General features: G+C 34.2%; 1 protein-coding gene across 1 annotated transcript; it reads left to right on the top strand.

Moving 5' to 3' along the window:
• Positions 1–39314: 39314 nt before the first annotated feature.
• On the top strand, positions 39315–42002 carry LOC126878963 (tigger transposable element-derived protein 4-like). The gene is made up of 2 exons (XM_050641828.1): positions 39315–39527; positions 40116–42002. The coding sequence occupies exon 2, from the start codon at positions 40116–40118 to the stop codon at positions 41889–41891; it is 1776 nt and encodes a 591-aa protein (XP_050497785.1). The 5' UTR covers positions 39315–39527; the 3' UTR covers positions 41892–42002.
• The last annotated feature ends 102177 nt before the right edge of the window (positions 42003–144179 follow it).

The following is a 144179-nucleotide window of genomic DNA, read 5'->3' as shown; positions in this document are numbered from 1 at the left end:
ATCAAACAGATCAAATACCAATATAGTGTCAATCTCAGGGCTAAATTATAATATAAATTACTTACTTTCGTGGCTTCAAAATATTTCTCAGTGGATTCCTAATCGGGATAGATAAAAGAGAGTAAAATAATACACACATATGAATTTCAATTAGAAATTATAAAATCGTTTATTTTATCTAAATGGCATTCAATGCTTAATATTTCTTACACCTTATCTTTCTATCTTTATTTAATATAACATTTACAAACATGGGAATCCTATTTCTTTTTGTCTCGAAAGTTATTTTATTTAAAATGAACTATTATGATTTATCAGTGATAAATTGATTTAGGTTTGATGAAAAAATTTTTAATAATGATTGTGTGCCTCAATTTTCAATGTGGTATTTAATACATAAACCATACATTCATGTCATAACAAAATAGACTGACCTTTACTGATGATTTGACAATGTCTTCACACAAAACACGTTTCCTCCTATCTTGGGTTGCGATCAAACGACTCGTACCAGCTTCCCAGTAAAGCCTCTGCTCCTTTCTGAAAACTACGCCTCGTACCGCCCTCGTTCCTGCCTTCTTCTGATGCCGTGTTCTACCTTTTTCAAACACTTCAACAAAAACCGGGATACTCTAGACTCAAGGAGTTATATCTTATCTCGACTCGGCCTAACACTCGTTCCACGATATCTTACTTTTTAAATTTTAACAACAAACTAACTATACCGGCGTTTTCACTTTTTTGTACACTCTTCTCGAAACTGGTCTTCGCCTCTCGATCGCCAAAAACATTCTGCCACACATCTCTCATCCATTCTCCTACTTCCAAATTACCCTTTCCAGCATTCAAAAATCAACCAATCCCAAGCAACTTCCAATTATCCGTATTTATCAACACACCTTTCCTTTTTCTAAATATCTTAATGGATTTCAAGAAAAAATAATATTCCCCATTTCAATTTTACTTTCTACATTAATACAATATTTACAAATTTAATGACCAATTATCTCATTCACTAGAGTATTAGTTAGCGGTGGTTAATGACAAATCCTTCCGCGACCACTTTCTTTGTACACATCACTCTAATTGTTTACTTGAGTCGTATTGTTCCCGCGGTTCGTAAACACTTCTCCGAATCACTCTCTTAAAAGCTACCTATACATAATTTGTTTTATACAGGGTGTTCCAAATGTACATGCCCATGGTCGAGAAAAATGAAAACCTTTATTTTTTTTAATTTGACTTTAATTTATAATTATAAACTTTTATTTCTTATATCAATTAGGAATATAACAATATATATATTTATATAATATATATATATATACATATATGTATATATATATATATATATATATATAAACAAATGAAATAGAGAATGCGGAAAAATCCCCTTACGAACAATTCACACATCCACTACTTCGGGCTGGGAAAAATTTTTTGAATAGAATCGAAGATCCAAACACCAGCTCTTAGAAATGTGTTTCGCCCTCTTCAACCTCTATGGGCTCATCGGTGAAGATGAGAGGTTGAATATCTTCAGACACATTCCAATCAAAAAACAACATTCGAGACCTAGACATAGCAGGAACGTAAATCTACGCCCAACCTGACAATGCCATTCTCAAGTTTTAATTCCCTAATTACTTTAGAGTAAGTAAGATAATGTTTATGAAAAAACAAAAGATGTAGATCTTTGAAACACACTCAGTGATCAAAAGATCCACAGGTACTGGTTTGGACGACCACTCGTACGAAAACAAACAAATGAAATAGAGAATGCGGAAAAATCCCCTTACGAACAATTCACACATCCACTACTTCGGGCTGGGAAAAATTTTTTGAATAGAATCGAAGATCCAAACACCAGCTCTTAGAAATGTGTTTCGCCCTCTTCAACCTCTATGGGCTCATCGGTGAAGATGAGAGGTTGAATATCTTCAGACACATTCCAATCAAAAAACAACATTCGAGACCTAGACATAGCAGGAACGTAAATCTACGCCCAACCTGACAATGCCATTCTCAAGTTTTAATTCCCTAATTACTTTAGAGTAAGTAAGATAATGTTTATGAAAAAACAAAAGATGTAGATCTTTGAAACACACTCAGTGATCAAAAGATCCACAGGTACTGGTTTGGAAAATATATATAATATATTTTCTTAATTATATTTTCTTAATTAAGAATATATTATAAAATATATACAGTCACGAAACACATTTCTAAGAGCTGATGTTTGGATCTTCGATTCTATTCAAAAAATTTTTCCCAGCCCGAAGTAGTGGATGTGTGAATTGTTCGTAAGGGGATTTTTCCGCATTCTCTATTTCATTTGTTTGTTTTCGTACGAGTGGTCGTCCAAACCAGTACCTGTGGATCTTTTGATCACTGAGTGTGTTTCAAAGATCTACATCTTTTGTTTTTTCATAAACATTATCTTACTTACTCTAAAGTAATTAGGGAATTAAAACTTGAGAATGGCATTGTCAGGTTGGGCGTAGATTTACGTTCCTGCTATGTCTAGGTCTCGAATGTTGTTTTTTGATTGGAATGTGTCTGAAGATATTCAACCTCTCATCTTCACCGATGAGCCCATAGAGGTTGAAGAGGGCGAAACACATTTCTAAGAGCTGGTGTTTGGATCTTCGATTCTATTCAAAAAATTTTTCCCAGCCCGAAGTAGTGGATGTGTGAATTGTTCGTAAGGGGATTTTTCCGCATTCTCTATTTCATTTGTTTGTTTTCGTACGAGTGGTCGTCCAAACCAGTACCTGTGGATCTTTTGATCACTGAGTGTGTTTCAAAGATCTACATCTTTTTTTTTTCATAAATATATATATATATATATATATATATATATATATATATATATATATATATATATATATATATATATATATATAAACGAAAAATCATTGGCAAAAAACTCGCAATGTGAATGTGAATACAAAATTAACAATATAAAAAGATGGAATGCAACTGCAGACACGTGTTTCTGACTCATTAGTCGTCATCAGTACAGTATAGCCAAGTTAGAAGAATAATAGTTTAACTTGGAAAAAGATCACTACAGGAGCAATATTACTATTTGTGACAACAATGTCAGAAGACCCTGCCTTTCAGGGCGACAACCAACACAGTCACGGAGGTAAAGCTACCTGAGGAAAGTCCTCAGGTCCTTTAAGGTAATAGTTAGTGAGACAGTCAGCCAAAAACATAAGCTGCTTGTTCTGGACATCGAAGTAAAAAGCGAAACTAAACAAAAATATCGGAGTGGACCACAAAAAATCAAGTGGTGGATGCTAAAAGATGAGAAAGAAGGTCTATTCAGGGAAAGAATAGTAGACATAATATGTTGGAACATGAAAGGAAGCCCTAACACAATTTGGAGAAAAATGGCCAACATTATTAGACAGACTGCTATTAAAATACTTGGGAAAATGTCAGGAAAAAAGTTTGAGGATACAGAGACTTGCTGGTGGCCAAACGAAGTACAAGGAAAAATAAAAGAGAAGTGAACATTATATAAAAAGTGGCAAGAAACCAGATCCGATGCAGATCTTCAAAACTATATGGTGGCGAAAAAGGAAGCGAAAGTATCAGTAGCAAAAGCAAAAGCAGAAGCGTATTCAAACCTATACGATCAACTTGATACCAGGGAAGGCGAAACGAAGATATATAAAATAGCCAAACAGAGAGCAAAGAAAGCAAAAGATTTTAATCAGATTAGATGTATCCGAGATGAAAATAATAAAATACTAGTTCACGAAAAGGATGTCAAAAATAGATGGAGAAAGTACTTTTACAGCTTATTAAATGAAGCATTTGACGGATAGCCTGTAGAGTCAACGGAGACAGTAGCAGCAATGATCACCAAAATAACAAACGAGGAAGTGGCTCAAGCGCTTCAAAAAATAAAGAAAGGAAAAGCAGTAGGACCAGATGATATTCCTGGGGAAGTATGTAGAGCATTGGGAGAGACAGGAACAAAGTAGCTAACAGGTTTATTTAATAGAATTATGGAAGTTGGACAAATGCCAGACGAATGAAGAAGCAGTATACTAGTACCTGTCTACAAAACAAGGGAGATATACAACAATGTACAAACTACAGGGCTATAAAACTGCTTAGCCACACCATGAAAATATGGGAAAGAGTAATTGATAGACGGATACGTGAAGAGACCGACATATCCGAGAATCAGTTGGGCTTTATGCAGGGCAGATCAACAACAGATGCAATTTTCATTATAAGGCAGTTGATGAAAAAATACAGGAGTACAGAAACAAACGCTCATATGGTATTCATTGATCTTGAGAAGGCATATGATAGAGTTCATCGAGAGATTCTGTGGTGGGCACTCAATAATAAAGGAGTCCCTGGTGAATATGTAAAGATTGTGAGGAATATGTATGAGGGAGTAACGACTAGTGTTAGGACAGGTGTGGGAGAGACTGATAAATTCCATGTGAAAGTAGGATTGCACCAGGGCTCGGTGCTTAGTCCGTATTTATTCTCATTAGTTTTGGACCAGATAACAGCGAAACTACAGGGTAACATTCCATGGTGCTTAATGTATGCTGATGATGTGTTAGTAGGGAATAGTGAAAGAGACTTAGAACAAAAACTGGAACAGTGGAGACAAGCTCTGGAGGAGAAAGTTTTAAAACTTAGTAGGACAAAGACAATGAGTATTTGCAATGTTCATTTAAAGATGGAGTTACTACAAATAACATGGTATTTTTGGATGGTGAACTGATTGTAAAAAGCAATAGTTTTAAGTACCTGGGATCGGTATTACAGAGTAATGGAGAAATAGATGGAGATGCATTCAGTAGAATTAGGGCTGGATGGATGAAGTGGAAGGAAGCGAGTGGTGTGCTGTGTGACAGGAAAATTCCAATGAAGTTGAAGGGAAAATTCTATAAAACAGCCATAAGACCGGCTATGATGTACAGAACTGAATGTTGGGCAGTGAAAAAGAAAGAGGAACAACGAATGCATGTGGCGGAAATGAGAATGCTTAGATGGATGAGTGGAGTGACAAAGAAGGATAAAATTAGAAATGAGTATATTAGGGGAAGTTTAGGTGTGGCACCAATTGATGCCAAAATGAGAGAGCATAGGTTGAGATGGTTTGATCATGTTCAGCGTCGAGATGGTAATCACCCAATACGAAAAATTGCTGAAGTGCAGATTCCTGGAAGGAGTAGGAGAGGCAGACCAAAGAAGACGTGGGGAGAGACGATTAGACAGGACATGTTGGTAAAGGGGATTAATATTGATATGACTCAAGATAGAATTGTATGGAGAAATGCAATTAGGGAAGCCGACCCCGCATAGGGATAAGGCAAAGAGAATGATAATGAAGAATTTAAATACGTAAATAAACAAAGTTTTCGTTATGATAATGCTCGCATTTTCAGCTTGTTATTATTATTATGTATTTTTATTCTTGTGAAGACTCTAAAGAAGCTATCAGAGTCCTCTAGAATTTGTTTTATGGCAGTTGGACTCAAGTTGAGTTGTTTCATATTTTTTTTCCTATTCTAGTACTCCTGCTTTTTATTACTCGATCTTTATAGTACTGATGCATTTTTAACAATGTTTTCAAGAAGTCGTCAATATCTTCGGTGTATGTTTTCACCAGGCTGACAAGGTCTTTATTCTCATATGCGTTTTCGAAAAAGTCTACCATCTGCTCAAAGCTTAATTTTAGTGTTTCTTCGTTAAATACAATTTTTGCTGGCTCTAATAATTGTTCTAATTCATTATAAGTTTTTGGTCTCTTGGTGGGATTTGAGTTCGAAGCGGTGAAAGGCTGTGCGAATACTTCAGCGGGGGGTCTTCTTGCATCTGAAAAGTTTCGTTTAGCACTTGTAATATAGGTTTCCATTAGTTTTTGGGATATTTTCTCGTTTTTTCTTTATTCGAGTCATTTTTTAAAGCTTGTTAGTTAATTTTGTCGTTTCTTTTGATAAAATAGTCATTGCAGTAGGTGTTTAAGAAGTTGATGGGCTATATACATGCAGATTCGGTTGCTGGATATTCTTTAACAGAATAAGATGTTCTTTGGATTGACAATATTTCCAGTGGCTCTTCTATTTTAATACCATTTAAGGAATTAAAAATAATAGATTGTTCTTTCGACGGAAAAGCGGTAGGTTGTTGTTGGGTAAGAGCAGTTGAATAGTTATAGGGTTTGTTGGTGATATCGTTGTTGGTTGATGTCATCATTATTACTAATATTTTTGATTCGAAAAATTCCATTTACAAATTTTTAAAGCTGGACCTGCTTTTATACTGGTTCGACTTATTAAGTAGTTTTTGTTAATTAGCGAGGTTAAATATACACACTTTTTTTTACTATTATTTTGATACATCCAATTACAAAATAAAATTAAGGAAAAGGTTTTTGTATCCTTATTTTTTCAGAATGTGGTGAATTACTTCTCACTAACACTATCGCTAACTTTGTTTTATTAAATTTGGTTTTTATTTGCAATATATTGAAACTTTTAATGAAGCTGAATTACACATGTGTTTATCAGACTGTTGTCAGGATTGGCCTACATTGGTAAATATTCCGATAATAAGAGGAGCAACTAGAAATGTTACACTTTTACCGGGAGAACACGAAACTAAAGTTTACAACACTTCTAAATTAAACAGTAATAACTACCATTATTACACTTTTGATCGGAAAATGCAGATGCACCTGTTCTGAGGAGTAGAAATTCTTGTGCCATCCAGGCAATAATGGTCGAAGTTAAATTATTACAGTATTCTTTGGGAACAGTGCTTTAGTTTTACTACACTTTTCTTCGGAACGCGCGGAATGTGCGTTGAGACCTATCATGCAAATCTTCCTCCAACTTTAGCCCCAAATTAGATTATTTTTAATAGCTGCGTGAGAGATTGAAGAACAAACATTGATACTAATATTCAATGACATTAATTTACGGGTCCGATTTTTTTGGATTTACAATAATTATTGTCAGGGCCCCCGTAAGAACTACTGGCGCCTGTGTGCAAAAAATGATTTTGGCGCCCCTTAAGGCATTTTGATAATTTTTTTATTTATTTTTTTTTTGAAGGTAGGTAGGTAGGTGCAAATAAAGCAAAATAGGAACAAATAACACCATAGCAAATCTTAATTAAATAAAGTTTAAGGGGCTTTATTGAATCAATTCTGCTGCACCATCTTGTCACACATAGAGGGTTTAGACTTAACCCGAGAACATTTTTGCTCACCTCACAACATCCCACCTTTTTGTGGATGGCGAACCCAGAGTAACGCGATTTTCAAATTTTGTCCATTAAGGTACTTTTTACTGCAGCGGCTGGCTCGTTAATCGCTGAAAGATCGTCGCTGAATCTGAGCATTGATTGCGGTATACTGCTTGTGTGATTTGTTGGCGGTGCGTGTTTCGGAGTTTTGTATGTATTTGAGAAATTTTTGTGAAGTGAAGCTTGTTTTTATAAGTATGTATCATTTCATAATTTCCTAATAAATGGTTGTTTATCACAATTTTGAAGTATCCTTCTTCTTGTCTTCTTTTAAATATTGCATGTTTTTCTAATCTTGTAGCATTGGACAATTCTTTCTTCATCCTCTATTTCCTCTGCTCGCATGTATTTTAACAATAATTGTTTTCTTTGAATAATAATATTAATATTGTCCGTCTGTCGTCTGTCCGTCCGTCCGTAAACATAACTCCTCATTATACCAGGTAGAATGAAAATGATGTGTCCAATGAAAGCTTATGATCCAAGGATACTACTACAGGTGAGAAAATTTGACCTAAGACTTCCGCTTTTAGAAATGCAACCGCAAGTACTATTTTAAAGTCAATAGTACAAGCGATGTAATATTCGACGCGCTGTAGCAAGATGAGAACAAATATATACCTACTTCTGGTTTCATAACTGTCTGCCCGTCTGTTCGTCGTCCATGAAAATAACTCCTCCCTCATTCCACTAGGTAGAATGATAGATGAGATATCGAACGAAAGGTTATGATTCAAGGATGGTACTAAAGGTGAGAAACTTGACCTAGGACTTCCGGTTTTAGAAAGGCGGCCGGGAGTACTGTTTTAAATGTATACTTCCGGTTTTCTGACTATCTGTCCGTCTGTGAAAATAACTCCTTCGCCATGGCACTAGGTATAGTGGCAAATGAGATGTCGAATGAAAGCTTATAACCCAACGATGGTAATAAAAGTGAGAAATTTCACCTAGGACTTCCGGTTTTAGCAATTCGACCGAAAGTACTGTTTTAAAGTCGTCGGAATAGTACAAGTGATATATTATTCGACGCGGCTCAGCAATACGAGAACAAATATATATTTCCGATTTCATGACTGTCTGTTTGTCTGGCCGTCAACGAAATACGCCACTATAACCGCCCAGTGTCTACGATTTTGTCTGCTCTCATACTCTCAGAGCAGTCACCAAAAATCGACACTTGCTGCCCCTGGGTACAAAGGTTATAGACGCTTCAGTCAAAACGGTTCCTACAATCCACACAACCACACGCACAATCAGATACACCGCATTCACTGTTCAGCTACAGAGTTGCCAGATGTGATTTTATAAATCTCCCACTTAGAAACTGAAATTCCCTCAAATTGAAGCTCAAATCTCCCAAATTTAAATTTTTGGCACATTTTCATGAAGTAGTAGTCATATGTAAAGAAGAGTAAACCAAAATTATACTACTTATTAACAGAGGCCCTGGAAATTATTCATAGGTCCTATCGTCTTCGATTATATGAGAGTATAATATACAGTTCTATGTACATTCGCAAATTTAATTCCCCTAAAGCCCTAGACGGTTTCAAATTACCAAAAAATTGTGGGAAAATACCCCAATCTGGCAACCCTGTTCAGCGACGATCTTTCAGCGATTAAACGAGCCAGCCGCGCCAGTAAAAACGTACCTTTAGACGGGACTTACCATAATACTTATAACAAATCCACAGGGTACCAGGCGGTGCCGTGGTCGAAAAATTGTTTAAACAATTTTTTTTAAACAAATTCAGAAAAGAAAATTTTTCATTTTGAACAAATTTTTTTTAGATAACTCTGGTTATTCTGAGTAAAAATTGTTCTGTCATTTTTCTCTAACATTGATTGTTGTCGAGTTATACGCGATTTAAGATTTGAAAAATGCGAAAAAATGGCCATATACCTAACTCGACAACAATCAATTTTAGAGAAAAATCACTAGAGACCTTTTTTGCTCAGAATAACCCAAATTATCTAAAAAAAATTGTTCGAAGTGAAAAAATTATTTTTGTGAATTTGTTTAAAAAAGTTGTTTAGACAATTTTTCGACCAAGGTACCGCCTGGAGCCCTGTGGATTTGTTATAAAGACCTCTTTTTGAGTAAGTTTTTGCAAAAAAAAAACCATCGAAATAATTTCGCTAACGGGGGCAACGATACAGCTTGGGCTATAGCGCTAATTGTTAATAATTAAAAACAACAGCTTTGTAATAAAATAATGACAAAAATTTCTTCAGGATCTTGAAGGAGGGGTTTTAAACTTTGACTTCGTCTCTTTTTGATTCTCATATTAATAATTTTTAATTGAGTTATTAAGCCTTAAAAATGGCCATTTTCGCATTTTTAAAGTTTAAATCGCGTATAACTCGACAACAATCAATTTTAGTGAAAAATGACAAGAGACATTTTTTACTCAGAATGACCAAAGCGACCCAAAAAATTTGTTCGAATGAAAAATATTATTTTTGTGAATTTGTTTTAATAAGTTTTTGACCAAGGCACCGCCTGGCTCTCTGGATTTGTTATAAGGACCTCATTTTGAGTACCTAATGTGCAAAAAAATCGAATCGAAATAATTTCGCTAACGGGGACGACGATACAGGTCGGTCTAATTAGTTATTTGATGCGTATGCGATTATCAAATATTGTCGATTCATCATTTGAGTGTGACACAATCGTTGGGTTATCGATGAGATAGAATTACCGCCCACACACTACTACTTACATGTTTAGAATTTTTCCACGAAGTCACGGCTTAGTTAGGTATTTCTTATCTACAGTTTTGTCTACGGAATGGGTGTTTGTTATTTTTATAGCAGGATTTTTTATTTTATATCTATAGAAAGACTAATAATGTCATCCAAACAAAGTAAAACTGATCTATTTTATTTCTCAACTTTTATTTTAAAATTAATTTTTGCTTTTTAATTTTTTTTTGTAAATATTTTTGCAATTTTTCATCCTCAATTTTTGCGCCCCTAAAGGATGGCGCCCGTGTGCATTTCACACTTTGCACTTATGGTAGCGGGGGCCCTGATTATTGTAATAACAGTTCGTTTGAACTTTTTAATACAAGAAACTAGAAATTGATAAGATTGATGTCTGAGGACAGCAAAAGTTTCTCGTTTTACGACTAAAACTAATATTTTGGTATTTTTAAAGTGTTGAATGTCTGTATTGACTATTAGATAAAAATGTAACTCACAGTCTATTGAAGCCTCCTCCTACTAATAACAAAACAATGTGTTTAAAGATTTTTAGATGCGTTTAAATATAATATAAGAGCGCGAATTTGAACACAGCTTAACAACTTGAAGAACTGCTTGAACAAAATAATTTATTTTGTTTTGTATAATAATATACATAAATCAGTTTTTTATTTCTAGTCACAATAATTAATATCGGTTATTAGCTCGTGCGCTTGAGTTTACATTAATTTACACCCACGCTACTTCCAGTCGACTTCAAAATTTAATAAACGTAGTAAAACATAAATACTAAATTTTCTGGACAGTTGGGATTGGGACTAGTGGATCTTAGTATAATTTCTTCGCTAAGTATATAGCCATTTTATATTTGGCAACAATGTTTCCCGAAGAACTTTAGTAATTTAATGTAAACAATTTAGATGATAAAATTATGCATTTCTTTTGGCACAGTTAACATTGGTTCTCGACGTCAAACTTATTTATGACATGCTTAGAGATATTATTTTATTTCAAGTGTAACAATTTGATCTTGTTTTATTAGATTGACAATTATATATTTTATACTTTCTCTGTTTCAGATTTGTGAAATATGATGAAAATAAAACAGAGTCTTAATAAAGTACTAAATATTAAAACTGTACCCAAAAGAAATTTTAAAGAAAAATTTCATAATTATGATACTACTCATTCACGTTTGAAACATCTCTTATTTTTATGTCAGTTTTCGGGGTTATTTCCAATTTATAACGTTTTAAGCGATGATCCCAGAGATATGCGATTTGTATGGAGATCTTTGAAAAATTTATTTACTATTAGCGTTGCATGTATTGGAGCATTTAATACATTTAATAGTTTTGTCAACGCTACGAAGATGCCTAAAGCAATTAACTATTTAAGTAAGTATTTTAATTTATACTTTCACAAAAACATGAATAAAACTGTGGTATAAGTATTGAGAATAAGAAGCTGTCTGATTTCAGAAAAGAAACAGCACAGTTCTTTAATAGGGTAAAGAAATCAACGCATTGGGAAGCATATAAAGCTAAACTTAAAACTTATTTAAGAAAATTATATATCCTAAGGCAAGATCTTCCAAAGGATTCTCTGAAAAAAGATTGCAAGCGTATCTGACAGTGCCAAGGCTAACATAATCCTGAATAGGGATGGCAATGATATATCCATACATTTAGTATATCGATATATATTATTTTAAAATGTTATCCATATTTTTATATCGATATCCATCTCTTGATATATGGGCATATATAGAGAGGTTCTAAATTATGGAATAAATTCATTTATTTTCGAGAATAGGCGACTTTAGGGAAAAACCCAAGACAGGTCGATTTTTATTTTTAAATCATCACTTTTTGACATATATGCCATAATCGTGACGTCATCCATTTGGGTGTGATGACGTAATCGATGAGTGTTTTTCACTATTTGTATATTGTAGCCTAGCATCTGATGATGTACATGACTATGTACGAAATATAATGCATTGGTTTAAATAAGAACACGTTAATGGTCTTCTTTTTCCTTATCTAAGTGCACACCCAATTATATTAGCAATTTAGTGCCTAACTGGTCAGTTGTGATCACATATCCTGTATATATATATATATATATATATATATATATATATATATATATATATATATATATATATAACAATTTTAAGTTTCTGTGGGTTGGAGTCAATAAAAAATTTTAAAATTTTTAAAATAAAAAAATAACATTTTTTATTGACTCCAACCCACAGAAACTTAAAATTGTTTTTTAAATAAGTCAACATAGTACTTCTTTTTCTTTATATATATATATATATATATATATATATATATATATATATATATATATATATATATATATATATATATATATATATATATATATATATATATATACGCATACATATATATACAGGGTGTCCCAGACTAAATTACCCACGCTATATCTCTTAAACGAATAGAGATTTTCGAATGTGACAAAAAGTGATATATTCTACTTGTAATACACTTTAATACGGCGTACAAAAAAATCATCCCCTAAATATTCATCACTTAGTTACAACCCTTAACTTTAATTTTTTTAATAGCACCCTGCACATTTTTTTATAATTTTGGATGTAGTCTTTTATCGTCTATTCAACACATTTTTTGAAAATAAAATCGGTTCGTAAATAACCAAGAAACTATCAGTTTATTTTTGTTAATTGTGTGTTCCAGACTAATTTATCCAGGCTATATTTCTTAAACGAATAGAGATTTTCGAATGGGACAAAAGCTGATATATTCCATTTGTAATACACTTTCATATGGCGTAGAAAAAAATCATCCCCTAAATATTTATCCCTAACTTAAAGGGTGCTATTTAAAAAAATAAAGTTAGGGGTTGTAACTAAGGGATGAATATTTAGGGGACAATTTTTTTCTACGCCATATTAAAGTGTATTACAAATGTAATAGATCAGTTTTTGTCCCATTCTAAAATCTCTATTCGTTTAAGAAATATAGCCTGGTCTGGGACATATAATTAACAAAACTAAACTGATATTTTCTTGGTTATTTACGAACCGATTTTATTTTCAAAAAATGTGTTGAATAGAGGATAGAAGACCTCATCCAAAACTATAAAAAAATATACAGGGTGCTATTAAAAAAATTAAAGTTAGGGGTTGTAACTACGGGATGAATATTTAGGGGATGATTGTTTTCTTCGCCATATTAAAGTGTATTACAAGTAGAATAGACCACTTTTTGTCCCATTCGAAAATCTCTATTCGTTTAAGAGATATAGCGTGGGTAAATTAGTCTGGGACACCCTGTATATATATATATATATATATATGTTATATATACATATATATATATATATATATATATATATATATATATATATATATATATATATATATATATATATATATATATATATATATATATTTAAAAACATAAGATGTAGATCTTTGAAACACACTCAGTGAACCAAAGATCCAAGGTTATTGGTTTAACGACCACTCGTACGAAATCAAATAGATGAAATAGAGAATGTGGAAAAATCCCCTTACGAACAATTCACACATCCACTATATATATATATATATATATATATATATATATATATATATATATATATATATATATATATATATATATATATATATATATATATATATATATATATATAGAACTGGATTCGAAATCCGATGTATTTATCGACCGTGCAAGTATATTCTATAACACTATAAAACAGTGTTGAAATTATCGGGAAATGCGGTCTGTGGCTTAGATTGAAACTACATTTAATTCTGTTGAATTCGATATTTCGATGAGTATTTATTAATTTTTCATCTTCATCAGGAACAAACTACAAAATTAACTAACAGTTAGGTACAAACATAATATTACAATGATATAACTTACGAATTGTTGTAGGTATGTTATATAAAGCAATTTAACTTAAAGCTATGCATGTCGTTTCACGAGAAAGTCGAGGGCGGCACTGAATCAGGTATCTTTTCTCACATGTGTTAAGGGCCAAAAGTTCCAATATCGAGCCATCTGTTTAATATTCTGCTATTTTTAGAATTTTAAAACATTGCAGTAAATTTCGCTTAATCTACTTGTGTCTGATTTGTAATTAATTGAACGTTTATTACTGTTTATGTGGTACATCTCGAGGAACAATCTTTTCTTATAATTGCTTTCTGAATCTAGGATCTTGATATCTGACAAATTAAATTGGTGTCCTGTTGTTATGGAATGGTGTGCTGCTGCACAAGTATTTTTGTGTGTTTTGCAATCACTTTTGTGCTGCGTTATTCTTTGTTTCAACCATTGCGATGTTTGTCCTATATATTGCCCATCACATTCGAGACAAGAAAGTTGATAGATGATATGACTCTGATTTAGAAGCGGTGTCTGGTCTTTAAGCTTCGAGAATAAGCTATAGTTGGATATGCTATTGTATTTCGCTATTTTGATTTTCGGAATTCCGTTCAGCAGCTTGATTATATTGTTGGTTAAGCCATTTATGAAGGGCAACTTTTTGTAAATCACGGGATCTGATGGTCTGTTGTCACGTTGCCCGTCGTATAAGTCTGAGTTATATATCAGTTGCTTAAGAATTTTACTTGGATAGCCGTTGTTCAAGAATATGTTATAGAGTATTTTTAAATTCTTTTGTGTGAACAGGTCATTGCTGATGTGTAAAATTCTGTTTTTCATTGCCACAACAGTGTTGTGTTTTTGGCTTTTTGAGTGCTGAGAGAAATAATTTATATATCTTCCAGAGTCAGTTGGTTTCTGATACCAATCCAAAATTATCTTGTTCTCTGTGGTTCTTATCACCTTAGTGTCTAAAAAGGGCACACTTTGTTCTTTCTCCTCCTCAACGGTAAATTGTAGGTGTTTGTTAAATCCATTGAAGAGGTCCAGTGTAGTTTGAATAGAGTCCTCGGGGATCGCACTTATCACATCATCCACATATTTGTATATGAACGGTAACTTGAACGGTAGTCGTGGAATTACTATATCAAATAGATGATCTAAAACTATGGTGGCTAGAATGGGGCTGATAGGAGAGCCCATGGGAGTGCCAAAAATCTGTGAGTAAAAAGTTCCCCCGAAAGAAAAGTAAACATTAGAAAAAATAAAATCGATTAGTTTGAAGAAGTTATTCTTACTTAGTGTGGTGTTGGGTTCAATTAAGTGCCAATTTTGCTCTAAAATTTCAATAATCAAGTTGAGAGGAATATTCGTGAAAAGCGATACCGCATCTAAGGATATAAGTACATAGGTTTGAGGAATTGTAACATTCTTAATTAGTTCTACAAACGTAAATGTATCTTTCACATTATAATTAGTTTGATATTCAAAAGTGGCAGTTAGAATGTTTGCCAAGTATTTCGAGATGTTGTATGTAGTGGAGTTGATTGAGCTGATGATAGGGCGAAGAGGAACATTGCTTTTGTGAATTTTTGGTAGACAGTATAACTTTGGAAACATCGAGTTGTAGATCATTAGTTGTTTTGCAGCATTAGCGTCTATCTCACCTATGGATTTCAGATTCTTAATAATATTGTTGTATTTGGTTTGTATTTTCACCGTTGGATCAGTGTTTAATTTGGTGTACGTGGAAGAATCCTGTAGCATTATCTCAGTTTTATCCATATATTCTGATTTATCCATGGCAACCGTACACCCACCTTTGTCTGATTGCAAAATGTATAGATCTGGATTTGATTTCAAAAACTTGCGTATTTTTTCAAACATCCTGTTGAAGTGGTTTGGTTTGTTTGTTGTAGTGTGGTTCACATAATTAGTTATGATATTGGTTGCTCTAGCTCGTACGACATCCTTTGATTCATCTGGAATATCATCCACTATATTTTCTAAGTCTGCAACAAACCTATCTAGTCTGACATCTTTGCCAACACAGGGCACACTAAATTTAGGTCCCAATGATAAGAAATTTGCGACTTCTTCCGGTATGGTTATGCTAGAGATATTTTTAAACCATTTGCTGTTGTCTTTAAATACACGGTTGTGTTTTTCGTTATTGCTGTATAGTCGTTCAAATTTGTTGATATTCGTAAGTTTTATTTTCTCAAATTCAGATCTAAATTTTCTTTTCAGACGATTTTCGTATTCACGTATCATATCAGTTGGAAGAATCTCAGAAAGTTCAGATTTGATGTTACATATAAGTCGATTATATCTCGAGATGTTATTGCAAGTAATTTTTATTTCTAATGATAATGTTTTTTTGTTAGTGCTCGACATAAAACTGTTAATCCTATTAGTCATGCTAAAATTGTTACCTGTTGTTAATAAGTAATGTAGATTTTTGGTGCCGTCTTGAACGTGTCGTGGAAACGTGTTTGATGTTCTACACCTCAATAAGAAAATTCTTCTGTTGGTGACACTTGCTAGCTTGATGTTGATGCTTGACCATTGCTTCATTAACTTTGTTGTTGTATAGCCATAGGTCTATTCAACAGATTTAGATCTGAATTTGAGAAAATAAAACTTACGAATATCAACAAATTTGAACGACTATACAGCAATAACGAAAAACACAACCGTGTATTTAAAGACAACAGCAAATGGTTTAAAAATATCTCTAGCATAACCATACCGGAAGAAGTCGCAAATTTCTTATCATTGGGACCTAAATTTAGTGTGCCCTGTATTGGTAAAGATGTCAGACTAGATAGGTTTGTTGCAGACTTAGAAAATATAGTGGATGATATTCCAGATGAATCAAAGGATGTCGTACGAGCTAGAGCAACCAATATCATAACTAATTATGTGAACCACACTACAACAAACAAACCAAACCACTTCAACAGGATGTTTGAAAAAACACGCAAGTTTTTGAAATCAAATCCAGATCTATACATTTTGCAATCAGACAAAGGTGGGTGTACGGTTGCCATGGATAAATCAGAATATATGGATAAAACTGAGATAATGCTACAGGATTCTTCCACGTACACCAAATTAAACACTGATCCAACGGTGAAAATACAAACCAAATACAACAATATTATTAAGAACCTGAAATCCATAGGTGAGATAGACGCGAATGCTGCAAAACAACTAATGATCTACAACTCGATGTTTCCAAAGTTATACTGTCTACCAAAAATTCACAAAAGCAATGTTCCTCTTCGCCCTATCATCAGCTCAATCAACTCCACTACATACAACATCTCGAAATACTTGGCAAACATTCTAACTGCCACTTTTGAATATCAAACTAATTATAATGTGAAAGATACATTTACGTTTGTAGAACTAATTAAGAATGTTACAATTCCTCAAACCTATGTACTTATATCCTTAGATGCGGTATCGCTTTTCACGAATATTCCTCTCAACTTGATTATTGAAATTTTAGAGCAAAATTGGCACTTAATTGAACCCAACACCACACTAAGTAAGAATAACTTCTTCAAACTAATCGATTTTATTTTTTCTAATGTTTACTTTTCTTTCGGGGGAACTTTTTACTCACAGATTTTTGGCACTCCCATGGGCTCTCCTATCAGCCCCATTCTAGCCACCATAGTTTTAGATCATCTATTTGATATAGTAATTCCACGACTACCGTTCAAGTTACCGTTCATATACAAATATGTGGATGATGTGATAAGTGCGATCCCCGAGGACTCTATTCAAACTACACTGGACCTCTTCAATGGATTTAACAAACACCTACAATTTACCGTTGAGGAGGAGAAAGAACAAAGTGTGCCCTTTTTAGACACTAAGGTGATAAGAACCACAGAGAACAAGATAATTTTGGATTGGTATCAGAAACCAACTGACTCTGGAAGATATATAAATTATTTCTCTCAGCACTCAAAAAGCCAAAAACACAACACTGTTGTGGCAATGAAAAACAGAATTTTACACATCAGCAATGACCTGTTCACACAAAAGAATTTAAAAATACTCTATAACATATTCTTGAACAACGGCTATCCAAGTAAAATTCTTAAGCAACTGATATATAACTCAGACTTATACGACGGGCAACGTGACAACAGACCATCAGATCCCGTGATTTACAAAAAGTTGCCCTTCATAAATGGCTTAACCAACAATATAATCAAGCTGCTGAACGGAATTCCGAAAATCAAAATAGCGAAATACAATAGCATATCCAACTATAGCTTATTCTCGAAGCTTAAAGACCAGACACCGCTTCTAAATCAGAGTCATATCATCTATCAACTTTCTTGTCTCGAATGTGATGGACAATATATAGGACAAACATCGCAATGGTTGAAACAAAGAATAACGCAGCACAAAAGTGATTGCAAAACACACAAAAATACTTGTGCAGCAGCACACCATTCCATAACAACAGGACACCAATTTAATTTGTCAGATATCAAGATCCTAGATTCAGAAAGCAATTATAAGAAAAGATTGTTCCTCGAGATGTACCACATAAACAGTAATAAACGTTCAATTAATTACAAATCAGACACAAGTAGATTAAGCGAAATTTACTGCAATGTTTTAAAATTCTAAAAATAGCAGAATATTAAACAGATGGCTCGATATTGGAACTTTTGGCCCTTAACACATGTGAGAAAAGATACCTGATTCAGTGCCGCCCTCGACTTTCTCGTGAAACGACATGCATAGCTTTAAGTTAAATTGCTTTATATAACATACCTACAACAATTCGTAAGTTATATCATTGTAATATTATGTTTGTACCTAACTGTTAGTTAATTTTGTAGTTTGTTCCTGATGAAGATGAAAAATTAATAAATACTCATCGAAATATCGAATTCAACAGAATTAAATGTAGTTTCAATCTAAGCCACAGACCGCATTTCCCGATAATTTCAACACTGTTTTATAGTGTTATAGAATATATATATATATATATATATATATATATATATATATATATATATATATATATATATATATATATATTAATATATATGTTACAGTTCAAGTTGATTATCCAGTTGGAGTTGACTTTTCCTAGTTCGAGTCGACTCAAACGGTTGGTTTTAGTAAAAGTTGATTATAAATATAAAATGAAGATTTTTATTCAACATTTACTAGTAAAAGTAGACTCCAACTAGTTAAAGTATACTCTTCCCAATGCCATTTAGTAAAAGTTGATTCACACAAACAACCGATTCTAGAAATTAAATGTTACTGTATATTATGTTCAAATCGTGATATTTATATTCCAGGCTTTATCGTCGCCCCCGTTAGGTAAATTATTCCAGTTCGATTTTTTTGTACAAACTTACTCAAAAAGAGGTCCTTATAACGAATCCACATGGTGTCAGATGGTACCGTAATCGAAAAATTGTTTAAACAATTTTTTTAAACACATTCACAAAAAAAATTCACTTCGGACATTTTTTTAGATCATTAATTTGGGTCATTCGGAGCAAAAGAGGTCTTTTGTGATTTTTCTGTAAAATTGATTGTTCTCGAGTTATACGCGATTTAAAATTTGAAAAATGCGAAAATTACCATTTTTAAGGCCTAATAACTCAGATAAAAATTATTATTATGAAAGTCAGAAAGTCACCAAATCAAATTTTAACGAGCCCCCCTACAAGATACTGAAGAAATATTTGTCATTATTTTATTACTAAGCTGTTATTTTTGATTATTAACAATGAGCGCTAGGAGCGTATTGAGGCGGCTGTCAATGTGAGTGCGACTGAGATGCACCATTGGACGGTCGGAATGGAGGATCTTACTCGCACTCACATTGACGGCCGGCTCAATACGCTTTTAGCGCTCATTGTTGATAATTAAAAATAACAGCTTAGTAATAAAATAATGACAAAAATTTCATCAGGATATTGTAGGGGGGCTTTAAACTTTGATTAGGTGACTTTCTGACTTTCATAATAATAGTTTTTAATCGAGTTATTAAGCCTTACAAATGGTCATTTCGCATTTTTCAAATTTTAAATCGCGTATAACTCGAAAACTATCAACTATCACAAAAAACAAATAAAAAAACTGCAACTCTTCGTCACTGGAATACATTCCTATTTTACAATTTTTAGAACTTTGACATTTAATAATTCAAACTTCTGTCAAACCACAAAACTGTCAAAACTTTTTTGTAATTTATTGCTCACATGTCATCACCATGACAAGGCGACAAGGCGAAAGTTAAGGATATTTGATTATATGAAAGTGTGCTAAAAAACAGTGCGAAAAAGTAAATCCCATTTAAAATACATTATTACTTCAGGCACACTTTAAACCCTTCATGTACTGCTATCTAATTTACAATTTTCACACAATAGAAACTTATACATAATATGAGGTAGAGTAGATAAGAATTATTTTTGTGAATTTGGTTAACAAAAATTGGTTAAACAATTTTTCGACCGCGGTACCGCCGGACACTGTATTTGTTATAAGGATGTACTTCTTTGAGTAAGTTTGTGCAAAAAAATCGAATCAGAATAATTTATTTGACGGGGCGACGTTACAGCCTGGACTAATAAGTAGTTGAAACGGTCAAAACAAAGAGACGCACACTCATCAAAAATGCACGTGAGATTATACATTGTATAATCTACTTTTACTAACAAGAGTTAGGAGGAGTCAACTTCAACTAGTAAAAGTTGATTTAAATTTTTCAAATCAACTTTTACTGCTCATTTCAGTTGGAGTTGACTCGAACTAGGAAAGTCAACTCTAACAGAATCAACTTGAACTGTAACATATATATTTTTATATATATATATATATATATATATATATATATATATATATATATATATATATATATAACAGGTATATAATATTTGCTGAACAGTTAGGAAACAAGGCTGAAATATTGGGGTAGCAGCAATCTCAAAGAAAACTCTTTATAATAGTTCCAAGCTTTCGAAAATGTTTATTTTCATCATCAGGGAAACTACAATCATAAATAGACAGTATTTAACAAATAGGCTAACTGAAATAATAATAATTGCTATCCTTGTGTTACCAAAAATCCAGAACACCATAGTTTCCTCTCACTAAACCAGGTGTCGAGGATCCCCAAAAACACAAAAACAACAAAAAATTGTTTTGAGAAATGCAGAGTCAATACTTTCACTAAAAACACTGCACATCACAAAACAATCTTACTAAAGAGTTACTTATATGTTTGTACTTACATTATTTGAGGATGTTGAGCCTAGTTGTTAAACACTGACATATAAAACGAAATTTTGTCCTGGTACAAATCGTATATAAAAATTAAAATTAAAAACTATATATAAAAAATTGTTCTAAAAATCGAGTATAAATTGAAAAATGGTAAAATATTTTAAAAAATGATGTATGTCAAATGGCATTTTTGAAAATGTCTAACAAATGTTATATCGATTTTTATTAAATTTTGTTTGAATTCATACGGAAACGTCACTACCACTGAACCAATTATAATTATTTAATAAATGTTTTTTAAATTTTGAAATAGGAAAATTCCGAAATGAGAATAAAACAGTTTTAATCAATGCAAAGTTTTTTTAAAAGTAGATGTCTTTTTTATTATGTGATTTATATTGAAAAAATCTATAAATTATATATTAAATGAAAGAAGAATTTGAATTATTAAATTTAAATTGGTTATTTTTATCTAAGGTGAGTAAATAAGAATAAATTTCACTGAGATGTCTTACATCTGATTTTTTGTTTATTGAATTTTCTTCTTGAAAGATAAAAGCCATTTCCAAAAAGAGTCTTTTGTTATATGAGTTCTCAGAAGCTAGTACTTTAGTATTATGATAATCCATTGTATGACCCTCTTTGGAAACGTGTTCTGCTAAAGCACAACGTTCAGGATGTAGTCTAGAATCACTTTTATGTGATATTATTCGAGATGATAAAGTTCTCGAGGTGATACCTATATAGTTCATATTACAACTATGACAAGGTATACTATAAATTACATTGGAACAAGATAATGCAGGAGTTTTATCTTTCAGTCTAGTAAAAATTGAGTTTATAGATAATGTAATACTATTAGCTATTTTTATGCCACTAATTTGATTAAAGATTCTGCATAGCTTTGGTGTGATGTTTTTAATCTAAGGGAGTGAAAAATATTTAAAGTTAATGGGTTCCTGGTTTTCTGTAACATTAGGAAGATTATTTAAATTTTGGTTGTTAATACTATTATTATTTGTGTATGAGATGTCAGATGTGTTAAAAAGTAATTTCTTTATAAGGGTTTTTGGATAGGAATTGTCAGTGAATATATTAAATAATATTTTTAGATTTGTATTATGAAATGAGCTGTCTGATATTTTTAAAACCCTTGATTTCATTTGTTTTATTAAATTAACTTTTTGAGAAAATTTATGGTATGACCAATAATTCATATACCTACCTGAGCTTATTGGTTTTTGGTACCAGTCAATCATTAAGGTGTTTGTAGTAGTATTACGAATAAATTTAGTATCTAAGAAGGGTAGAGTACCATTTTCATCTTCTCTTTCTAAGGTAAATTGAATGTAAGGATCATAACTGTTGAAGATGAATAAGATTTCATCCAAGGCATTGGAAGGTAGGCTAAGTATTATGTCATCAACATATTTCTTAATAAAACAAAGGTCAAAAGGTAGTACTGGTATTACTACGTCTAACAAATCGTCTATCACATAACATGCAATAATAGGTGAAATTGTCGCTCCCATAGGAGTACCAAATTTTTGTGAATAATATTGATTATTAAAAGAAAAATATGTGTTATTAAATAAAAAGCTAATTAAATTTAAGAAGGTGTCTTTCTCAATGTTACAGAAGTTACGAATAGAAGACCATTTTTTATTAATAGCTCTTAGAGCTGCATCTAAGTAAACATTACTAAAAAGGGACACGACATCTAAGCTTGCAATAACATAATTAGGTGGAAGTTTAAAGTTATTGAATTTGTTAGTAACTTCAAAAGAATCTTTTACGTAGTAATCATTATTAGTGTCATAAGCTTTAGTCAATATATCAGTTAAAAAAGAAGCCAAAAACTGTGTAGGAGCATTAATACAAGCTACTATAGGACGTACTGATAGTGTAGGTTTATGTATTTTAGGGAGAGCATAAAATTTTGGTGAAATACCACTATAACACATAAGTTTCTTTTTTGTATTAGGATCTATTTGGTTTGTATCTACTAGTGATTTTATTAATTTATTACATTTCTGTTGAATAGAAGAAGTTGGGTCCTTTGGTAAAATAGAATAGGCCTCTCTATTATTTAGTATATTTGAAGATAATTCTAAATATTGTTCTTTATATAAAATTACTGTTACATTACCTTTATCAGATTTTGTAACAACAATATTAGGATTATTTTTTAGAAAAGATTTAGTTTTAACTAGTAGTTTATGGTAAAAGACAGATGTGTTACTTTGGTACCTCCCATAATTGTGAATTTGATTAGTAATAATATTTGTAGATTTAGCAATCAGTACATTCCTTACAAGTGTATCAGATATAGACGAGGTTATGTTGTCGATACAAGATAACATATTTTTAATAGGAATGTGTATTCCTAGTATAGGTTCAATACTAAATTTGGGGCCAAGAGCCAAAAAACGAAAAATATCATCTGGTATCACAACCTCTGTTAGATTTTTTATCCAGTTTGGTTTAATATTTAACAAAATATCAACATTATCTTTATACAGCTTATCAAATTTCTTTAAGTTATTATTCTTAATTATGTGAAATTTACGGTTATATACTCGTTGTTGTTTTGATTGGAAATTTAAAAAAATTAATTCTGATGTTAAGTTAATAATGTCTATTTTAAATTTTGTTAAATCTGATTCTAATTTATTAATAAGTTTATGGTTAGATGTAATTTCAATATTTAGAACTTTAGATCCCATTTTATCACATAATCTTATAGATTCTTCAGTGTAGGTATTTTGTCTATGGATCAGTGATAGGATCGGTTTCGTATATTTAATCTAACAGAATCAACTTGAACTGTAACATATATATATTTTTATATATATATATATATATATATATATATATATATATATATATATATATTTTTTTTTTTTTTTTTTTTTTTTTAAGATAACAGCTGACCTGGTAGATAAAAATGGGGTTGAGGTTTATTGGGTATACAGCTGAATAAAACCAAGTGGTACTCTGTTTAACAAATCGTTATATTTCGCTGATTTTCATCAGCATCATCAGACGAAAGCTACAATATTTAAAAAATGGTACAATGTTATAATATGATCTTTTTTTAACAATTTTTATCTTATACATCTGATGATGCTGATGAAAATCAGCGAAATATAACGATTTGTTAAACAGAGTACCACTTGGTTTTATTCAGCTGTATACCCAATAAAGCTCAACCCCATTTTTATATATATATATATATATATATATATATATATATATATATATATATAAGGTTGAAATATTGGGGTAGCAGCAATCTCAAAGAAAACTCTTTATAATAATTCCAAGCTTTCGATAATGTTTATTATCATCTTCAGGGAAAATTATTTGAGGATGTAGAGCCTAGTTGTTAAATACTGACATAACAATGAAATTTTGTCTTGGTAAATAGTAAATAATATAAATTAAAGTAAAAACTATATAAAAACTTATAAAAATCTGAGTATAAAGCGATAAAAGCTAAAATATTTTTTAAAAAATTATGTATGTCTAATTGGCATTTTACAAAATGTCTAACAAAAACAAAATGCCAATTAGACATACATAATTTTTTAAAAAATATTTTAGCTTTTATCGCTTTATACTCAGATTTTTATAAGTTTTTATATAGTTTTTACTTTAATTTATATTATTTACTATTTACCAAGACAAAATTTCATTGTTATGTCAGTATTTAACAACTAGGCTCTACATCCTCAAATAATTTTCCCTGAAGATGATAATAAACATTATCGAAAGCTTGGAATTATTATAAAGAGTTTTCTTTGAGATTGCTGCTACCCCAATATTTCAACCTTGTTTCCTAACTGTTCAGCAAAGATTATATACCTGTTATATATATATATATATAAATATATATATATATATATATATATATATATATATATATATATATATATATATGTATATATATATATTACACTTGAAGTTTCCGCGGGAGCTATATATGCTTTCTGTTTTTTTCCGGGTTTGACTCCGCGTTGAATAATTTTGGTTTTGAGAAAAACCATTATTTTGACGACGTTTCAGCAAGATCTCACTTGCCATTGTCAAGTCAGGTAGTTCCGCTTCTCGCTGTTGCTTGAAGTAGACTGAATTTTTATTCACGATACCGTAACTTATATAGTTGATCCTGATGTATTTGCTTGATCTGCGCGTCTCTTGGATCTTGTGATTGGTCCAGTATATGTTGGGGGGTCTGGAAGGGTGACACGCGTAGATGTCGCTGCTTGATTTATTTTGGTCTTTTTTTTCAATACCGTTTTCCATGTTGTAGGAAGCCGTTGCGCATCATCTCTTTGGTTTAGGCCGTTGGGATTTCTTTCGATTTCTATCGATTCTCTGATTTCACGTTTTCTGTTTATTTCTATGTTAGCTAACATCGTTGTTTGGTTCAGGTTTATTTTATGTCCTGTATTTGCGACATGTTGTGCAAGGGATGACGTGGTTTCTCCCCTTTCGATGGCATTTCGGTATTCTTCTCGTCTTACATGGATTCTTCGGTTGGTCTATCCAATGTACGACTTTCCACAATCCCCACACGGAATCTCGTATACTCCTTGACTTTCTAACGATATTTTGGTTTTTGGTGTTGGTAGAATAGTTTGTAATACCTTGTAATCAAGGTTTTGATGACTGAATGTAATTGTGCAGGATGGTGGTGTGAAGCAGCATTTAGATATCTATCGGTATGTGTCGGTTTCCGATACACTGTATGGCCTATTTGTCCGTCTTGTTTCTTTATTATTAACACATCTAGGAATGGTATTTGATCGTTTTCTTCCAGTTCCATAGTAAACTGAATTTTATGGTGGATATTGTTGATGTGTTCTAAAAATGCCTTTAGTTTTTCTTCTCCGTGGGTCCAGATGATAAAAGTGTCATCCACGTATCTAAGCCAAAGTTTAGGTTTGTATTCAGCTGTTTCTATTGCCCGCTGTTCTATTTCCTTCATAAACAAGTTCGCCATTACTGGTGACAGTGGGGAACCCATCGGTGCTCCCTCAACTTGTTTATATCTTTGCTCCTTATAGATGAAATATGTGTTATTTAAACAGTGTTTGGTTAGGTTTAGAGTATCCGGTGATATTGGGTACTTTTTGCTTATGATATCCAGTGATTCATCTATAGGAACATTCGTGAAAAGTGAGACTACATCGAAGCTGACTAGCAAATGTCCCGGCTCAAGAGTCACACCTTTTATACGCTCGATGAAGTGGCTCGCGTTCTTGACGTAAGAATCCGCTTCCTCCGCGTATGGTTGCAGCTGTTGAGCCAGAAATTTTGCCAGCGGTTGTAAGGGAGATCCGATGGAGCTCACAATTGGTCGCAGTGGTAATCCTGCCTTCTGTAGGCCGTAAAATTTTGGGCATCTTGATGACTTCTCTCTAGGTATGAGATGGACCTGTTGTTCTTTCTTGATATTTGAGGCTTTGATCTTGGCTTTTGTTATTTTCTCTAGATATGCTGTCGGGCCTGACGAGATGCTTTGATATGTTGTATCATTTAAGATGTCGTATATTTTTTTTTTCGTAGTCCTGAATATTCATCACTACCGTAGCGTTGCCTTTGTCAGCTGGAAGCACGATGATTTCTTTGTTGTTCTTCAAATTATGTAAGGCTTCTTTCTCTTCCCGTGTTAAATTTCTTTTTGGTGGTTTAGCTGTTCTTAATATTTTTGATACGTCTTGGCTTATGATCTCGGCTGTTTCTGTTGGGAGACTAGTAATTGTAGTCTCTACCTCAATAATGATATTTTCTACGGGAATGTGTGTAGGTGCAACAGCAAAATTGAAACCTTTTGCAGGAACACTATTCGTGGCTTCATCCAGTGTCAGGTTTGAAAAGTTATATACTAATTTGTTTGTTTCTATTTGTGATTTTTCTTTCTTTTTCGGCCGCTGTTGTAGTAACAAATTTTCAAACTTTTTAATTTGTTTGGTCTTAGTGAGATCAGCATCTGTTTCTGCTCGAAAGTTTGTCAGTTGTTCAAAGAAATTTCATAATGTTGGATGGATTGTGTTACTTAGTTTAAGATGCAGCTGTAATGATTCATGGATCGCTTCTCTAATAAGCGCCAGGCTTGCCCTTCTTAAAATGTTTTTCGTTTTATAGTTATTTTTGTGAAACGTGAGCTTCATACAAGTCGGTATAATGCTTTCGTCACGGCAGCGTTCTAAAAACGTAAGGTTGCATAACAGCGTCCTTCGTTTCGATCGTAGTTTTTCGTATCTTCTGATGTCTGGTAGAATTTCCTCCCCGTAGGGGTTAATTATATTACACTTGAAGTTTCCGCGGTAGCTATATGTGCTTTCTGTTTTTTTCCGGGTTTGACTCCGCGTTGAATAATTTTGGTTTTGAGAAAAACCATTATTTTGACGACGTTTCGGCAAGATCTCACTTGCCATTGTCAAGTCAGGTAGTTCCGCTTCTCGCTGTTGCTTGAAGTAGACTGAATTTGTATTCACGATACCGTAGCTTATATAGTTGATCCTGATGTGTTTGCTTGACCTGCGCGTCTCTTGGATCTTGTGATTGGTCCAGTATATGTTGGGGGGTCTGGAAGGGTGACACGCGTAGATGTCGCTGCTTGATTTATTTTGGTCTTTCTTTTCAATACCGTTTTCCATGTTGTAGGAAGCCGTTGCGCATCATCTCTTTGGTTTAGACCGTTGGGATTTCTTTCAATTTCTATCGATTCTCTGATTTCACGTTTTCTTTTTATTTCTATGTTAGCTAACATCGTTGTTTGGTTCAGGTTTATTTTATGTCCTGTATTTGCGACATGTTGTGCAAGGGATGACGTGGTTTCTCCCCTTTCGATGGCATTTCGGTGTTCTTCTCGTCTTACATGGATTCTTCGGTTGGTCTGTCCAATGTACGACTTTCCACAATCCCCACAAGGAATCTCGTATATTCCTTGACTTTCTAACGATATTTTGGTTTTTGGTGTTGGTAGAATTGTTGAGATTTTTCTGTCGGTGTTAAATATCGTTTATATGTTATGTTTTCTCAGCACTCTCCCTATTTTCTCTGCTGTACCCTTAACATATGGCAGAATGGTATTGCCGATCGGTTTTTCGTCTTCTGTTGGGTCCTTCATTCTTCTTCGAGCATTTTGAGCTTTTTCGATGGTGTATGTTGAGAAGCCGCTTTCTCTTAACGCTGTCGCCCTTCCAGCGCTGTCACGCTGTTCTACGCGTGTCACCCTTCCAGACCCCCCAATATATACTGGACCAATCACAAGATCCAAGAGACGCGCAGGTCAAGCAAATACATCAGGATCAACTATATAAGTTACAGTATCGTGAATAAAAATTCAGTCTACTTCAAGCAACAGCGAGAAGCGGAACTACCTGACTTGACAATGGCAAGTGAGATCTTGCCGAAACGTCGTCAAAATAATGGTTTTTCTCAAAACCAAAATTATTCAACGTGGAGTCAAACCCGGAAAAAAACAGTAAGCACATATAGCTCCCGCGGAAACTTCAAGTGTAATATAATTAACCTCTACGGGGAGGAAATTCTACCAGACATCAGAAGATACGAAAAACTACGATCGAAACGAAGGACGCTGTTATGCAACCTTACGTTTTTAGAACGCTGCCGTGACGAAAGCATTATGCCGACTTGTATGAAGCTCACGTTTCACAAAAACAACTGTAAAACGAAAAACATTTTAAGAAGGGCAAGCCTGGCGCTTATTAGAGAAGCGATCCATGATACCAGACGAGACATCGACAAAATGAATTCAGAATAATTACAGCTGCATCTTAAACTAAGTAACACAATCCATCCAACATTATGGAATTTCTTTGAACGACTGACAAACTTTCGAGCAGAAACAGATGCTGATCTCACTAAGACCAAACAAATTAAAAAGTTTGAAAATTTGTTACTACAACAGCGGCCAAAAAAGAAAGAAAAATCACAAATAGAAACAAACAAATTAGTATATAACTTTTCAAACCTGACACTGGATGAAGCCACGAATAGTGTTCTTGCAAAAGGTTTCAATTTTGCTGTTGCACCTACACACATTCCCGTAGAAAAATATCATTACTGAGGTAGACACTACAATTACTAGTCTCCCAACAGAAACAGCCGAGATCATACGCCAAGACGTATCAAAAATATTAAGAACAGCTAAACCACCAAAAAGAAATTTAACACGGGAAGAGAAAGAAGCCTTACATAATTTGAAGAACAACAAAGAAATCATCGTGCTTCCAGCTGACAAAGGCAACGCTACGGTAGTGATGAATATTCAAGACTACGAATCAAAAATATACGACATCTTAAATGATACAACATATCAAAGCATCTCGTCAGACCCGACAACATATCTAGAGAAAATAACAAAAGCCAAGATCAAAGCCTCAAATATCAAGAAAGAACAACAGGTCCATCTCATACCTAGAGAGAAGTCATCAAGATGCCCAAAATTTTACGGCCTACCCAAGGTACACAAGGCAGGATTACCACTGCGACCAATTGTGAGCTCCATCGGATCTCCCTTACAACCGCTAGCAAAATTTCTGGCTCAACAGCTGCAACCATACGCGGAGGAAGCGGATTCTTACGTCAAGAACGCGAGCCACTTCATCGAGCGTATAAAAGGTGTGACTCTTGAGCCGGGACATTTACTTGTCAGCTTCGATGTAGTCTCACTTTTCACGAATGTTCCTATAGATGAATCACTGGATATCATAAGCAAAAAGTACCCAATATCACCGGATACTCTAAACCTAACCAAACACTGTTTAAATAACACATATTTCATCTATAAGGAGCAAAGATATAAACAAGTTGAGGGAGCACCGATGGGTTCCCCACTGTCACCAGTAATAGCGAACTTGTTTATGAAGGAAATAGAACAGCGGGCAATAGAAACAGCTGAATACAAACCTAAACTTTGGCTTAGATAAGTGGATGACACTTTTATCATCTGGACCTACGGAGAAGAAAAACTAAAGGCATTTTTAGAACACATCAACAATATCCACCATAAAATTCAGTTTACTATGGAACTGGAAGAAAACGATCAAATACCATTCCTAGATGTGGTAATAATAAAGAAACAAGACGGACACATAGGCCATACAGTGTATCGGAAACCGACACATACCGATAGATATCTAAATGCTGCTTCACACCACCATCCTGCACAATTACATTCAGTCATCAAAACCTTGATTACAAGATCTGAAAGACTGACAGACCAAGAACATCAAAATGAAGAAATGCATAATGTGAAAACAGCGTTAAGAGAAAACGACTTCTCAACATACACCATCGAAAAAGCTCAAAATGCTCGAAGAAGAATGAAGGACCCAACAGAAGACGAAAAACCGATCGGCAAAATCATTCTGCCATATGTTAAGGGTACAACAGAGAAAATAGGGAGAGTGCTGAGAAAACATAACATAGAAACGATATTTAACACCGACAGAAAGATCTCAACTATTCTACCAACACCAAAAACCAAAATATCGTTAGAAAGTCAAGGAGTATACGAGATTCCGTGTGGGGATTGTGGAAAGTCGTACATTGGACAGACCAACCGAAGAATCCATGTAAGACGAGAAGAACACCGAAATGCCATCGAAAGGGTGAAACCACGTCATCCCTTGCACAACATGTCGCAAATACAGGACATAAAATAAACCTGAACCAAACAACGATGTTAGCTAACATAGAAATAAAAAGAAAACGTGAAATCAGAGAATCGATAGAAATCGAAAGAAATCCCAACGGTCTAAACCAAAGAGATGATGCGCAACGGCTTCCTACAACATGGAAAACGGTATTGAAGAAAAAGACCAAAATAAATCAAGCAGCGACATCTACGCGTGTCACCCTTCCAGACCCCATAACATATACTGGACCAATCACAAGATCCAAGAGACGCGCAGGTCAAGCAAATACATCAGGATCAACTATATAAGTTACGGTATCGTGAATAAAAATTCAGTCTACTTCAAGCAACAGCGAGAAGCGGAACTACCTGACTTGACAATGGCAAGTGAGATCTTGCCGAAACGTCGTCAAAATAATGGTTTTTCTCAAAACCAAAATTATTCAACGCGGAGTCAAACCCGGAAAAAGAAGAAAGCATATATATATATATATATATATATATATATATATATATATATATATATATGAAACTTAAAGCTAAAATCAATATCAATAAAATAATTAATATTAAAAATAAACTCACCAGGCTTCCGGGTTGAACCGCGTCGTTGATTTCTAGGCCGAGCTTTCGACGTCCTCTCTGACGTCATCTTCAGGGCTTCCGGGGTCTCAGTCTCCTGAGGCTCCAGACACTACACTCACTACTCACTGCACTACTGTTGTTGTTGACGCTGGGGCGGTTATTTATACCGTGGACTGGCGTGACTGTCGTGGCTGTCGATAAATAACCGCCCCAGCGTCAACAACAACAGTAGTGCAGTGACTAGTGAGTGTAGTGTCTGGAGCCTCAGGAGACTGAGACCCCGGAAGCCCTGAAGATGACGTCAGAGAGAACGTCGAAAGCTCGGCCTAGAAATCAACGACGCGGTTCAACCCGGAAGCCTGGTGAGTTTATTTTTAATATTAATTCTTTTATTGATATTGATTTTAGCTTTGAGTTTCATTGTATTAACCGCGGAAACATATATATATATATATATATATATATATATATATATATATATATATATATATATATATATATATATATATATATATATATATATATTGTATTTGCGTCCCTCGTGGCTTCTGTATAGTTTTGACTCTTCGTGACTTCCGATCAATATACAGCGTGTATATTAACAAGAATAATTTCATACAGTTAGCGCTCGCTTTGGCATCCGTTATACTGGCAACAACGTACTTATAATATCAAGTAAAATATTTAACCTTGGTCGTGTTTAAGTGCAAATTTAGTTGTAGAACCCAGACAAATTCTATTTATAACTTTTGCCAATTAGGTGGTTTTGCTCGGATATACGATAAGGATTTGCTGTAAATTGTTTGTTTTCGTTTTTTTATACTCTTAAATCAGGTTAGAAAAACTTATTTCTTGGGTGTAGTTATGAATGATGTATTTTCTAAACTTTTAGATTTTCTATTTTATTTCGATGGAAGAAGATTATGGATTTCGGAAGATTTCGATGGAATAAGTTATATTGTAATATACTTAACAATACCACTGTATACCCTTGACAAATTTTTATTTTTTAAAGTTAATAATTGTTTGATGAGCCTTTCGATAAGTTAGGTTAGGTATATTATTAAATTTTATTTTGATAATAATCGGTACTGTTTCTCTCTCTCTCTCTCTCTCTCTCTCTCTCTCTCTCTCTCTCTCTTCCTGTAATCCCTTCCCAGCGCATCCTTATCTGTTTTATTCTTTCGAAATTTGCTATACAAGTATTTTCCATTGCTCTCTGTTTCTCGCTCTCTGTTTGACTTCTCTCCATCTCAGGCCAATTCTTTCATGATCTCTTATTACAGTTCTTCTCCAGCTATTATCAGGTCTTCCTCTTCTTCTTCTTTCGTCTGGTTGGTATTCGAGTGCTTGTTTGGTTATATTATTTCGATCCTTCCTCAGAGTCCGTGTAATTCATTTCCATTTCCTATTTTTAATCGTGACTGTTATTTTCTCTTGTTTTGTTCTTCTCCGTAGATCTATGTTTTTTATTTTATCTGGCCAGTATATTTTTAGGATTTTCCTCAACGATTTATTTATAAAGGTTTTTAATTTTTTGCTAGTTGTTTCTTCCTGTCTCTTCCTGTAAATATTTTGATTTTGGTTAATTCTGATATATCGCGTGTGTTCAAGATTTTCCTTAATGCATTATGAATATATAATGAGTGCATATTGTGCCTTTACTATCCTTTTTTCTACATCTGATCTACTAGCGCCTTTTTTTCCATGGTTGATCCCAGATAATATGTAAAGTTATCTACCTCCTGTATTTGTCTTCCTTGTATTTTAATTTTAGTTTCTTGGTTGCTGTTTTTTAAGTTTTGTTTTTTTTGTCTTTATCTTCAGGCCCATTACCCTGGAGTATTTTGCAAGCTTCTTTTACTTATGGCTGCTATGTTCGGTTAGGGGAAAAATGTCATCTGGGAACTACAAATCCTCCAACTAGTCATGCAATTTCAATCTAATACCTGTTTTATTATTGCTTACTTTCTGCATGATCTAGTCCGTTATTATTAGAAATAATGTCGGGGATAGCACATATCCTTGCTTAATTCCGCTTTGTATAACTACATCTACTACCATTTTTCCCGCATGTTCTAGTCTGGCTGTATATTTCTTGTCAAATAGTCTGATTAAGTTGATGTATTTTATCGGTAGTCCATATAGTTTTAGAATCTTCCACATTTGTTCTCTGTTTATACTATCGAATGCCTTTTCAAAGTCAAAGTCAAAGTAAATATTATGTTTATATTTTTTTGCCATTCACTAGCTTGTTCCAAGATAATTATAGAGTACAGGAGATACAGCGGTACAGGTACAAGATACAGAGGTGCTGATAGAGTACAAATGTGGTCGATAGTGGAGCGTTTTGCGCGAAAGCCTTCTTGGTTGCTTCTTAGTCTTAGTTTCTTGTCTATTTCTGGCTTCAGTCTATTCAATATGATATTTGACATTATTTTGAATGTGGCACTTACCAGTGTTATTGCTCGCCAATTCTCGCATTTATTTAAATCGCCCTTTTTTGGTGTCTTAATGGTTACACCCTCGTTCCATTTCTGTGGGAGCTCCTGGTCGGCCCATATCTTGAGTTTGTGTAACATTTCTACTAATTTGTTTGCGCCCGCCTTTATTAAATTTATCGGTAGGTTGTCGCTTTCAGCGGCTTTGCCATTTTTTTAGTTGATTCAGTGTGTTTTGTATTTCTTCTTTCGTAATTTCAATTGTTCTAATGTTTATTTCCTGTATTACGTTATCTTCGTCTATATCTGGTGTTTGGAGTATATTTCCTCGCAGTGTTGTTTTCATCTTTGTATTATTTTATGTTCTGATTTAATTATATTTCCTTGTTTATCTTTGATTTGTTTATTACTGTTTAGTGTTTTCCCTGTCAAATTTCGGATGATATTGTACTGTATCTTCAGGTCGTTTTCTTGCGCAGCTTTTTCTGACATTTTTACCATATCATATACATAGTATCTTTTGTGTTTCCTGGCTTGCTTTTTAACCGCTATGTTTTTTCTTTGTATTTCGTTTCTACTGCTTTTTCCTTCTTCGGTTGCTTCTTTTTGTAACATTTTTTTTTTTAAGTTTCTTTCTTTCTTCTCTTAGTTGCAATAGTCCAGAAAAATAAGGTTTTTGTCGGGACACTTGACCAGCCAGGTTGCAAATGGGTTTTTTGGAGTTATACCTATTACATTTTAAATACAACAATGCCCGTCACAGTTCGGACGAGAATTTTAGTAATTAACAAATAAGGGTCAAATATGACAGTTTTTCGTTTAAATCGCTACAGGTAAAAATAAGGTAATTAAATATCTTATTTAGATTATTCACCTTTTAGTAGATAAGCAAAGGTTTAAAATTTTTTAAATTTTGATCCGATTATTTGTTACTTCGGAAATTGCAAAATAAAACTAAATTTCGAAAATAAAAAAATTGTTATAACTTATAAAAAAATTGTTATAAAAATGAAATTAAGACTTTGATATTGCATGAAATGTTGAGTCAAACAGTCCATAATGCACAATAAATTTCAAGACGATTTGTCAATTAGTTTAAATTTTATTCGATTTGTTTATCACAAAGAGCTTTTTTTGCAATGTTATTGTTCAGAAAATTATAATAATACAGCAATTCTGTGGAAACCACAGGAAAGAAGAATACTTATATTTTTAACTTATTTAAAAAATCAATAAGAAGTCATTTTTAGCATTCTGAAAACATTTTACGAAAGTAGAATCATTTTTGGCTTCTTAAACAATTTTAATAACCATATTAACATATTGACTAAATCTGCGTTGGGATTTGAAAAGCTGATATTTTTACACGAATTTTCAAAAAAAAACTTTTTGCCTAGGTTAATTACGAGCAAAGTTAGCCACTTTTATTACTTATTTAATTCACAGTTACTTCTATGTACATAAAATTCTCCTGTAACAGTGTTAGTTATCATATTCCTCCGAAACGGCTTGACCGATTTTTATGAAATTTTACACGTAGGTATATTCTGTAGGACTGAAAATAGGTGGTAATCTATTATTTACACCCATACGTTATAAGGGGGGTTGCCCCCTGCCACTTTTTTATTGTTTTGGAGAAAATTGTCTACCTTCATTTTATATTATGTACCATTAAAAATATATACAACCCTTAATTTTCACCTTTCTACCACCAACCCCTATTTTTTAATAGTTATCTATTTATTTACATCTATAAAATTCTCCTGTCGTAATGTTAGTTGCCATAATCCTCCGATACCGCTTGAACGATTTTTATGAAATTATATATGTATACATATACTTGTATATGTATACATAACATTTTGTATTGTTAGGTGGGTATATGTGTACATAACATACTCTACAAAACTACAGGTATATATAAATTAAAAAAATAATGATCAAAGTCCATCAACAAACTCCGGAGATATTAAGCGCAACATATCTTTGAAAAGTTAATTTCATTTTTTGAGTGCACGGATTTTAATAATTCCGCTCCACAGACCACGAGTCGATTTCGTTAGGACGTCATTTTTAAAGATATATTAACAACTCTGTTCAAGTTTACTCAAACTTTTACACATAAACTATATACATACCTTGAACTTTAAAATAGCGCTAGTTAGGTTTCTTAATTGTTATAAAGAAACTAGCTGTGAATTAAATAAAAAAAAGTGCCTAACTTTGACCGTAATTAATCAAGGTAAAAGTTTTTTTTAACATTTATGTAAAAGTATACATCGAAAACAATGTGATAACTACAGGGGTAATTTGTGTTACTAAAAGATAAATTTTTCATATCTACAGTATTTTTTGATAAAATGCATATTTTTTGAGGTATTCTCAAAAAACCCTCTAAAAAAGTCGATTTTTTCGTCGAAAAACTGTTACTTTCAAGCGCGAATAACTCGAAAAATATTAGTTTTACGAAGAAAATGTAAAAAACATTTCTTTCTTAGAATTACTTTTTACATCGATTTACATGGTTAAAATGCAATAAAAATTTCCCGTCCCCGAGATGGGGTGGTAACCACCCCAAGCTTTTAGCGTACAGCGGCATGATATAGAAAATGATCCTTGGCCTATTCCCTACGCCCTACCTTCTGTGAAAATTTCAAGTAAATCCATGCTGGACGAAAAAATTGCGAGTCAAAATGCTTTATTTCCTCGACTATAGAAGGAGGAGAAACAATCAGTAAATGTAACAAATATAAATACCTGGGTATGAATATGAAAATCACGAATGATGGAACACTAGACGGAGCCGTTAAAGAACGAAACACTCAGGGCAGGAAAGCAATTAGGCTCCTAAACTCAGTACTCTGGGACAAGCAGGTAAACAACCAAAACAAGAAAAAGATCTATAACGCCGTAGTGAAAAGCATTATAACATACAGCTGCGAAGTATGGCATATGAAGGAAAAATCAAAACGAATGTTAGAGGTCACCGAAATGGATTTCTGGAGAAGGGCTGCAGGAAGATCAAGAAGAGAACATGTCACCAATGAACGGATACGAGAAATAATGAAGGTCACACATACAATAAATGACGAAACCAACGAAATACAACTACGATGGTTTGGTCACGTATAAAGAATGCATGAAGACAGAATCCCAAAACAAGGGCAAAAATGGAAACTGCAAGATAGAAGAAGATGAGGTAGACCGAGGAAAAGTTGGCAGGCAGGAATAAACAAAGCCATGGATGAAAGAGGTCTGCAAGTAGATCAATGTACGGACAGAGAGGAATGGCGAACGGGTATCGGAAGACGAAGAACGTTATAAACCGATAATATAATAATAATGTAAAAGTACCAGCTTTTTAAATCCTAAAGTCTAGGGATGGCGCTTGTTGAACAAAAAACCGGTTTTTGGTTATACCGGTTTTTTTAACTTACGGTTTAACCTGGCGGTTATAACCGGTCAAAAAATCGGTTGTTCCAAAAACAGGTTTTCGGTTTTTTTTAATCAAAAGCAAATACTCAATAAGTTATAATGTTACATTTATATTGCACTTTAGTTTGCTCAATTTTCCTCCCGAAAAATTCCCCAACCAATTCAACCTATAAAAATTTTCCCAGGTGCTTTCAAGTTACCCTAAAAATGGGCCAGAGTACCCCAATCTCTGATTCGTCGCTCGTTGTAGACGGCGTCGGCGTATATTGCGTTGTCAATAATTGGGATATTCCCAAAAGTGATGATCCTATCGATCTATCAAAATGTCCCTTGGATCTATCAAATTTTAAAAAATGTCCAAATGACTTATAGGTATTTTACAAAATAAATTCGATAAACCAATTCAGTATTTACTTCTCTATTGCCATCAAAAAATTTCAGTAGGTAATATTTTTTAATACGTTTGTATAATACCTACCATTTATTTCGTAAGAATTATTTATTGTTTAAAAATTACATAATGGAGATTCCTAATCGTATTTCGGTATTCACATTATACCTACAAGAGTCTCAAGTCTCAAGTACTCAAGTATAAACAATTTTTTAGCTGATGATGGTTGGAATATCGATTTCAAGCAGATCACATACTTTTATGTAAATATTATCATCACATGCACCATTTCACCAGAAACATTTATTAATCTAAATAACTATTCTCAAAATTGTTTCATAAAAGCTGATGTGACACTTTCGTCCAGTTCTCTATTAGTAAATAAAAGTTGAATTATGGTTGTTTGGGTTAATTACTTCGCATTTATTATTTATAATATTATATGATTAAGATCGAAAATATATAGAAATTTCTTCATTTTTCTCTAAATTAATTTTTTTCCACAGGCAACTTATTCGGTTTTTCAATGGTTATTACTTTAAAAAGAAAAAAACCGGTTATAACCGGGACAAAAAAACAACCGGTAAAACCGGTTGTTTCGAATTAAAAAAAATTGGGTTTAGGTTATAACCGTTAGGTTTTTTCCATCCCTTAATCGATTAATTTAGTTTGCAGTCAATACTAACAAAGTTATTCAAATTGTTTATAAGCCAAAAATGACTCTACTTTACTAAAATATTTTCGGAATGATAAAAATGAGTTTTTATTATTTTTTTAAAAACTTTGAAAACATAAGTATTCTTCTTTCATGTAGTTTCCACAAAATTGCTGTATCATTATTATTTTATGAAGAAAAGCATGCTTTATCATTGCAAAGAAAAGGATTTTTTATTAAACAAATTGAATAAAATGTAAACTAATTGACGAATCACCTTGAAATTTTTTGTTATATCTGGACTGAACATGGACTGTTTGACCCAATTTTTCATGTAATATCAGTCTTAAGTTTATTTTTGCAAAAGTTTATTTTTGCAACTTCCGAAGCAACAAATAATCGTACCAAAATTCAAAAATTGCCATTTTAAACCTTTGTTCATCTACTAAAAATGAATACTCTATCTGATATAAGATATTTAATTACTTATTTTTACCTGTAGCGACTTAAACGAAAAGACTGTAATTTTCAGGGCCGTGCCGTTCTATGATGCGGTGAGGCAGCCGCATCAGGCGGCATCACAAGGGGGCGGCATAATCAGTAAAATCTAATATCTTCTTCTTCTTCAAGTGCCGTCTCCTAATCGGAGGTTGGATATCATCATCACTATCTTTAATCTATCCACCTCTGCTCTAAAGAGTTCTACAGAACTGCATCTAAACCAGTCCCTTAAATTCTTTAACCGTGACATTCTCCTTCTTCCAATGGACACGCGCCAACTCGTAACTCTTAATGACAAACTTTTTCAAATCAAAATATACACCGGCCAATTCGTAACTTTTTTACTACCTGACCCTCCCAACTTGCAACTTATACAGGTGAATTCGAAACCATTGTTTAATTCTAATTCTATTTACACATAAACATTACATCTACTGGTAATGCAGCAGAGTTAGGGTAAGGTGGGGTAATACCGGACAGCGGGGTAATACCGGACTGCGTTGTTTGTGCACGTATCGGCATATTATTGAATTTCGCGCTCATCACAGGCTGACCGTTAGACATCTGAATCTCAGTTCTCAGTTTAGTCGCTGCCACGTGCTTGCAAAGAGAGTTATCACAAAAATTACAAAATTTAGTGTGTGATTATATGAATTAACTGATTTTAAAGGTGAGTATTGACCATTTCTATTATAAGAAATTGATGAGATTACGTGCAAAGTCATAGCTTACGCAGTGTATTTTACGTATCTTTAAGTAGTTTTATTCATTACTTCCTCTAATAATTACTACCGAACATATGCATAAATATGTCGTTTAGGGGTAATGCCGGACACTGTGTCCGGCATTACCCCAGCTCCGGTTTGAACTATTTATTGTATTGGGAGATAGGTACATGCAAATACCTGCTGTTGTTTTATTATGATGGAATATTGGAAAGTGGATATAAATATAGTTAATAGGTAATAATTCATAATTACCTACATTTATAATTATTTGTCAACATTTTTTATAAATTTTTGTAGTTTTTGTTTCCCATTACAATTAAAACAAAATCTAATATAGTTTATGACATGTATGTGACATTTACATATTAATTCTTTGTAGACCTGAAGAAGATCCCATTCGTGATCAAAACATTGGCAATAAAAAATAACTCAACAAACATACCTACAGTATTTATATCCAGTTTCTGCGATTCCATCATAATATTTATTATTGGATACAAAACAGTAAACACTGTTATTTTAATTTACAGATGCCGCGGAATTATAAAAGAGTCACCGAAAAAGCTTCGTGGAGAGAGGAGGAGTTGCAAGGAGCACTCCGTGCTATACAGAATGGTATGTCGTTAAGAAAAGCTGCAATAAAATTTTCAATTCCAAAATCTACGTTACACGAACGACTTAAAAATGGCACTGCCCCTTCTGGACCTTCCTTGGGCCGAAAGCCAGTTTTTTCAGTTGAAGCCGAAAATGCGCTTGCTGTTCAAATTAAGAAGCTGGCAAAAGTTTTTTATGGAATAACTCCCCAGGAAGTACGAAGATGTGCTTTTGGATTTGCACAATCAAACAACATCCGAGTCCCCTTTAATCAAGAAAGAAAAATGGCTGGTAAAGACTGGGAAAGGGGCTTCATATCTCGTCACAATATTACGTTAAGGAAACCAGAAGCAACCAGCATTAACAGAATTACAGCTTTTAGTCGCAATGAAGTTACCATTTTTTTTAACAATTTATCCAGACTTATGGAAAAATATGCATTTTCACCCAATAAAATTTATAATTGCGATGAAACTGGGGTCACTACCGTACAACGCCCACCAAAAATATATGCAGAAAAAGGTCAGAAGCGTGTTGGATTTGTTACAAGCTGGGAAAGGGGGAAAACAACCACAGCGATGTGTGCCGTCAACGCTACAGGAACCTATATACCTCCCATGTTTATATTTGCACGCCAAAGAATGGCGTCCCATCTTCAACGAAACGGTCCCCCAGGTGCCCTTTACACATGCTCAAAAAATGGGTGGATTACAGAGGACATATTTCTTACTTGGTTACAACATTTTCAAGCATTTGTAAAAGCATCCAAAGAAGATCCAGTTCTTTTAATCATGGACAATCATAGCACTCACTGCACGTTACAAGCATATAATTTTTGTAGAGATAACGGTATTGCTGTTCTGACAATCCCTCCACATTCATCACATCGCCTTCAGCCACTCGATGTGAGCTTTTACTTTCCTCTAAAGACCGCATTCAACTCTGAATGTTCCAAATATTTGACCAGCCATCCAGGGGAGAAAATCACGCCTAGTGAGATTGCTGAATTATTTAATTTAGCATTTAGTAGAGTGGCAACCCCGGAAAAGGCTATCAAGGGATTTAAAGAGACAGGTATTTTCCCCTACAACCCTGACGTATTCACAGATGAAGATTTTGCTCCTGCAGAAACCTTTCAATCCACTGTTTCTGATGCACTTCAAGAACCTACCCAAGCAGAAAAACTACTCAAAACAAATGAGACTACCCCTGAAAAAAATAGTAGTGTGAATGAGACAGAATTAAAAAATGTTTCCTTTGCCGAGATAATTCCTCTACCATCTTGTTCTCACGAAAATGTTGTAAAGAGACAAAATAAGGCAAACAAGCAACACTCTATTGTATTTACGTCAACACCGCTAAAAGAAGAGCTAGAAAAAAAAGAAGAGAAGAAAAATAAAAAGACAACAATCAAATCAGATAAGGCTAAAAGAAATGTATTTATGACACAGGAGGGGTCTACATTAAGACAAAAATCAAAGCGAACAAAAATTGCCTTAAACTATAAAATATGTGAAGAAGGAGAAAGTGAGATAGAGGATGATGACGATGTTAGGGACAAGAACATTACCGAAGACATTTGCATTTTGTGTGGAGAATTTGGCAAGAACAGTGAACTTTGGCTAAGATGTGTGTATTGTGGTCATTGGGCACACAAGGCATGTTCTAACTCTCCAAAAGACAAAAAATTTATTTGCGACTTTTGTTTGTAAAAGGTGTCCGTCATTACCCCAACATAGAGGGTAATACCGGACAGTGACAACTTTTTTTATATGTATATTTTTAATTTTGTATTGTAATTTTAAAAAGTTTTTTTAATCAAAATTTGTTGACTAACATGTGTTCTTCATTTTTGCTTAGTTTCAAATTTTAATGTCATCATCATTCTCTTTGCCTTATCCCTATGCGGGGTCGGCTTCCCTAATTGCATTTCTCCACACAATTCTGTCTTGGGTCATATCAATGTTAATCCCCTTTACCAACATGTCCTGCCTTATCGCCTCCCCCCAGGTCTTCTTTGGTCTTCCTCTCCTACTCCTTCCAGGAATCTGCACTTCAGCTATTCTTCGTATTGGGTGATTAACGTCTCGACGTTGAACATGACCGAAACATCTTAACCTATGCTCTCTCATTTTGGCATCAATTGGTGCCACACCTAGACTTCCCCTAATATACTCATTTCTAATTTTATCCTTCTTTGTCACTCCACTCATCCATCTAAGCATTCTCATTTCCGCCACATGCATTCGTTGTTCCTCTTTCTTTTTCACTGCCCAACATTCAGTTCCGTACATCATAGCCGGTCTTATGGCTGTTTTATAGAATTTTCCCTTCAGCTTCATTGGAATTTTTCTGTCACACAACACACCACTCGCTTCTTTCCACTTCATCCATCCAGCCCTAATTCTACTGCATGCATCTCCATCTATTTCTCCATTACTCTGTAATACCGATCCTAGGTACTTAAAACTATTGCTTTTCACAATCATTTCACCATCCAAAGATACCATTTTATTTGTAGTAGCTCCATCTTTAAATGAACATTCCAAATACTCTGTTTTTGTCCTACTAAGTTTTAAACCTTTTTCCTCCAGAGCTTGTCTCCACTGTTCCAGTTTTTGTTCTAAGTCTCTTTCACTATTTCCTACTAACACGACATCATCAGCATACATTAAGCACCATGGAATGTTACCCTGTAGTTTCGCTGTTATCTGGTCCAAAACTAATGAGAATAAATACGGACTAAGCACAGAGCCTTGGTGCAATCCTACTTTCACATGAAATTTATCAGTCTCTCCCACACCTGTCCTAACACTAGTCGTTACTCCCTCATACATATCCCTCACAATCTTTACATATTCACCAGGGACTCCTTTCTTATTGAGTGCCCACCACAGAATCTCTCGAGGAACTCTATCATATGCTTTCTCAAGATCAATAAATACCATATGAGCGTTTGTTTCTTTACTCCTGTATTTTTCCATCAACTGCCTTATAATGAAAATTGCATCTGTTGTTGATCTACCCTGCATAAAGCCAAATTGATTCTCGGATATTTCGGTCTCTTCACGTATCCGTCTGTCAATTACTCTTTCCCATATTTTCATGGTGTGGCTAAGCAGTTTTATAGCCCTGTAGTTTGTACATTGTTGTATATCTCCCTTGTTTTTGTAAACAGGTACCAGTATACTGCTTCTCCATTCGTCTGGCATTTGTCCGACTTCCATAATTCTATTAAATAGACCTGCTAGCCACCTTGTTCCTGTCTCTCCCAATGCTCTCCATACTTCCCCAGGAATATCATCTGGTCCTACCGCTTTTCCTTTCTTTATTTTTTGAAGCGCTTGAGCCACTTCCTCGTTGGTTATTTTGGTGACCATTGCTGCTACTGTCTCCGTTGACTCTACAGGCTGTCTGTCAAATTCTTCATTTAATAAGCTGTCAAAGTACTTTCTCCATCTCTTTTTGACTTCCCTTTCGTGAACTAGTATTTTATTATTTTCATCTCGGATACATCTAATCTGATTAAAATCTTTTGCTTTCCTTGCTCTCTGTTTGACTATTTTATATATCTTCGTTTCGCCTTCCCTGGTATCAAGTTGATCATATAGGTTTGAATACGCTTCTGCTTTGGCTTTTGCTACTGCTACTTTCGCTTCCTTTTTCGCCACCATATAGTTTTGAAGATCTGTGTCGGATCTGGTTTCTTGCCACTTTTTATATAATTTTCTCTTCTCTTTTATTTTTCCTTGTACTTCGTTTGACCACTACCAAGTCTCTTTATCCTCAAACTTTTTTCCTGACGTTTTCCCAAGTATTTCAATAGCAGTCTCTCTAATACTACTGGCCATTTTTCTCCAAATTGTATTAGGGCTTCCTTTCATGTTCCAACATATTTTTTCTACTATTCTTCTCCTGAATAGACCTTCTTTCTCATCTTTCAGCAGCCACCATTTGATTTTTTGTGGTCCTCTCCGATATTTTTGTTTAGTTTCGCTTTTTACTTCGATGTCCAGAACAAGCAGCTTATGTTGTTGGCTTACTGTCTCACTCACTATTACCTTGCAGTCCTTGCATTCACGTATGTCTTCTTTCCTTATCATGAAGTAGTCTATTTGGGATTGATGTTGTCCACTTTTGTAGGTAATAAGTTGAGTTTCTCTCTTTTTAAAGAATGTGTTAACAATCGCCATATCCAATGCTGTTGCTAATTCAAGCATGTCATCTCCAGCTTCATTTCTAGTTCCAAAGTACTGTCTCACTCACTATTACCTTGCAGTCCTTGCATTCACGTATGTCTTCTTTCCTTATCATGAAGTAGTCTATTTGGGATTGATGTTGTCCACTTTTGTAGGTAATAAGTTGAGTTTCTCTCTTTTTAAAGAATGTGTTAACAATCGCCATATCCAATGCTGTTGCTAATTCAAGCATGTCATCTCCAGCTTCATTTCTAGTTCCATTTCTAGTTTCAAATTTTAATGTCGTCTAATAATAAAATAAATTCTAATTATCTTTAAGTGTACGCAATTACCCCACCTTACCCTATGCTCCACGTAACGTAGAGCCACACCCAGAGCTTTAGTGGCATCTGCGTGTGACACTCAATATGACAGGGAAACTTCTTCCTCGCTTTCTTCATCTTCATTAGTCATTAGGGTTGCCTTGAGGTTGAACCAAGTCTACAATGTATTCATCCGTAAATTCTTCGCTCCCTTTGTCGTCAGCTTCAATCCATTCTGTAATTACACTTTCTTCTTAGTTTTCTGATCCATCTTGTATAGGGGAACGGGGGAAAATGGAGCTTATTCAATTTAGAAATCAAGCCATGGACTTAACGACTAAGCACAAATGATGACACTGGCTCTGCATCAGTGACATCAATCTGAGATGGGTGGAAGGGGGAGAGAGACAGGCATAGCGACTCAAAATCAATGACAAAGTAAACTTTCAATTATTAGTTAGGCTAACTTTCGGATAATCCGACCTTTTCGGAATCCGAACAGGCTGTCCCCCCAATTAGTTAGGATTTGCGGGGTTTTACTGTATATAGGTACCTACTATAATATCTGCGTTCCAATCGGCTGGTAGTCTGTTTTGTTCATATTGTTTGTTGTATTAGCTGGTTTATTTCCTTATGTAATTCTCTTCCTCTGTATTTTTTTCCACTGTTATTTCATTTTCTTCTGCTGCTTTTCCGTTTTCTATGTTTTTAATATTTGTTTTTGTACGTTTTCTTCTGTGAAAATTTCTACTTCGTTGTTATCTTGTTCTTCTTCATCTGTTTCCTTCATACCGAATAGCATTTTTTCGTAATATTCTTCTCATATTCTGCTGATCTGTTTGTCTTCAAACAGGGTTTCTCTTTTTTTTTGTTTTTTAGTACTCTTGTTTTAATGCTGGACGTATTTTTTTATCTGACTTTTTTGTAAAATTGTTATATTTGATGGTTTTCTGTCTTTTTTAATGTCCTACAGCGAAACCCGTCATTTTTCTTCTTTTTATTTGTTGAGTTTGCTGTGTTTCTCGCTATTTTTTATTCTTCCCTGTTTTGTTTTGACGGATTGGTTGTTTATCCACGTCATTCTAGCGTAGTGTTTTAGTTTTCTGCGTTTCGCAGTCTTGATAGTACGTAAATTACACATTTAAAATTGAAAAGGATTTATAGGTTCCAAATTAGCTAAAAGACGGTGTTTCAATCCCTGTTTGTGTATTATCGCTCCAAACCCTTCTTGGCAGTAGCGCACCCGGGGGGGTTTGGGAGTTAAACCCCCTTTCCCCCAGGGCATATGAAAAATATATAAATAATAGCAGGAAAATGTAACTTGTCTTTCACAAAATATAGAAAAAAATTTCGACGCCCAAGCCAACCCCCTTCCCCCCAGAGAAAAATTATAGGTGCGCTACTGCTGCTTGGATGTGTCCCGTTTTTTTCAAATTTATGATATGGTCACCCTACAGTAGAAACGCTTCTTAATTCACGAGAGTATTCTACACACTTATTCTTAATCCAGGATACAGTTTTTTGTGTCAAATTAGAATTTCATAATGGTAGATAAGTTTATTTTAATTTTCTAATCTATTTCAACAGTAGGGCCCCCGCATACTGCAGACTTTTTACCTGCCGATAGTTTAGTCGGGTTGGGCAAAATTAAAGATTTTTCTTTTTAAAATATGTAAGAATGTAGTTCGTTTGGTATGGCATGAGTGCTTTAATTTTTTTTAAGTATGTATTCTATTTGTTTTTAATTTTGTAGACTAGCAGACTTAACTACTTTATGTAATGTGAAATTTAAGACTTACTACTATATTTTAAATATTTTTCAAAATATTATTTTCTATATCCTTACATAAAAAAATACATTGAGTGTATGAAATAAGTAAGCAATGTTTTAAACATTTTTATTATTTTCCAGACACCTTTGCATCTATTAGTTGAACAAATTATATTATTAAAAAATTTGTACTTACTTTACTTAAGCCGTCCTCTTGTACCCTACGCTATCGTGGTAAAAGTTTTGTAATAAAAAATTAAGAATTCAATTTTAACACTTCTATAATATGTTACAATTGAGCAATTAGACCAGCAGATTCGGCAACTGGTTATGATAAATTCATCAATTTTAATGAACATACTTTTTAATTTTTTTATTTTTGCAGTGAAAAAAAATACATTGTTAATTATACAAAAAAATATCATTAATATATCACAACAATATTTTTTTCAACATACTACAATAATCAATTATAAAAATATCCGAAGTCTAAATTCCAACATTTGAGGTGACAACAGCGCAATGGAAGCCATGAGGACATAAACTCAAATATACGGAGACCACTACAACCGCAAACTGAATAAATATATATTTGGATGCCATCAAAACCGTTAAAGTGATTTTAGATATACAGCAAGCGAACATGGCGCGCCTGACGGCAATTGCTCCAAGTAATGTGTATATTATTATACAGATAACGTGACTGAGGACGTCCGGCCAATATTTTGTGTAAGCATTGTAGGAAGTGGTACCTTTCATTTGCGATACATTTTAGGGAAAGTCCTCGTGGCAACCGTATATCGGAGTTCACGAAGACCTGGAAGCCACGAGAGACTACGGTTTAACATGGGGGGACGTCATAAGATGCTAAAAATAATATATATATATATATATATATATATATATATATATATATATATATATATATATATATATATATATATATATATATATATATATATATATATATATATATATATATTGTATTTGCGTCCCTCGTGGCTTCTATATAGTTTTGACTCTTCGTGACTTCCGATCAATATACAGCGTGTATATTAACAAGAATAATTTCATACAGTTAGCGCTCGCTTTGGCATCCGTTATACTGGCAACAACGTACTTATAATATCAAGTAAAATATTTAACCTTGGTCGTGTTTAAGTGCAAATTTAGTTGTAGAACCCAGACAAATTCTATTTATAACTTTTGCCAATTAGGTGGTTTTGCTCGGATATACGATAAGGATTTGTTTGTTTTCGTTTTTTTATACTCTTAAATCAGGTTAGAAAAACTTATTTCTTGGGTGTAGTTATGAATGATGTATTTTCTAAACTTTTAGATTTTCTATTTTATTTCGATGGAAGAAGATTATGGATTTCGGAAGATTTCGTTGGAATAAGTTATATTGTAATATACTTAACAATACCACTATATACCCTTGACAAATTTTTATTTTTTAAAGTTAATAATTGTTTGATGAGCCTTTCGATAAGTTAGGTTAGGTATATTATTAAATTTTATTTTGATAATAATCGGTACTGTTTCTCTCTCTCTCTCTCTCTCTCTTTCTCTCTCTCTCTCTCTCTCTCTCTCTCTCTCTCTTCCTGTAATCCCTTCCCAGCGCATTCTTATTTGTTTTATTCTTTCGAAATTTGCTATACAAGTATTTTCCATTGCCCTCTGTTTCTCGCTCTCTGTTTGACTTCTCTCCATCTCAGGCCAATTCTTTCATGATCTCTTATTACAGTTCTTCTCCAGCTATTATCAGGTCTTCCTCTTCTTCTTCTTTCGTCTGGTTGGTATTCGAGTGCTTGTTTGGTTATATTATTTCGATCCTTCCTCAGAGTCCGTGTAATTCATTTCCATTTCCTATTTTTAATCGTGACTGTTATTTTCTCTTGTTTTGTTCTTCTCCGTAGATCTATGTTTTTTATTTTATCTGGCCAGTATATTTTTAGGATTTTCCTCAACGATTTATTTATAAAGGTTTTTAATTTTTTGCTAGTTGTTTCTTCCTGTGTGATGTGTAGATTTGCAGACGACATAGTATTAATTGCGGAAACAGCAGAAAAACTGAAATACAACTTGGAGAAATGGAACCTAGAAGCAAGCAAATACAACTTAAACGTAAACAAAGAGAAGACTCAGATAATGAAAATATCAAGGAAACAAGGGACGGAAGATCAAATAGAAATAATGATAGACCAACATCAATTAATACAGACAAATTAATACAAATACTTAGGAACAGTAATCAACAACAAAGGAGACATAGAGGACGATCTTACAACAGAATGGAAAACACAGGAAAACTATTCCAAGCACTAAATAGAGGATTCCTTAATAACAAAGAAATATCAACAAAGACCAAGATGACAATATACAAAACAATATATAGACCTACGGTGACATATGGAGCAGAAAATTGGATATTAAACAAAAGACACCAGAGCAGAATACAGGCAGCAGAGATGAAATACCTCAGAAGAACGATAGGAGTAAAAAGAACAGATAGAATCAGAAATGAAGAAATAAGAGAAAGACTCAAAATCAAGCCGATACTCGACTCAATCAAGAAGAAAAAATTGGCATGGTTCGGACATCTAACCCGGATGGACAATGATAGACAAGTGAAAAGAGTGTGGGAAGCCAAACCAATAGGTAAGAATAGAAGAGGAAGGCCCATCAAAGAATGGAACAGTGACATTTCGCAGATACTGCAGAGTAAGGGTAAGACTTGGCAGGAAGCAACACAGATGGCATCCAATAGGAAGGAATGGAGAAAGTTCGTTAAGAGCTAGGACAATTCAGAAGATTGTAAAATATTGTAATTTATTGAATTGTAATTTAATGAATTGTATTATAAATGGCCCTACACCGAAAGGTACTAATAGGTCTACTGATTAAGTAAGTAAGTTCTTCCTGTCTCTTCCTGTAAATATTTTGATTTTGGTTAATTCTGATATATCGCGTGTGTTCCAGATTTTCCTTAATGCGTTATGAATATATAATGAGTGCATATTGTGCCTTTACTATCCTTTTTTCTACATCTGATCTACTAGCGCCTTTTTTTTCCATGGTTGATCCCAGATAATCTGTAAAGTTATCTACCTCCTGTATTTGTCTTTCTTGTATTTTAATTTTAGTTTCTTGGTTGCTGTTTTTTAAGTTTTGTTTTTTTTTTGTCTTTATCTTCAGGCCCATTACCCTGGAGTATTTTGCAAGCTTCTTTTGCTTATGGCTGCTATGTTCGGTTAGGGGAAAAATGTCATCTGGGAACTACAAATCCTCCAACTAGTCATGCAATTTCAATCTAATACCTGTATTATTATTGCTTACTTTCTGCATGATCCAGTCCGTTATTATTAGAAATAATGTCGGGGATAGCACACATCCTTGCTTAACTCCGCTTTGTATAACTACATCTACTACCATTTTTCCCGCATGTTCTAGTCTGGCTCTATATTTCTTGTAAAATAGTCTGATTAAGTTGATGTATTTTATCGGTAGTCCATATAGTTTTAGAATCTTCCACATTTGTTCTCTGTTTATACTATCGAATGCCTTTTCAAAGTCAAAGTCAAAGTAAACATTATGTTTATATTTTTTTGCCATTCACTAGCTTGTTCCAAGATAATTATAGAGTACAGGAGATACAGCGGTACAGGTACAAGATACAGAGGTGCTGATAGAGTACAAATGTGGTCGATAGTGGAGCGTTTTGCGCGAAAGCCTTCTTGGTTGCTTCTTAGTCTTAGTTTCTTGTCTATTTCTGGCTTCAGTCTATTCAATATGATATTTGACATTATTTTGAATGTGGCACTTAGCAGTGTTATTGCTCGCCAATTCTCGCATTTATTTAAATCGCCCTTTTTTGGTGTCTTAATGGTTACACCCTCGTTCCATTTCTGTGGGAGCTCCTGGTCGGCCCATATCTTGAGTTTGTGTAACATTTCTACTAATTTGTTTGCGCCCGCCTTTATTAAATTTATCGGTAGGTTGTCGCTTTCAGCGGCTTTGCTATTTTTTTAGTTGATTCAGTGTGTTTTGTATTTCTTCTTTCGTAATTTCAATTGTTCTAATGTTTATTTCCTGTATTACGTTATCTTCGTCTATATCTGGTGTTTGGAGTATATTTCCTCGCAGTGTTGTTTTCATCTTTGTATTATTTTATGTTCTGATTTAATTATATTTCCTTGTTTATCTTTGATTTGTTTATTACTGTTTAGTGTTTTCCCTGTCAAATTTCGGATGATATTGTACTGTACCTTCAGGTCGTTTTCTTGCGCAGCTTTTTCTGACATTTTTACCATATCATATACATAGTATCTTTTGTCTTTCCTGGCTTGCTTTTTAACCGCTATATTTTTTCTTTGTATTTCCTTTCTACTGCTTTTTCCTTCTTCGGTTGCTTCTTTTTGTAACATTTTTTTTTTAAGTTTCTTTCTTTCTTCTCTTAGTTGCAATAGTCCAGAAAAATAAGGTTTTTGTCGGGACACTTGACCAGCCAGGTTGCAAATGGGTTTTTTGGAGTTATACCTATTACATTATAAATACAACAATACCCGTCACAGTTCGGACGAGAATTTTAGTAATTAACAAATAAGGGTCAAATATGACAGTTTTTCGTTTAAATCGCTACAGGTAAAAATAAGGTAATTAAATATCTTATTTAGATTATTCACCTTTTAGTAGATAAGCAAAGGTTTAAATTTTTTTAAATTTTGATCCGATTATTTGTTACTTCGGAAATTGCAAAATAAAACTAAATTTCGAAAATAAAAAAATTGTTATAACTTATAAAAAAATTGTTATAAAAATGAAATTAAGACTTTGATATTGCATGAAATGTTGAGTCAAACAGTCCATAATGCACAATAAATTTCAAGACGATTTGTCAATTAGTTTAAATTTTATTCGATTTGTTTATCACAAAGAGCTTTTTTTGCAATGTTATTGTTCAGAAAATTATAATAATACAGCAATTCTGTGGAAACCACAGGAAAGAAGAATACTTATATTTTTAACTTATTTAAAAAATCAATAAGAAGTCATTTTTAGCATTCTGAAAACATTTTACGAAAGTAGAATCATTTTTGGCTTCTAAACAATTTTAATAACCATATTAACATATTGACTAAATCTGCGTTGGGATTTGAAAAGCTGATATTTTTACAGGAATTTTCAAAAAAAAACTTTTCGCCTAGGTTAATTACGAGCAAAGTTAGCCACTTTTATTACTTATTTAATTCAAAGTTACTTCTATGTACATAAAATTCTCCTGTAACAGTGTTAGTTATCATATTCCTCCGAAACGGCTTGACCGATTTTTATGAAATTTTACACGTATATTCTGTAGGACTGAAAATAGGTGGTAATCTATTATTTACACCCATACGTTATAAGGGGGGTTGCCCCCTGCCACTTTTTTATTGTTTTGGAGAAAATTGTCTACCTTCATTTTATATTATGTACCATTAAAAATATATACAACCCTTAATTTTCACCTTTCTACCACCAACCCCTATTTTTTAATAGTTATCTATTTTCAAGTATATTCAAATGGGAAATAAGCCACAATTTTACCTAAAAATGATTTTATTAACGTTTCGACGCCCAAGTCGGGTGTCGTTGTTAAAATACAAAATAATACTAAATAAACAAAAATGTTGTTGCTTAGTAAAAAATTTTTCTAATAATTTATTTAATCTGACTCATTTATATCGGCAATTCAGACACGTATTATACATTTTAAAGTAGACGACTTTAAAATGATATTGCCAATATTGATGAGTTGCGTTCCTGGGACGACTTTACTAAAAGATAGTTCATTCGATTACATGAAATCAATCCCAACTCAAGAATATCCGCCACAAAAAATCATAGCATGTGATCTGTCTTTAAAAAGACAACCAAATGCAACGGTGGTACTGAAATTCTCGCGTTAGAGATTCCATAGTAAATCACGAGGGAAAACCAGGAAAAACCTCGTGATACTATCCCGACATCGTAAGTATTTAGGTTTACATTTAGTTTACTCTCAAAAAATTAATACCAAATTCTGACTTGATATTTTAAATTTTAAATAATACTAAAATACTAAATATGTACTAACTCGATATGTTACTGATTTACTAATTGTGGTATTTTCTTTCTATTGACTTCCTCCTTTAATATGGGTAACCACATCCTACTGCATTCTACCGAGGAATTTGCGACACAATTGGTTTCATTTAGCATAATTAGAGCCGCTTCTTTGATTTTTCTCTTTTTACTATCTGCTTCTTTTAGGACTATACTTGAATCTCTCCACTGAACTCTATGTTCATTATCCCATGCGTGTTGACATATTTGAGATCTATCAAATTCTCTATTTTTTATATAAGACTGATGTTCATTTACTCTAACGTCTAATGGTCTTGACCTTTCACCTATATAAAATTGTTCGCATTCACAAGGTATTTTATAAATACAATTCTTTGTTCTTTCTTGTTCACTGTTAGGTTTAGTTTTAGATAGAATAGATCTCAATGTGTTTGTTGTTTTGAATGTTGTTGATATGTTGAATTTATTTCCTATTGTTTTAAGTTTCTTTTATTTTAATATATTTATGGAGGATTTCGAAACTAATATCATTTCTAAACAAAATTTAAAACCCACAGTATGGTGGAGATATGTAGATGATGTGTTTTCCATATGGCCTCATAGATCGGAATTGTTGGATACGTTCCTGAATATTATAAACGATCAAGAAGAGACAATAAAGTTTACAATGGAAAAGGAATACAATAACACCCTACCTTTCCTCGATGTTTTGGTCTCAAAGAAGGATACTGGATATGAGACTCAAGTGTATAGAAAACCAACACACACCAACAGATATCTCAATTACAAATCAAATCATAACATCAACGTTAAAAAGGGAATCATTAAATCCTTATATGATAGAGCCAAAATTACTTGTTCTAACGAAAATTCATTTTTAGAAGAAAAACAATTGTTAACATCTGTTTTATTAAAAAATGATTATCCCATATCGTTTATAAATAAGGAATTGTCAAGATTGGATCGAATGGAACAGAACAACTTAGAACGGGATCCTACAACATTCACAAGAAATAATACGAGGAAAATATCAATACCATATGTAAAAGGACTATCCGAGAAACTTAAAACAATAGGAAATAAATTCAACATATCAACAACATTCAAAACAACAAACACATTGAGATCTATTCTATCTAAAACTAAACCTACCAGTGAACAAGAAAGAACAAAGAATTGTATTTATAAAATACCTTGTGAATGCGAACAATTTTATATAGGTGAAACGTCAAGACCATTAGACGTTAGAGTAAATGAACATCAGTCTTATATAAAAAATAGAGAATTTGATAGATCTCAAATATGTCAACACGCATGGGATAATGAACATAGAGTTCAGTGGAGAGATTCAAGTATAGTCCTAAAAGAAGCAGATAGTAAAAAGAGAAAAATCAAAGAAGCGGCTCTAATTATGCTAAATGAAACCAATTGTGTCGCAAATTCCTCGGTAGAATGCAGTAGGATGTGGTTACCCATATTAAAGGAGGAAGTCAATAGAAAGAAAATACCACAATTAGTAAATCAGTAACATATCGAGTTAGTACACATTTAGTATTTTAGTATTATTTAAAATTTAAAATATCAAGTCAGAATTTGGTATTAATTTTTTGAGAGTAAACTAAATGTAAACCTAAATACTTACGATGTCGGGATAGTATCACGAGGTTTTTCCTGGTTTTCCCTCGTGATTTACTATGGAATCTCTAACGCGAGAATTTCAGTACCACCGTTGCATTTGGTTGTCTTTTTAAAGACAGATCACATGCTATGATTTTTTGTGGCGGATATTCTTGAGTTGGGATTGATTTCATGTAATCGAATGAACTATCTTTTAGTAAAGTCGTCCCAGGAACGCAACTCATCAATATTGGCAATATCATTTTAAAGTCGTCTACTTTAAAATGTATAATACGTGTCTGAATTGCCGATATAAATGAGTCAGATTAAATAAATTATTAGAAAAATTTTTTACTAAGCAACAACATTTTTGTTTATTTAGTATTATTTTGTATTTTGACAACGACACCCGACTTGGGCGTCGAAACGTTAATAAAATCATTTTTAGGTAAAATTGTGGCTTATTTCCCATTTGAATATACTTGATTATAAAAATGCCACAAGAAAATAGCTTCAGAACAACAGTTATCTATTTATTTACATCTATAAAATTCTCCTGTCGTAATGTTAGTTGCCATAATCCTCCGATACCGCTTGAACGATTTTTATGAAATTATATATGTATACATATACTTGTATATGTATACATAACATTTTGTATTTTTAGGTGGGTATATGTGTACATATCATACTCTACAAAACTACAGGTATATATAAATTAAAAAAATAATGATAAAAGTCCATCAACAAACTCCGGAGATATTAAGCGCAACATATCTTTGAAAAGTTAATTTCATTTTTTGAGTGCACGGATTTTAATAATTCCGCTCCACAGACCACGAGTCGATTTCGTTAGGACGTCATTTTTAAAGATATATTAACAACTCTGTTCAAGTTTACTCAAACTTTTACACATAAACTATATACATACCGTGAACTTTAAAATAGCGCTAGTTAGGTTTCTTAATTGTTATAAAGAAACTAGCTGTGAATTAAATAGAAAAAAGTGCCTAACTTTGACCGTAATTAATCAAGGTAAAAGTTTTTTTAACATTTATGTAAAAGTACACATCGAAAACAATGTGATAACTACAGGGGTAATTTGTGTTACTAAAAGATAAATTTTTCATATCTACAGTATTTTTTGATAAAATGCATATTTTTCGAGGTATTCTCAAAAAACCCTCTAAAAAAGTCGATTTTTTCGTCGAAAAACTGTTACTTTCAAGCGCGAATAACTCGAAAAATATTAGTTTTACGAAGAAAATGTAAAAAACATTTCTTTCTTAGAATTACTTTTTACATCGATTTACATGGTTAAAATGCAATAAAAATTTCCCGTCCCCGAGATGGGGTGGCAACCACCCCAAGCTTTTAGCGTACAGCGGCATGATGTGGAAAATGATCCTTGGCCTATTCCCTACGCCCTACCTTCTGTGAAAATTTCAAGTAAATCCATGCTGGACGAAAAAATTGCGAGTCAAAATGCTTCATTTCCTCGACTATAGAAGGAGGAGAAACAATCAGTAAATGTAACGAATATAAATACCTGGGTATGAATATGAAAATCACGAATGATGGAACACTAGACGGAGCCGTTAAAGAACGAAACACTCAGGGCAGGAAAGCAATTAGGCTCCTAAACTCAGTACTCTGGGACAAGAAGGTAAACAACCAAAACAAGAAAAAGATCTATAACGCCGTAGTGAAAAGCATTATAACATACAGCTGCGAAGTATGGCATATGAAGGAAAAATCAAAACGAATGTTAGAGGTCACCGAAATGGATTTCTGGAGAAGGGCTGCAGGAAGATCAAGAAGAGAACATGTCACCAATGAACGGATACGAGAAATAATGAAGGTCACACATACAATAAATGACGAAACCAACGAAATACAACTACGATGGTTTGGTCACGTATAAAGAATGCATGAAGACAGAATCCCAAAACAAGGGCAAAAATGGAAACTGCAAGATAGAACAAGATGAGGTAGACCGAGGAAAAGTTGGCAGGCAGGAATAAACAAAGCCATGGATGAAAGAGGTCTGCAAGTAGATCAATGTACGGACAGAGAGGAATGGCGAACGGGTATCGGAAGACGAAGAACGTTATAAACCGATAATATAATAATAATGTAAAAGTACCAGCTTTTTAAATCCTAAAGTCTAGGGATGGCGCTTGTTGAACAAAAAACCGGTTTTTGGCTATACCGGTTTTTTTAACTTACGGTTTAACCTGGCGGTTATAACCGGTCAAAAAATCGGTTGTTCCAAAAACAGGTTTTCGGTTTTTTTTAATCAAAAGCAAATACTCAATAAGTTATAATGTTACATTTATATTGCACTTTAGTTTGCTCAATTTTCCTCCCGAAAAATTCCCCAACCAATTCAACCTATAAAAATTTTCCCAGGCGCTTTCAAGTTACCCTAAAAATGGGCCAGAGTACCCCAATCTCTGATTCGTCGCTCGTTGTAGACAGCGTCGGCGTATATTGCGTTGTCAATAATTGGGATATTCCCAAAAATGATGATCCTATCGATCTATCAAAATGTCCCTTGGATCTATCAAGTTTTAAAAAATGTCCAAATGACTTATAGGTATTTTACAAAATAAATTCGATAAACCAATTCAGTATTTACTTCTCTATTGCCATCAAAAAATTTCAGTAGGTAATATTTTTTAATACGTTTGTATAATACCTACCATTTATTTTGTAAGAATTATTTATTGTTTAAAAATTACATAATGGAGATTCCTAATCGTATTTCGGTATTCACATTATACAAGAGTCTTAAGTCTCAAGTACTCAAGTATAAACAATTTTTTAGCTGATGATGGTTGGAATATCGATTTCAAGCAGATCACATACTTTTATGTAAATATTATCATCACATGCACCATTTCACCAGTCTTTGAAACATTTATTAATCTAAATAACTATTCTCAAAATTGTTTCATAAAAGCTGATGTGACACTTTCGTCCAGTTCTCTATTAGTAAATAAAAGTTGAATTATGGTTGTTTGGGTTAATTACTTCGCATTTATTATTTATAATATTATATGATTAAGATCGAAAATATATAGAAATTTCGTCATTTTTCTCTAAAATAATTTTTTTCCACAGGCAACTTATTCGGTTTTTCAATGGTAATTACTTTAAAAAGAAAAAAACCGGTTATAACCGGGACAAAAAAACAACCGGTAAAACCGGTTGTTTCGAATTAAAAAAACTGGGTTTAGGTTATAACCGGTAGGTTTTTTCCATCCCTTAGTCGATTAATTTAGTTTGCAGTCAATACTAACAAAGTTATTCAAATTGTTTATAAGCCAAAAATGACTCTACTTTACTAAAATATTTTCGGAATGATAAAAATGAGTTTTTATTATTTTTTTAAAAACTTTGAAACCATAAGTATTCTTCTTTCATGTAGTTTCCACAAAATTGCTGTATCATTATTATTTTATGAAGAAAAGCATGCTTTATCATTGCAAAGAAAAGGATTTTTTATTAAACAAATTGAATAAAATGTAAACTAATTGACTAATCACCTTGAAATTTTTTGTAATATCTGGACTGAACATGGACTGTTTGACCCAATTTTTCATGTAATATCAGTCTTAAGTTTATTTTTGCAAAAGTTTATTTTTGCAACTTCCGAAGCAACAAATAATCGTACCAAAATTCAAAAACTGCCATTTTAAACCTTTGTTCATCTACTAAAAATGAATACTCTATCTGATATAAGATATTTAATTATTTACCTGTAGCGACTTAAACGAAAAGACTGTAATTTTCAGGGCCGTGCCGTTCTATGATGCGGTGAGGCAGCCGCATCAGGCGGCATCACAAGGGGGCGGCATAATCAGTAAAATCTAATATCTTCTTCTTCTTCAAGTGCCGTCTCCTAATCGGAGGTTGGATATTATCATCACTATCTTTAATCTATCCACATCTGCTCTAAAAGTTCTATAGAACTGCATCTAAACCAGTCCCTTAAATTCTTTAACCGTGACATTCTCCTTCTTCCAATGGACACGCGCCAACTCGTAACTCTTAATGACAAACTTTTTCAAATCAAAATGTACACCGGCCAATTCGTAACTTTTTTACTACCTGACCCTCCCAACTTGCAACTTATACAGGTGAATTCGAAACCATTGTTTAATTCTAATTCTATTTACATATAAACATTACATCTACTGGTAATGCAGCAGAGTTATGCTCCACGTAACGTAGAGCCACACACATATGTATACATAACATTTTGTATTTTTAGGTGGGTATATGTGTACATATCATACTCTACAAAACTACAGGTATATATAAATTAAAAAAATAATGATAAAAGTCCATCAACAAACTCCGGAGATATTAAGCGCAACATATCTTTGAAAAGTTAATTTCATTTTTTGAGTGCACGGATTTTAATAATTCCGCTCCACAGACCACGAGTCGATTTCGTTAGGACGTCATTTTTAAAGATATATTAACAACTCTGTTCAAGTTTACTCAAACTTTTACACATAAACTATATACATACCGTGAACTTTAAAATAGCGCTAGTTAGGTTTCTTAATTGTTATAAAGAAACTAGCTGTGAATTAAATAGAAAAAAGTGCCTAACTTTGACCGTAATTAATCAAGGTAAAAGTTTTTTTAACATTTATGTAAAAGTACACATCGAAAACAATGTGATAACTACAGGGTCTAGGTCAGAAAAAAACTGGGTTTAGGTTATAACCGGTAGGTTTTTTCCATCCCTTAGTCGATTAATTTAGTTTGCAGTCAATACTAACAAAGTTATTCAAATTGTTTATAAGCCAAAAATGACTCTACTTTACTAAAATATTTTCGGAATGATAAAAATGAGTTTTTATTATTTTTTTAAAAACTTTGAAACCATAAGTATTCTTCTTTCATGTAGTTTCCACAAAATTGCTGTATCATTATTATTTTATGAAGAAAAGCATGCTTTATCATTGCAAAGAAAAGGATTTTTTATTAAACAAATTGAATAAAATGTAAACTAATTGACTAATCACCTTGAAATTTTTTGTAATATCTGGACTGAACATGGACTGTTTGACCCAATTTTTCATGTAATATCAGTCTTAAGTTTATTTTTGCAAAAGTTTATTTTTGCAACTTCCGAAGCAACAAATAATCGTACCAAAATTCAAAAACTGCCATTTTAAACCTTTGTTCATCTACTAAAAATGAATACTCTATCTGATATAAGATATTTAATTATTTACCTGTAGCGACTTAAACGAAAAGACTGTAATTTTCAGGGCCGTGCCGTTCTATGATGCGGTGAGGCAGCCGCATCAGGCGGCATCACAAGGGGGCGGCATAATCAGTAAAATCTAATATCTTCTTCTTCTTCAAGTGCCGTCTCCTAATCGGAGGTTGGATATTATCATCACTATCTTTAATCTATCCACATCTGCTCTAAAAGTTCTATAGAACTGCATCTAAACCAGTCCCTTAAATTCTTTAACCGTGACATTCTCCTTCTTCCAATGGACACGCGCCAACTCGTAACTCTTAATGACAAACTTTTTCAAATCAAAATGTACACCGGCCAATTCGTAACTTTTTTACTACCTGACCCTCCCAACTTGCAACTTATACAGGTGAATTCGAAACCATTGTTTAATTCTAATTCTATTTACATATAAACATTACATCTACTGGTAATGCAGCAGAGTTATGCTCCACGTAACGTAGAGCCACACCCAGAGCTTTAGTGGCATCTGCGTGTGACACTCAATATGACAGGGAAACTTCTTCCTCGCTTTCTTCATCTTCATTAGTCATTAGGGTTGCCTTGAGGTTGAACCAAGTCTACAATGTATTCATCCGTAAATTCTTCGCTCCCTTTGTCGTCAGCTTCAATCCATTCTGTAATTACACTTTCTTCTTAGTTTTCTGATCCATCTTGTGTAGGGGAACGGGGAAAAATGGAGCTTATTCAAATTAGAAATCAAGCCATGGAGTTAACGACTAAGCACAAATGATGACACTGGCTCTGCATCAGTGACATCAATCTGAGATGGGTGGAAGAGGGAGAGAGACAGGCACAGCGACTCAAAATCAACGACAAAGTAAACTTTCAATTATTAGTTAGGCTAACTTTCGGATAATCCGACCTTTTCGGAATCCGAACAGGCTGTCCCCCCAATTAGTTAGGATTTGCGGGGTTTTACTGTATATAGGTACCTACTATAATATCTGCGTTCCAATCGGCTGGTAGTCTGTTTTGTTCATATTTTTTGTTGTATTAGCTGGTTTATTTCCTTATGTAATTCTCTTCCTCTGTATTTTTTTCCACTGTTATTTCATTTTCTTCTGCTGCTTTTCCGTTTTCTATGTTTTTAATATTTGTTTTTGTACGTTTTCTTCTGTAAAAATTTCTACTTCCTTGTTATCTTGTTCTTCTTCATCTGTTTCCTTCATACCGAATAGCATTTTTTCGTAATATTCTTCTCATATTCTGCTGATCTGTTTGTCTTCAAACAGGGTTTCTCTTTTTTTTTTTGTTTTTTAGTACTCTTGTTTTAATGCTGGACGTATTTTTGTATCTGACTTTTTTGTAAAATTGTTATATTTGATGGTTTTCTGTCTTTTTTAATGTCCTTCAGCGAAACCCGTCATTTTTCTTCTTTTTATTTGTTGAGTTTGCTGTGTTTCTCGCTATTTTTTATTCTTCCCTGTTTTGTTTTGACGGATTGGTTGTTTATCCACGTCATTCTAGCGTAGTTTTTTAGTTTTCTGCGTTTCGCAGTCTTGATCGTACGTAAATTACACATTTAAAATTGAAAAGGATTTATAGGTTCCAAATTAGCTAAAAGACGGTGTTTCAATCCCTGTTTGTGTATTATCGCTCCAAACCCTTCTTGGCAGTAGCGCACCCAGGGGGAGGGGTTTGGGAGTTAAACCCCTTTCCCCCAGGGCATATGAAAAATATATAAATAATAGCAGGAAAATGTAACTTGTCTTTCACAAAATATAGAAAAAAATTTCGACGCCCAAGCCAACCCCCTTCCCCCCAGAGAAAAATTATAGGTGCGCTACTGCTGCTTGGATGTGTCCCGTTTTTTTCAAATTTATGATATGGTCACCCTACAGTAGAAACGCTTCTTAATTCACGAGAGTATTCTACACACTTGTTCTTAATCCAGGATACAGTTTTTTGTGTCAAATTAGAATTTCATAATGGTAGATAAGTTTATTTTAATTTTCTAATCTATTTCAACAGTAGGGCCCCCGCATACTGCAGACTTTTTACCTGCCGATAGTTTAGTCGGGTTGGGCAAAATTAAAGATTTTTCTTTTTAAAATATGTAAGAATGTAGTTCGTTTGGTATGGCATGAGTGCTTTAATTTTTTTTAAGTATGTATTCTATTTGTTTTTAATTTTGTTGACTAGCAGACTTAACTACTTTATGTAATGTGAAATTTAAGACTTACTACTATATTTTAAATATTTTTCAAAATATTATTTTCTATATCCTTACATAAAAAAATACATTGAGTGTATGAAATAAGTAAGCAATGTTTTAAACATTTTTATTATTTTCCAGACACCTTTGCACCTATTAGTTGAACAAATTATATTATTAAAAATGTTGTACTTACTTTACTTAAGCCGTCCCCTTGTACCCTACGCTGTCGAGGTAAAAGTTTTGTAATAAAAAATTAAGAATTCAATTTTAACACTTCTATAATATGTTACAATTGAGCAATTAGACCAGCAGATTCGGCAACTGGTTATGATAAATTCATCAATTTTAATGAACATACTTTTTAATTTTTTATTTTTGCAGTGAAAAAAAATACATTGTTAATTATACAAAAAAATATCATTAATATATCACAACAATATTTTTTTCAACATACTACAATAATCACTTATAAAAATATCCGAAGTCTAAATTCCAACATTTGAGGTGACAACAGCGCAGTGGAAGCCATGAGGACATAAACTCAAATATACGGAGACCACTACAACCGCAAACTGAATAAATATATATTTGGATGCCATCAAAACCGTTAAAGTGATTTTAGATATACAGCAAGCGAACATGGCGCGCCTGACGGCAATTGCTCCAAGTAATGTGTATATTATTATACAGATAACGTGACTGAGGACGTCCGGCCAATATTTTGTGTAAGCATTGTAGGAAGTGGTACCTTTCATTTGCGATACATTTTAGGGAAAGTCCTCGTGGCAACCGTATATCGGAGTTCACGAAGACCTGGAAGCCACGAGAGACTACGGTTTAACATGGGGGACGTCATAAGATGCTAAAAATAAATATATATATATATATATATATATATATATATATATATATATATATATATATATATATATATATATACTGTTGTCATATGGTAAATTATTGTAAACTGTCATCTTGTGTCATTTTAGAGTTACTTAATATTCAATTTTCAACTAAGAGATTGTGCAAGTCTAGGTAGTTTTTTTTTTACTTATTTTGTATATCATTTATTCTCATTATTCCTTTATGTTCACATTTACTGATTTAATATATTTAATATTTGACAGCAGTGTAAGATACCTGGAAGCTTGGTCCATACCATTTTCTAGCGCCCGCAACTTAGTCTATTTTATTTATCTCCTATATTCTTCTATTTTTACTATATTATTATATTTATTCTATCTATTTTCTGAACATCTATTCTTATCTTAATATTTCCCTTCTGAGGTATCATAACTATCGTACTTTGAGCTACCTTCTTCGACAGGCATGCAAATTTGCCGTATCCATCCTTGAGTGTCAAGTTGTCGTTCTCTTGCATCTCTTGCTAGCCAACTCTATTCAGTTTGCAGATGTCTATTCATACTTTTGTTATCAGTTCATCTCACTCTTTCATCTTAATTCCCCTTCCGTTAATTTTTCTTCACGCAGAAGCTCTTATCATTTTTTTGCAATTTTAGCTATTCAGTAGTTTCTTTTTCTACTTCTGTTGGAGTTTATCATCCTCTTTACTTTCACTCCAACAGAAGTTTTCTTTTTTGTTACAGTCAGAAGCGAACTTTTCCCAGTTTGCTCGTGCAAAGTTCCATCTTGGTCTTGGAGTTGACTTAATTAGAGGAATTTGTATGCCCAGCTCTACAATGACGGCGATTCTAGCTGTGTAAAAAATCTGGGAGAATACTTATTGTGGCTGCCAGAGGAGCATTGTTACAGTCGCTTGATACAAAACATAGTCGGGGTTGTAGTCCATGTTGCATGCGGCTGATTTAAATAGGGCTTTATCTTTAGCATCAAAAATGAGATATAAATGCTCATCTTCAGTCCATTGTATTAAGTATACCTACATACTTTACACTGCTCGTGATGACTGTTGAAATCTTCTGCACCCAGTACACCGCTACCGCTGGGTGGGGATAAGGTACTAGAACGTGCGTTCTCGGACAGTTCATTTTGGAATCGCACTGTTGCTTTTTGTTGGAGATGGAGATTTAAATTTGAGATCAGTCTTAAATTTTTACCATCAATTTCTGATGTTTTTAGGATATCGATTAATTTCCCATGTAGTAATTTGTCAAATGTCATCTCGAAAACAATGAAACATGCTCATGCATACACACCGCATTAACTTTTTTGCTTCTTGTTAATAAAAAAACCATGCCGCAGTAAAAATTTTGATAACCACGAGTTGGTACGCCTTCTCTATTGAAGTCCCCCAGATTTAAAAATTGCGGCCAGTAATTTTGCGATGTTTCAAGTGTTTTTTCGGCTTCGTTTCCTGGGGTATTATGTTTGATGTTATTTCGCACTCTAAATTTGGTACCCCATGTTTATAAATTTTTAGAGAAATATCACGCAACCTAGGAGTTATTGGTTAAGATTTTAGACATCCAGGTTTTGTATACCTATGTACTTAATTTCATTTTCAAATAAAGTATCTTATAAAATATCTGCGTTGATTCTTATCCAATCTGTGGCTGCGGGTATTATTTGTTAAGTTATTTAAAGTATTGCTTGTTGCAAATTCCAACTTTTTAAACTTTACCCTTTCCTTGCTTTTTATATTTTCTTTTCTTGCAGTAAATAGTGTTAGTAATTTTAAATATCACATAATAAAAACTTTAGAGAGCATAAAATTATTTTCAATTTTAGTTCCCATCTCTATATTTCTCAATGCTACTACGTCTGTAATAATTTCAATTGATATTGCGAAAAATTGGAAAAAATTTATAATAGAACTATCGCATTTGGAATTAGAAATCGGAAATAAATATGGCTCGCCAAAAAAATTGGGTTTATGTTTAAATATTTTAATGTTCTGCATCTACATGCCTGGCCTCGGTAAGTTGAGATAGACTAAAATAAGCTTATTTTAATTAAACATTTTTTATATACTGTATGTTTTTGTAACGGGATTTAATTAAAGCATCCAGAAACTTAAATTTAATTAAGTCATTTCAGTTTTAAATCTAAAATCATTTTTAATAAAAAATAATAATTATTACTTAATACGATTGTTTGTATTTGTTTGTATTAAATTATATGACATTGAATATATTGATATAAGTATTACACGCACTGCTGGCCTGACCTAGAGAAAGTTGCAGTGTAATCATAAAGTTTGTTATTGTATTTATAATTATGTTAATAAAACCGAATGCACATAAACAAATAGACATGAGATATATACATACGAAAATAACGAGAGAAGGACTCTAAGAAATAATTAAATCAGCGGTTCTCAACCTTTTTGAGTGATGTACCACCTACAGTTATTTTTATTATTTTTGGTACCACCTATATTTTTAAATTGTATTATCAATACTTACTAAGTACTACTATTTTAATTTTTTCTGTGTTTTGTGTACCACCACCAATAATAATATGTACCACCAGTGGTACATGTACCACAGATTGAGAACCTCTGAATTAAATGATTATCAAACGAAGCAAACGATGTCATCTGCCAACTGAGTATTAAGAGAGAGAAATTATGAGTACCCAGTGCGTTCAAGTTAATTAACCCCTTGTAGGGGTAGCCTACTCCCAACAACCATCATGGCGCTCCAAGACTAGGCGAATTACTTCTGAAGCACGAGGATACAGGATAAGATGGCAAAAGACTGGAAGAAAAGAAGGAAAATTGGGGTAAAGTACCAATCCACAAATGAAGTTACAGTATATTAGCTGAGATGGAGTTTATGGCATATGGAATTGGAGAGACCAACCACATGGGAAACCACATGGGAGAAGCTGTGGTACTACGTAGGTAAATCTGGAAGCCACACCCAGGAAGGCACTTACATAGTTTTGCCAATAGTGGACGAATGTGTAATCGTGAGTCAACTTTTATCCATTTTTTTTATTGCACACAGTCTCACATACACGAATAATTTTATTTTTTTAATATACTTAATGTAAATACATATACTTATTTTGGGAATAATTAGAACTAATTTTTAATTTTAATTTTTAAAATATTAATAAATTAGGTCAAATTTTCATTTTTTTTAAGTTTTAGACGGATATTCAACGATTTAGTTTATATTTTTCACTATACATACAGGGTGATTGATTAGTGGAGTAAAGCTCAATAGATCCACTATAGTAATAGATAGCAATAAAAGTTAATAACAAAAATTACAGCCAATTTTGAATTTCACATTCTTAAATTAATTAGAATGTTACAGGGTGTTCGATAACATCGTGGCAGACCAAACTTATGTTTTTTTAAATGGAACACCCTATATTCGAAATCTTCATAACTTCCGCATTGCAAAAATGTAAAGGTCTGTTATGTTATACAGGCTATTTACAAAGTTATAACCAATTTTCTATGAAAATCGTAACAAGTTCAGCTCCCTGCATAAATAAAAATAAGCACAACAGCAATGGTTTATTAATGCCATATTTTTTATTTTATTGTCAAAATTGTTAAAAATGATTGACATTACTAATTTTATCTATATCAAATACAGGGTGAGTCCAAACGCAAGTACATTATTTTCTCAGTAATTTTAAATGGAACATCCTGTATTTTATATCACTATTAAAAAAAAACCATTATCTTAATTTAATTTGTATACAACATTCCTTATGTCTAAATTTATTAGTTTCTAAGGTGGAATCTTAGAAAAGCAAACTAGAACTGGTCCGGTCTAGTTGTTGTCTGAACAACTAGACCGGACCTTGAGCTGGGTCCCTCCAACCAGCAAACATTATGAGAGGTTTGTGGGTGCAGTAATAAGCGCTGCCAAGGAAACCATCCCTAGGGGTGTCGCAAAGAATATGTGCCCGGATGGACTGAAACATGTGAAGACTTATACACGAGGTTTCTCGAAAGTGGTGACCGAGAAATAGCCGATGAGCTTTTACACAACATCGATACAGCTAGACGCCAAAAATAGATAAAGACTGTCGAAAACCTTGACTTCAAAAAATCAAGCCGGCAGGCATGGTCCCTGTTGCGGAAAATTGGAGGAGCTAACCAGTTGGAATCCAGAGAGTCTAAAATGTCTCCCTAATAAAGTCGCCTCCCATATAGTATCTCTATCCAGAGCTCCACGAGATCGAACACATACTACCAACGTGAAAAGAGACTTAAGGGCATTAAAACAAATGAACAGAACGAACTCCGAATATTCAGCAAGAATACTTATTTCTGAAATCACACATGCGATGAAAGAAATGAAATCAGGTAAAGCACCTGGGTTTGATGGTATCCATCCAGAGTTCTTGATACACAGTGGTGCATACACGAAACAGTGGCTTGCAATGTTCTTTAATGATATACTTCAGTCAGGTAACATTCCTTTCTCACTTAAGCGGACAAAGATAATTGCAATTCCGAAACCGGGCAACTCAAACGATAAGCCAGAAAACTACCGTCCCATAGCTCTACTCAGCATGGTATATAAACTATTAGAAAGGCTTCTCTTCAACAGAATTAGTCACAGGATACTAGAAAATGTCCCCATTGAACAAGCTGGCTTCCGCCCTCATCGAAGCTGTATGGACCAAGTGCTGTCATTAACAACTTTTATAGAAGCTAGTTTTCAAAAGAAACAAAAGACAGCAACATTATTTATAAATCTAACAGCAGCATATGATACTGTTTGGAGACAGGGATTAATATATAAACTGGCCCGTATTATCCCCTGCAGAAAGATAATTAACCTTATTGACAACATGCTGACAAACAGAGCCTTCCAGATTATAATAGGAAAGAAGACGAGTAGACAGATGAAACTTAACAATGGTCTTCCACAGGGTTCTGTCCTTGCCCCTTTACTTTTCAGCCTCTATTTGCTGACATGCCTGAAACCGAATCTCGGAAGTTTGGATATGCTGACGACTGGACCCTTGCAACAAGCCACCAATCTTTAGAAACTACAGAAATCACTCTCACGAATGACTTATCCATCCTCAGCGAATACCTTAAAAAATGCAGACTACAGCCAAGCACTACAAAAACTGAAGTATCAGCTTTTCATCTCAACAACAAGCTGGCAAACAGAGAATTGCGAGTTTATTTTAATAGCAAGCTGTTAAAACACAATAAATACCCGAAATACCTTGGGATTACTCTAGACAGAACGCTCACATCCAGAGAACACCTGACGAAAACAGCAGAAAAATTGAAAACATGCAACAAAATAATACAGAAACTCTGCGGCACTACATGGGGGTCCACAGCATCAACATTAAGATCCTCTGCTCTTGGCCTAATATATCCGGTGGCAGAATACTGTGCTCCAGTGTGGCTAAATAGCAGGCATACCCACCTGGTCGACACCCAGCTAAACCGTGCTATGCGTATGATAACAGGCACAATTAATCCCACCCCTACAATGTGGCTACCTACCCTTAGTAATATAGCACCACCCAACCTACGCCGAGAACATGCATTGGTTAAAGAATATAACAAAATAATGGACAGTCGCCAGCTTCTAGTCCACAACGACATCCCCGATATTCTTGGAAACCGTCTCCGATCCAGGTTACCCCCTCTACAATCTGCTCAAGCGCTGCAGCAATCCAACTTTAACTTAAATATCCGATGGAGAGAAGATTGGGAAAGTAGGACAGATCCGCATTACCATAGTCTACCGGACATCATAGGGAAACCTGGCGAATTTGAACGTCCCCGTAAGATTTGGGCAGCCCTTAATCGAATTCGAACAAACTGTGGAAGATACGCCGACTCCCTCTAGAGATGGGGTAAGCTCCCCTCGCCTTCTTGTGACTGCGGCGCTTCAACACAGATGATCAGTCACATTGTTCAGGACTGCCCACGCAGAGCATACACAGGCGCCCCTGTAGACTTTGTAATGGCAACCGAAGGGTCAATCGAATATATAAAAAAATTGGACATCTGTTTGTGATGCATTGTATAATTCATAAATCTAAATATATTCTGTGATGTACTTAAGCCGTACGCTAAATAAATATTAGTTTTCGAGATATTTTCATTTTTCAATGGACCAGTAGCGTGGCCACCCAGATCACCAAAATTTAATAAACTGGACTGATTTTTTTGGGCTTACGTTAAGAATGAAGGTTATAAAATGTCTCCAACAACAAGGGATGAGATGAAAAATAGAATACAAAGTTTATTTCGAAGTGTTAATCTACAAATGCTTCGTAGTGTAAGTACGCCATTCTCTCAACTCATTTGTAACACTTTATCATCGTCAACACAAGAAAAACCCGTAACCCCATTTCCTTAATTTTTCAGGAGAGCCTAAAAACAGTAACATGAAGAACATGTAACTCCAACATGGGTTCATAAAATAAAATATAGAAAACCATGCAACCCCAGCGATAGTTTAAGTAGGATGTATTGGAGGTAGGAAATGGTACGGTACTGTCAATGCCCTGTCAATGACCTAACAGAGAGCAAGTAAAGACCTAAAAGAAAGCAAGTCAATGACCTAGAACAGAGAGCAAGTCAATTACCTAGCAGAGAGCAAATCAATGACCTAAAAGAAAGCATGTCAATGACCTAGAACAGAGAGCAAGTCAATGACTTAGAAGAGAGAGCAAGTCAATGACCTAGAAGAGAGAGAGCAATCAAAAACCGATTATTCCGGTTACGAACAAGTATATCTTTACCCCACTCCCTGATGGTGGATGTAAACTATTTAACCAGTTGAGAAGATATATTGTAATAGAGTAAATCTTAAAATACGAATCAAGTATGTGTATCTTAAAACAAAAGATGTAGAAGTTATTGGTTCAAAGACCACTCGTACGAAATCAATCAAATGAAATAGAGAATGTGGAGAAATCCCCTTACGAATAATTCACACATCCACCATTTTGGGTTGGGAAAATTTTTTGAATAGAATTAAAGATCCAAACACTAGTTCTTAGAAATGTGTTTCGCCCTCTTCAACCTCCCTGGGCTCATCAGTAAAAATGAGAGGTTGAATATCTTTAGACACATTCCACTCAAAACAACATTCGAGACCTTGACATAGCAGAAGCGTAGATCTACGCTAAATCTGACAATGACAGTCTCAAGTTTTAATTCATTTCAAATCATTTCATTTCATCAAATTTAATTAATTTTCCCAACCCAAAGTGGTGGATGTGTGAATTATTCATAAGGGGATTTCTCCACATCCTCTGTTTCATTTGATTGATTTCGTACGAGTGGTCGTTGAACCAATAACTTCTACATATTTTGTTTTAAACATATATTTTACTTTAAGTAATTAGGGAATTAAAACTTGAGACTTTCACTGTCAGATTTGGCGTAGATCTACGCTTCTGCTATGTCTAGGTCTCGAATGTTGTTTTTGAGTGGAATGTGCCTAAAGATATTCAACCTCTCATCTTTACTGATGAGCACAGGGAGGTTGAAGAGGGCGAAACACATTTCTAAGAACTAGTGTTTGGATCTTTAATTCTATTCAAAAAATTTTCCCAACCCAAAATGGTGGATGTATATATATATATATATATATATATATATATATATATATATATATATATACATATATATATATATATATATATATATTTACTCCCAGCGTATGAAGTGAGCCACATATCAAAAGAAACTGCGGTTGAAGTGAGGTCCTGTACAAAGTGAGGTCCAGTATACGGACCTCACTTAGTCAATCAATGTAAGACTTTTTCGTAGACATGTACTGATAGCAAACACTGTTTTTTTACAAAAAAAAGTGGGACCTCACTTTGTATGGTCCACATCAATTTTTAGTTCAGAGATTTTCCGCATAGAGGCGCTGACTTTGGCGTATATTTTCTAACCATGTATATTCTATACCCTGTTGAATAACTTACGATACACATAGTGAGGACCATACAACTGGCAACATCTGTTCAACCAATCTTTAAAACAGTGGATCGTCAATCGTCGCATAAATTCAAACAGTACAAAAATGTTTAATACTTTAATCCTTTTTGAGAGCGTAGGCGCAAAATTTCGGTCGAGTTCTTTTTAAACGCATTTATTTTTTTCGATTCCTGAGATAACTAATAGGTATTTTTAAAAAATTTAAACGCAAAATAGAAGACTACATTATTCCCGAGGGCAGAAAGTCCCTTATAATGAACAAAAAGTTTCTTTTGTAATATATATTTAAAATTAAAAATCAGACTATTTTTTTTCACCCCTGTGACTTATTAAAATAAATATTATAGAAGTTCTCAAGGACTTTCGACCATGGATAATACAATAATATTTCTTTCTGCGTTTAAATTTTTTAAAAATACTTAAGGTTTTCTCAGTATTCGAAAAAAATGAACGCATTTAAAAATAATTCGAGCGAAATTTTTGCGCATATGCTCTCAGAAAGGCTTAAAATACTATAAATTTTTGTAATCAGTATTTCAATAGTTATTTATGATATAAGTGTTAAAAGTACACGTTTAAGGCATGCATGTGAAAGTTTGCAGAATGAGCGACAGCGAGTTCTGCAATTCACATGAGTGCCTTAAAAATGCACTTTTTAACTCGCATATCATGCAAAATTTTTTCTACAAACGTAATTACAGGACAATATCTACAAAAACTTTTACTTGAACTTGACTGACATTCCATTTTTATATTTTTTTGACATTGCATCAAAATTGCCTATACGATCAATACGAATTGCAGTGCCATAAAAATTTTAAAGCACTAGTGCCTTAAAGCAGCGCCGGATAAAGGGGCGGGCGAGCCGGGCGACCGCCCGGGGCGCCAGAACTTGGGGGCGCCAAATTTTGAGAGACGCTGATATATAAATATAATATTTACCCCCCTCCGTGGAGGGGGGTAAATAGACGTTCGGGGCAGACGTTCGGATACAATTAGCGTCTCTTTGCAAAGACAATGACGTCGACATTGCAAAGTAACAAGCCACTTACTCAACACACACACTACTTACACATGACACTAGGTACCTAACTGTTCAAAATTACCGTACCTACCATGCCAATGGCCATTAGTTGTCGAGGCATTAGCTAAACAAAAAAAAAAATATAATATTTTTTACATTCACTATTTTTTTGGACTTTATAGATTATCTTTGGGCTAAGATTACTCCTAAGACAATTAATATTAAATAATTGTAACAATAAGAAAACTATTTCTAGCTCACAAAAATTCTCTAATAAAAATAATGCAACCTAAAATTGTTATGGCTTTTAAAGGTCATTTGTCAGGTAATACCTATCACTTTTATGGTATTACAATGTTATACATACATACTTAAAATACACGAAGATCAGATTTACGAAGTATCAACAAATTTATGAATAGTCAGTGATAATATTATACTGCTGCTTGTCATTATAGCCTCAATGGTTAAATAGTTTTGTCTTCCTGTTCTGTAAACTTTGCTTTATCAACATTGTCGTGTGTCCTTGGGTGTGTAATTTGAAATAAAAAAAAAACAAACCAGGTACAGTGGAACCTCGATTATCCGTCAGGGCACCGGACCAAGGGTATGACGGATAATCGAAAAGACGGTTAACAGAACATTAAAAAAATTAAAAGGTCAGAGTACAGCTCTTAAATTTTATTTGTATTTTTTGTTTCACATTATAAGAAGGATTATTTTGTGAATGGGTAATCGAATCAATTTGGTTTAAAATATTCTAAAATCTTTGTTTGTTTTACTGTTGCTTCACATTTTGCAACATCTGAATTTCTTAATCGGAGTAAATCATGCAATCTATTTTATTGGCTTGTCCTTGTTGAGAATACTACTCGATGAATATTGTTGTATGTGCTATGCAACTTCTCTAGCTTCTTTAATCAAATTTAGCTTCTTCAAATCTTTGTATAGTTGCAATAGTATCATCGATATTGCCACCGTCAAATTCCAAGTCTGTATCAGCTTCTGAATCTGTTTTGTCCCCCTCTGTTGCCATTTCATCGATTTCATCATTTGTCAGCATTTGATAGCTGTTTGCATCCACATCACAAATCAACCATTCGTTTGGCTTATCTCAATGCTCAAACAAAATGAATTGATGACTCAATTTTTGCTTATGTATTCAATTAAACTTATGTACGGACCCTGACGGTTAACAGAGGTGACGGTTAATGGAGAGACGGATAATCGAGGTTCCACTGTATATCTATATGAATTAGAATTGACAAGTTCTTTTTCATAATATGAATATATAGAAATTTATTTCGAATACTTTGTACGCGTTAAGATGTTTCACTTTTTGCATAAAAACGGCACGACCGACGTATGAAAAAAAAGGAATAATAGATTTTTGTATATATCATAAATTGAACGAGTAATTCCAAAATGATTTGTTATTTGAAATATCTTAGTGGCGTACTATGTTTTTCTTTAAAAAAATTCACACCATTTCAACAGTAGATATAAAATTATTAATTTTATGTCAAAAAATGCGCAATAATTACCTCTTAAAACACATCAAATTTCATTTGCATATCTGAACCGGTTTTAGAACAATAAAGAAATCGTCAGTTTGTAAGAAAAATGTCAACACCCCATATCTCGGAAACGAAGTATTTGCTGACATACGCTTATAGAGCAAACTGTCATTATGTTTTCATATATAATTACCCTTTAAAGTTTGTCGCATTTATTTAGAAACATCCTGTTTTTTCTTGACCACCCTGGATTTCCATAGTTTTTCCTGTATTATTTCACTTGAGCGTTATTTTCAGTTCTTTCTGTTTTTCCAGTCCTGCAGGTTTCTTTTCTAATATTGCTTAGTCCATTTTATCTCCAAAAGATTTTCGGGGTCTGTCTCTCTTCCTTTTTCCTATCGGGCTCCAATCTGTTATTCTGTTTATCAACGATTTTGGTGTGCTCTTCTGCCATGCCCGTACCAGGTTAATCTCTTTTGTTCTATGTTGTCTATTATCCCTTGAATTCATTACCATTATTTTCTTAATCTCTATGTTATTTATTCTATCCCTTCTACAGCTTCTACTTAGGTATTCGATCTCTGTTGCTCTTATTTTGCATTTGGTTTTCGTATTTTTTATTCAATTTTCACACCCATTATTCAGAATACTTTTTGTCATGGTGTTATATTATTTTCTTCTTTTTGTTTTTATACTGATGTTCTTATCCCACAGTACCGGGTTTAATTTTAGTATGCAGCATATTGTTTGTCCTAGTAACTCGATACCTAAAACCATAGTTTGGTTCTATAGGTATCGAGTCATAGAGATAATAAAAAGCTCATGAGATAATAAAAAAAATAATGAATGATTTTATTTGAATTTGCATAAATGATTGTAAGGCCAAGGATATCACAACGGCTCTAAAAGGAAGAGAAAAAATAAAGATGTACAAGCTCGCGTTTGCAAAGAATATCCGCATGCTATTTTATGCTAAGTGGATGCCACTCCCTCAATTTAGTTATTGGGGATGCAGCTATATCTTGCGCACAATCAACATGTTTTTTGGTCTTGTAGAAGATTTATACACATTAAATGCTATAAATGAGTCAGATTAAATAAATTATTAGACGAATTTTTTACTAAGCAACAACATTTTTGTTTAATTTAGTAGTATTTTGTATTTTGACAACGTCACCCGATTTGGGCGTCGAAACGATAATAAAATTATTTTTTTCAATTTAATTGTGGCTTATTTTCCATCTAAATAGTTATTTATACACATTTTTTACTGGTTGTTGATAATGTGCATTTATCTTTTACCTCGCTTCTTCGTCGCTTGAATGTGCTCGCTATGCTATGCCCTATGTTGGATAAGTTATAAGTAATAACTATCCTACTATTTTTTAAATAAATATATTTTTACATAGTTCTTTATGGTAAAATTTTGATTTTTTCCTATTTTTTATATTTGCATTAAATTTGTATATTCTTATATGAAGGGGCGCCAAATTTTATTTTGCCAGGGGCGCTCAGAACCTAAAACCGGCCCTGCCTTAAAGTAGCATTTTTAACGCACGTATGGAGTTCTAAAAATTGCATTTTTAACACGGTTGTAGAAAAAAGCCTTTAAATGAGGTGTCACATGATGTACTTACTTTCCTATTTAAAAAAATCAAAGTTGTGCCTATCACCTGAAGAAGAGGGATCGCGTAAAGTTCGAAACATTGACGCTATAATATACTATGATTATTTTAAAAATCGACCTATCCGAGCGTTTTTCTTATGTGCTAAAAATAAATAAGTTAATAAGGGGGTAAAACTTATTCCAGCGAACTGTATTTGTAACAACCAAGGTAGGGATGGCGGTTGTTGAACAAAAAACCGGTTTTCGGTTATACCGGTTTTTTACTTACGGTTTAACCTGGCGGTTATAACTGGTCAAAAAAAGCGGTTGTTCCAAAAACCATTTTTCGGTTTTTTTAATCAGAAGCAAATACTCGATAGGTTATAATGTTAATATAATGTTATATGTTACATTACATTTATATTGCAATTCAGTTTGCTCAATTTTCCTCCCGAAAAATTCCCCAACCAATTCAACCTATAAAAATTTTCCCATATGCTTTCAAATTACCCTAAAAATGTTCGAAAGTACCCCAATCTGGCATCTCTGATTCGTCGCTCGTTGTAGACGGCGTCGGTGTATATTGCGTTGTCAATTGGGATATTCCCAAAACTCCCAAAAGTGATGATCCTACCGATCTACCGACATGTCCCTAGGATCTATCGAGTTTAAAAAAATATCCAAATGACATATTTTACTTAAGAGGAAACAGTAGAGATCAACAGGTAGCGAAAACGCGTTCCAAGATTGCGGCTGTAATTTTGAATATTTTTTCGAGATATGTGGCACACGTATTCGTAATACAATAAAGAATGGCGGTACAGAGCCCAATTTAAAAAATATATTAATATGTGGAAATTACTCTGTAATTAAATACAATATTAAAAAACGAGCCTGTACCGCCACTAAGAAGAACAAAAAAATACACTTTCTTCAAATAAACTTTTTTATCCGATGCCTAGATTTTGTGTCATTTTGGAACTACTAAAATTTTTTATTTCATTAGTAGTTCCAAAATGACACAAAATCTAGGCATCTGATAAAAAAGTTTATTTGAAGAAAGTGTATTTTTTTGTTCTTCTTAATGGCGGTACAGACTCGTTTTTTTAATATTGTATTTATTTACAGAGTAATTTCCACATATTAATATATTTTTCAAATTGGGCTCTGTACCGCCATTCTTTATTATATTACAAATACGTGTGCCAAATATCTCGAAAAAATATTCAAAATTACAGCCTCAATCTTGGAACGCGTTTTGGCTACCTGTTGATCGCTACTGTATCACCTTAAAAATAAATTCGATAAACCAATTCATCATTTATTGCCATCAAAAAATTTTAGTAGGTAGTATTTTTTAACACGTTTGTATAATACCTTTCATTTCCTAAGAATTATGTATTATTTAAAAATTACATAATGGAGATTCCTAATCGTATTTCGGTATTCACATTTCATACAAGAGTCTCAAAGTACTCAAGTATAAACAATTTTTAGATGATTTTGGGAATATCGATTTCAAGCAGATTACTTACCTTTTTATGTAAATATTCATGTGTTTCATAAAAGCTGATGTGACACTTTCGTCCAGTTCTTTATTAGTAAATAAAAGTTGAATTATGGTTGTTTGGGTTAATAATTATATAGTACTTCGCATATTATTTATAATACATATAGTAGGGGAGCAAAGTATGCTAAATGTGCAGTCACTCGAGCGCTTTGGGGACCTATTGGGTTGTGATTATTAGGTTCTAAAACCAAAACAGTTAAGTAAAATTTTCTATTTTAGTGGGGACTTTCCATATTTTAATTTAATTTTCCATTTCCAACACCCGTTTTCTCCGATTATAGCGCCACCTATCCGTATTTAGAAAAAACGTTTCGAATAAAAGTTGCTTATTTTTACGCAAAGAATCCAAATCTGAAATAAAAAAAGGAGTTCCTATTTAAGATTTTAAAGTAACCCACCCCCCCACCTCCGTGGGGGTCGTGTTTGGTACCATTCGATAGATTTCAGAAAAAATATTCAGAAATTGTAGTGTATTACCTATAAGAAGTTACCGTTAAGCCGGGTCCAGACTATGTAACAAATCATGTTAAATAACAAAGTTTTGTAACTTGTTACAAAATTTTAAATAAACAAGTTTTAAAACACAGTGTTGTATAACATTTTTCTGGTTATATAGCATGTTTTATGTTATCCAACAGATGTCGGTAAACATCAAAGAAAGTTATAAAACCGCACCGCGACTGATCTACACCTAAAAACATGTTATTGAAACATTTCTCTGGCATAGTACCTACGCGAGCAGCAACCGTTGGAGTCATATCGCCTTGTTCATTCTGGAGTGATTGTGCTAGATTTTTCTTTACTCTGTTCACGTAGGGTTATTTACGCGATGAAATTGTGGAAAGAACTGACTACTCATTTAATTGAGCTATTTCGTAAGTAACGAGTATTATGGGATTGCTATGGGATGAGCTACATTTATTGATTTAAAAAACAAATAAAAAACACGATGAATAGACTGAAATAGAAGTGAAAATAGATACAGAAACTGTAGTTAAAACTAATGCACGTACGCCTATAACTCAAGCCAACAAAAGAAAAGCAGTACGCGGAACCTTAACAGCAAATCGGTGCAAATCAACTCTAAATTTGACATAAATACTATTCTCTACAGAGCAGAGTGTTCAGACATAAAACCTGTAACATTCACTTCATTCGCTACACAGATGCAGACTGCTTCATCAGCTACTCAAACAGGCACTCAATCATACAATATATCTGAGCCTTTCTATTCCGTCCACTACACCTACATCCGCTACTTCTCCAGCTACACCAATTCAAACAGACAGTGACACTCAATCATGAACAGGTGAAGACGATAATACTGAGGAATTAAATTTTACAGAAATGTTATACGTCCTCTCTGAAACAATGAGTAAAAAGTTTAAAAAATATACTTTGCTAATAATATAACTGTTAATCTTTCTCTTACTGGAATTGCATCTCGAAATGTCTTTCCTGCCTATTTTATGGCCGATTTCATTTATAAGAAATTCAAAATCAGAACTTTCTATTCTTAAGAAGTTTTTAAAACTGCCATCACATTTAATGTCTCCTGTCGATAGGTCTATGTTATCTCTTTCCAGATCAGCTAAAAGAGCTGTACCACTACCTATATTTTGCTCGAGCTGCTAATGAAGGACACATCCAAAATATTAATTTAACACGCCGGTGTCGCCTCCACAATATTACACAAGCTGCTGTTGCTATGAAGAGATCCTCCATACTTATATGACGCAATTTTATATATTACCTAACCTACCAGCTATCCATCTAAAATGCTGCAAAATTTATGCGCATGTTGTTGTTTTGTTTTTTGTTATATAGTCTGGATACTCATGCTATATTATAACAAGTTACATAACAAAGTTGTACAACTTTGTTATTAGCATGTTTTGTTACATAGTCTAGACCCGGCTTTAAAAGTTCCCCGTTTCAGGAAAAAAATGTTGTCTAAGAGCGATAGCCTAGTGACCTAGTGGGTAGACCTCGGATCTCGGATTCGTAAAGCAGAGGTTTCGATTTCAAATCCGGGGTGTGGATCTCCGATTTTTTTATTTATTGTTACTGCATTCATGTCTGTAGACAATGTTGCAATCTATTATGAGCACAATAAAAAAATATAGTAATAGAATAATAAATAAATATTTCAAAAAAAAAAACAAGAAAAAAAATACAATCACTGGAAGCGAAACTAAACAATACGGAAGAAATATAACCACTGGATTCGGAACTGGATATGGAACTGGATAATATTAGAAAACTGATATTATAATATGTAAGCACTACGAGCCTAGTAGGCCCATGGCTTGATGTACTATTCTTTTCCACTCCCTTTTGTCAGTCGCTTTTGTTTCCCAGTTCCTTAAGTTAATTCTTCTCATATCTTCTCTAACTTCATTACTCCATCGTGACCTCCGTCTTCCTCTTCGTCTTTTCCCTGCCAATGCACTAGATAGTACCATTCTGGGAATTCTAGATGGAATCATCCTCTGCACATGGCCCAACCATCTAAGTCTTTGCGCCTTAATTACTGCTAGTATGTTAGGATCTTGATAGAGCTCAGTTAGTTCCTTATTTGTTCTTCTTACCCATTGTCCATTTAAGTTTTTCCCACCGAAGATTTTGCGCAGTATTTTCCTCTCCCAAACTAATAACAACTCTTGATGTTTTTTTGTTGTGACCCATGTTTCAGAAGCATACGTTACTATCGGCCTTATTACGGTCTTGTAAGTTCTTAGTTTTGCTCTTCGTGATATATGTTTACTTCTTAACAACCCATTAAAAGCAAATATAGCGCGGTTGCCCGACATAATTCTCTTTTATATTTTTTCTTCACAGTTAGGATCTCTTGTGAAGACAGTTCCTAAGTACTCAAATCTCTCAACTTCTTCGAATTTATACTGTGTTCCCTTCGCTGTTGTCATTGTTATGTATTGCCCCCGAACGAATTGCTTATTTGTCCATTCCATATACTTTGTTTTTGCTTCATTTATATACAATCCTTTGGTTGCTGCCCTCTCCTCGAGTTTCATGAGTGTTTCTATAAGTTCTATTTTGCTCCTAGCCAAGATTACCAAATCGTCTGCGAATGTCAAGCACTGATGCTTTTTGTGGTAGATCAGACCTGTTCTATTAATGTTTGCTTCCTGTATAACCTTTTCTAGTAATATGCTAAACATTATAGACGATAATGGATCACCCTGTCGCAGTCCTTGTTTGACCTCAAAGCTTTCTGTTATAGTATTGTTTATCTTGACTTTATCATACTGATATATCACACTGATATTGTTTAAAAACACTAATAATATTGATATAAAATGTTAATCAATTTTATTTATTGTTATAAGAATCAAAGGTAAATATGATTAGGCGAATGAAGCCTTAGGTTTCGCAGTCAATATCCCAACCACACACACATGTTGCAATCTATTTCAATACGGGTTATAGTACAAACTATATAGTCCAGAAAGCCACTGCGCATCCGCTAGAAAAAATATTCTAATTCGGATTTTTTGCACAATCTTACTTAAAAAGGACCCCTTTTAACAAATTTGCATGTTGCCAGAACCAAAAGTTGGTAAAAAATTTTTTAAACGTTTTTTTTTGCTTTTTTCCTAAAATAATTTTTTTTTGCATGGAACAAATTTTTTTTAGGTTTTTTGGATCATTCCAAACAGAAAAGGTCTTTAGGGACTTTTCTCTAAAGTTGATAGTTTTTGACATAATATAGGCGATTAAAAATTGAAAAATTGCGAAATCGGCCATTTTTAACCCTCAAAAACTATGTGAAAAATTGAAAATTTAAATGTTGTCAAGGTAGGTAGATATTCTTTAAACATCGATTGATGAAATCCCGAAGAGTTTTTTGCAATACAATATCAAAAACCCCTTTGTTTTTAATTGCCAATCAAGCGTGCGCGACACTATTTTCCACCGTTGCATGTGTATACAGTATGGTGCAAATGAAAGGAATAAATTCGTTATTTCGTAAACCGGTGACTTTAAGGAAAAATCCCAAAACAGGTCGGTTTTTATTTTTAAGTTATAATATTGTGGCATATATAGTATACTAGTGACGTCATCCATCTGAGCGTGATGACGTAATCGATGATTTTTTAAATGAGAATACGGGTCGCGTGCTGGCTCATTTGAAAGGTTCTTCAATTCTCTATTCAGTAATATAAACATGTACATAATTTTTTATAAAGGGTGTCCAAAAATTTTTTATTAAATTAAATCATTTGGCAAATTGACAAAAAAATTAAATTATTAGACGCCCTGTATAAATAATTATGTAAATGTTTATATTACTGAATAGAGAATTGAAGAACCTTTCAAATGAGCTAGCACACGACCCCTATTCTTATTTAAAAAAATCATCGATTACGTCATCACGCCCAGATGGATGACGTTACTAGTATACCATATATGTCACAATATCATAACTTAAAAATAAAAATCGACCTGTTTCGGGATTTTTCCTTAAAGTCGCCGGTTTACGAAATAACGAATTTAATCCTTTCATTTGCACCATACTGCATACACATGCAACGGTGGAAAATAGTCTCGCGCACGCTTGATTGGCAATTAAGAAACAAAGGGGTTTTTGATACTGTATTGCAAAAAACTCTTCGGGATTTCATCAATCGATGTTTAAAAAATATCTACTTACCTTGGCAACATTCAAATTTTCAGTTTTTCACATAGTTTTTGAGGATTAAAAAAGGCCGATTTCGCAATTTTTCAATTTTTAATCGCTTATATGTCAAAAAATATCAACTTTAGAGAAAAGTCACTAAAGACCTTTTCTGTTTGGAATGATCCAAAAAGCCTAAAAAAATTTTGTTCCATGCAAAAAAAATTATTTTAGGAAAAAAACAAAAAAAAAACGTTTAAAAAATTTTTGACCAACTTTTGGTCCTGGCAACACGCAAATTTGTTAAAAGGGGTCCCTTTTGAGTAAGATTGTGCAAAAAATCCGAATTAGAATATTTTTCCTAGCGGATGCGCAGTGGCTTTCTGGACTAATACATTTAATATCAAAATAGTGGGATATATTTTTTTAGTTGAGGACACTTGGTCACATTGCATTGTTTCAGGATAAGGTGAAATATCTTCAATAAATGGAAAAAATCATGTATGTCATATATTATAATACTTTCTATACTCTTAATATGTAGTCTCGTATAAATTTGTAGTGACATGATTTTAGGTATAAGAACAAGAAGCTTGCAACAATTTTCAGAGAAAATAGAAAACTAAAACTATTTTAAAATGATTATTCGAAATAAAACATATGCACATATTCACTGTATTTGCCATCTAGTGGAATAACTGTAAAATTAAGTCAGTAAAAAGTACATTAAGTTTAATTAAATTAAGTAAATCATCTTGTATACTAAAATTAAGGTTGGAAAATTGTCGTTTCAAAATGAAAATCGACAGGGGCAACAGTACCTATACTAAAATACACTCTGTATAGATAATTATGTCAGTGTTAATAATACTGGATAGAGAATTGAATATCCTTTCAAATGAGCTAGCACACGCCCCTCTTCCCTATTTAAAAATAAGGGGTGGGGGAAATGGAAGGGAGGGGTTGACAAATGACAGATATGTATGTACCGTAAAAACTGTGTTCCCCTTAGATCAAAAGTCGGGCTTTTATATTTATATGTTAAGTTCAATATAAATTTCACATAACTGAACTATCACTGTATCCTCCATTTTGATTATTATTGTTCTCAACTAACGCTATTTTCAAAATTCTTGCTTTCCTATCCATCTTTAACGTAAATTATTAAAAAATATAAAACTATTTCTTTATTAACGCTAGTCTCCGATAAGGCTACCGTGATTTAATGCTGAGGTACTAAAATGTTATAAAATTAACAAACAGTACGAGCAAGAACAAAGAGTCCACATCCTTCTTATAACTACAAGTGACTGAAACATCGAAACAATAATAATTCTTACTGTGTTGTACAGAAAAAGGCAGTAGAAACGATTAATCTCATATTTATCGACAACACTGTATGGTCCTCACTTGATGAGCTGTAAGGAAATATACACGTAAAGTTGTCCTCACTTTGTGCGCATAACGAAAAAGTATATACAGTCTCACTTTAATAGCTGCGTATAATGGCCTCACTTGGGTGGCAATATACTTGAACAATACGGGGCACATATACGTAATTTTTTTTGTGTATACTCGTCATTTTTTAATTGCTATTTACTTGTCAAGGTCACTATGAAGAGTTGAAACGATTATGTCTACGTTTTCTACCGGTCCTCACTAAGTGCGCGTAATGTCAGGACCTCACTTTGATATCTGTGCATAAATATATATATATATATCTATATATATATATATATATATATATATATATATATATATATATATATATATATATATATATATATATATATATCCTACTATCAATTTGGCATCGATACATTATGCATTTACCATCAATTTGGCATCGTATTGCAAAGTGGCATCTGTATATCGATGCCACTTTACACTACCTTAATAACTTTTTTCCTGTACTTGTTAGCAGAAGTCTAATCAACTCTGTAGTTAGAGATTTGATTCCTTGATGTTACTTTAATATATCAGCTTTCTTTGTTTATTCCTTACTGACTTATATAAGTTTATTCCATAAAATGTTTGAGTTCAAAATGATGGCACAGTGAAAATATTATATACATTTAGTTCAGTGTTTTACCGTTTTGTCGCTGCCGCTATATACATGAAAACGTATATCCCACTTTCATTATCAATCATTTTGGCATCAGAAATTTGGCATCACTGTTGAATACAATATTATTCACAACGAAAAATAGGCAATTTGAGAATGTATATATTATTTTCATCAACAAATCATTCTGGCATCAAGTTGTTTTCACCCAATTTTGAAAAAATGTGAAAGCTTATAATCCAAGGATGGTACTAAAGGTGAGAAATTTGACCTAAACTATCTGTCCGTCGGTCTGTCCGACCGCGAATATAACTCTTACGTCATTATACCAGGTAGAATGACAAATGAGGTGTCAAATGAAAGCGTATAATCCAAGGATGGTACTAAAGGTGAGATATTTGACTTAAACTTTCTGTCCTTCGGTCTGTCCGACCGCAAATATAACTCCTCCGTCATTATACCAGGTAGAATGACAAATGAGGTGTCAAATGAAAGCTTATAATCCAAGGATGGTACTAAAGGTGAGAAATTTGACTTAGGCTGTCTGTCCGTCGGTCCGACCGACCGCGAATATAGCTCCTCCGTCATTATACCAGGTAGAATGACAAATGAGGTGTCAAATAGAAGCTTATAATCCAAGGATGGTAGTAAAGGTGAGACATTTGACTTAGGCTGTCGGTCCGTCCGACCGCGAATATAACTCCTCCGTCATTATACCAGGTAGAATGACAAATGAGGTGTCAAATGAAAGCTTATAACCAAAGATGGTACTAAAGGTGAGAAATTTGACTTAGGCTGTCTGTCCGTCGCGTCGGTCAGTCCGACCCCGAATATAGCTCCTCCGTCATTATACCAGGTAGAATGACAAATGAGATGTCAAATGAAAGCTTATAATCGAAGTATGGTACTAAAGGTGAGACGTCGGTCCGTCCGACCGCGAATATAACTCCTCCGCCATTATACCAGGTAGAATGAAAAATGAGGTGTCAAAAGAAAGCTTATAATCCAAGGATGGTACTAAAAGTGAGAAATTTGACTTAGGCTGTCTGTCCGTCTGTCCGTCCGACCGCGAATATAGCTCCTCCGTCATTATACCAGGTAGAATGACAAATGAGATGTCAAATGAAAGCTTATAATCCAAGGATGGTATTAAAGGTGAGAAATTTAACTTGGGCTGTCTGTCCGTCGGTCCGTCCGACCGCGAATATAACTCCTCTACTATACCAGGTAGAATGACAAAAGAGGTGTCAAATGAAAGCTTATAATCCAAGGATGGTACTAAAGGTGAGAAATTTGACTTACGCTGTCTGACCGTCGGTCCGTCCGACCGCGAATATAGCTCCTCCGTCAATATACCAGGTAGAATGACAAATGAGGTGTCAAATGAAAGCTTATAATCCAAAGATGGTACTAAAGGTGAGAAATTTGACTTAGGCTGTCTGTCCGTCGCGTCGGTCAGTCCGACCCCGAATATAGCTCCTCCGTCATTATACCAGGTAGAATGACAAATGAGATGTCAAATGAAAGCTTATAATCGAAGTATGGTACTAAAGGTGAGACGTCGGTCCGTCCGACCGCGAATATAACTCCTCCGTCATTATACCAGGTAGAATGAAAAATGAGGTGTCAAAAGAAAGCTTATAATCCAAGGATGGTACTAAAAGTGAGAAATTTGACTTAGGCTGTCTGTCCGTTTGTCCGTCCGACCGCGAATATAGCTCCTCCGTCATTATACCAGGTAGAATGACAAATGAGATGTCAAATGAAAGCTTATAATCCAAGGATGGTATTAAAGGTGAGAAATTTGACTTGGGCTGTCTGTCCGTCGGTCCGTCCGACCGCGAATATAACTCCTCTACTATACCAGGTAGAATGACAAAAGAGGTGTCAAATGAAAGCTTATAATCCAAGGATGGTACTAAAGGTGAGAAATTTGACTTACGCTGTCTGACCGTCGGTCCGTCCGACCGCGAATATAGCTCCTCCGTCAATATACCAGGTAGAATGACAAATGAGGTGTCAAATGAAAGCTTATAATCCAAGGATGATACTAAAGGTGAAAAATTTGACCTAGGCTGTCTGTCCGTCGATCCCTCCGACCGCGAGTATAAATCCTCCGTCATTATACCAGGTATAATGGCAAATGAGGTGCCAAATGATAGCTTATAGTTCAAGCATGGTATTAAAGATGAAAAATTTTACCTAGGCTGTCTGTCCGTATGTCTGTCCATCCGCGAATACAACTCCTCCGTTATTAATACAGATAGAATGACAAATCGGGTGTCGAATGAAAGCTTTTAACTTAAGGATGGTATTATTAAAGATGAGAAATTTGACGTCGGAGTTCCGGTTTTAGAGTTGCAACCGTAAGTATTTACTATTTTAAAGTTGCCGAAAGAGAATAAGTGATATATTATTCAACGTGGCTTAGCAAGATGAGAACAAATGTAAAATTTTGGTTTTTACGTAATTTCCGCTTAAAAAGTTATAACCGGAAATGCCATTATTCGCGGTGTGCAAGTACTTGGAACGGATACGAGAAACGATCGTGCGCGAATAGCGGAGAAATATTGCAGCTTTCTTAAATAATTCATATTGTCCATTGAAATTGTCAAATTGACGTACATTTCATACCTACTGTCATTGAAGAAGAAAAATTATATGTTGCTCTGCAATATTGATATTATATGCAATTATTATATGAAGGCAAATTAAATTAATTGTATTTTGCTTGCAGTACTGCATTTTAATAACTAATTTTATTTACTACATACAATTGTTTACGTTTTAATAACATAACCTGAATCTTATTTTTTCTTCTTATTATTTTTTTGGATTATGGCCTTGACAATTATCCAGTAACCAGGACTAATATAATTGGCCAATATAATTAAAAGTGCGAATAAAGTTGCAGAGCGTAGAAACCAGGTGTCGTTTTGCCGAACTTGCACGGTCCCAATAGACTCAGAAATAGTATACGAACACATAAATCGAAGCGTATTGAAAGGTTTGAATCTTTAGAGTTATTTCTGTGTAAACAGTTTAGTAAAAATGACTCAAAATTAGTAAATTTGTATATCAATCCACGCAAAGTTACACGAAGAATTCAAATATCGACTTCCAATTCTACTTTCGATTACTTTGGGTGAAAACCTAGGACTTACGAAGTCCAATTACTTGTTTTCTTTAAAAATAAGACATGTCATAAATATGCCTTAGGCATCATAGAAGACAATGACACAGAAAAATCAAACAAGCAGCAGGTCAAAAGGGCCTTAGTTATGTATCTTCGGTCCTATTGGTTCAATCGTGACGTACAGCGCCTGAAACGATGGGATTTAACTGGCAGAATACGATGGTGTAGACAAATGAAAATGACGGCATGTAATAACACTTTAAAATTGTAGAAATAAAATGGATTAACGCACATGGTATGACATATTATGTGAGAGTATTTAACAAATAGAATACGATTACATACGTCCAGTTTTTGACAAGCGACTTCTCTACATATGATAAACGCGAAAGGGCCCCAACGTTCACTGTTCGACATAGGCCTCCCGTTCACTGCATATACCCACTGCTTTCTGACGCTGTGACTTAAGAGGATAGGATTTAACGAATAAAACCACAAAGAAGACTAAACAAGGCAGATCACGGGAAAAACACAACTGTCCGTTTTATACTCCACAGGGAAGCATCAAATATTCAACGTAAGGATATATTATAGTATAACGGTATGATAAATCTTTTTCTTTTTTTTTTTTTTCATTTAGTGCATTCCGTACGTTTTTTAAACATAATCAGGAGAAGTTGTTGAATTTCTGAAGTCTATAAAAGAATTTCTTAACAAACCTTTTTTTAATTGTGTTATGGATTATTTTTAAGAATGTGTTTAAAAGGTAGCTCACAGGCTTATTGTTCAATGGTCTTATCACTTTTAAACGCCTGTCTTTTTTGTAGGACTACAGTCGAACCCGCTTATTGGAATAGCCTTCGTGCCAAGCAAAAATATTCTTATAAGCGGGATATTCTAATAACCGATCATTGGTGGCTAGCTGAAATAAGTGTACCGAATATACGTTATAATAGTACATTCACACTATGTCAATATAGGGTTTTAGGTCTTTTTATGTCAATAAAAATTTAAAATCTATTTACAAAAATAATTACGAAACAGTTAGAACATAAATTGGAATTGGGTTTCAGAAAAGACTTCCAAACAAACGATCAACTGTTGGTAATAAAAAATCTTATAGAAAAATACTGCATAAACGGAGAAAAGCCTATCGACGTGAGGTTTGCAGATGATATTGTGCTTATATCTGATAGGATAGATGAGGCCAAAGAACCTAAAAATCAACTCTATCTTTCCTGGCTAGAAGGACGATTGAAAATAATAATTTATATCTAAGACTCAAATGATGACAAACCTTCTAGGTATGTAGTCAGCAAAGAGATATGCGTAGGAACAAGATCGATAGAACAGGCAATGGGTTATAAATACCTAGGCCATGAGATTTGCATAGGAAAAGGTAACCAAACCGTTGAGCTTCTTCGTCGTATAAGACTGACTTGGTCAGACTTCTGCAAGCTGTACCATATTTTCAAATCGTCTGACATACAAATATGTCTAAAGAAAAACCTTTAATCAGTATGTTTTGCCAGTGTTGACTTACGGGACGGAAACGTTGACCATAACAAGAAAAATGGTACAAAAGATCAGTTTGTCTCAAAGGGCGATGCAGCGTGCTATGTTGGGCGTTTCACTACGAGACAAGATCACAAACCGCCAGCTATTACGAAGAAGTGGCTGATGCAGTAGAGAATATAAAAACTGAAATGGAACTGGACCTGTCACGTGGCTCGAATGATATATAACAAATGGACAAAGCGGAAATTCCTGTTCTGAAAGGAGCTAAACAAAGTTGCATGCTCTCCCCGCTTCTGTTTAATTTGTAGAAAAGATCTTCAGAGAAGCAGTAGAAGACAGAACATAGTGTATAATCGCCAATGGAATAGTCATCAGCAATCTGAGATACGCTGATGTCACAATTCTGCTAGAAACGGACAGGGATGATTTGCAGGTGCAGGCACTTTTACATTCAGTGACGAACCATAGCCAACAAATAAGTTTGAAAATAAACATAAAGAAAACCCAATGGATCAGCAAAAACAGAAATATAGCTAATAACTTGATAGACATTAAAATAAATGAAGACATGGTGCGGAGAGTACAAGCATACAAATATTTAGGCTGCTGAGTGAATGAAAAATGGGACTAATCATATCAAATGCAGAATGGAGAAAGATACATCATTTACAAAAATTCAAAATATACTAACGAGCAGAAACCTTAACTTACGCTTATATTACGCTTATTACGCTGTTATGTGTTCAGCACTTTGTTCTATGGAATATAATCATGGACCCTCATGGAAACAATGTGCAAAAGGATTGAGGTTTTGAAAGATGAATAGAGTGACAAATCAAGCGGTAATGCAGCGGCTAAACAAAGAAAGAGAAGTATTGAATATTATAAAAAGAAGACACTAATGAGCTTTGACCTTTGATCTTTGATGAGACTTTGACCATCTAATGAGCAATTTGAAATATGAAATGCTACATTTAATTATCCAAGGAAAGATAGAGGGAAAGCGCGGAACTGGACGCAGAAAAACATCAAGGCACTTAAAGAAGAAGAAGAAAGCGGATACTGGAATGGAGACCAAGACATGATGCTTACCGAAGCAGAGGTCGTCCACCAACACGTTGGACTGATGATCTAAAACGTTGTCACAGGAACTGGATGCAAGAGACACAAGATCGAAACAGATGAAAAATTATAAGGAAGATCTATGGTCAGCAGTGGACAAGCGAAGATTGAATGATGTCAATAATACAGTAGTGTAACTATTACTTATTTATTAAAAGACAAAATTACATTATATACAGTAATTAATGTGAAATGTAAATATTTTCTTATTAAAATATGTACAAATAAAAAATTACTTTTTTGTTTTGAAAAATAATCTGTAATTGTGGTTTGTTTTTTTTTGCTACATAAAACACTAGTGACTTGCTGTTCTAGATTATAAAAATTAGAAAAGTTTGTATTGGGTTGGCTCTCCAAAAAACTTCTTATGACATTAAAAGCGGTTAGAACTTGCCGATTAGATGGAATTTCCACGGAATCAGAAAAATCGTCGTCTTCTGCCTCATCTGTGGCTTCAATACTGATTGCTGTGGTTTGGCTGGTTGACTGTAGCTTTTCCACATCGTCGAAAACCGATAAATTGTCGTCAAAAGAGACAAATCTTGAAAAATCTTCTTCTGTCATTTTCTCGAGTTTCATATTTTCGTCATTTTCTACAAGGGGTACAGTTTCTGCCTCTTTGAAAAAGTTGCACTTAATGAAACAATTTTTGATGCAATTTTGAGAAATATTGTGCCACCTTTTATTCATCATGTGAATGGCAGAAAGAACAGAAATTTTCCTTGTCATCTCATTTGAAGTAGTTGCAGACGTGGTATCATAAAAGTCCATATTGGTTATAATTTTTCGAACAACTTCTTTCCGATAATTTCTTTTAAAGGTAGAAATTATCCCTTGATCCATCGGTTGAATAAGTGAAGTTGTATTGGCGGGCAAGAAATGTATTGTTACATTGTTCAACCTCACATCGGGTTTGTGGGCAGAACAGTTATCGACAAATAAAAGAGCTTTTCTATTTTTTCCGCAATTTTCTTGTCGAAGTCAATCAACCATTCCTTAAACAGGATTGCTGTCATCCAAGCATTTTTATTGGAAGTGTATTTCACGGGCAATGATTTTACAGATTTAAAGCACCTTGGACTTTTTGTTCGGCTATTTCTTCAGCTTTTTCTTTTAAAACTGGACCACTGATGGGAACATTTCGGGCCCTCTTCTCAGTAAACCATTCCGCTAATGCTTGTTCGACGTCTGACTCTTTTCCACTGCGTTTTCGTTTTTGGATTAATTTTGAATTAGCTCGCCAATCGTTGATAAAACTGTCTTGGTTTTTTAAAAGTTTGCTAACCTGAGATTGTGAAATTCCAAACTTTTTAGCAATTTCGGTTTGACTGCACTTGGATTGTTTCGCATATTCAATTACCTTAATTTTTTCTTTTAAGGCAAGATCTATTCTTTTATTTGAATTCAATGCCATGATTCAGTTCTCGCAAACAAATAATCTCTGGTGGAATTCTTAAATCAACTGTTTCTAAAAACAGCAAATTTTGGGTGGCAATATGTACCTACAGCAATTTGTAGACAAATGAAATTATTTTATGGCTTTGTCGGCAAACGATTGAATTTTCTGTGGGAAAACGAGCGCTTACTCATAACACAGTAATAAAAATTTTATTAGCTACCTGACTTACCGTAACAAGATACAAAACAGCAACATTTCGAAGTTCTTATCGACAAGCCATTATATGTACCAGGCAAATTTTAAAATTTTAGGAAATTGTGCGTAAAAAAATATTCCTTGGCCTGAAAAATTTATTCGATTAAACGGGATAAGTATACTAAACCATATTCCATTAAACAGACAAATTTGTTAAAGAGTAAATGGGAACGTTTCGGGACTTCGAATTTTTATTCCATAAACCGGGATATTCCTATAACCGGTACTCTTATAAGCGGGTTCGACTGTATTAATTGTGATTTCAAACATTCTAGCGGGACAATGCCTTTTGTGTAACTGAAATAAATATTGTTATCCATTTAATTTTTTTCCTCAATTAATTGAATGCCTCCTACTGGTGTTTGGTCTAAGCTTACCGCTTTTCCCCATTTAAGCTAAACTGCTCGTCAAAAGTTAGGGATATAGAAAATTATGCTCATTTTCATAGCTAATTTTTTCGAGAACAGATTAACGGATTCCACTAATTTTTTTTAATATTTTAGATTTTTCGTTAGTATTTACACAGTTGTGCAAAAGTTTACCCAAACTTTTTTTTGTACTTTTACCGAGTGGTATAAGTACAAAAAAGAAGTTTGAGTAAACCTCTTGTTAGGTATTAGTTACGTATCTTCACTCCCATTGGTCCAAACGTGTCGTACGGCGGCTCAAATGATAGGAATCAGTCAACAGAATACAATGACACAGAAAAATCAATTACAGTAAAATATTGAAAGGGCCTTAGTTACGTATATTCGCTGCTATTTTTCCAATCATGACGTACGGTGGCTAAAATGGTAGGAATTAACCAACAGAATACAATGACACCCAAATCCGGTGTCGGAAAGCTGGTCGAGAACACTTCGTCGACGGAAAATTGGTCGACAACAGTTGGTCGACAAACAGTTGGTCGAATGCACAATTCATCGAATGGACAATTCATCGACGAACATTTGATCGAATGGAATTTTCGTCGACAAACTGTTATTTATCTTTAGGATAAAGGGATTAATGGTGACAAACGACGGGTAACTGGAATATTGTATTATATATTTTTTTTTTGGGTTTTGTTAATTTTGTACCTAAATCTTACCGGAGGTATTGCGCCTTTTATAAATGTGTAGTTGTGAATTAAGTTTTTGATAATAAAATCAAGAGGGTAAGAATCGCTTTACTTTTAAACTCTTCACTTTTGGCGCATCATGGACGGCTCGTTTTTAAAAGAATCGTTTTAATTTTTTTTTGTATAAACATGCTCTTTCATTCGTTTAAATGTTGCTTTTCAAATTTTCTAATATTTATAAACAAAGCCCCGGTGAATTTTTGAAAAAAGTGGCTAACTCGGGTTTTAAGGGTTGTAGGGCATTAAATTTTTGTTTCAGTTTCTATAAGAATACCAGCATGTCGAATAAAAAAAATTAACTTCCTACGTGTTGTTGTTCTGAAGCTATTTTCTTGTGGCATTTTTGGAATTAACTAGTTTTGATGGGAAATAAGCCACAATTTTACTAAAAAAACTGATTTTATTAACGTTTCGACGCTCAAATCGGGTGTCGTTGTCAAAATAAAACCATTTTTTTTAGTAAAATTGTGGCTTATTTCCCATCAAAATTAGTTAATTCCCACATGTTAATGCGGTTGTTATTTTAATTGTTTATTCGCGAACTCAATCGACTATAGGTGGCAGTGCAGTTGCATGAAAATGGCCGATGTAATTGGGATAATGCATTTTGATATAATTAATATTTTTATTGATGTAATTAATTAATATAAATAAATCATTCATTAAATGAACACACCAGACAAGCATTCAATCGACATTGATATATAGGTTAACGGATGTTTTGTTTAAATCTTCATCCCAATTCCTCTAGTTCAAAATAAGCGGCAGCACCCTCGTTTGAGTTCGCGAATAAGCTTAAAATAACACTACTTTTTCAAAATTATTTTATAATTATTTATAATATTTATTATAAACTTTTTATTCAAGACTTGATCTAATTTGATAAATTGAACCTTTCTCTTTGGTTTGATGTCTTTAGAATTTATGTTGACCTAATAGTTTATGCATAATAACGCTGTAGATAGAAGCTTTTTGGGATAAACAATTTCAATTTTGCAATAACTATTAGGTAAAACTTCTTGAAATTTTAACGGCTGAATACTTCTAATATTGTTCCTTTACTTACGCGAAAATAAAGCTTTTAGTGTATTTTTAGAAAAGTTATTAATTATTTTCAAAAAATCGACTTTTGAAGCTATTTTCCCAATAACTAAGCAACAAATTAACAAAAAGAACTTTCCAAACACTCATTTTAAAGAATTTTCTATGCTCTTCAGTAAAATTGTATCACCTTTCCATACAGCATACCGGTCTCCACCTTTAATATTTACAATCAAATAGCGATCTTTAATTGTTTATATATTGTTTATAAGTTAAAAAGTACGTTTGATTTTTTGCATAATTTTTATATTGGATACTGTTGTAACTAAATTTACCCTAATGCAATGCCATAAGCAGTTCTTAGATACCTGTATCAACGGATGTCACGAAAGAGGCCATTTATTTGCTAATTTCTCTGGTCTATCACACCCTTTCTTATCTGTGTTTACAATCCAAATCATTAAGCCACATAAAGAGGTAGGGCAATAAACTCACTATAGCTATAGAAATGCTTTTACTACAAAATTTTAAAAGATAAGAGTTATAACGGAACAAGTATGCATACCTGCATTTTAAGACCCAGGTAGATTTTTGGGGATGACACAATGACACTAAAAGATGGCTTTGCCGATGATTGCATTCAATTGAGATGGTAAGTAGGTATGAATCACCTCTAGTTATATTTTAATGGCTTTGTAATTTAACTTCATGGGGTACGAAAGAATTAAGAAACTTTTAAGAATTTGAAAAAACATAGTTTTTGGGGGGTTTAGGTGTTTTACACAATTTTTGAATATCCCTAAAAACTCAGTTATTTCAAATTATATATACGTAACCTATAAAAAACCTTGAGTTAGTCTATTTTGAAGTATATAAAATGGAGAAAATCCCAAAAAACTACCGAAAAAACCAGTTTTCCGGATTTTTGAAGATGGCGCACCTTACGAATAAATCTGAAAAAAGTCAGAAATACAGATTTTGATAAAATTCACAAAACGCAAATAAATTAGACATGCAGCCATCGCCAAAAAAAGTTATACGTACCTATTAAAAAAACAAAAAACATTGAGGTTATGTACACTCGACCTTCGGGTCCATAAAAATATATGTTTTGTAAAAGCCTCAGCTGTGCGTGTGAATTTTTTGTAATTTATAATTTAATTGCAAACCAACTTAAAAAAAAATAAAATCGAAAAATTGACATTTTTTGATGTGGGGAAAGGGGAAGGGGGTGGTGGGCTAAAATTGCGGTGATTCTTAATTTTTTTAATCACATAGAACGTAAAAAAATAAAAAAAAATATTCAGGCTGTATCGACTTCAAAATAATACAGCATCATGCCAAAAGGGCCTTAGTTATGTATGTTCGGCCCTATTGATCCAATCGTGACGTACGTCGGCTGAAATGATAGGAACTAACCAATAGCATACAATGACATAGAGAAATCAAATACAGCCTCATGTCAAAAAGAATAGAATAAACAAAAATTTCTTTTGAATTAAATATTTGAAATAAAAAATCACACTAAATTTTCTTTTTTTTTCACCCTTTCACTTATCAATATAAACATAAAAGTTTTTAGAGAGTTTCGCCCTCGGTTATAATGTAATCTTTCATTCTGCGTTTAAATTTTTCCAAAATTCTTATTAGTTTTCTCAGGATTCGAATAAACTGAATGCATTTAAATAGCATTGGTCATAATTTTGCGCCTACTCCCTCAAGGCTTAAAAAATGTAACATTTCAAAGGAATGGAGATATTTCAAAGATTCGCTGAGACTATAATTTTTATCTAATATACATATATCTGTAGTCCATCCACTCACGGTAAATATTGCAAAACCTCCGAATTTTAAACAACCGCTTGGATTGACATGAAATTGGGTATGCACATAGCTGACAGGTCAAAGAAAAAGTGATATTGTGCCGACGTGTGCTTTTGCCTTGGGAGTTAGTACAACCACTTTTATAATGTGAAAAGACATACATTCAAAATAAGTCCTAAAGTGGATAAACTGAGTAATTCTAAGCTAGTTTTTGTTCTATAGATTTTTTCTTAACATACTGTTTGAGTTATTTGCAAGTGAATATATTATGTTCGTTTTTCAACAAAAAAGTCACGTTTTTAGACGGTTTTAGAAAAAAACTCAAAAAGTATTTTAACGAAAAATATTCTTAGCAAAAATATAGCGTATAAAAAAGTGAAAACAATGGTGTATGTATGAAGTCTGTAGACCCTGTAAAAGTAGAGTTGTAGTTAAGAGGAAACAGTAGCGATCAACAGGTAGCGAAAACGCGTTCCAAGATTGCGGCTGTAATTTTGAATATTTTTTCGAGATATTTGGCACACGTATTCGTAATATAATAAAGAATGGCGGTACAGAGCCCAATTTGAAAAATATATGAATATGTGGAAATTACTCTGTAATTAAATACAATATTTAAAAAACGAGCCTGTACCGCCATTAAGAAGAACAAAAAAATATACTTTCTTCAAATGAACTTTTTTATCCGATGCCTAGATTTTGTGTCATTTTGGAACTACTAAAATTTTGTATTTCATTAGTAGTTCCAAAATGACACAAAATCTAGGCATCGGATAAAAAGTTTATTTGAAGAAAGTTTATTTTTTTGTTCTTCTTAATGGCGGTACAGGCTCGTTTTTTTAATATTATATTTAATTACAGAGTAATTTCCACATATTAATATATTTTTCAAATTCGGCTCTGTACCGCCATTCTTTATTATATTACGAATACGTGTGCCAAATATCTCGAAAAAATATTCAAAATTACAGCCGCAATCTTGGAACGCGTTTTGGCTACCTGTTGATCGCTACTGTATCACCTTAATGAAAAGCAGGTTCTACTTCGTCAAAATACAAATCGAATATTTTAACATGAAATAACCATAAAACGAAGCACTTTTCGGGAAAAACTCATGACTTACAACTGTTATAAAATGTCTAAAAAGTTTTATTTGTATTTTTATAAACGTTTCTAGCATCAAAAGTTAGTTAGCATCAAAATGAAGTCTCTTTTTTGTTAAAAAAATGTAAAAATCACCGCCTAATTTACTTATGTATTGTTTATGTGATATGTACATTTTTTACTCTTTGAGATATTTAGTATCACTAATGTTTAAGTTATTTTAAACCAAGGCATTTTTTTTCAAAATTAAAATTTTTTTATTTTAAAACCAATTTTTTTTAATAAGCATTTCTTGCCAATAAATCTTATAGATCATATAAACAGTATAATATAAGTAAATTAACTAGGGCGGTAACTATTAATTTCATATGGAATGCTAATTAGGTGGTGATTTTCACGATTTCTTTTAGCAAAAAAAGGGACATATTTTATTTAAAGCGTAACTTACTTTTGATGCTGATGGTGATAGAATAGATACTTTTTAAATAACAAAAATAAAACTTTTTTAAACACTTTAAAAAATTTGTGGCGAGTTTTCCCCGAAAAGTGCGTTATTTTTTGGATATTTTACGTTGAACTAGTCGATTTGGAATTCGACGAATAAGAACCAACTGTTGTTCAGCTCCAACTCTGTTTTTATTGTGTGTCCAGACTTCATACATACATAATTTTTTTACTGTTTTATAAGCTTTATATTTGCTAAGAATAGTTTTTTCGATCAAATACTTACTTTTTGATTTATTTACGAAAAACCATCTAAAAACAAAAAATACAAGGAATTTAATTAGTTTATCCACTTACGGACATATTTTTACCTATATTTTTTCACACTCGAGAAGGGGGTGGTACTCATCCCCAGAAAAAAGCACACACTGGCACAATATCACTTTTTTCTTTGACATGTTAGCTATGCTTATGTCAAATTTCATGCCAATCCAAGCGATTTTGTAAAATCCAAAAACAGTGAGTAAATTGTCCAATGATATCTTTAAAAAAGACTAGTGCATTTTACAAAAACTTAGGTCAATAAATAATATGAAAACAGCGGAATATCAACCAATGTTGAATGTTTTTACAAAGTATTGTTTATTTTTCGCTACTCGAAGGGGACAACTATTAAACTGGTTTCTTCCACTTCCAGACAATTTTTTAACCGCATATGACATCAAAACCAGAATTTAAAAAATTCGGTTTCGACCTCTTAATACACGTAAATTGATCAAGTATATTTTTCTGTGACTATGTGTGTCACTTCCGGGTACACCATTTTAACCGGAAGTGGTGTAAAACTAAAAAAAGTATTTCTTTGTTCTCATTTTTCTAATGCGCGTCAAATTTCTAATCGCTAGTACCATCTATGGGTTATAATCTTTCATTCAACCTCTGTGATTATATCTGACAGACGGACGGACAGACAGGCATAAAACCGGACAGGCATAAATATTTGTTCTCGTCTTTCTAAGGCGCGTCGAGTAATACATAGTTTGTACTATTTCTGCGAATTTAGAACAATACTTCGGGTTGCAACTCTTTATCCTGAAGTCGGAGGCCAAATTTCTCACCTTTAGTACCATCTTTGGGTTATAAGCTTTCATTCCACATCTAATTTGTCATGTTTTAACCCGGCATCCGACAGGTGAACTTTTTTGCCACTAACAGACAGGTGGGATGTGACAAACCCCAGCATTGAAAGAGTTAAAGAATCTCAAAAAATATCTCTACGTTTAGATTAGTTAACAGAAACAGTAAAGATGCAGTAGAAATAAACAAACCAAGACACGTTAAATGATACTAGGAGCACTCCCGAATCATAATTTACAATGTGTAAACTTTGGAAATCATGACTTGGAATTTACAATGTATATACTGATGTGATCTTGATTATTGATATGAGATAATATTCTTATATGTCACTTAATTTAATCAATGTATTAATACTAATCTAATTAATTAACCAGATCACATATCAATATGTTTTCAATCTCAGGGCGAATTATAAATTAATTACTTACTTTCGTGGCTTCTGAATATTTCTTAATGGTTCCTAATCGGGATAGAAAAGAAAAGAGTAAAAAAAAATACAAATATGGGTTACAATTATAATCAAAATATTTTTTATTTTATTCAAAAGGCAATCAATGCTTAATATTTGCTATTTCTTATTATTCTTAAACATAACATTTACAACTGGGAATTTTATTTCCTTTTGGTTTTCTATTGAAAGTTTTTATTAACATTTAACTATTAGGAGTTATTAGGGACAACTCTATTTAAGTTTGATGAAGCTTTTCTGATATTATTGATTATGTTATTCAATTTTTTATGTGGAATTTAATACGAAAAACCCATACATTCATGTCCAAACAAATGAGACTGACCTTTTCCTGGTGAACTGAAAATGTCCTCACACAAAACCCTTTCCTGCTATCCTTGGCTGCGATCAAACCTCGTCCTGGCTTCCAGTGATGTTCTCCTTTGAAAAACTAGCTCGAATAGCTCTCGTTCCTGCTTTTGTCGTGATGCTGTGTTCTACCTTTTTCGAAACTGCTATCAGCTACCGGGACACTCTGGGCTCAAGGAGGTTCTTTTACTCTCGACCTGGCCTACTTCTCGTTCCACGATAGATACTCCACACTCACGGAACTACCGGCTTTCTCACTCCTCGAACACTTCCGTCTACTACTCGACTTCACTTCTCGACAGCTCAAAACATTCTGATCCCACTTTGTCATTCATTCACCTACTTTCTCAATATCCCTTCCAGATTCACAAATCAACCTTCCACCACCAACTCTCATTCTCAGTATTCCTCAAAAACCAATTTTTAATCTTTCTAAATATGCTTAATGGATTTCAAAAGAAAATATTTAATTCCCATTCTAAAATCACTTTCTACTATTTACAAATTTTAATGACCTATTCTCTCTTTCAAATGAGTCTTATTTAGCATAGGCTAATGATCGAAACCTTCCGCGAAAAACGATAATGAACTATCATCTATTTCACTGAGTTTTATTTAGCATAGGCTAATGATCGACCTTCCGAGAAGAACGATAATGGTACGCGTCATTCACTTTGTTTATTTTAAGCGCACTGTCCCGAGTTCCGTCTAATCACTTCTTAAAATTAAATATAACAATTTGTTGTATACAGGGTGTTCTAAATTTATATGCCCGTGGTTGAGAAAATTGAAAATATTTTATATTAAATTGAATCCTGTTTACAACCATCAAAATTTAATTTTCATATCAAATAGAAATATAACAATACATTGTAAATAATTATGATTCGGGAGTGCTCCTAGTAGCATTTAACGTGTCTTGGTTTGTTTATTTCTACTGAATCTGGATTTTAAATTTAGTATAAATTTCTACGTATTATGACTGTTTCTTGTTGAGAATAAAGAAAAAACTTCACCAATTATGGTTTCATTTCGAAAACAACGCACACATCTTATGGAAAATATAATGTCACTCAAATTCAATAAAATTTATACGAATAGATCCGTTTTAATTTACCGATCAAATCTTATCATTGCGCCAACTCTCTATTTTCAAAAATAAGAGCAGAAATTGATACAAATAAATCTGAAATCAAATGGGTAGGTACATAAGTTAGAGAGAGAAAAAATATTTTAAACTACCCAGATTTTCGGTACTCCATAAATCAGCGGATTAGTTTCACTAATCCGCTTAGGCCCAGCGGGATTTAAGCTCTTATGAATAGCACTCGGAGCAATAATGATTGTAACTTTAACACTTTTAACACTTTATGGACTCCAAAAATGTGATTTCGATAAACTTTAATTGCAATTTGCGCCGTAATTAATCATAATTAAGAGTTGGCGCAATGATAAGATTTGATCGGTAAATTAAAACGGATCTATTCGTATAAATTTTATTGAATTTGAGTGACATTATATTTTCCATAAGATGTGTGCGTTGTCCGTATTATGACTGTTTCTTGTTGAGAATAAAGAAAAAACTTTACCAATTATGGTTTCATTTCGAAAACAACATAAGTCCACAAACTTTAAAACATAATATCAAAAAAATAAGCAACATTTAAACTTTTTTGGTCTTTCAGATATAGGTCTGGATCCCGCGTATGAAAAAAAAGTTGATTAATAGCAAGCTGAAAATTTGTTAATAGCTTAAGGGTGTCTAGTCGGATAAACTTTGATATATGGGAACACTGGAACAGGGGCAGTTTTAATTTTGGAACAGGTTAAAAATTTGAAACGGTCACACCACGAAAACGGCACATGTATTTTGTCCGACAGAACAGACTTAAACTCTTCGAACAGAGATTAAACTCTCATGCAAAAATTAGACTGCTATTTATCACCAAATGGGCCTTTTAATGAGTAGAGCATGTAGAATATGTCAAATGACAGGAATTATGACAGGTGATAAATAGCAGTCTAATTTTTGCATGAGAGTTTAATCTCTATTCGGAGAGTTTAAGTCTGTTATGTCGGACAAAATAAATGTGCCGTTTTCGTGGTGTGACCGTTCCAAATTTTCAACCTGTTTCACAATTAAAACTGCCCCTGTTCCAGTGTTCCCATATATAAAAGTTTATCCGACTAAACACCCTTAAGCTATTAACAAATTTTCAGCTTGCTATTAATCAACTTTTTTTTCATACGCGGGATCCAGACCTAATAGATGCATTTATAACCCATAATACTTATATAAAATATAGTATTACTATCAGAATCTCTAACTACTAATGGAAAGATTTTTACGTTTCCTGAAAAATTTACACATTGTAACATACAGTGCTTCCATAAAGTAACGCATAATTTCATTATTTCGTAAACCGGCGACTTTAAGGAAAATTTTCGAAACAGGTCGATTTTTATTTTTAAATTACAATTTTTTGGCATATTACATATCATACTAGTGATGTCATCCATCTGGGCTTGATAACGTAATCGATGAATTTTTTAAATGAGAATAGGGGTCATGTGATAGCTCATTTGAAAGGGTATTTAATTCTCTATTTACTAATACAAACAATAACATAATTATATATACAGGGTGTCCAAAAAGAATTCTTTAATTAAATTAATTGAGACAAAAAGAAAAATGTATGTAACTTATTTAATTCAAAATTCGTTTTACTTTTGTCAGAAAATTAAATGTTAGAGCTGCCATCCACCTGCCTCTTGGAAGTTTAAGATTACGCTTAAGCGAAAATCAATATTTAGGTTTTAAATAAAACATTTTTATGTTTGCTGGAACCAATAAAATATATTTAGAATTAAACAAATTACATACATTCATCTTTTTATACCAATTAATTTAATTTAAATAACATTTTTTGGACACCCTGTATAAATAATTATATTAACAATTATATTATTGAATAGAGAATTACATACCCTTTCAAATGAGCTATTACATGCCCTTTATTCTTATTTAAAAAAATCAACGATTACGTCATCACGCCCAGATGGATGACGTCACTAGTATGATATGTATGCCAATAAATTGTAATTTAAAAATAAAAATCGACCTGTTTCGGTATTTTTCCTGAAAGTGTCCGGTTTGTGAAATAATGAATTTATGCGTTACTTTATGGACGCACTGTATATTGTTTCGCAATGACCCATTAAATTATTATAAATGCAATTAACCATTGACCATGTCATGAAAATGGCAATATAAAATTAATTTTTCAAATGTCAAACTTTAAAATTTGTTTTTGTTAACAAAAAAATAATTTAAATATCTATTATGAAATTCGTTACAAACAAAATCTGATATTTCAACTAAACGAAACAAAATACACAATAAAAGTGAATTATTAAACTCATTCAGGGACCCGTTCAGACAAAAGAGCCTACAACTGGTTTTTACCTGAGTGCGAGTGGAAGACTTGTAACGTGAAGCGATCGATATTATGTATCTAACTAGGTACTGTCTTTTCCGTAAAAATGTATATCTTGGCAACATCCTGTTGTTGCCAAAGTGATGTTTAAGCAATGTTTTTGACCTACGGGGGTCAAATTGTCGTTATAGTGTAAGGAATAAAATATATAAATAAATCGGATTACTGAAAATCCGACAACGGTGCCAAGCTTAAAGAAGTGTACTAAGCGAACATTCACGGATTATACCTAGAAAATGATAGCATTTCTAGGTGATGCCAAATGACTGCAACGTGAAAAGATGCCAATTTAATAGCGGGATGTATATATATATATATATATATATATATATATATATATATATATATATATATATATATATATATATATATATATATATATATATACATCCTACTATCAATTTGGCATCGATACATTATGCATTTACCATCGATTTGGCATCGTCTTGCAAAGTGGCATCTGTATATCGATGCCACTTTACACTACCTTAATAACTTTATTCCTGTACTTGCTACCAGAAGTCTAATCAGCTCGGTAGTTAGAGATTTGTTTCCTTGATGTTACTTTAATATATCAGCTTTCCTTGTTTACCTCTTACTAAGTTATATAAGTTTATTCCATAAAATGTTTGAGTCCAAAATGATCGTACAGTGAAAATATTATATACATTTAGTTCAGTGTTTTACCGTTTTGTCGCTGCCGTTATATACATGAAAGCGTATATCCCACTTTCATTATCAATCATTTTGGCATCAGAAATTTGGCATCACTGTTGAATACAATATTATTCACAACGAAAAATAGACAATTTGAGAATGTATATATTATTTTCATAAAGAAATCAGTCTGGCATCATGTTTTATTGTTTTCACCCAATTTTGAAAAAATGTGAAAACTTTGTATTATCCACGTCCGTCTGTCCGTCTGTCTGTAACCACAACTCCTCCGTCAATATACCAGCTAGAATGACAAATGAGGTATCAAATGAAAGCTGATAATCCAAGGATGGTACTAAAGGTGAGATATTTGACCTTGGCGGTCTGTCCGTCGGTCTTTACGACCGCGAATATAACTCCTCCATCATTATACCAGGTAGAATGACAAATGAGGTGTCAAATGAAAGCATATAATCCAAGGATGGTACTAACGGTGAGATATTTGACCTAGGCTGTCTTTCCGTCGGTCCCTCCGACCGCAAATATAACTCCTCCGTCATTATACCAGGTAGAATGACAAATGAGGTGTCAAAAGAAACCTTATAATACAAGGATGGTACTAAAGGTGAGATAGTTGACTTAGGCGGTCTGTGACTCGGTCCCTCCGACCGCGAATATAACTTATCCGTCATTATACCAGGTAGAATGACAAATGAGGTGTCAAATGAAAGCTGATAATCCTAGGATGGTACTAAAGGTGAGATATTTGACCTAGGCTGTCTTTCCGTCGGTCCCTCCGACCGCGAATATAACTCCTCCGTCATTATACCAGGTAGAATGACAAATGAGGTGTGAAAAGAAAGCTTATAATACAAGGATGGTACTAAAAGTGAGATATTTAACTTAGGCGATCTGTGCGCCGGTCCCTCCGACCGCCAATATAACTCCTCCATCATTATACCAGGTAGAATGACAAATGAGGTGTCAAATGAAAGCTTATATTCCAAGGATGGTAATAAAGGTGAGATATTTGACCTAGGCTGTCTTTCCGACGGTCCGTACGACCGGGAATATAACTCCTCCGTCATTATACCATGTAGAATGAGAAATGAGGTGTCAAATGAAGGCTGATATTCCAAGGATGGTACTAAAGGTGAGATATTTGACCTACATGGTCTGTCCGTCGGTCCGTCCGACCGCGAGTATAACTCCTCAATCATTATACCAGGTAGAATGATAAATGAGGTGTCAAATGAAAGCTTATAATCCAAGGATGGTACTAAAGGTGAGATATTTGGCCTAGGCAATCTTTCTGTCGGTCCGTACGACCGCGAATATAACTTCTCCGTCATTATACCAGGTAGAATGACAAATGAGGTGTCAAATGAAAGCTTATATTCCAAGGATGGTACTAAAGGTGAGATATTTGACCCAGGCTGTCTTTCCGTCGGTCCGTACGACCGCGCATATAACCCCTCCGTCGTTATACCAGGTAGAATGACAAATGAGGTGTCAAATGAAAGCTGATAATCCAATGATAGTACTACAGGTGAGCGATTTGACCTAGGCTGTCTTTCCGCCGGTCCGTACGACCGCGACTATAACTTCTGCGTCTTTATACCAAGTAGAATGACAAATGAGGTGTCAAATGAAAGCTGATAATCCAATGATGGTACTACAGGTGAGCGATTTGACCTAAGCTGTCTTTCCGCCGGTCCGTACGACCGCGACTATAACTTCTGCGTCTTTATACCAAGTAGAATGATAAATAAGGTGTCAAATGAAAGCTTATAATCCAAGGATGGTACTAAAAGTGAGATATTTGGCCTAGACAATCTTTCTGTCGGTCCGTACGACCGCGAATATAACTTCTCCGTCATTATACCAGGTAGAACGACAAATAAGGTGTCAAATGTAAGCTGGTAATACAAGGATGGTACTAAAGGTGAGATATTTGACCTAGGCGGTCTGTCGGTGGGTCCGTCCGACCGCGAATGTAACTCCTCTATCATTATACCAGCTATAATAATAAATGAGGTGTCAAATGAAAGCTTATAATCCAAGGATGGTACTAAAGGTGAGATATTTGAGCTGGGTACTCTTTCTGTCGGTCCGTACGACCGCCAATATAACTCCTCCGCCATTTTACCGGGTAGAATGACAAATGAGGTGTCAAATAAAAGCTTGTGGGTGAAAACCTAGGACTTACGAAGTCCAATTTAAAAATAGGGCATATCACAGATATGCCTTAGACATCATAGAAGACAATGACACAGAAAAATCAAACAAGCAATATGTCAAAAGGGCCTTAGTTATGTATCTTCGGTCCTGTTGGTCCAATCGTGATGTATAGCACCTCAAATGATAGGATTTGACAAACAGAATACAATGAGAGAAAAATCAAATACAACCTCATGTCAAAAGGGCCTTAGTCGCGTATCTTCGGTCCTATAAGACCAATCGTGACGTACGGCATCTCAAATAATAGGACTTGACAAATAAAATACAATGACACAGAAAAATCAAATACAGCAACAAGTCAAAAGGGCCCTAGTTATGTATATCTAGTCCTATTGGTCCAATTGTGACGTACAGCAGCTCAAATGGTAGGGTTTAATGAACAGAATACAATGACACAGAAAAATCAAATACAGCAATATGTCAAAAGGGCCTTATTTACGTATCTTCGCTCCTATTGGTCCAATCGTGGCGTACAGCACCTAAAATAACTGGATTTGACTAATATAATACAATCACGTATGAAAATCAATTACAGCATCATGTCAAAAGGGCCTTAGTCTTGTATCTACGGTTCTATTGGTTCAATCGTGACGTACAGCGTCTGAAATGATGGGATTTAACTGGCAGAATAAGATGGTGTAGACAAATGAAAATGACGGCATGTAATAACACTTTAAAATTGTAGAAATAAAATGGATTAACACACATGGTATGACATATTAGGTGAGAGTATTTAACAAATAGAATACGATTACATACGTCCAGTTTTTGACAAGCGACTTCTCTACATATGATAAACGCGAAAGGGCCCCAACGTTCACTGCTCGACATAGGCCTCCCGTTCACTGCATATACCCACTGCTTTCTGACGCTGTGACTTGAGAGGATAGGATTTAACGAATAGAACGACAAAGAAGACTAAACAAGGCAGCTCACGGGAAAAACACAACTGTCCGTTTTATACTCTACAGGGAAGCATCAAATATTCAACGTAAGAATATATTAGAGTATAACGGTATGATAAATATTTTTCTTCTTTTTTTCATTTAGTGCATTCCGTACGATTTTTAAACATAATCAGGAGAAGTTGTTGAATTTCTGAAGTCTATAAAAGAATTTCTTAACAAACCTTTTTTTAATTGCGTTATGGATTATTTTTAAGAATGTGTTTAAAAGGCAGTTCGCAGGCTTATTGTTCAATGGTCTTATCACTTTCAAGCGCCTGTCTTTTTTGTAGGACTATTAATTGTTACTTGTGATTTCAACCATTCTAGCGGGGCAATGCCTTTTCTATAACTGAAATGAATATTGTTATCCATTTAATTTTTTTCCTCAATTAATTGAATGCCTCCTACTGGTGTTTGGTCTAAGCTTACCGCTTTTCCCCATTTAAGCTAAACTGCTCGTCAAAAGTTAGGGATATAGAAAATTATGCTCATTTTCATAGCTAATTTTTTCGAGAAAGATTAACGGATTCCACTATTTTTTTTTTAATATTTTAGATTTTTCTGTAGTATTTACACAGTTGTGCAAAGGTTTACACAAACTTCTTTTTTGTACTTATACCGAGTGGTAGGTATAAGTACAGAAAAGAAGTTTGAGTAAACCTCTTGATAGGTATTAGTTACGTATCTTCACTCCCATTGGTCCCAACGTGTCGTACGGCGGCTCAAATCATTGGAATCAGCCAACAGAATACAATGACTAGGGAGCGGATTTATATGCGATCAATTTTGATGAAATATTCGCATATATATGCGGTAAAAAATTACGAAATATGCGCAAGATATGCACAAAAATTCAAAAAATGCGCATTTCGGGAAACCACAAATTTTCTGTCTTATTTAGTAATCTTATTTATTATTTTTCAAATAAAATCATTTTTTATATATGCAATTTATTCACAGTTTTTACAAAAACTGCTACCAATAGTTACCTATTTAAAATAAAACAACAATATCACTATAAATATATCTTCGATTATAATTCACTACAATGTGTTTTTCCAAATTCTTTACGAGGAAACATATTCTTTGATCAGATAAAATATTTTTATAACTTGAAAAACTACTTTCAACATCGATAATTGGTGCGTATTTAAAATAACTTGTTAATTTCCGTTAGAAAATCGTAAAACTTTGGTTAAAGGTGTAAATTCTCTTAACAATAGAGGATTTAAAAATTCACCAGAATTATAGGTAGGTACCTACCCTAATAGCACAAGGACGTCCAATGGACGTCCTTCACGGACTTTAGGGACGTCCATTGGACGTCCGTTTTCGTCCGAGCAACGTCCTTTATACGTCCTATTTTGGTCCAAATGTCGCGCTACCGAACGTCCATTGGACGTCCATCTAATGTCCGAGGGGACATATATTGGATCTTAATCGGACGTAAATTGGACCTTAATCGGACGTCCTAGGGGACGTAAATTGGACCCTAATCGGACGTAAATTGGACCTTAATCGGACGTAAATTGAACCTTAATCGGACGTAAATTGGACCTTAATCGGACGTAAATTGAACCTTAATCGGACGTAAATTGGACTTTAATCGGACGTAAATTGGACCTTAATCGGACGTAAATGGGACCTTAATTGGACGTAAATTGGACCTTAATCGGAGTAAATTGGATCTTAATCGGACGTCTTAGGGGACGTGAATTGGACCTTAACAGGACGTCCAATTTTGGTCCAAATTCCACGTTGCCAAACGCCCAATGGAGGTCCACCTAACGTCCGAAGGGACGTTCGGTGGACGTCAATTGGGCCTTCATAGGACGTCCCAGTTTGGTCCAATGTATTGCTGCCGATCATCCATCTAACGTCCTGGGAGGACGTTCGGTGGACGTCTAGAGACGATATTTATACCTGTGGAGAATGTATTGTGGGAAATAAAAAATATATTTTTTAAGGAACTTATATTACATCTTATATTAATTTACAATTATTGGATATTAGATTATTTACATTAAATTATAATTACATTTCTCCAAGAAATTAACGCACCACCTTAAAAATGGGCCATTTTTGATGTCTCGAATTTCCTAAAGCCATTGTCCCATCTAAGTGATTTTTTTAATAATATTATAGCCTAGGCTATATGGGCTACCTCCATAAGCTTGTCATGCACGGGGAGCTATACTGTAATAATATTATATCATATCGCTGAGGGAACTCTACATTACATATACTTTTCGAATCAAAACTTTTATTCTCTTAATATTATTACTTAAAAAATATATACTACATTCGTCTCGCTAAACTCGAAAAATAACTTATAAACCATAAAAATCTCCAAAAATATAAATGACATAAATGAGAATTGGCACAATTATTATTATGGTTTTAAGTTGATTTTTCGGATTTAACTACAATATTATGCAAAAAATTATGTTATATCGCAGATTTAAAATGGGTTTATCTCGAAAACAGTTATATTAAGTTTAGCGAGATGATTGTAGTACACTTTTTTTAAGTAAAAATATTAAGAGAATAAAAGTAGACTGGTACGCAGTCTGATTTTTGCATAAGAGTTTAATGAAATGGTAACAAATCAATTGGAAGTTCTGTCCGACAAAATACATGGAACGTTTTCGGTAGTCTGATGTTCCAAGTTTTTAACCTGTTCCACAATTAAAACTTCCCCGGTTCCAGTATTCCCGTACATCAAAGTTTGTCCGACTAGACACCGTGAAGCTATTAACAAATTTTCAGCTTGCTGTTAATCAACTTTTTTTATTACGCGGGATCCAGGTCTATAAATGAATACAATAAATAAGTAGGTAGGTACATATTATACACTTATTTATACGAGTACAATTAATAGTAGAGCTGGTTTTTGGGATGTTACAAGCAGCATTTGCATTTCCACAGAGATACTTATGACAGAAATAATAAAATACCGAGACGGACTATTATTATAATAATTTACAATAGGACCCGACGGCCGACGCTATAGGGACAGGTAAAATTTATGACTGAACAATGCACCGAGCATCGATACAAGCAATATGTACCGGTCGAAGGTTATTTTTTATTGTGCCAAATGGACGTATATAGTACCTACCTTTAAAAATCGAATACACAAATTAAAAGATATTTAACAACCATAAAGATTTGTCAAACTCTATCACCGACTTCATGAAAACAAGTATTACTACATTCTTTGATGGTTTTTGCTGTAAATTTTAAAGGATTGACATGAAATTTGGCATACGCATTGCTAACATGCCAAAGAAAAAAAGTGATATTGTGCCAATGTGTGCTATTGCCCTGGGGTGAGTTTCACTCTTTCTCTGGGGTGAAAAACGTTCAAAATAAGTCCGGACTTCGATAAACTGATTAATATTAAGCAACGTTTATTCCATACTTACAAAGTATGTGTACTTACAAATTAGTATGTGAATTTGGGGGGTGAGTTTCACCCCGAGGAGGGGTGATATACAAAATATAGATAGATACACAAAAGATATACAAAAATGTTTCAAAACATCGAAAAAATGTGGTAAAATGCAAATATACATATCATATTATGATAAAATTGCGATTTTGGCGATTTGCCTTTTTGGATAGAATGATGATGATGTTGATTAGGATAAAACTGCGAAGAATTTTTTTATCGAAATATAGTAAAAAATATGAAAAATATACCAAAAAGCTTGAAAAAATATGTAAGTATGTAAGGAAAAACATAAATAATTAAATAAACTTTTGACAACACAACACAAAAGTTTGAAACACTCACTATTTGGATTGGTTGTCCTGGCTTGTGATTTTCTTCTTTGCAGATGACGCTCACGGATCGATGTCAATGTCCAACGGACGTCCGAGCACGGACGTCCAATGGACGTCCAAAGGACGTTCATATTTATTCAACACGTAAGTACGTCCAACGTCGGACGTCCGAAGGACGTTCATTTATAGTCCATCCGCATTAGGACTAAAACTGGACCTATTTTGGGCACACGTACGCTCAACTTCAAAAAGATGCTCTCAATATTCATCTGTAGTAAGGATACATTGATAAAAATTATATTTTTGCTTATTAGAATTAACCACCAAACTTCTATCATCTTGGTAACGGGAATAATAAAACATTATAAAGTCCACTTTACATCAACAATAATTGAACAAGAAATTGACGACAAGTTATTCAAGGTCAAATTTGGCTTATACAAAACACAATTCTACTTCCAATTTTGCCGTGAATAAACAGAAAATAAAGAAATTTGACAAAATAAAACATATCCAATTGTTCTATTTCATCAAATTCCTTCATTTTCTTTTACAAATCATACATTTTGTACTCGTCAAATTTGGCCTTGAATAACTTAGTCAATTTCTTGTTCAATTTATTGTTGATGTAGAGTGGACATAACGAATAATTTACCGATCAGATTTTCACACTTTACATAAAAACAAAAACATGTATTAGATATTAAACTACATATACAGTTTTGAATTAAATATGATTTATAATCTTTTCCATTTCTTCTTCTTCTTCTTCTTGTAATAGGACTATGTCCTGTTTCTTCTGTTACAGTCTTTGCTGCGATCCGGAGCTCCAACTCTCGTACCATCGTTTTTTGGGTCTTCCTATGGGTCGCTTGGTGTTGGGCTTCTGTGTTTTCGCCCAATGCGCCATACGTTCAGGGTCCATCCGATCTACGTGGTCCCTCCACATGCGTCGTCGCGCTCTTGTCCATCTCACTACGTCCTGAACGCCTAGCTCTCTCAATGTGTCTTCGTTTCGTACTCTATCTCTGAGTGTGATACCTCTTATGGATCTTAGGGTTTTCATCTCTGTTGTTCTCATTATCTGTTTGGTCTTTGTTGTCTCGGCCCTTGTCTCAGCTGCGTATGTCAGTACGGGTCTAACACATGTCTTATAAATGCGGACTTTGCTTTCGGTGCTCATATATTTATTCCGCCAGATTATATCCCTCAGGAAACCAGATATTCTCGCTGCTTTCATTGCCAAACCCTTTTCCATTTAAACTATTTTATTAACATAATTAAGTTAATATTTTATTAAATAATTTTGCTGTTTAATCCCCTTATTGGTAGAATATGTCCAATATGGACGATTGGAAAAGGTCCGTATTTCGTCCGAGTACGGACGTCCAAAGGACGTTCATATTTATTCCACCCGAAGGACGTCCAACACCGGACGTCCGAAGGACGTACATATTTAGTCCACCCGAAGGACGTCCAACGCCGGACGTCCAAAGGACGTACATATTTAGTCCACCTGAAGGACGTCCAACGCCGGACGTCCAAAGGACGTACATATTTAGTACACCCGAAGTACGTCCAGCGTCGGACGTCCAAAGGACGTCCGTTTATGGTCCATGGACGTTAGGACCAAAAATTGACCTATTTTGGACGTCCAAAGGACGTCGTGTGCTATTAGGGTATTAAATATAACAAAAGTATATAAAATTCGGATTTCCGGGTAAAACATCCTTCGTCATTTTAACATCCTACAATCATTTCATAACGGCGGCGTATTATCCTATAAGTACTTTGTGTAGAGATCGTTTATTTTCTAAGAAAAAATGAAAGGCGGTTAATGAGCTGTCTCTCTTGGTTCTCGAATTAATACAGACCACAGCCTGTGCGTGGAAATATTTTGTCGAATTAAAAAATTTAAATTTTGTTTTGGACTAATGAAATAAAACATTTTAGTAGTTCCAAAATGACACAAAATCTAGGCATCGGATAAAAAAGTTTATTTGAAGAAAGTGTATTTTTTTGTTCTTCTTAATGGCGGTACAGGCTCGTTTTTTTAATATTGTATTTAATTACAGAATAATTTTCAAATATTACCTAATATATTTTTCAAATTGGGCTCTGTACCGCCATTCTTTATTATATTACGGATACGTGTGCCAAATATCTTGAAAAAATATTCAAAATTACAGCCGCAATCTTGGAACGCGTTTTGGCTACCTGTTGATCGCTACTGTATCACCTTAAACAATTTTTTAAACAAATTCACAAAAATAATTTTTTCATTACGAACGATTTTTTAGATAAGTTGGGTTATTCTGAGCAAAAAAGGTATCTTGAGATTTTTCTCTAAAATTGATTTTTGTCGAGTTATATGGCCATTTTCGCATTTTTCAGGTTTTAAATCGCGTATAACTCGACAACAATCAATTTTAGAGAAAATTGACAAGAGACCTTTTTTGTTCAGAATGTCCAAAATTATCTAAAAAAAATTGTTCAAAGTGAAAAAATTATTTTTGTGGATTTGTTTAAAAAATTGTTTAAACAATTTTTCGACCACGGCACCTTGTGAATATGTTATAAGGACCTCTTTTTGAGTAAGTTTGTGCAAAAAAATCGAATCGGAATAATTTCACTAACAGGGGCGACGATAAATCCGGGACTATAGCGCTAATTATTAATAATTAAAAATAACAGCTTTGTAATAAAATAATGACAAAAATCTCTTAAGGACCTTGAAGCAAGGGTTTGAAACTTGATCTGCTCACTTTTTAATTTCATAATAATAACTTTTAATCGAGTTATTAAGACTTAAAAATGGCCATTTTCGCATTTTTCAAATTTTTAATCGCATATAACTCGACAACAATCAATTTTAAACAAAAATGGCAAGACACCTTTTTTGCCCAGAATGACACAAGTTATCTAAAAAAAATTGTTCGAAATGAAAAAATTGTTTTTGTGAATTTGTTTCAAAAAAATTTTTTAAACAATTTTTCGACCAATGCACCGCCCGGCACCCTTTGGATATGTTATAAGGACCTCTTTTTGAGTAAGTTTGTGCAAAAAAATCGAATCGGAATAATTTCGCTAGCGGGGGCGACGATACTGCCCGGTCTACTTTTGATGCTGATGGTGATAGAATAGATACTTTTTATATAACAAAAATAAAACTTTTTTTAAACTGTTTAAAAAATTTGTGGCGGGTTTTCCCCGAAAAGTGCGTTATTTTTTGGACATTTTACGTTGAACTAGTCGATTTGGAATTTGACGAATAAGAACCAACTTTTGATTAGCTCCAACTCTGTTTTTATTGTGTGTCCAGACTTCATACATACATCATTTTTTTTACTGTTTTATAAGCTTTATATTTGCTAGGAATAGTTTTTCGATCAAATACTTACTTTTTGATTTATTTGCGAAAAACCATCTAAAAACAAAAGTTACAAGGAATTTAATTAGTTTATCCACTTACGGACTTATTTGGACCTATATTTTTTCACACTCGAGAAGGGGGTGGTACTCATCCCCAGAAAAAAAGCACACACTGGCACTCTGATGTTCATTTCGCGAAATATCGCAGGGTTCGTATTTAAAATTTTTAATTTACTCCTCACCCCTTTCCGTGGGGGTTCGTTTTTGGTATCATTCGATAGACTTTTGAAAAATATTGAACACGCATTTTTTAGTTTTTCGATCTGACGTTCATTTCGCGAAATATTCGCTTTTTTGTGAAACTTTGTGACTCGCCCATCATTTCTTCAGATTTGGGAACACTTAATAATCGGAGGGGGCCAAGTCAGGAGAGTAAGCCGCATGAGAAAGTAATTAGAACCCCAACTCGAATTTTTGCTACTGTCACAACGCTCTTGTGAGTCGATGTATTATCTTAGGTCTTGAGAACACTTTTTTCTTCTGCTTATGGAGTCGTTTTTCATTCATCACATACCGGAACTCACCACATAAATTTTGAAGACCCTGACATCAAAACTGTATTAAATTATATGTGATCTAAGTAAGTTAATGAAAAGTCAGAATAGATAGAGTAGAACACTTATAAAAAAAATTGTAACAAGCAATTGGACATCGTAAGTTCTAATTTTTGACAAAAAGTGACCGGAAGTTGAACCGGCAGTCGATATTTGAACCCTTCGTGTAACTTTTTGTCAGCTGATATGACGGATGAATTTTGTTCACCTACAGATATGGACGAACAGACAGGCATGAAACCGGAAGTATGTATTTGTTCTGGTCTTTCTTAGTCGTGTTGACCAATAGTTTGTACTATTTCGACGAATTTAAAACAGTACTTTCGGTTGCAACTCTGGAACAGGCAGTCCGAGGTCAAACTTCTCACATGTAATATCATATTTTGGTTATAGGCTTTCATTTGACACCTTATTTGTCATTCTTTCTGTCCTACTAATAGACGAGTTGTGTTTATTGACGGACAGACATGGATAATTCTAGGTTTTCACATTTAATGATAAAAACAATAATTATACAATTCAGTTAACCTGACTATATCATTGTGATAATGACTTCTTATCTAAAAGTGACAACGGCAATAATTGCCGTTGTAATAATTATTATTCCATTCACTCACGATAAAATATCGCAAAACCTCCAGATTTTAAAGAACCGCTTGGATTGACATAAAATTTGGCACACACGTAGCTAAAATGCCAAAGAAAAAAGTGAGATTATGCCGATATGTTCTCTTGTCCTGGATGTGACTTTCACCCCTTCTTGGAGGTGAAAAAACATACGTGCAAAATAAGTCCGGAAGTGGATAAACTGACTAATTCTAATTCTAAGCAAATTTTGTTCTATAAAAGTTTTAGGTCAATACTTTTCGAGGTATGTGCGAGTGAATATGTTTATTTTTCATAGAAAAACACGTTTTGGACGGATTTTCGCAAATAACTCAAAAAGTAAGTATGTACATATTTTATCGAAGAAAATATTCCTAGCAATAATATAGCTTATGAAAAAGAGGTGTCAGTATAAGGTCTGTAGACCCAGTAGAAGCAGGGTTGCAGCTAATGAAAAATAGGTTCTTATTCGTCAAATACCAAATCGAATATTTCAACGTAAAATAACCAAAAAAATAAAGCACTTTTCGGGAAACACTCATCATAACTCTTTTAAAGTGTTTAAAAAAAATTTTTTTTGGTGTTTTTAAAACAGTTTCTAGCGTGAAAAGTAAGCAAGTTACGCTGAAAATAAAATCGTTCCCTTTTTTTTGGCAAAAGAAAGTCATGAAAATTAATTGTTACCGCTTCACACGTTACTTTAGATAAATGTATTGTTTATACAGGGTGTCTCCGAAAATAGTGCGTTCCTTTAAGGTGTGGATATAATACACAATTTAGAACAAAAAGGTGTTGTAACATTTTTTCCTAAAGTTAACCGTTTCAACAAAAATTACGTTGTTCTCCATAAGAGTAAATTTTTATTTTCATAAATTTATATGACCTGGCAACATGGCGTAGAAGAACCTGTGACTGTGAAATTTAATCTAATGGGACCCCTTGTTTATTTACTAATTGAGTATCAATTTGCATATCAAAATGTATTTTCGTTTTTTGGTCAAACGGCTGAATTTAGAATAAAATGTTATAAGACTTTTTTGCTCTACATTGTGCTTTCTATCTATACCTTTAAGGAACGCACTATTTTCGGGGAAACCCTGTATATGATCTGTAAGTTGCATTGGTTCAAAATGCTTATTTTTGAAAGGGGTTTTGTTGAAAGGCCTCGAACGAATCACTAGTCACGAGTATGTATATGCAAATTTTGAACAGCCATATCTTAACCAATTTTTGTCTTCCAGAAAATCAAAAAATTCCAAATATTTAAAAAAGCAACACCTACATTTTTTACTCTTTAAGATATTTGGTATCACTAATAATTTTTAAGTTATTTTGACAAAAGTCTTTTTTTCAAAATTAAAGATTTAAAAAAATTTACTTTAAAACCAAATTTTTCCACAAATAAGCACTTTGAACTGATGAAACTTACAAACACAAACAATACATAAAGTTACTTGTGAAGTGGTAACGATTAATTCCATTTGGGCTGTTAATTAGAGGGAGTTTTTAGAATATTTTTAACCAAAAAAAAAGGAACAACTGTATTTTGAGCGTAACCTGCTTACTCTTGCTGCTGGAAACTTAAAAAAAAAATAAAAATAAACGTTTTCTTAAACACTTTAAGAAAGTTGTAATAAGTTTTCCCAGAAAAGTGTTTCATTTTTTTTTATTTCACGTTAAAATATTCGATTTGGAATTTGAGATATAAGAGCTTATTTTTCACTATAGTCTGTTTTTAAACAAGAGGAGTCATTCAAATTTCCCGCGCCGTACACCTTGTTTGTAATTGGTACAACCTCAGGCAATTTTACTCATATCAAATTTTGACACTATTGGCATTTCATAGGTCAGTTTATTTATTTTATCAGCAATTTTTGTATTTTCTGCGTTCTTCCTTTTATTTTTAGATTTTTAGTCAAGATTACCGTCAAAGGCCGATATGATCAACCAAAAAAGAAGATTTATCTGATGATATTTCTAGTGACTTTCTTGGGTGTGAATCTGCCATTTAGTTTACCTACTCCTCTTGGTTTTAAAACAAAGCTTAGCAATAACTCTGCTTCTACTGGGTCTACAGACCTGACACATATACCATTTTTTCACTTTTTTATAAGCTATATTTACTATTTGCTAATTTTTTTTCAATAAAGTACCTACTTTTTGAGTTATTTGCGAAAAACCGTATAAAAACGTTTTTTTTTTTTGTTGAAAAATGAACATATTCACTCGCAAATATCTCTAAAAGTATTGACTTAGTGAAAAACGCTATAAAATAGAAGTTGCTTAGAATTAGTCAGTTTATCCAATTCCGGACTTATTTGAACGTATTTGTTTTCATACCCTATAACCGACGAAACTCACCTCCAGATCAAAAGCACATATCGGCACAATATCACTTTTTTTCTTTAACATATTAGCTATAGGTACGTGTCCCAAATTTTATGTCAAACCAAGCGTTTCTTCAAAATTCTGACCAAAAACCCTAAGTAAATTAAACGAAAATATAAAATGAATTTTTCAAACAAATATTTTAAGTCGGTATGAGAAATTTTAATTTAACAGATGAAATCAAATAAACACAATTCAACTCGTAAAATATTTAGACCCTTGCTTGGTAATCCAGCTGAACAGGTAAAGAACCTACCTTTTATGTAGTTTATAATCGGAGAGGATGGAATATTTTACCAAAATATTCCATCCTCTAAGTTTACAATAGACCTTTTCTACCTGTCCTCAAAAGATCGGTATTTTTAACTCGTGGCAACGTCGAAAAGCGGCAAAATGATGGGAAATACACATTTTTATGTGGTGGAAGTCAAAATGGTTATGAAGTGTAAAAATTTTTGTATATAATTTAAATTTTTAAAACTAAAATTTTAGAAAACTGAGAACGATACAGGGCGTTAAAAAATGCGCTCAACAAACATACACGAATTAAAATTCGAAAATGATAGTATTTCTTGGTGATGCCAAATGACTGCAACATGAAAAGATGACATAATGATAGCGGGATGTATATATATATATATATATATATATATATATATATATATATATATATATATATATATATATATATATACATATATACATATATATATATATATATATATATATATATATATATATATATATATATATATATATATATATATATATATATATATATATATATGTAAATACCAAATAAATAAACATTTTAAATAAATGGTAAAACATAGCACACATCGTTTCCATCCTGGTTACGAGTTGGTGTTCAATAGGATGATACAGCGCTGTTTCGGACTCTCGTCACTCATCAGCCATCCGAGAAGAACACGAATTCGTAACCAGAATAGACTCGACGTGTCAGGGGAAATTCACAATTTCAGTGAGGCAGTACAAGAGCGCCATCTACTCTGATGGCAGTGCCGCAGGTCATCTCAAAAAGAGAAGATTCCTGCTATCTCTTGTACCGTATAGAACGATGCGTACATTCTGGGTTCGGCAGAGAGCGCTGCCTAACGCTAAGATGTAAATACCAAATAAATAAACATTTTAAATAAATGGTAAATGGCTCTTGTACTGCCTCACTGAAATTGTGAATTTCCCCTGACACGTCGAGTCTATTCTGGTTACGAATTCGTGTTCTTCTCGGATGGCTGATGAGTGACGAGAGTCCGAAACAGCGCTGTATCATCCTATTGAACACCAACTCGTAACCAGGATGGAAACGATGTGTGCTATTTTTACCATTTATTTAAAATGTTTATTTATTTGGTATTTACATCTTAGCGTTAGGCAGCGCTCTCTGCCGAACCCAGAATGTACGCATCGTTGTATACGGTACAAGAGATAGCAGGAATCTTCTCTTTTTGAGATGACCTGCGGCACTGCCATCAGAGTAGATGGCGCTCTTGTACTGCCTCACTGAAATTGTGAATTTCCCCTGACACGTCGAGTCTATTCTGGTTACGAATTCGTGTTCTTCTCGGATGGCTGATGAGTGACGAGAGTCCGAAACAGCGCTGTATCATCCTATTGAACACCAACTCGTAACCAGGATGGAAACGATGTGTGCTATTTTTTACCATTTATTTAAAATGTTTATTTATTTGGTATTTACATCTTAGCGTTAGGCAGCGCTCTCTGCCGAACCCAGAATGTACGCATCGTTCTATACGGTACAAGAGATAGCAGGAATCTTCTCTTTTTGAGATGACCTGCGGCACTGCCATCAGAGTAGATGGCGCTCTTGTACTGCCTCACTGAAATTGTGAATTTCCCCTGACACGTCGAGTCTATTCTGGTTACGAATTCGTGTTCTTCTCGGATGGCTGATGAGTGACGAGAGTCCGAAACAGCGCTGTATCATCCTATTGAACACCAACTCGTAACCAGGATGGAAACGATGTGTGCTACTTTTACCATTTATTTAAAATGTTTATTTATTTGGTATTTACATCTTAGCGTTAGGCAGCGCTCTCTGCCGAACCCAGAATGTACGCATCGTTCTATACGGTACAAGAGATAGCAGGAATCTTCTCTTTTTGAGATGACCTGCGGCACTGCCATCAGAGTAGATGGCGCTCTTGTACTGCCTCACTGAAATTGTGAATTTCCCCTGACACGTCGAGTCTATTCTGGTTACGAATTTGTGTTCCTCTCGGATGGCTGATGAGTGACGAGAGTCCGAAACAGCGCTGTATCATCCTATTGAACACCAACTCGTAACCAGGATGGAAACGATGTGTGCTATTTTTACCATTTATTTAAAATGTTTATTTATTTGGTATTTACATCTTAGCGTTAGGCAGCGCTCTCTGCCGAACCCAGAATGTACGCATCGTTCTATACGGTACAAGAGATAGCAGGAATCTTCTCTTTTTGAGATGACCTGCGGCACTGCCATCAGAGTAGATGGCGCTCTTGTACTGCCTCACTGAAATTGTGAATTTCCCCTGACACGTCGAGTCTATTCTGGTTACGAATTCGTGTTCTTCTCGGATGGCTGATGAGTGACGAGAGTCCGAAACAGCGCTGTATCATCCTATTGAACACCAACTCGTAACCAGGATGGAAACGATGTGTGCTATTTTTTACCATTTATTTAAAATGTTTATTTATTTGGTATTTACATCTTAGCGTTAGGCAGCGCTCTCTGCCGAACCCAGAATGTACGCATATATATATATATATATATATATATATATATATATATATATATATATATATATATATATATATATATAATGTAAAAAGTGAGTGAGGAGAAAATCTCACTGTAATTGAGGTTATCAGTCAAGGAGAATTAAAAAAATGATCAAACTATTTCAATCTTTTTAATAAAATACGTTTCGTGCAGTATTCCTGCACTTCATCAGTTCTAAAATGATTGTGAAGTTAACATAAAGATGTAAAAAACAATGTCATAACAATGGTTTTTGACGTTATAAACTTAGTAGCTAAAAAATACATTAAAATTTCTTATGCTAAAGTAAAAAACCAAAAAAGTCACAAAACTAAAAGTTTCAAAGTTACATTTACAAAAATTGGTTGAACCATGAGGCCAGGAGAAGAAAATAAATTTTTTCCCATTTGATAGAGTTAGAATAATCAATTTAACACAATTATTTGCTGTAATGTGGAAAAGATAAAAAAAACACCAAAAAAGTTTTAGGTAAAAAACAACCGTTGGTTCACAGATAATGATAAAACGGTATGCGACTCTAACAAAATACTGGATGTGTTTTCAATTAAGATTCTCATCCAACCCCCTTCGGTAACCTTCTACGTATAGTATGAAAAGCATAGAGCTAATATTACGAGCACTTTAAAAATGGATGTAAAGCATGTTGTCACAAAAGGCCTCCAAATGAAGAACCTATCGTTTAAAAAATGACAATACTGTTGAAAAGTAACGGATTTACATTTAAACTGCAGCAAAATAATCTAATCTAATTTGATGGTATCTAGTTTTAGGTGAAATCCATGAACCTAAAATAGGTTAGGATTAATTAAATGTTAGTTATAAAAAAATACTGAATTACTTGCCTCATGATAGTAGGTTACTAACCACCAGACATGGAGTTAGCATGCCATGTTGGAAGCAGAAGTTGGGATGAAATGAAAATAGGAAACTTTCATTACCAAACCAGATATCGGAGGTTCGTAGGTGGGAACTTTTTGGATGAAGTAAAAACATAGGTTTTAGGCCATGCTTTGAACGGAATTATTCATGAACAATAATTTGGAATTTCAATACTGACTGGGATTATGGGTTGTTAAGAAGTAAGGAGTGATATATAATGCTGAGATTGTCTATATCTGTGCGTTTATTCATGGAATCTTTCTCTCTTAATATGTGAGTCATCTCTAAAAAGGTTCTTTTATAAAAATTAGATTCTGAGCCTAAGGATTTGATGTTATCAAAATCTATTTGATGATTCAGTGAAATAGAATGTGAGCTAAGGGCACAAGAATGCTTGTTGCATCTAATATCGCTTCTATGTGACGTCACGCGAGATTTCAAAGTTCTTTTTGTGTGGCCAATATATTTCAAATGACAATCTTTACAAGGGATACCCACTCCCCACTTACAATTTACATGTGAGATGGAGGAGAACAACACCATTCCCTTCCTGGACATGTTAGTTGTACGAGGTACTGATAACATCCTAAGAACCAAATGGTTTAGAAAGAGCGTTGCTAGCAATCGCTTCCTTAATTATTATTCCTTTCGTCCTAAAAGATTCAAACATAACCTCGTACAGGGATTAGCCCTAAGGACACATAGGTTGTCACATCCTCTTTACAGAAGTGAAGCCAGTATATTACTTAAGACCATTTTGGGTGAGAATTCTTATCCAATCTCTCTTATCAATAGATACATTTGTTCTACTTTTCGAGCATTACTTGACCAGACCTATTCCAATTTGGGAGGAGTTCACGATTCCCCACAAGTTAACATCGAAATTCAAAGGGATGAAGTATCCACATCTGTGTCCCCTCATAGATACTGCTCCTTACCTTATTTCCCACATCTAACTGAGAAACTTACGAAATTATTTAAACCGTTATCCACCAAAATTGGTATTAAGAATTGTAAAACAGTCGGTAATCTTTTTTCTCGTACGAAAACACCGATAGATATTTGGGAGAAATCTAATGTAGTTTACAACATCCCTTGTAAAGATTGTCATTTGAAATATATTGGCCACACAAAAAGAACTTTGAAATCTCGCGTGACGTCACATAGAAGCGATATTAGATGCAACAAGCATTCTTGTGCCCTTAGCTCACATTCTCTTTCACTGAATCATCAAATAGATTTTGATAACATCAAATCCTTAGGCTCAGAATCTAATTTTTATAAAAGAACCTTTTTAGAGATGACTCACATATTAAGAGAGAAAGATTCCATGAATAAACGCACAGATATAGACAATCTCAGCATTATATATCTCTCCTTACTTCTTAACAACCCATAATCCCAGTCAGTATTGAAATTCCAAATTATTGTTCATGAATAATTCCGTTCAAAGCATGGCCTAAAACCTATGTTTTTACTTCATCCAAAAAGTTCCCACCTACGAACCTCCGATATCTGGTTTGGTAATGAAAGTTTCCTATTTTCATTTCATCCCAACTTCTGCTTCCAACATGGCATGCTAACTCCATGTCTGGTGGTTAGTAACCTACTATCATGAGGCAAGTAATTCAGTATTTTTTTATAACTAACATTTAATTAATCCTAACCTATTTTAGGTTCATGGATTTCACCTAAAACTAGATACCATCAAATTAGATTAGATTATTTTGCTGCAGTTTAAATGTAAATCCGTTACTTTTCAACAGTATTGTCATTTTTTAAACGATAGGTTCTTCATTTGGAGGCCTTTTGTGACAACATGCTTTACATCCATTTTTAAAGTGCTCGTAATATTAGCTCTATGCTTTTCATACTATACGTAGAAGGTTACCGAAGGGGGTTGGATGAGAATCTTAATTGAAAACACATCCAGTATTTTGTTAGAGTCGCATACCGTTTCATCATTATCTGTGAACCAACGGTTGTTTTTTACCTAAAACTTTTTTGGTGTTTTTTTTATCTTTTCCACATTACAGCAAATAATTGTGTTAAATTGATTATTCTAACTCTATCAAATGGGAAAAAATTTATTTTCTTCTTCTGGCCTCATGGTTCAACCAATTTTTGTAAATGTAACTTTGAAACTTTTAGTTTTGTGACTTTTTTGGTTTTTTACTTTAGCATAAGAAATTTTAATGTATTTTTTAGCTACTAAGTTTATAACGTCAAAAACCATTGTTATGACATTGTTTTTTACATCTTTATGTTAACTTCACAATCATTTTAGAACTGATGAAGTGCAGGAATACTGCACGAAACGTATTCTATTAAAAAGATTGAAATAGTTTGATCATTTTTTTAATTCTCCTTGACTGATAACCTCAATTACAGTGAGATTTTCTCCTCACTCACTTTTTACATTTAAATATTATACAGTCGTACTCCTTGATATATATATATATATATAAGTGATATCACTACGGTGTGAAATTAAACGTGATTTTAAAGCTCGCTTTGTCTGCCCTACATAACATGCGTCACATTCAGCACAAGGTATGTGATAGACCACATTAACTTGTTCCAAATGGGACAAGGGTGTTTTAGTCTTAGAGAACAAATTTCTGACTGATCTTGCATTCTTAATTGCAATCTTAACAGGAATATTATTATTTTTATATAGTTTAACAAGTTTATCAGTAACCTGAGGAAAATAAGGAAGTGAAGAAAACTGGGAAACAGGAGTCCCAAGATTAGTAGTAGGCAGAATTGTGATGTTAACAGTATTATTCGATATTGATCTAAGTTGGTCACCATTGGGTATGTCGTTCAGAGAAGAACCGTAACTTTGTGAAAAAAGAAATTTGTTGATAAGAGAGGAAGGGTAGGAGTTATCTACCAAAATACTTCTGAGTAACAGAAGGGATTCCCTTCGATTAACAGGATGTGTCAACCTATGTAGCCTACAGCTTAAAGCTTTAATAAGGTTTATTTTATATTTAAAAGGATGACAAGAATGGTAGTTGAGAAACCTATTGGAGGCCATTGGTTTCCTATACCAACTTGTAATAAGTGTGTTATCTCCACTTCTACTGACACGCATGTCTAAGAAGGGGATACTATGGTTAATGGGGTCCTCGAGTTCACATGTGAACTGCAAATGAGGATCAAACCCATTGAAGATGGAAAAAGTGGCATGAGTCTTGTCTGGTGGCAAAGCTAGTAATAGGTCGTCCACATACCGCTTAATAAAAGGAACTTGAAAATCTAAACAACCCCGACGGTCAGAGACTAAATCATCCAAAACATAATTCACTAGGATGGGTGAAATTGAGGAACCCATTGGTGTCCCAAAAATTTGTAAATAAAACTTATCGTTGAAGACCAAAAAATTAGTGTCAAACACTAATTGGAGCAATTCTGCAAACACTTCCCAGGAAACTGGAGAATTAGGTTGGATAATATTCCAATGATTTCTTAGCGAAGTAAGGACACTAGCCAAGGGAAGGTTAGTAAAAAGTGAAACTTTTTGCAGGCTGGTTGCAGGAACTGCTTGAAGGTTTGCAGTTCACATGTGAACTCGAGGACCCCATTAACCATAGTATCCCCTTCTTAGACATGCGCGTCACTAGAAGTGGAGATAACACACTTATTACAAGTTGGTATAGGAAACCAATGGCCTCCAATAGGTTTCTTAACTACCATCCTTGTCATCATTTTAAATATAAAATAAACCTTATTAAAGCTTTAAGCTGTGGGCTACATAGGTTGACACATCCTGTTAATCGAAGGGAATCCCTTCTGTTACTCAGAAGTATTTTGGTAGACAACTCCTACCCTTCCTCTCTTATCAACAAATTTCTTTTTTCCCAAAGTTACGGTTCTTCTCTGAACGACATACCCAATGGTGACCAACTTAGATCAATATCGAATAATACTGTTAACATCACAATTCTGCCTACTACTAATCTTGGGACTCCTGTTTCCCAGTTTTCTTCACTTCCTTATTTTCCTCAGGTTACTGATAAACTTGTTAAACTATATAAAAATAATAATATTCCTGTTAAGATTGCAATTAAGAATGCAAGATCAGTCAGAAATTTGTTCTCTAAGACTAAAACACCCTTGTCCCATTTGGAACAAGTTAATGTGGTCTATCACATACCTTGTGCTGAATGTGACGCATGTTATGTAGGGCAGACAAAGCGAGCTTTAAAATCACGTTTAATTTCACACCGTAGTGATATCACTTTGAAGAAACCAACATGTGCCTTAGCCCAACATGCAATAGATACAAAACATAAGGTGGACTTTGATGAAACCAAGATTCTTTGTAGTGAACGCAACCTTTCGAAAAGACAGTTCTTAGAGATGTGTTTCATATTGAAGACTTCTAATGTACTTAACAAGGGAACTGACATCAGTAACTTGAGTCAAATATACCATGCATTGATTTTGCAGAATTAGTTGGTATTATTACACTCAAATTATTATATTGTAAAAAAGTTTTTTGTGGTTTTTTCAAGCTTTTCCCACTTTTTTAATAATAACAGTTTACTTAATAGATTTAACATGTTAAAAAAATATAAATTTCCATAGGATAAAACTTTGCATTACTGATATGAATTATAAATTACAAATTTGTAAAATTGATTTATGAATTTTCATAAATTTTTGCATTTTTTCATCTGCACATTGAGCTGCGATATATGGAAGTTATAATATTGTACTATTTTATATATTTGTTGGTTACTGGATAATCAGTACTAACGTAGGCACTTTTCCATAATTGTGTGATTTGCCCTCACGTGTTTAAAATATGCTGTGATTCTTGTCCACGAGGTATAGGGTACATCCCTTGATTACTTCTGATATTATTTTCACTTTTTAAACACTTTTACAACTGTTTTATTACATCAATTTGAATTTTACCGCGCTCCACTGCAGTGGTCAGTCACTCTTTGTAAAAATTTTCAAGGTTGCCTGCCTCTTGGCGAGATGTCAGTTTAGACCTGATATTTCAAACTCCATTTGCTTTTGTGTGTCTGTTGGGCTCAGATTGACCTGTTGGTAACTATTAAACTTTAAATTTTCAATTTTGCACATTAGCATTCAAATCCTGTAATGATGTTACCTAAAGTTAAAATGAAGTATGCTTAAATACTACTAATTCTGGAAGTGTGAGTCTGGTTTTTTCTTGGTTCATCCTTGACATTAAAAAAGCAAGCCGGCTTTTTTTCACTTGTTTTTTATATGTGACTGTTACCACATGGTCTTGTCTTTAGCTGTATTAAAGTTTTTAAATATTAACTATACATTTAAATGTTATATACTTTTACATTGCATTGGTTCATGGATAAGATTTTTTACTATGTACAACTTATCTATTGCTACATGTCTTTTTAAGGTAACGCTAGTGCTTTTTTACCTCTCCTTTGGATGTTGTTTCTTATAACACTCTTTTTGTAGATGAACTGATGATGTCTACTGAGCAGTAGACGAAACGTCTTCAATAAATAGATGAAGTAGCCGAATTCTTTGTCTCTTTTTTCACCCACTTGACCGATAAAACCCTACACTTACGAGTGCTCCTTTTATATATATATATATATATATATATATATATATATATATATATATATATATATATATATATATGTATGTAATAATAATAATAATTTATTATTGCTATTATTAATATACAATTGCTAATGTAATGGGCATTAAGATCAGAACGCGACGGGGTACTAATAACGGAAGAACTGGTAACAGAATTGCACCCTGGGAAAAAAGACTGCTAGGGAAGATTGAATTACTGCGTAGGGATATTGGCCAAGTCACAGAATATTTGCGAGGAGTACCAAGTAGAAAAGTCATTAGGAGAGCTGAAGAAATAATGCGGAGCACTGCAAGACACTCGAGATACGATCCAGACAATAACACAGCCCAACAGTGTCTGGATACATTAAAGCAAAAACTCTCCGTCTATTCAGGGCGAATAAGGAGATACAAAGTTAGTAACAACCGAAAAACTGACAATGCACTTTTGAAAATTCCGAAAAGGCGTTCTACCGAAAACTCAATTCCACCGTAGAAAGTGCCGACAAGGCAAGAAGAAATTCATGAGTTTTGGGGAAATCAACGTTCCACACCAGCTGCTTTTAACAACAATGCTGGCTGGATAGGAGATACGACGCACAACTCTCACCACTACGTTACTGCTAACTACGAACCATTCACGACTGAAGAGGTCTCAAATGTCATCAAGGAGCTTCATAACTGGAAATCCCCTGGACCAGACGGAGTTAACAACTTCTGGCTTAAAAAGTTTTGGTGTATTCATGAGTGCTTATCAACATTAATTAACCATGTTATTTCTAATCCGTAGGAAATATCATCATTTCTAACTCAGGGAACCACTTATTTAATACCAAAGGATCAAAATAACACCCAAGATCCAGCCAAGTATCGCCCAATTACTTGTCTTCCAACTTTGTATCAATTGGTCACATCCTGTGTAACCCGGCGTATCTACCAACAGTGTGCTCTAAACAATATGATAGAGCTTCAACAGAAAGGATGCGCTAAGGGTTCCATGGGTTGCAAAGAACAACTTATCATCGACTCAGTCATTTTTAACCAGGCATTCACTAAAAAAGGAACCTTTTTACTGCCTTTATTGACTACAAAAAGGCCTTTGATTCAGTACCGCATGAATGGCTTATAGATATATTGAGAATATACAAAGTCAATGATAACATTGTGACCTTTTTAAGGCATATGATGACAGATTGGAAGACTAAAATTCACCTCCAAATACCTGGTGAAAACAATATCGAAACGGAAAATATCGCAATCAACCGGGGCCTGTTTCAAGGAGACTCGTTGAGTCCATTGTGGTTCTGTTTAGCTTTAAACCCCCTTTCCCAGCTATTAAACTATACTGACTCAGGTTTTAGCATTAAAAACAATAATACTGTGGTAGCGAAGCTCAATCATCTGTTGTATATGGATGATTTGAAATTGATGGCTTCCACTCCAGAAGACCTACAACAGATGCTAAAAACTGTAGAAACATTCTCTACTGATATTAGTATGCAATTCGGCCTAGACAAGTGCCGTGCTTTGAATATAGTCAGAGGAAATGTACAGCCCGGTGGATTCGATATGCAAACTGGCCAGAACATCGAGGTCATGGGCGAAAGCGATATGTACAAGTATCTTGGAGTAAAGCAGGCGCGGAAAATTGACCATAAGCAAATGAAAACTGAGATAACTACTGAGTTTATACACCCATACTAAGCTGCACCCCCCACCATCGCAAATAAAGTTCGGACTAGGCAAAAAATTTAGTGCTATTTATGTGCTAATTAGTTGCTCTATTCCGAAATTTGTTGCTCAAACCGTTTACCAGGAAATCGCGTTGAAAATGGGGGGGGGTGCAGGTTAATGGCAAGCTGCACCCACCCACACCGAAAAAAGCTCAAACTTCTTGATTTTTTTGGTGATAAATTTAGTGCTATTTATGTGCTAATTAGTTGCTCTATTCCGAAATTTGTTGCTCAAACCGTTTACCAGTAAATCGCGTTGAAAGTGGGGGGGTGCAGGTTAATGGCAAGCTGCACCCACCCACACCGAAAAAAGCTCAAACTTCTTGATTTTTTTGGTGATAAATTTAGTGCTATTTATGTGCTAATTAGTTGCTCTCATCCAAATTTTGGTGCTCAAACCGTTGACCAAGAAATCGCGTTGATAATGGGGATGTGCAGGTTAATGGCAAACTGCACCCACCCACACCGAAAAAACTTCAAACCTATTGATTTGTTTTGTGATAAATTTAGTGCTATTTATGTGCTAATTAGTTGCTTTAATCCGAATTTTGTTGCTTAAACCGTTGACCAAGAAATCGCTTCGAAATTGGGGGGTGCAGGTTAATGGCAAACTGCACCCACCCACACCGAAAAAAGCTCAAACTTCTTGATTTTTTTGGTGAAAAATTTAGTGCTATTTATGTGCTAATTAGTTGCTATAATCCAAATTTTGTTGCTCAAACCGTTGACCAGGAAATCGCGTTGAAAGTGGAGGGGTGCAGGTTAATGGCAAGCTGCACCCACCCACACCGAAAAAAGCTCAAACTGCTTGATTTTTTTGTTAAAAAATTTAATGCTATTTATGTGCTAATTAGTTCCTTTATTCCTAAATTTGTTGCTCAAACCGTTTACCAGGAAATCGCGTTGAAAGTGGGGGGTGCAAGTTAATGGAAAGCTGCACCCACCCACACCGAAAAAAGCTCAAACTTCTTGATTTTTTTTGGTGATAAATTTAGTGCTATTTATGTGCTAATTAGTTGCTCTATTCCAAATTTTGTTGCTCAAACCGTTTACCAGGAAATCGCGTTGAAAGTGGAGGGGTGCAGGTTAATGGCAAGCTGCACCCACCCACACCGAAAAAAGCTCAAATTTCATGATTTTTTGTGTGATAAATTTAGTGCCATTTATGTGCTAATTAGTTGCTCTATTCCGAATTTTGTTGCTCAAACCGTTTACCAGGAAATCGCGTTGAAAGTGGGGGGGTGCAGGTTAATGTAAAGCTGCACCCACCCACACCGAAAAAAGCTCAAACTTCTTGATTTTTTTTGTGATAAATTTAGTGCTATTTATGTGCTAATTAGTTGCTCTATTCCGAATTTTGTTGCTCAAACCGTTTACCAGGAAATCGCGTTGAAAGTGGGGCGATGCAAGTTAATGGCAAGTTGCACCCACCCACACCGAAAAAAGCTCAAACTTCTTGATTTTTTTTGTGATAAATTTAGTGCTATTTATGTGCTAATTACTTGTTCTATTCTGAATTTTGTTGCTCAAACCGTTTACCAGGAAATCGCGTTGAAAGTGGGGGGTGCAGGTTAATGGCAAGCTGCACCCACCCACACCGAAAAAAGTTCAAACTTATTGATTTTTTTTGTGATAAATTTAGTGCTATGTATGTGCTAATTAGTTGCTCTATTCCGAATTTTGTTGCTCAAACCGTTTACCAGGGGCGGGGCCAGCTTCTCATTAGACGCACAACGAAACACTTGTACACTAAAACAATGAGCAATAAAATCAGATAGCGGTATAGTTCGATGGTACGTGGTCCCTAAATTATTTTAGTACAAAATAATATGTACGAGTAATTTATTTATTTAACATAGAACAGAGACACCTATAGCGCGGAACAAGGTCGGGTGGGAAAAACTAATGCATTTGCAACTTCTACGGTTAGCAACAAAATCGGATACCGATATATTTCGATAGTACGTATCATCATGATCATAATCATCCAGCCCTTTTCGTTCACTGCTGGACATAGGCCTCCCTCATTTTTGTCCATTGTGCTCTATTTTGAGCACTTTGCATCCAATTTTTTGACATTTCCTTGAGCTCATCTGGACTGAAGCGTAGGTCATCTTCCTCTACTTCTTTTGTCTAATCTCGGCCTGCCCTCAAGTAATCTCTTCGTCCACCCCCCATCACTGATTCGGGCGACGTGTCCGGCCCAGTTCCATTTCAGGGTGGCATTTCGGGAAATTACATCGGTAACTTCTGTTCTTCGCCTTAAGTCTTCATTTCTAACTCGGTCACGAAGCGATATACTCAGCATTGAGCTTTTCATTTTCCTCTGGGCTATTAGCAGTATTTTAGAAGTTGTAGCTGTCAATGTCAAAGTTTCGTCACCATAAGTCATCATAGGCAACACAAATTGGTCAAATGTTTTATGTTTTAGAGAAATTGGTATATCGCTTTTAAAGATGTCTTTGAGTTTTTCATAGGCTACCTATGGTAGGTTTATTCTTCTTCGTAGTTCGCAAGTTTGGTTGTCTCTTGTGATCTTTATTTCGTGTCCAAGGTATATGTATTTTTCCACTAGCTCTACTTCGTTGTCCCCAATATTGATATTTCCGCTAGGTACTAGGTTTGTCATGAATTTTGTTTTGGAGATGTTTATTTTGAGACACCTACACTGGCATACACTAACTAAAGTTCATGTAGCATGGTACATATCTCCTTGAGGTTGTCAGAGAACAAAACTATGTCGTCTGCGAATTTCAAATTTGTTAATCTTCTACCGGCAATATTCAGGCCTCGCTCTTCCCAGTTAAGTTATTTACAAGCATATTCTAGTACGAGTAGTATAGTATAGTACTCTATAATTTTATACGAGATATCAAAATATATGAATTTGGCTCAAGAGTAAAATACCTTTATTTTTCACAATATCGAAAATTGTTATTATGAAAAATTATTAAGAATTAAAAACCATGTTTTAGTTTGTAATTACATCCTTCTAATTGAAATATTTCGAACTATAAAGGTACTTTACATTTGATCTAAATTTATCTTTTTTGACATACCTCGTATAAAATTGATATAAGATTGTTGTATTTTAGGTTTTAGAGTGTTTTAGACCATGCAGAACTTTTTATTACTAATCACTTTTTTCGTAAAATTAATAATAAAAGAATTATTAGAATTAAAATTACTGAAAATAATGTTATAGGTTTCAGACCATGCAGAGCTTTTTATGAAGAATAACTTTTTTTCGTAAAATTAATAATAAAAAGGTTTTCCATATGGATACAACTTACAGGGACATACTGTATATTATTTTACGGACTATAATAAACTTTACTTAATTTTTTTTTGTTTTAGCACCTAATCTTTACAACCCAATAGGTCCCCATAACCCTCGAGTAACTGGAAATTTAGCATACTTTCCTCCCCTACTATAATGCACACTACAGTAAGCATAAATGGTATAAGCCATATCCATGGTTATGGCGGTTTCTGTGAACTAATTTCTAAACCACATTCGTCAAATAATATGAAAATACAAAAAAGGAGATCCCCATGAATTAGAAAATTACAGATAAGTCTTCTTAGTCACTTATACAAACTCCTTACAAGAATAGTTACGAATCGTCTTGAGAAAAAACTTGATTTCTACCAGCCAATTTGGAACAAATGATCACCCACAGAGCACTAAAACGGTAAGAGAAAAGACTATCGAATACAATCGACCACTCGTTTTGGCTTTTGTGGATTTCCATAAAGCCTTTGACACGGTAGAATGTGACAAAATTCTGGAAGTACTACAAGCATGCCGCATTGACTACCGATACACAAGGTTAATTTACAATACATACAAGAACGCAACTATGTAGGTGAAACTACATAAAAACACGGACCATATCCCAATCGGCAGAGGAGTCCGACAGGACGATAACTTATCGCCTAAACTCTTTACCGCAGTACCAGAATATGCTTGTAAATAACTTAACTGGGAAGAGCGAGGCCTGAATATTGACGGTAGAAGATTAACAAATTTGAAATTCGCAGACGACACAGTTTTGTTCTCTGACAACCTCAACAAGATATGTACCATGCTACATGAACTTTAGTTAGTGAACGCCAGTGTAGGTGTCTCAAAATAAACATCTCCAAAACAAAATTCATGACAAACCTAGTACCTAGCGGAAATATCAATATTGGAGAAAACGAAGTAGAGCTAGTGGAAAAATACATATACCTTGGACACGAAATAAAGATCACAAGAGACAAACAAATATGCAAACTACGAAGAAGAATAAACCTACCATAGGTAGCCTATGGAAAACTCAAAGACCTATTTAAAAGCGACATACCAATTTCTCTAAAACGTAAAACATTTGACCAATTTGTGTTGCCTATGATGACTTATGGTGCCGAAACTTTGACATTGACAGCCACAGCTTCTAAAATGCTGCAAATAGCCCAGAGGAAAATGGAAAGGTCAATGCTGAGTATGTAGCTTCGTGACCGAGTTAGAAATGAAGACTTAAGGCGAAGAACAGGAGTTACCGATGTAATTTCCCGAATTGCCACCCTGAAATGGAACTTGGCCGGACACGTCGCCCGAATCAGTGATGGGGGGTGGATGAAGAGTGCAGGCCGAGATTAGACAAAAGAAGTAGAGGAAGACCATCTACTCGTTGGACTGATGAGCTCAAGAAAATGTCAAGAAATTGGATGCAAAGTGCTCAAAATAGAGCACAATGGACAAAAATGAGGGAGGCCTATGTTCAGCGGTAAACGAAAAGGGCTGTATGATGATGATAATGATACGTACTATCGAAATATATCCGTATCCGATTTTGTTGCTAACCGTAGAACTTGCAAATGCATTAGTTTATCCCACCCGACCTGGTTCCGCGCTATACATATGTGTCTCTGTTCTATGTTAAATAAATAAGTTACTCGTACATATTATTTGGTATTAAAATAATTTAGGGAACACGTACCATCAAATTATACTTCTATCTGATTTTATTTCTCATTGTTTTAGTGAACATACAAGTGTTTCGTTGTGCGTTTAATGAGAAGCTGGCACCGCCCCATTTTGAACGCGATTTCCTGGTCAACGGTTTGAGTAACAAAATTTAGATTAGAGCAACTAATTAGCACATAAATAGCACTAAATTTTTCACAAAAAAAATCAAAAAGTTTGAGCTTCTTTCGGTGTGGGTGGATGCAGGCTTGCCATTAACTTGCACCCCCCCCCCCAATTTTCGACGCGATTTCCTAGTCAACGGTTTGAGCAACAAAATTCGGAATAGAGCAACTAATTAGCACATAAATAGCACTAAATTTTTCACCAAAAAATCAAGAAGTTTGAGCTTGTTTCGGTGTGGGTGGGTGCAGGATTGCCATTAAACTGCACCCCCCACTTTCAACGCCATTTCCTGGTCAACGGTTTGAGCAACAAAATTCTGATTAGAGCAACTAATTAGCACATATATAGCACTAAATTTGTCACCAAAAAAAAATCAATAAGTATGAACTTTTTTCGGTGTGGGAGGGTGCAGCTTGCCATTAAGCTGGACCCCCCAATTTGAACGCGATTTCCTGGTCAACGGTTTGAGCAACAAAATTCGGAAAAAGCAACTAATTAGCACATAAATAGCACTAAATTTTTCACCAAAAAAATCAAGAAGTTTGAGCTTGTTTCGGTGTGGGTGGGTGCAGGATTGCCATTAAACTGCACCCCCCACTTTCAACGCGATTTCCTGGTCAACGGTTTGAGCAACAAAATTCTGATTAGAGCAACTAATTAGCACATAAATAGCACTAAATTTGTCACCAAAAAAAATCAATAAGTATGAACTTTTTTCGGTGTGGGTGGGTGCAGCTTGCCATTAAGCTGGACCCCCCAATTTGAACGCGATTTCCTGGTCAACGGTTTGAGCAACAAAATTCGGATTAGAGCAACTAACTAGCACATAAATAGTACTAAATTTATCTCAAAAAAAAATCAATAAGTTTGGACATTTTTGGGTGTGGGTGGGTGCAATTTGCCATTAAGTTGGACTCCCTCACTTTGAACGCGATTTCCTGGTCAACTGTTTGAGCAACAAAATTCGGATTAGAGCAACTAATTCGCACATAAATAGCACTAAATTTTTCACCAAAAAAATCAAGAAGTTTGAGCTTGTTTCGGTGTAGGTGGATGCAGGCTTGCCATTAACCTGCACCCCCCATTTTCGACGCGATTTCCTAGTCAACGGTTTGAGCAACAAAATTCAGAATAGAGCAACTAATTAGCACATAAATAGCACTAAATTCTTCACCAACAAATTAAGCAGTTTGAGCTTTTTTCGGTGTGGGTGGGTGCAGCTTGCCTTTAAGCTGGACCCCCCAATTTGAATGCGATTTCCTGGTCAACGGTTTGAGCAACAAAATTCGGAATAGAGCAACTAATTAGCACATAAATAGTACTAAATTTATCTAAAAAAAAAATCAATAAGTTTGGACATTTTTGGGTGTGGGTGGGTGCAATTTGCCATTAAGTTGGAACCCCTCACTTTGAACGCGATTTCCTGGTCAACTGTTTGAGCAACAAAATTCGGAATAGAGCAACTAATTAGCACATAAACAGCACTAAATTCTTCACCAACAAATTAAGCAGTTTTAGCTTTTTTCGGTGTGGGTGGGTGCAGCTTGCCATTAAGCTGGACCCCCCAATTTGAACGCGATTTCCTGGTCAACGGTTTGAGCAACAAAATTCGGATTAGAGCAACTAATTAGCACACAAAAAGTACTAAATTTATCTCAAAAAAAAATCAATGAGTTTGAACATTTTTGGGTGTGGGTGGGTGCAATTTGCCATTAAGTTGGACCCCCTCACTTTGAACGCGATTTCCTGGTCAACTGTTTGAGCAACAAAATTCGGAATAGAGCAACTAATTAGCACATAAATAGCACTAAATTTTTCACCAAAAAAATCAAGAAGTTTGAGCTTGTTTCGCTGTGGGTGGATGCAGGCTTTCCATTAACCTGCACCCACCATTTTCGACGCGATTTCCTAGTCAACGGTTTGAGCAACAAAATTCAGAATAGAGCAACTAATTAGCACATAAACAGCACTAAATTCTTCACCAACAAATTAAGCAGTTTGAGCTTTTTTCGGTGTGGGTGGGTGCAGCTTGCCATTAAGCTGGACCCCCCAATTTGAACGCGATTTCCTGGTCAACGGTTTGAGCAACAAAATTCGGATTAGAGCAACTAATTAGCACATAAATAGTACTAAATTTATCTAAAAAAAATCAATAAGTTTGGACATTTTTGGGTGTGGGTGGGTGCAATTTGACATTAAGTTGGACCCCCTCATTTTGAACGCGATCTCCTGGTCAACTGTTTGAGCAACAAAATTCGGAATAGAGCAACTAATTAACACATAAATAGCACTAAATTTTTCACCAAAAAAATCAAGAAGTTTGAGCTTGTTTCGGTGTGGGTGGGTGCAGGATTGCCATTAAACTGCACCCCCCATTTTCAACGCGATTTCCTGGTCAACGGTTCGAGCAACAAAATTCGGATTAGAGCAACTAATTAGCACATAAATAGCACTAAATTTATCACCAAAAAAAAATCAAATAGTATGAACTTTTTTCGGTGTGGGTGGGTGCAGCTTGCCATTAAGCTGGACCCCCCAATTTGAACGCGATTTCCTGGTCAACGGTTTGAGCAACAAAATTCGGATTAGAGCAACTAATTAGCACATAAATAGTACTAAATTTATCTCAAAAAGAATCAATAAGTTTGGACTTTTTCGGTGTGGGTGGGTGCAATTTGCCATTAAGTTGGACCCCCCCAATTTGAACGCGATTTCCTGGTCAACTGTTTGAGCAACAAAATTCAGAATAGAGCAATTAATTAGCACATAAATAGCACTAAATTTTTCACCAAAAAAAATCAAGCAGTTTGAGCTTTTTTCTGTGTGGGTGGGTGCAGGCTTGCCATTAACCTGCACCCCCCACTTTCAACGCGATATCCTAGTCAACGGTTTGGTCAACAAAATTCAGAATAGAGCAACTAATTAGCACATAAATAGCACTAAATTCTTCACCAAAAAAATTAAGCAGTTTGAGCTTTTTTCGGTGTGGGTGGGTGCAGCTTGCCATTAACCTGCACCCCCCCACTTTCAACGCGATTTCTTGGTCAACGGTTTGAGCAACAAAATTCGGATTAGAGCAACTAATTAGCACATAACTAGCACTAAATTTATCACCAAAAAAAATCAATAAGATTGAACTTTTTTCGGTGTGGGTGGGTGCAGCTTGCCATTAAGCTGGACGCCCCCACTTTGACCGAGATTTCCTGGTCAACGGTTTGAGCAACAAAATTCGGAATAGAGCAATTTAATAGCACATAAATAGCACTAAACTTTTCACCAAAAAAATCAAGAAATTTGAGCTTTTTTCGGTGTGAGTGGGTGCAGCTTGCCATTAAGCTGGACCCCCCAATTTGAACGCGATTTCCTGGTCAACGGTTTGAGCAACAAAATTCGGAATAGAGCAACTAATTAGCACATAAATAGCAATAAATTTATCACCAAAAAAAATCAAGAGGTTTGAGCTTTTTTCGGTGTGGGTGGGTGCAGCTTTACATTAACCTGCACCCCCCATTTTCAACGCGATTTCCTGGTAAACGGTTTGAGCAACAAAATTCGGAATAGAGCAACTAATTAACACATAAATAGCACTAAATTTTTCACCAAAAAAATCAAGAAATTTGAGCTTTTTTCGGTGTGAGTGGGTGCAGCTTGCCATTAAGCTGGACCCCCCACTTTGAACGCGATTTCCTGGTCAACGGTTTGAGCAACAAAATTCAGAATAGAGCAACTAATTAGCACATAAATAACTATAAATTTATCACCAAAAAAATATCAATAAGATTGAACTTTTTTTGGTGTGGGTGGGTGCAGCTTTCCATTAAGCTGGACGCCCCCACTTTGACCGAGATTTCCTGGTCAACGGTTTGAGCAACAAAATTCGGAATAGAGCAACTAATTAGCACATAAATAGCACTAAACTTTTCACCAAAAAAATCAAGAAATTTGAGCTATTTTCGGCGTGAATGAGTGCAGCTTGCCATTAAGCTGGACCCCCCACTTTGAACGCGATTTCCTGGTCAACGGTTTGTGCAACAAAATTTGGATTAGAGCAACTAATTAGCACATAAATAGCACTAAATTTTTCACCAAAAAAATCAAGAAGTTTGAGCTTTTTTCGGTGTGGGTGGGTGCAGCTTGCCATTAACCTGCACCCCACACTTTCAACGCGATTTCTTGGTCAACGGTTTGAGCAACAAAATTCGGATTAAAGCAACTAATTAGCACATAAATAGCACTAAATTTATCACAAAAAAAAATCAATAGGTTTGAAGTTTTTTCGGTGTTGGTGGGTGCAGTTTGCCATTAAGCTTGACCCCCCTAATTTGAACGCGATTTCCTGGTAAACGGTTTGAGCAACAAAATTCGGAATAGAGCAACTAATTAGCACATAAATAGCACTAAATTTATCACCCAAAAAATCAAGAAGTTTGAGCTTTTTTCGGTGTGGGTGGGTGCAGCTTGCCATTAACCTGCACCCCCCCACTTTCAACGCGATTTCCTGGTAAACGGTTTGAGCAACAAAATTCGGTATAGAGCAACTAATTAGCACATAAATAGCACTAAATTTATCACCAAAAAAAATCAAGAAGTTTGAGCTTTTTTCGGTGTGGGTGGGTGCAGCTTGCCATTAACCTGCACCCCCCCACTTTCAACGCGATTTCCTGGTAAACGGTTTGAGCAACAAATTTCGGAATAGAGCAACTAATTAGCACATAAATTTATCACCAAAAAAATCAAGAAGTTTGAGCTTTTTTCGGTGTGGGTGGGTGCAGCTTGCCATTAACCTGCACCCCCCCACTTTCAACGCGATTTCCTGGTAAACGGTTTGAGCAACAAAATTCGGAATAGAGCAACTAATTAGCACATAAATAGCACTAAATTTATCACCCAAAAAAATCAAGAAGTTTGAGCTTTTTTCGGTGTGGGTGGGTGCAGCTTGCCATTAACCTGCACCCCCCCCCCACTTTCAACGCGATTTCCTGGTAAACGGTTTGAGCAACAAAATTCGGTATAGAGCAAGTAATTAGCACATAAATAGCACTAAATTTATCACCAAAAAAAATCAAGAAGTTTGAGCTTTTTTCGGTGTGGGTGGGTGCAGCTTGCCATTAACCTGCACCCCCCACTTTCAACGCGATTTCCTGGTAAACGGTTTGAGCAACAAATTTCGGAATAGAGCAACTAATTAGCACATAAATTTATCACCAAAAAAATCAAGAAGTTTGAGCTTTTTTCGGTGTGGGTGGGTGCAGCTTGCCATTAACCTGCACCCCCCCACTTTCAACGCGATTTCCTGGTAAACGGTTTGAGCAACAAAATTCGGAATAGAGCAACTAATTAGCACATAAATAGCACTAAATTTATCACCAAAAAAATCAAGAAGTTTGAGCTTTTTTCGGTGAGGGTGGGTGCAGCTTTATATTAACCTGCACCCCCCACTTTCAACGCGATTTCCTGGTAAACGGTTTGAGCAACAAAATTCGGAATAGAGCAACTAATTAGCACATAAATAGCACTAAATTTTTTGCCTAGTCCGAACTTTAGTCGCGATGGTGGGGGGTGCAGCTTAATATGGGTAGTTTATACGAAGGGTAAAACAGCTGCTTTGTTCACAGCTTAACAGTAAAAGGCACTAAACACCTACGCTTGTTCCGCGCTTAGCTATTTATTTGGTATTGTTAAGTGGACAAAAACAGATATAGAAAATCTTCAGCGAAAAGTACGAACACACCTTACAAAAGCCCAAAAACACCACCCTAAAACTGCAGTAGAACGAACGACATTACCGCGGTATTTAGGAGGAAGAGGACTTATGGAACATATAGGTGAGCAATTAGATAAACAAATTGCTAATTTAAGAACTTATTTTCAGATGCAAGCTGAAACATCTACTCTACATCGCTCTATCTGCGCAGTAGATGACACAACACCGATCAAACTGAGGGAACCAGAAATGCGCATAAATCACCTCATTAAGGACGAAAAAATGCGCAACTGGATGGGTAAACCTCTGCACGGGCGACATCTCAATGAGGTCAGCCAAGACTATGTCGACAATGCAGCGTCGAACTATTGGTTGACAGCAGGAAAGATGTTCCCTGAAACGGAGGGTTCATTACTGGCCATTCAGGATCAGGTTATACCAACCAGAAATTACCTGAAATATATCGTCAAAGACCCTCAGGTTCAAAACGACAGATGCCGATATGGATGTCAAGCCCAAGAAACCATCCAACATCTTACAGGGGGCTGCCAGGCATTTGCCTCAACTAAATACAAGGAACGACATGACGCAGTGGGAAAAATCCCTAATCAAGAGATAGCGATCAAGCTGGGACTTCTCCAAACGGACCATCTCCCATATTATCAATACGTCCCTGTGGCACAAACAATGGCACATAATAGACCAGATCTTGTACTAGTTAATAAATTAACAATACAAACAACACTAATTGATGTGGTGATACCTAACAAAAATAATCTACGTAGTAGATTTATTGAAAAGATCGCCAAGTACAGAGATCTGGAAATTCAAATACGAAGGCAATTGAGAATGCAAAGTACCCAGACGATACCGATTATTATGTCTACTACTGGAGTCATTACGAAGATCCTTCTCGAAAGCATAAAAAAGCTGGGTCTCAATGAACATCTTTATAAGACCATGCAGAAAGCTGTACTACTCGCGACGGCCAGAAGTGTACGAAAATTTTTGGGAGATACACCTGCATTCCAAGTCACCTAGGGCTCGATAACACGGAAAGAGCACCAGAGCTCAATCCTTTTGATACCGTAGGTGTCTGGGATGAGTCAATTTTCCCCCTAGAGGGAGTTTGCGCCGTATGACTAAATCTGGATAATTTATTAATAATATTTTATTTGACAATATTAATTGTGTTTGTATTGTGCATGTGCATGTTACCATGGAAACGGCGATAATATATGGAAAACCGTACGAGAACCCGTGAGAAAAAATATTTCCCACTGCAATGGCCGACTTTTCTCACTGCATGAGAAATTGTTCGTTTTGAATGTATGTACTTAAGTAGTTAGAGAAGTTGCACATTATATAGCATCCATAGAAAAATATTTTTTCCTTACAGCAAATTCAGAACAAATTTATTGTACTGCCAAAAATAAGCAAATGCGTCAAATTTGACAATTCAATATTTTTGTTTCTATAATTACAAAACCTGTATTTGGTGGCATCACGAATATTTGAGTCAGAATAATATTTGTCTATTTGAAAATTTTAACATATTTATTTTAATATAATTTAAATGTTAGATTTTCGGAAAAATAGTATGTATACCTTGCAGGAAAAGCCACATTCCCGGACTCTGTATTCCCTTGTACATCGTCCGGGAATGTTAAGCTTTTCCTACTAGGTACACAATGTACTATTAACCGAGTTATTAAGCCTTGAAAATGGCCATTTTCTCTAGTTTTTCAAATTTTAAATTCGCGTATAACTCGACAACAATCAATTTTAGAGAAAAATACAACCGACCTTTTTTGCTCATAATGACCCAAGGAGTCTAAAAAAAATTTTCTCTACGAGCGTGTAAAAATGTCTACTTTCGCGCACGCGTTTTAGTTTAGAAAGTTTCACTTTTCCACACGCGTTTTACTTTTCCGCACGCGTTTTACTTTACCGCACGCGTGTAGATATTTTAATATGGCCTTAAAATAATTATAATACATGCAATAAACTAATATTTAGATATTATGTACTATTTTATTTCAAATGTATCTTATTGTGTTCCTGTTTTAATGAAATAACCGCGACAATTCGATGAAATAAAATTATTTTGACATAATATTCGAAAGTCAAATCGGTAGACAATAACAGTCGTTTTGAATCATCGTCATGGAAACCAAGATCGTCGTCATGCTAAGTAATTATATTGAAAGTTTGGTTTTGACAACCTTGTCAAAGAATTAATTTGTGTATGTATTTTCATATTAATTAAATTAATTGATTAAGATTTGGTAATTTTTTAAAGACTCTTAGAAAAAATATTGTTTCTAACTCTTGCAGAAAGTCTCTTTTCCGCACTAGACTGCCTGCCGAACTCACGCTTCGCGTCGTTCGGCAAACTGCAGTCGCGTGCGGAAAAGTATGACTTTCTGCACTTGTTAGGAAAATAACTATATACGAAGTGAAAAAATTGATTTTTTGATTTTGTTAAAAAAAAATTGTTTAAACAATTTTCCGACCGCGGCATCTCCCGCCAACCTGTGGATTTGTTATAAAGACCTGTTTTTGAGTAGGTTTATACAAAAAAAAATGAATCAGAATAATTTACCTAACGGGGGCGACGACATAACCTAGTCTAATAAGTATCAGCGGTTAAATGTATCCCTTGATTGAACGCACTTAAACTAGAATTCCTATAATTCCGATGCAACGGGGATCGGATTCTCAAGAAAAGGGCAGTAAAATGTGCCCAGATGTGCAAATGTGTGTGTTTGGAATTGAGGGCGTAGCATATCAGGGATCCTAGGGTAAATACGTTTATTTAATTTAATTTCTTACAATAATTTGTTTACTTACATAATAAACGTAAAAAAAGTCTTAAAAGCATAAACGTGCTTGTTGATTTATCTATCTAATGTTTACAGATTAATACCTATTTACAGTTTTTTGACAAATCATTTTTTAGAGTTTCTAACTAGGTTATTTTCTAGTATAATTTAAATTTAATACATTGTTACACAAATCGCTTTTTTCTTTGGTCCAAGTAGTAAATAATTTTATAGGTTATAATAACATAATCTAAATCTTTCTACCTAACGGTGTAAGGTGTTTAAAAAATACAATTCATGTATCTATATCATATACAAATCGTCCCCACTCAGGTTTATTCTTAGCCCTTCGTTTCGCTTCAGTCCAAGTTGTGTTCTTCTCTTACAATGCTGTTTCTTATTCTATCGCGTCTTGTAATTCCTTTTACTTTTCGGACATCTTGGATATTAAAGCACCTTAATATGTCTGTGTAGATTTTGGCGTTCGATCCGACCATCACTTGTGACATCGTTGCCGTATCCTCTATTTTTTCATATTATCACGTTACAATTTTTGTGATATTATACACGAGCGTGACACCCTCAAAACAGCGCATAGTTTTCGAGATACTGACCACAGAGGGATGAATGGCTAATTTTATTCATACTTTATATTTTCGAGGGTGCTGAAAACGAAAATGAAGTTTATTTTGAATTTTATGTGGGGGAACATTGTCAAAATCGCAATTTTAACCTAAAAATAAAAAAAAAAGAAATCACGTTTTTTTGCGTTTACCTCGCTACAACTCTGTTCCATTTTAATATTTTTTTTCTGAAATTTTTACACTATATATCTGTAACATTTTTGAAGACAAAGGTATCTGCCTCAAGTTTTTATTCTTATCATGATAAAGGTTATGAATTTTTCAAAGAAAAAGGTGCGGATTTGTGCATTGCAAAGTTTAATCGCGAAAGTTGTGTGACGAAGTTTAAAATTTAGCTTCTCAATCACGTTTACTTTAAAGTAGAGTGTACAAAGAAGTTTTCTGGTAAGTTTAAGATCAAAATGTTTTATAGAAAAAAAAAAATAGTGCAACTTTTAATGTCGACATTAGAAATCCGACAGACAACCTAGGTCTAATTTCTCACCTTTAGTACTATCCTTGGATTATAAGCTTTAATTTGACACCTCATTTGTCATTATATCTAGAATAATGACGGAGAAGTAAACGTTATTATTCTATTATTCTTGTAGGTACATTTAACATTGATTGAAATTATGAAAGAAATATATAGAAAACAGCATGGCAACACTGTGACGCACAAACATAAAAATTCAGCCACATTCAGCTGTGCGTTACATAGGGTGCTTTAATATCCAAGATGTCCTACTTTTCTTGGGTACTTCATGTCCATTGAGTTTATTCTACTTTTCGATGATTGTGTTAGCACCCAGCTCTCATTACCATAGGTAAGGATTGGCCTGAAGATCGTTTTATATACCTCTATCATTGTCCTCATCTTTGTCCTGCTGCTTAATTCTTTCTTTCCAATGAATGCTCTAAGCTGTAGTACATTCTGAACGCCATGGTTATCCTTTCGTTGACATCTTCTGATCTTCCTCCATTTTATATTTTCACACCCAGGTATTTATATGTTGTTACTTGTTCTAGGTTCTGGTTATTTATCTCTATATTTACTTGTTTCTCCTCATTTCCCATGACCATTATCTTTGTTTTCTCCATGTTTGTTTTCATATTTCTTTCTTTAATAATATAAAAAACAGTTTTTATATAAATAAAAATTTGTGATATTTTTAAAGTGTATGGGTAATTGATTTATTAGTCCGTTCGCTGACGGTAAAATATTGCAAAACCTATAAATTTTTAAAGAACCGTTTAGAATAACATGAAATTTGGCATAAACATAATATGTAGGTAGCATGTGGGGCGAGTTTCATCCCTTCCGAGGGTGAAACCCTCGCTCAAAATAAGGCCGGAAATGGATAAACTACCTCATTCTAAGCAATTTTTGTTCTATAGCATTTTTTTACTAAATTAAAACTTTTCGAGTTATTTGCGAGTAAATATGTTCATTTACAAAACACATTTTTATACGGTTTCTTGCAAATAACTCAAAAAGTAAGTATTTTATCAAAAGAAACACTCCTAGCAAAAATGGTCATGCCTGTTCATGTAAAGTAATTGCTGGACTATGAATCATGTTAAATGCATTCAGTGGGTGCGTCATCGACACATTTTCTTTCTTTTCTCTGACATCTTCTTAAAAATTGCCAAGCTACAATAACATCTTTTTCGATTGAAGACATTTCAAATACTGATATACGGAAGATCCAAAATTGGCACGCTCCTGTATTCTACACAATGATAAAATGTGTTATGCGACGTTATCTCTGTTAAGTCTAAACAGATGGCTATTGAAAAATATGCAACATTTACCGTATGAGTTTTATTTTATATGTTGCATTTGGTGGGCGAGCTCTCTTAACCTTTCAGTGCTAACGTGAAATATTTTGACAAAAGTGCTAACGTTCGTCTCTGGGACCGTATGTTTATACATGCCCTAGTACTGTAAATTTTACAAATTTTCAAAATTTAATTACTTCAAGGGTCTAATTAAATACTTTTTTATTTAAAATAAATGCAGTTTTATTTAAAAATTATATTTATAAACAATTATTTTGACAAAAATAATTCCTTAACAAAAACAAGCAACTATTCTAAAAAGGGAGAAAAAAACTCTAAAATCTTAATAGAAACAAAAAATTTGCTGAGTTATTTTTAAACTAAAGATGAAATTATCCACTTATAATAACCACACTTAAGCAATTCTAATAATACGAAGTAATTTTAAACTTAAAAAAAGTCAATATTTTTCTGAACATTCCACACATATACCCTTTATGTGTTCTAAGGACATAAATTTATTACACTAGTAACAACTGTACTTTGTTTTTCGACTTTTCGTAGTTCATTTCTATTTCTAAAAAGTAAAAAAATAATATTTTATTCACCAAAAATACAACGCTAAAAGTTACATTTGTTACCTTTAGTACAGCCGCAAAAGCTAACATCCGTCTCTGAGACCGAAATCTTGTGTAACGAACGAACTATGTATCTACGTTCAACAATATTTAAATACTAACAACGGTTAGGTAAAATATGAAGCTATTGAATGACCTAGCCCGAATATCGGAATAGATCGTTAATTATAGGTATGAATAGGTTAGCTCCGTCTATGAGACCATGCGTTAGCACTGAAAGGTTAAGGACACTGCCATATAATGACTCGACAATGGTACTGGACGATTCGAAAAACGTTCGCAAAAATAGTCCCATAGTCCGCTGACAATCGCAGATACGATCACGCGTTCTCCTTTCGTGTAGGTACTTGCCGCCCGCCTGCATGTTTAACTCGTTACTAACAACGCACCGACATCGACACTCACAACGAACAGAAACACGCGACAGGCAGATGAACGAAACTCAAGGTTAACCCTACAAACAGTAGGGAACACCTGTTAGGTGAGGCCGATTGTTAGCATGT

Source organism: Diabrotica virgifera, chromosome 1, assembly GCF_917563875.1.
Source record: "Diabrotica virgifera virgifera chromosome 1, PGI_DIABVI_V3a".
Lineage (NCBI taxonomy): Eukaryota > Metazoa > Arthropoda > Insecta > Coleoptera > Chrysomelidae > Diabrotica > Diabrotica virgifera.
Note: the sequence above shows the minus strand (reverse complement) of the source record. Positions and strands in the feature narration are given on the sequence as shown.

Bases quoted from the DNA above. Each gene is read 5' to 3' on its own strand.
- LOC126878963 (XM_050641828.1), top strand. From the start codon at position 40,116: ATGCCGCGGAATTATAAAAGAGTCACCGAAAAAGCTTCGTGGAGAGAG.